The following is a 144,179-nucleotide window of genomic DNA, read 5'->3' on the forward strand; positions in this document are numbered from 1 at the left end:
AAGCGCTTTTGAAGAGTATCACTGTCGTACTGTGATTTACACATTCCAAAATCCCACAAACACGGATGTGATAATGACCTAATCTGTCTTTTAATGATGGTGGTAAGAACTGATTCATGCTGGAATATTGGGGACAATTTCCTAACGTTTTAAAATAGTCACAAGATCTTATATATATTGTTGCAATCTATGTTCAGTGATTTATAAACTTGTGTAAATACCTAACCAAAGCACCTAAGCAAGTGGCACCAGCTGTCATACTGAAAGACAGTAGCCGCCATCTAAACTACACCTCAAACATAAGTTAATATCTTTAGGATGGCAAATGAGTGAAAAAGAAACTGCTAAAGACAAAATTCCTGCTTAATAAAAAAATCAATAAACAACGTTGCAAGTGTTGTTGTTGTCCAGGACTGTGTATTTACCCTACAAAGCCTCACAACACCAATGACTTGCAAAGACTTCACTCTTAGCAGTGAACCCAATTTACGAATGTCATGTGCAATGATTTTTTAAAATTTTTGTATCACTGATTAAATATTAAGATTAAAAACCACAATTCCATGGAATGAAGTGACCTATTCACTCATGAAATTGTTTCCTGAGAGGAATTCTGAGAAAGAAAAACTGATATCAGTCACAGAGATACAGGATCCATCTGCTTTATTGTGTTACAAAATTTGTTGAAACATAATTTCAAAGGATACATTACAAATAATAAAAAGTACACAGTTACAACTTGTTTGGAGTATAAGGTAACAATTAATACTGGCTTAAAAAGCATTAGTTGACATTGAACTTTTAAAATCTTAAATGTTTAAAGCAATAAAGTGCTTTAAATTGCTACTATTCAGAGGCGTAGGGTCACACACAAGTGACCCAAATATAATTTTACAGTGTGCACCAGTTTATGATTGAGAAAGACCTCCTAGAGCAGTGAGTTCAAAATTGCAGATTATTTCTGGGTGACTGCTACGAAAGTCTGTGGCTTTCAAAACTCTGGGAATATATGTGCAATATTGACCCCCACTCCCATTGTTCCATCAATTCTTTGGGCTACACCTTCATGGTGTGTGCATGGTACCTTGCACATTCTTCCCGTGTGAATTCAGATAGTGAGCAAATGGCAGGCTAATTCCAAAATAATTTCATAATACCAAAATACAAATCATGACACCTGTTTAGAAAGTGATTATAAAGCAGGGGTGTTCAGAATGAATCATGTTATCATAGCCTGTCTGTGTTTTGGCCAATAGTTTGGGTGTGATAGGTCCTCACTGTGCATTCCTTTAAGGTGGTGCTGGTCGAGACAAAGCAGAGATCCCATTGTATCGAATGAGTTTTATAGAAAATATTTAATCCATGTGATCTCCAACACTAATTTTGATTGTTTGAAATGTTTAGAGAGAAGTTTTCCAGAGTATGTTATGCCTTTTTAACTCTCTTCCCAAAGGATTGCACAGCCAGACAAAGAGTGAAAAATTATTAGCTAGAAATGATACGGCAGTGATGGAAAGATTGGAAGGACCAGCTGTACTTTTCCTGTCTGATAATTCAGTACATTGACTGATTATAGGCAAATTTGTTGAGTCTTTTATTGTTTGAGAGCATTCATAATGGTTAACTGAATTCATAATATTCTCTCAGTATTCATAAAAATACTGATAAATGTATTGTCAATTAAAACTTGATGGCAAGTTAGACTTGACCTCAGAACTTAGTCCCAGTCAACAGCGTTAGCTGATCTCGAACAGGATGACAATAGGATCTCTATAATTAGTCTTTGCATTTTGGATGAGGATGAAAGTCAATAAAGATGGTTGATTGAGGACAACACTGGGCTCAGTTGAGATGCATCCTGCAGTTGAAAAACCTTTAGACACTCACAATCTGATCTCACACATCAAGAAATACTCCTTGGATTAGAGGGTATGTTATCTGTGGAACAGGGACCCCACTGCACCTTCAGGAGATAAGGGGAGAAATATTAAGAAATCAATTGATTTGTAAATCAATGAGTTAACGTTTGTTTTCACTATCTATTAAATCTTATTATTTTGAAAGGTGTGCTGAGGGACTTAACAACACAGGTGAGTTAAGGTTAAGGACATCAGGAATTGAGTGAAATTTTGATCATGTTTTAACACTATTCAATAAATTTAATCTTGTTTTTCTCTGATCTCTTCTGTCAACTGAAGGTGAGAAAATCAAATGGAAATATTCTCTCCATCATTGATATAATACAAATCTATGTTTAGTCACAATGCCACTGACAATGTGGTAAAATTCTGCCAGTGTCATTCTGAGAGGGATCTGTTGTAGCCGTGATGGGATTTAAAGACTAAATCTTTGTTTGCCAATCATTGCCTTGAGCTGTGGCAGATGCTGTCTCATTACTTGTCTCAACAAAGCTTTAAAAGATCAGACTGAGTAAGTTGATGTCAGACATTTTTTTAGTGCAGTAAACAGATCACTAAACATGTTCAAATAGAATCCCTACAGTGTGGAAGCAGGCCATTCAGCACATCGAGTTCACGCTGACCCTCTGAAGATCATCCTACTCAAACACACATACCCCCCACTCCCCAATCACATAATTCATGTAACCCTGAATTTCTCTTAGCTAATCCACTTTGCCCGCACATCCCAGGATACTAGAGCAACTTAGCACAGCCAATCCACCTAATCTGCACATCTTTGGACTGTGGGAGGAATTCAAAGGAAACCCACGCAGACATGGGAAATGTGCAAACTCCACACAGACAGTCACCTTGATGCACGGTGCTGTGAGAAACAACACCGGTGTAAATTTAACTGGACTCCATTAACCAGAATCTTAAAATAGTGCACAGATTAATTTAAACCTCTCAGCAACAGTGATATGACTGTGCAATGACAATATTACACACCATTGAAAATCTCATTCCATGCCACAAGAGAGTACAAGCTACTTAATCAGAATGAGGAAGGGAGGGGCCTTAATTATCTCAATCTCTGATACGTAGCAACTTTAATAAACTTGCCCTCATTAAAAAAGTCATGGGTAATATTCCAGGCACATTACTTAGAAAGAGCTTCTGAGTGCTTATCCCATGTGTGTTTATTTTGAAAAAAGACTCCTTGTTTTTGTCACCTGCTGCTTTTCCTCTGTAAATGCAATACTATTGATGTAGTATAGGTATGGCAACTATCCAGAATTGTCTTGAGTATCCCAAAACATTGAGCACTTATTGATTATATATTTTGGAGATCTGGTGTGCAGAGGAATTTGAGAAGATTGTCATGTCTTAATCTCCATGAGTATTTCACAAGAGTTGGCCACTCCTGTTTTGAACATGTATTAATGCTCTGTTGTCTGACCAATGATCCTTATCTAGTAGCTCCATTGCACAAACTTTATAGAAGCCCAGAATATTAAGCATATCCTTAGCCAGTCGCTTCATTATAGTTTTAAGAAGCCATAAATAGAACTGAAAACTGAACTGGACATTAAAATCTGACCGGCTATTTGCCAGTTGAGCTGTACCAGCCAGGTTTTATGGAAGAGTAGAAATATCTTAAATGTGAAAGGTCTGGTGGTTTTAAAACAAAACATAACACAATTTTCCTTCAATGTGTACAGTGAAGCATTGATCAGCTCATAAATGTTTTGAATTAATTTTGCACAGCAAAGATTGAAATGGAGCTAAGATGCTGTCCCTAGTCTCTGTTTGTTCTTTCTCCCTTCCTTTGTTTCAGGTGTTGAATTAGCCTGCCCAGTTCTGAAAATGGAGGGGGTTAGAAATACACAGTATCTTAGTTAATTCCTGAAAAGAAAACTAGAAAAACTAGTCAATTTTCAACTGTCGTCTTCCTTTCAGATGGTGAAAAACCCACTGTGTACTTCCAATACCTTTTAGTTTTCTTTCTGGAATCCACTGTTTTCTCTTTGTTTCATCTTCTCTATGAAGACACTTCCAGGAACTCAGTACTTTTCACAACAGCACAAATACAAAACCACCTAGTTCTAGCTGTAATGTCTATACAACTCAATTCTGTACCTACCACAGTTGGTTAGAAGATTCTCTTATGAGATAATACAACAAAGGGGTAGAATTCCCTTGTCCTGCAAGGTGTGTACACTGCACAATACATCAGAAAATATATATACACACACACAATTTAATAAAATGGAATTTGTTGCTTTGCTCAAGAGCCAGCACTCCAAAGAATTTCATTTTTTTAAAAAATCTAGCATGCATATAAAAACCTGAAATGAATGGACCAGGCGCTGAAATGGAAGAGAAAGAAAGTCATGCAGAAAATTATTCTGTCAAGCAACACATTGACTCTTAAATTGTAAGGAGCCTTCAATTCCCCAAATACATCTCAATTGTATACCATTGTAAGTCGCGGTATGCTCTTGCATATATATATAAAATTACAATTTCCAGCATCCCTCGGACTGTTTTATGCCTTCTCCCCATGCCTAAACAGAATGCAAATATGCAATTTATCCTTAGATAATGCAGTGGCTCCTGTCCTTCCGAAGCTCCCCGATGTGATGCTTACAGATGTTCTAACCAAAGGAAATCTTGGATTTAATCAATCAAAGAATAGCTAGTTGCTCTGAAGAATCAGTTGGTATGGGTATTTGAGGTATTATAGAATTATAGAAGCCCAGCGGAGTGGAAACAGGCTCTTCAGCCCAACAAGTCCACACAACCCTCCAAAGAGTAGCCCACCCAGACCCATTCCATGACCCTATATTTACCCCTGACTAATGCACCTAATCTACACATCCCTGAACACTATGGGCAATTTAGCATGGCCAATTCACCTAACCTGCACATCTTTGGATTGTGGGAGGAAACCAGAGCACCTGGAGAAAACCCACATAGACACTGGGAGAATGTGCAAACTCAACACAGACAGTTGCCTGAGGCTGGAATGAAACCCGGGTATGTGGTGCTCTGAGGCAGCAGTGCGAACCACTGTGCCACCCCTCTGGATCACCATGCATACCTCTGGACCGAAAGAATCAGATTCAAGTCCCAACTGCTTCAGAGTTGTGTAATTACATCGCTGATGTTGAGAAAAGTAGGTTAAATTCTTTTTTAAAATCTACCACTACTTTCTCAGAACAATGAATGTTGGCTCTGAGCAAAGCCCATGTCCCATGAGTGAATCTTTTTTTTTAAAAAAAAAAGGTTAAACATGTTGGCAACATCAATTTTCTGAAGCAAATTATTTTACCTAATGTTACTAGCACTTAAAGGATGAAAGCTCGCGTACAGTTTTCCAATGGTATTGTCATTTGGATATTCTCCTTGAACGCAAAATTGGTGTTAAGGTTCTCTGGATTAAACTGGAAGGATGGGTATGCCAGTAACAAATTCTACTAAAACCAGATTTGAAGGACCTTATAGAAGTTTATAAAATAATGAGAGGTAATGGTAGTTGTCTTTTTCCTCGGATGGGGGATTTTAAGACTTAAGGGGGTACATTTTTAAGTTGAGAGGAAAGGGATTTAAAAAAGACATGACGGACAAATTTTGTTTAGACGAAGGGTGGTTTTTGTGTGGAATGACTTTCCTGAAATAGTGATGGACAATTACAACATGCAAAAGACATTTGGATAAATACATGAATAGGAAAAGTTTGGAGAGATATGGGTCAGAAGTAGGCAGATGGGACTAGTTTAGTTTGGGATTATGTGCACCATTGACTAGTTGGACCGACGATGCATGACTATGACTCAGTGTTTGCTATGCTCAGAAAAAAAAGAAGGAACAAGTTGTGAAGCATGAGCTGAGAAAGCTGATTAAAATCAGAACAAAATGCGCAAGTTTCTGGGTATAATTCAGAGTCCTCTTTAAAGGTTAATGCACATAAAAAATATCAATAGATTGTGCATCCTCTCAAACCTATTGTTTTGCCATTCAATGAGAGCAAGGTTGAATTATAACCCAGCTTGTCCCCATAAACCCCATTCACCATCCCCAATATCTTCTAATCTCAAAATTTAAATTAAGTTGTCTTCTGTGTTTTTTAATGAAACAAATAATGTCATCAAAGACAGATATATTTCGTCAGTAGGAGAAATCACGGGTCACAGGGAAAGTGGAGGTGAGGAATATCAGATCAGCTGTGATACTACTGAATGGCCAAGCAGATTTGAGGAGCCAAATGGCCACCTCCTATTTCTTAGTATTTCCTACTCAAATTGGATGATGACATCCTTGTTACTTCTCAAGATCGGACTAAAACTGTTGTTATTTATTCTGATTGTTAAATTTACTAACAATATAATGCCATGCATGGAATAAGTAAGAATTGTACTTCTTGTTTATGGTTCTTGAATATGTGAAGCTTCCAGTCGAATTAACAAATAATCTTATTCTTGGCACTCAGTTTGTTTAAATAGTAAGGATAATCCTACCTCCCCCCTGCTAAGCAACAACAATTGCTCAGATTTATACCAGCACGGAACAGAACATCACAAAGTACTTCACTAAACATGAAGCGTTTTACAGAAGATTTACAGAAGTATCTGATGTGTTGTCAAATTGACTTGGAGAAAAGGGGCATTGCTGCAAATGTGTTGCTGGTCAAAGCACAGCAGGCCAGGCAGCATCTCAGGAATAGAGAATTCGACGTTTCGAGCATGAGCCCTTCATCAGGAATAAGAGAGAGAGAGCCAAGCAGGCTGAGATAAAAGGTAGGGAGGAGGGGCGATGGAGGTGGGATAGGTGGAAGGAGGTCAAGGTGAGGGTGATAGGCCGGAGTGGGGTGGGGGCGGAGAGGTCAGGAAGAGGATTGCAGGTTAGGAGGGCGGTGCTGAGTTGAGGGAACCGACTGAGACAAGGTGGGGGGAGGGGAAATGAGGAAGCTGGAGTATTGGTTAAGGATGACATTTCAAAGTCCTGAGCTACAAATGATTAAAGGCAAAGAATGTGAAACAGTGCTTATGGGAATAAGAAACTTATCTCACCTCCTGAGGGTAACAGATTTTAGATAATCAGGATTTAATACGAGAGGATGCAGGTGATTACAATGTGCAATTTGATATAACATAGTTGGGCTCTCAAAGGAGACTTGGTAGAGCTAACCATAGAGGTAAAGGTAGGGATGAGAATTTCAACTATGTAAGAGAATGATAAGGCAGGCAACGTTATGCAGAGGGCTATAGACAACTTGAATTATAGAATCCATATAGAGTGGGAGCAGATTATTTGGTCTATCTAGTCCACACAGACCTTTTGAAGAGCATCCCATCAGACCCATTCCTGTAAACTTGCATTTCCCATGGCTAATCCACCTACACCTAGACTGCACATCCCAGAATAGTATGGGCAATTTAGCATAACCAGTCCACCTAACCTGAATATCTTTGGACTGTGGGAGGAAACCAGAGAAAACCTATGCAGACGCAGGGAGAATGTACTAAGTCAACACAGACAGCCACCTGAGTGTGGAATTAAACCCAAATCCCTGGCACTGTAGGGCAACAGTACTAACCACTGAGCCACTGTGCCCCCCTAAGGATAGCCTTCATGTAGATTTTAAAGGTTAGCTAAGGGTTCAACTGAACATAAATAGAGTTGAAATTCCTCTTGGACAGTATATTAAGAAAGCAATAGCAAAATTGCAGCTTGTTTTACCCTTTGCAAATTTCCTGTTCCTTTGATGTTTTGCACTGGATTGGATCAAGAATTAACTTGGTGAGTTCTGAATAACCAATTGGTCCTGAACAGATTGCTTAATGATGTGGTACAGCTGTCATCCCATTTTAAGCTCATGCCAAAGAGTTTAGAAGAGAAGGAAAAAAATTGCATTTGGGTCAGGTATAGATGCTTTTCAGGAGCTGGAAGATCACCAACCCTTCTTAGAATTGGATCGTACTGAGAATAACAAAATCTTGTGTCAGCTACTGGAGAGCTAGCAAGAACCCTAAATTGCCTCTTTGCCAATCAGGCATTTAACAGATCAGCGACAGACCGTCAAAGAGTCAAGGAAAGTCTCACGCACCAAGAGCTCCTGACCAGCAACTCTCCTGAATGGTAAAGTCTATGCAGAGGTGGTGATTGCTATCAGAACAACACACACACACACACACACACACACACACACACACATAAGGCTTGATTTTGTGGACAGACCCAGGGCAAAGGCAGTGATGGCAGTAAGGGGGTCAGCAGCAAGGGCATTAATATTTCCACCCAGTCTTCTCTCCACTACCCTTCCCGATGCTGGATTTCTCACTTGGGCACTGCATGTCTTTGAAAGGGAGACACCTCCCGCCAAACACATCCACCTGCTGGACAAGAATTTGTGGACTGACGTCCTTAAATGGGTAAAAATAACCATGGAAGTTTTCTTTTGACATGGAGTGGAAAGGCTTTCCATAGACTTCCAACCATGGACTTAATGCAGGTGCAGGCAGGAAGGGAGCGAGGTGCACACATGTCTCCCTTTTAAATGCTCCCCATGACTAAATTCGCCATGTGGGAAGACACAAGAGTCCATTCAACGAGTGCTTATGTTGGCAAGAGGAAATAGAATAAATACTAAAACTCTTTGGAACATGTTTAAAAGGTTTGTTTCCATTCCAGTTTTTAGTTCCATAACTGAAAAGTTATTCTATCTTTTTTAATGCTATGACTTGGAGGAGCCAGTGTTGGACTGGGATGTACAAAGTTAAAAATCACACAACACCAGGTTATAATCCAACAGGTTTATTTGGAAGCACTAGCTTTCGGAGTGCTGCTCCTTCATCATGTGATTGTGGAGAACAAGGTCATGATCAGAATTTATAGTCAAATGAGTCCAGTGTCATGGATGTGTGATTAACCAGTATTAGATTAAATCTTTCATCTTTTAGAATGGGATATGCTGGTTTCTGTTCTCAGCTTTTCTAACAATAGGTATGAAGTCTATCTGTGTTGAGCTATCTTGAGAATGTAATTTAAAAGATATTCTGGGATTTACATGTCAAAGAATAGAAACCAGCATATCCCATTCTAAACAATTTTAGATTAAATCTTTCATGTTTTAATGTGTCACATCTCCATGACAGTGGACTCCTTTGGCTATAAATTCTGTGATCATGATCTTGTTCTCCACAACCATCTGATAAAGGAGCAGTGCTCCAAAAGCTAGTGCTTCCAAATAAATCCGCTGGACTATAACTTGCTATTGGGTGATTTTTCATTTTTAATGCTGTAGTATATAGCCAGCATTTTCTGTTTTATTTCATATTTCCAGTGCATATTTAACTCCCAGAGTTCTTAGAAGATTGCCCTCATCCAGTAAGCTGTCAAAATCCCCCCTCCCTTCCTGGGACACACAAGTCACTTCACTTTAATGGTAAATCTAAAATGTTCACATTGCCCCACTCATTCGGCTTCAATCCTTTCTCCTAGCCATGCTCACCATCCCACAAGATGTCTGTTAGAGAACGTGCACAAAGACCAGAACTAGATAAGGGTGGGAGATCTGTAATAGAGCTGAAATGTTTTCTGACTGGAGTGATTGTAAAATTTAAGTACATATTTTGTTCATGTTACCAAACAATTTCTTTACCATCAAGGAAAAAGAATCTCAACTATGGAAGTTTACAATTTTATAAATAATGAGGAACAGCAAACCCACCCCCTCCTGCCGTGAACGGACAAACTTTGAATGTTTAGAAAGATAATTTGGGAGACCAGTAAAAAGTCAATGAATGTCAAACCCCAAGAGGTTGTCAGAACATAAAGGTGGAGGTAGGAGGAATGTGGAATTTGCTGAGTTTAAATGGAACAAGAAGTTCCATAGACCCGTATTCATGGATTGGTGGGATGTAGGGATTGTGGCACTTCTGTAAATCTGGAAGGATGGAATCTACTCTCCTGGTTGGAATTGATTGTATGAAGGTAAAGGACAAGGAAAGAAGAAAAAATGTAGCTGGAAGAAGAACCAATGATGAGGTGATCCAATGATCCATGTTTGATTATCCAAACCCTTTTGCTTTGCAAATAAAGTATTCAATGTGCATGGGTATGAACCCACCAGGGACAACGGTTTGTAGCACTACAGCATATATGGTATGTACACACTCTCAGCTTATTTTATAACAGTCAGTGCTTTTAGCAAGATGGAAAACTGCAGGGTTTCTGTTTTTATCAGCATTTCCCTTTTCTGTCTTTAATTTAGCTCACTCTCAGTAAACTCCTCTTTGATTGACTGTTTCCGAGTCTTGCAGTCTGGTACATCGAAACCAAAGTCTCCCCAGTCGTCCCCCCGATTGGGAATGGTGATGGTGTGACGCACTCTGAAGTGGACAGCTTCCATCACCCGTTGGCGCTGCAATTCCCCACTGATTGTGCCGGTGTTGTTGCTTGACCTGATCAGCTGCTGCGAGCTATAGTCGTGCCCCTGTTTGAACTCTTGAAGCCCTCTCCAAATCAGAAGGCGGTACTGTTCTGGAATCTTTAGTGCTCCCAGATCCTAATGAAGAAGAAAAGGGTAACTTTAAATGACCTAGTAACAGAATGCACCAGAGTATTTAAGTGAATTCTCGGGATACAATAATTGATAGCAATATGTTGTCTACTGTCCATTATCTTGAGAAGGTTGAAACAAGCCTTTAAACATCTGAGTGATCTAGCACATTGAAAAAAGTGACTCCTGCTGGAAAGTGCTTGTGATGGACACTGGATCAGGTTGTAATTTACTTATGGTTAGATACCTCCCAGCATTCACTGTCTGAGATCACACAAGAAGAATGGCCACTTGAGCAACCTGTTAGAGGGTGAGTTGCAACCAAAAACCTTAGAAGGAACATTGCTACAGATAAAATGGCTTCTCCAGAAGGGCTTCTTCCAGGCACCCACAGAGAAAGGAGCTTCGTGGTGGTGAAAGGAGCTTCGTGGTGGTGAAAGGAGCTTCGATAATAATTTAGTAATTTTCATGGAACCACTTATCCTCTAAATTCCCATACGGCCACTCTGTCCTGGGACAACATTATCAAAAAGAAGGGGAGAGGATGGGAGAAATTTTTTTAAAAGTCCAAATCTATTAGAAGGAAAAGAAAGTGGAGCATTTGCAGATGAAGGACCGAAGGTTATTCTGTTCTCTCTTGAATTCACTGATAGTTTTGTTGGTAAACGTAGTGTACAACTGAACAATATAGACTGGAAAAGGCAAGGCATGGTTTATTAGCTGGTCTCTGCTAAGTAGCAATTCTGATGTTCACAATGAGCCTCTGCGACTGAGGGCCAGGGAAAGGAATGAAACATCAGGATGAATTCTGTTACTATTTTCAACTTAGTGATCCCCTCTTAGACTTTGGGCATGTTATGTCAGGCAAGGATTGGATCGACAGAGACAGACATAAAATATTATATGGCACAGTACTCGGACTTGTTCACTGGTCACAGAACTGTATCCAAGCAAAAGTCAACACCTTCATTGAAGGTGAAGGGGGCAAGTGAACTTTTAAAAAATTGTTTAACAGGATGAAGGCATGGGGACAACGTTATATCTAAGTATTTTTTAAAAAGCATTGTTCTAGCATATTGGGTGCATCAACACCTCATGCTTCAATGTGGCTTTGCCTACAGACTGCCTAACTAATGGGTTCCTTATACTATCTGGTTTGCGAGGAAGTTGTTCAAAGGAGACCCTAATGAAGGCTCTCCCCTCCCTCAAAATGGGAATTCCCCATTTGCTATGTGCTTTCACCAAACTGGTATACTCAAGATTAAGAACTCTTGAGACAGGGAATCCTACCAAAGCATGAGCCACACTTTTGCATTATTTTTCAGGAAGGGGAAGAACCCAGCTGTCATTATTTCTGTTCATAACCACCTAAGTAATTGTAAACAGTACCTCCAAGGAAAGGTTCTGCAAGTGGTACATTGTCTGCAGCCCTTGTGAGGTGAAATATTCCAGACAGTTAGGACAGCCCAGACCTGTTAAAAAACTATGAAAGAAAATTCAATAAATACATAGAATGAGGCTGACTACAAAACAGTACAGGTTTACTGAGCTTGAATGGGCTGACCAGAAAATATTACAGGTTTATTAACCAGAAAATGCTACAGATTTTATTGAGCTGAATGCTAATATGGGCATCTTGGTAACAACATCTACCCAATCACTACTTGAAGTTATTATTCTCACCAACCTAACCCTTTCTCTTCTGAAGGATGTGACTTGGACATTTCCTAAGCTGCCTGTCATCTTCTGATGCCTCTCTCTTCAAAAATGATTTTTATTCACTTTTGAATCTAAACAGTGAATGTTGGCAGGTTTGATTTTGAGAAGAGTTTCCAAGACTGATCCTGTCCTCAAGCACCATCTGCAGTGCTCGTTTTCCAGCAGGGGCTGCTGAATTGTGAGGAGGGAAAGCCCGAGTAATTTCTATCTTTTCTGATCAAGGGGACATATGACATCACTACAACTACTCTGGCAGGTATCAACTACAAAGCAGAGATCGAAGATTGTATCATGAAGCCCTGCTGGCTTAAATGCTTATAGATTCACCATGATGCATCACTGGGAAAGGTAAATCTGTTTTGCTAATCCAAGAATTGAATATCAAGTTACAGTTACATCATTACACGAGCCCACATGACTTCAAGTTACATGAAGTTAATTAATTGGTATCTTTGTAGGAAAGAAATATCCACAGCTGATCATTTGCAAAAGGTCTATCCAGTGTAAAACTGACGGCTTACCTGACTAAAGCTGGGTCTGCGGTGTAGGGTGGGGGAGGAGTGCAGTGTGAAGTTGGCCCTATGCCTGCCGATTGTGAGGAATTTCCTCCATTCACATTGCCATTAGTTGGTATATGATGATGGTGATGATGATGGTGACTGTTCATTAGAGTTTGGCCTACAAAGCAGAAACACAATTTTAAAAATTTGAAGGCAATACCCCTCTGTTTCAATGCTGATTTCTTCTCATCTCTGGACTTTTTATTGGTGGTTGATGAAATGTTTGCCACCTTTGCTTCAGTTTGTTAGCACAAAAATTACTTTGTTGGAATGTAGAAAACATTATTCATATTTTACAAAAGTGCCCAAATATAGAGTTATCGAGATGTAGCGCAGAAACAGACACTGGTCCAACTCATTCATGCCAACCAGATAAGTTAATCTAGCTCATATCCCTCTAAACCTCTCCTATTCAGATGCCTTTTAGATGTAATTGGACCAGCCTCTAACCCTCTGCATGGAAAAAGTTGCCCCTTACGTCCCTTTTAAAGCTTTCTCCTCCCATTTTAAAGCTACACCTTCTAGTTTTGGATTCCCCTACCCTGGGGAAAAGATCTTGGCTATTCACCCTATACACGCTCCTCATGATTTTATAAACCTCTATAAGATCACCCAATAGCTTCTGAGACTCCAGGGAAAATAGCTCCAGCCTATTCAGCCTCTCCTATAGCTCAAATTTTCCAATTATGGTAACATCCTTGTAAATCCTTTTTGAACCCTTTCAAGTTTCACAACATCTTTCCTACAGCAGGGAGACCAGAATTGAACTTGAAATATATTTGAATATATAGAATATACTTGAAAGGGAAGAAGCTGGTATTCACATCGAGATTTTCTGAGCATGGACCTGCTGTTTCCTGAATGTACTCTCCCTGAATGCTGCTTTACATTAGGAAAACTTAATTGGGGAATCACTTATACAACTATATAAATGCAAAAGACAGTGGATGCTGGAAATCTGGTGAATGGTCATGTTGACATGAAACTGTTTCTCTCCACAGATGTTGTTTGACCTGTTCAGCTTTTTCAGTATGTTTGTTTAAAGTTGAGAAATCACTTTTCCTGTGTATGAGAGATTCCATTGTACACTGAATGGATCCTCAGAAAAAACTCCAAAGATAATGGTGAGGAGAAGGGAAGAGAAACCATTATTGCAGATGGTTCTGATTACAGTGTCAAAAGTGAAGGGATCCCACTGCGCTTGACAGCAGAACAAAAGTGTCAAAGGAGAATGAAGTGGTTGATCCTGTCAAAGCATGTAGAAATTTTGAGGAAGACAAAGATATATAAGCTATTATGGTCACAGAGGATGGCTTTTGTGATTTTGATTAGCACCATGAAAGGAATGGAAGCCTGACTGGAGAAATTCAAACACAGAATGGTGAAAAACTGGTTACAAACTTAGGTGATAAAATATTGTGGGACTGGAGAGGAAAGGATGGTTGTAGATGGCTTGATAATTTGCAGGGTCAAGTAAGAATATTTTGATGAGAAGGTTGATGATGCTGTTATGAAAAGGCAGAGTTGTAGCAACAGAGGAGGCAAAACTGTTTGCAAAAATGGATAGTGAGGAACAGGAATGAAGCTGGTTAGTTGAGTATTGGTCTCATGGAGAAAGTAAACTGGGGGGGTCATAAGGGAAGATAGAAGTGGCTGTTTAGATTGGTGGGCAAGATGAAGATAGTAATGCAGCTAAATCTTAGTGATCAAGAAATCCAAAAGCTCATAGTTTTGATTTTGATTTGGAGAGTTGAGGTAGGGCAAAAAGTTGAAGGAAAGAGAGAGCAGAGCTAGAAATCCTGTGATATCATTCCCCTCCAGGATGACTCTGAACTAGTGGGCAATATTGGCATAGGAAGATGAGACCCAATAGTATTTGTTGATTGAGACAAATTTGGCGATGAATAGCTAAACCAATTAACACTAGAGTCATTCTTCTTCTCTTGAATCTGAGGGAGTGAAAATGGGGACTATACCAAAGGGAATGACTGACAATGGATTGATTTAAAATGTTTACAAGGGACAAAATCATTAAAAGTGGATGTGTCTCAATAAAATTAATAAAATCTGACCACACATGGATAAATCAGAGAATACAGTAGCTGGGGCTGATGTTAAGATTTTGAATTGAAACAAGTTGTTGGGTAACATAATGGAAAGGAGAAATATCACATTCCTATGTAATGCTGATTCTTGAGGTCAATAAATGTGCACATCCTCAAAGGCACCAAAGTCCTTATGTATGCACAGTGCCTGTGTTGAATTACCCATATGTCCAAGGTTGGATGAGGTACTCGGGCTGTGCTGGGAAGGCTGTCCCACCAGTTGGTTGACAGAAGGCAGTTTGTTCATCATGTTGGGTACCTTGCTTGTGGGTGGTATCACTGTGCCATAAGAAGATGAAGCCTGCTGTCTGCTCAAAACAAAATAAAAGAATGATTTGCAAGTTTGGAAAGCAAGTTTATTCCACATGTTACAAAGAATTAGGAACTTTTCTTCACTTGTTATGCTCACTAAAGCTACATGAAAGAAATGGGTAAGAAACTGAGCCAAATGGAATTCAAAGTTTGCAGGTTCAGTCTTTTGGTTGAAATCAGCTAGTTTATTCTCAGCATCTATAACTAGACAGAGATAAACCCACGAATGCTGCCAATCCTGAAGGCTAACCATGATGCCTACTAGGAAACAAATATATGCAAATGTCAGGCAAGAACAAGATCAGACTTTATTGCAATACCCTCCCCAGCTGAATAGCTTGCTGACATTCAGTTGACAAATGGACACCCAGGCAAGGAACTGCAAGTTTGTACATAGTTGTAGAATCATAACTCAGTAAGACCCAATGCTGTCTAAAGGGAATAAAGACCAGCTGCTACACTGTATTACCCTGCAATTGGCTAGATGTGCAGAATGCAAACATATCTTTATCTCACGTTTGACTACACTTGTGGTTCAGTTTGGGTTTGGCTATTATGTAATGGCTGATAGAAATGTGGGGGAGTGAGCTTCTGAGTAATTCTACTGAGTTTTTCACAATCCAGTGTCTTTTTGGTTTTGGCCAAGGACAAAGCTTATGAGCAGTCTTGCTTCACAGCAGGAATGGGTTCTGTCATCTGAATATCAAAGTTGGGGAGGAATCTGTCTCTTGCTGATGGCCATTGTTCAATGAAAGAGATGATGAGAGAGTATTTTAGACTAAAAAATGAAGGGACTGGAATGGTTGCAGGAACTTTGAAAAGTACCTAAGTAAGAATAAGTAAAAGGAATGATATAGGAACTAACTGGCGTTGAAGCAGTTGCTGTTGCTGCTGCCGGTATGAGTCAATAAGCTGCTGAGGCACCAATTCCATCAGCTCCAGGCTCTCCTTGATCTTCATGAGGACTTCAAAATTCTCTCTTCCTCGTACCTGTGGGCAATATTGAGACTATCAGACTAATTTCTAATACTCATAATAATTGTTACCTAATTTTTTAGAAAAGGTATTTTTCCCCTTCTCTCTCCTCTGATTTTCTAATTTTGGATCTTGCCCAAGCATTGTTCAGAAAGCATAGACAGATCAAATCAGATCTCACTGAACAACCAGAAACCACTGAATTAAAAAATAGTAAGAACCCTGGGTGAATTACCCTCTCAATGGCCCAGGGAAACTGTAGCACTCCAACTAGTGCTAAAGTTGAGGTCAACAAACTAAGTACAGATTTCAGGGACAGAAATTTGGACATTTTTGGTTTATTTTTGCTAAGGCAGCTAAGTGAACCAGTTGGCGTAACACATCTCATTGAAGAGAAGCTGCAAGAGGATTGCAAGTTTTTGGAACCCATCACACTTTGATCCATTTTTAATACAGTTTAAAAACTAAATGAAAACTGAATTTCTGTCTAGGTCCAAAATTGCAGGATATGAATTTTCGCTATCAGGTATCAAGAACTGAAACCTAGCAAACAGTCACACTGGGACATACAGTATTCCCAAGGCAGTGGGTATGTGATTTGCTCTAAGTGCTTTTCCATGACTACATTACATCTCTGATTCCCTAGTAACAGCTGTGGGTTCATTGCACAAATAATTTTTATACTGCTGCAGTAATTGTCAGTTAACCTATCTCAATCAGTGAAGTCTTGAGGATGATATGTGTAGAAAATAGAAGTACCAAATTGATATCACGGGGCTGCTTTTTTGAGGCTGAGAGTGTAGTGGAGCACAAGTAAGTGTGAAGCAAAAACAGAAATTGCTCAAGAAACTCAGCAGGTCTGGCAGCATCTGTGGGGAAAAATCATAAAAGGAGGTTTATTCTGCAACAAAATGCAAATTACGAATAACCTGAAAACTTTTGATGTTGGCACAGGACGCTCTAAATTGAAACCTGTACCTTTGCTCAACATTTGGTCCCAATTGTCTTTCAGTGGGTGGTATTGCCTCTGACTCAGATGGTTGTGATTCGAAGTCTCATGCCAGGAACTTGTGTATAAAGTCTAAGTTAGCACTCCCAATGTAGTAAAACAAGAGTGTTGCACTGCACTGTTGCAGGCGTCGATGTTTCCGTGGGTTGTAAAATTGATGTCCAATCCACTTAGATGAATGTAAAAGATCGCAAAGCACAATCGAAGAATAGGGGAGCTATGGCAACCTGTCTCATATTTATCCCTTAACTAATTAGAAAAGATTTTCTAACTATTATCTCATCACTGGGTGTGGGATCTTACTGTGTGCAAAACAGTTGCAGATTTTCCTGTATCATAACCATCATGACGTTTCAAAAGTACTTCACTGACTGTAATATGCTTTTGAAGGTCCTGGGGGTATAAAAGGCATTTTATAATTACAAGTCTTTTTATTATCACCTTTCACTTTGGTTAATATAAACATTATTTAAAAATATAGTTTTTTCAAAATTTTGGGGAGTGGGTTGCAGAAAGTGAACTGTTCCACTGTCCAATGGTGATCCTGCTTATTTTGTAAAGAGGTGCCTTCTCTTCACCAATGTTCAACTTATCATTTATTTGTCTAAACCAGTTCTCTCAACTGCACTTTAAGGATCTATCTCTTTGAATACCATTTAGTAATGTGATCCCTCATAACACAGTATCCCATTTCTTTATACTCTGCTTTGGAAGTGCCTGGAATGTTAAGGGTGTTAAATGTTTCTAAGACAGATTGTGAATTACAAAGCAAGACTCAATTCTTTTCTTTGATAGTTGGCTTATTAATTGGATGCAGCATCACAACGTGTATCCTAGCTGATAGTCCTTGTCCTTAATCAAAGTCCTGTGTATCTTTTACAACATAATCAATAAACGATTTGCAAAAGTGTTGAATAGATGAAAGTTGTTATTGATCAATATAATCAAATGGAAAAGGAAACAAATGTAAAGATTCATCTAATTTTGGTCTGGCTGGTGGTGGTGCAACAGTTAACTACAGATGTGGTGGGGGTTGGGAATGGATTAATTGGCTAGGCTTACTGATCTGAGTGATCAGTGATTGGAAGTGTGCACATATAGATATTGGGTGAGCATTGATATTTTTAATCAACCTGTTCAGATGTGTTATTACATATCTCTGAAAAAGATGGATCTTGAACTTGGGCCTTTTGGCTCAGAGGAAGGGACATTACCACTGCACTGCAAAAGCTCATAAAATGAGAACTCGTCTGAGAATTGGGCAAGAATAAGATTGCATTAAATAGTCCATCAAGTATTCTTGCTTACATTCACACACAAAACAGGAGTGGAGAACTACAAGCACCCAATCCTACTCTGCAGATTAAGTCCTGTTTCTGCAAACATCACTGAACTATTTAACTGTGAAAGCTTCCTGTTGTTACAAGTGGTAGAGAAAGTATAGAGTGAGTATAAGTATAGAGTGAGCTAAGGAGGCAACATAATTGCTTCAATGGCTAAAGAAGTAAATACTCACAGGTACATAGAAGAACTCCTCGTCTCCATGCCTCCTCTTTTTGATACCTGTATTAGGCCCCTGAACTCCCTGTGGTGTCTGTTTGAAGGCTGAAACACAAAAGACAGTAGCATCTAGTCATTTTTCATTGTCATTCCTCTGTAGTTAATAATCTTTTCTAAGATATTTCACTTTGAATCTCCTAAATTACCCCAGGCCAGATTGGGCAGCATAAAGGCTGTTATGCATTTATATTGAACAGAAGTTTGAAATTAAATTCCATGTTTTTCTTACAGTAACACAGAATTTTAATTGTGAATAAAATAAAAACAATGGTTTGGTAATGTGTAGCCTTTGTGGACTAACTAGCGGTGTCATGCAGCCAGGAATTCCTATCTATGTTGAATTGATGATCTCATTGTATTTGCGTCATTGTATGTAGAGGCTGCATGGCTAATGACAGTAAACAGAAACCTTTCAAGATAATCTGGACAATGAGAAGTTTAATGGTGAGAACTAAGACCAGGTTGATCTCTCAGCTTTTGAAAGCTATAGCATGGAAGACCAAGACAGAGGATGCCATACTGTCTAATCTAATTTTAATATTAATGACACCAATGGCACCTTCAACCATCAAACTCATCACCTGCCTGTATTCAGACCTGCAAGACTTACTGCGTTTGTTACCATTTCCATTCTTTGCTGCACTCTCATTGATGGCTTGCTGCTCACGGTAATGGTCCTCATCTGCTTTTCGATCTCTTCCTGGGCAAGCACAAATTCGACCTTCAAATGAGCGGCGTCCAAGTACCTGGCCACTGAAGGAGATGACAAGGGCATTCATTTGATAGAGAATTGCATGAACCTCACCATGACCATCACCCAGTGAACCCAAGTAGCTATGCTGCCTCTACTGAGGAAAAACCTTCAAAGGCATTTCACATAGAGGAGAACTGGAGCAAATGTTGTACTTTTGTGGGAATCTGAAGGATCAGAAACCTCTGTTTGAAGAAATTATTTAAGAAGGCTTTTAAATATGGAAAGGGAGGTAGAAAGATTTTTGCAGATTGTTCCTCAGAAGGGGGAAAAGGCAGTTGAAGATGCAATGAAGGAGAGAGCCTGCACTAGAGATATAATTGATAAAACTAAAGAATCCAAGCCTTGAGAGACTTAGGTTGCATGAGGCCAGACTCTGGATCCGTAATATGTGGGAAGAAGTTATATTTATGGTCCATTGGGAGACAGGGAGCAAAATTGGTTCAGCAGGGATGGGAAAGAGAATACAGATTCGTACAATGGTTGGAACAGAATCACCTTGAGTAACTTCCAAATGGTGATACAAAGGAATGAATTTTCTGGAGGTGGCAAGGGTCCTGCAGCTTCTAGCCAAAATGGGAGACAATCCTGCTTTGGTGGGTAGCAGAACCTTGGACTGCACAGTGGCAAAGGCTAAGTAACTCCCAGTAAGGACAGCAGACTGTTGCCAACATCAAACACCCAATTCACAGGTAGGTCTGGGGACGCCCAACCACTTATAAAATGCCAACAAGATCCTTAAATGGTCACTTAAGTGTCTCAGATGCATTTTAGGTGCATGAACCACCTGCCACTTTTTTTACCATTGGCAAATGGAATAACAATGGAAAGTCAACAGGTAATTTGCAAGCCATTTTGCCTCTGATTTCATCCCCCGAGGGCTGCTAAAATTCAACCATTTACCCTGAATGTCAGCTTTCCCTCTTGCGTCTTTTATGAATGACTTTGAAACTGAGCAACAGTGATTGTAAAACAACATTCTTTAGAGATGGCTACTCACTCTCTTGTTTCTAAGGTGATGATGATGAGGATAGGTCGTCGATTCATTCCACCTACACAGCTACTGTTACACATGAAGTTGTAGAGAATTGTAGTGAACTCTGTTCCTACCTATCCAAAGCAGACAGATCAGTCATTCCGTATAGTACTATGCAATAAACAAATCAGTACATAACATTATAGTATAAATCTGTGTTATAATAGTAATAGCATTGAAAATAAGTTCCATTTCATATCTCCACTTCAACTATTTCTTACTAACAACCTCAAAGCTGTGGATCTACCATCTTCCTATCTCCTAAAGTTTGCTTCTACATTTAGCACAACTTCTTTTCTAAACATTATTGATGCCCTCCGTTATAGCAGTTCATTGGAATTTCTCCATTTAACACAGCAAAAGGACATTACTGCAATACCAATCTACCATTTCTTTTTAGTACTTGTCCATGATCAACTCAAGGTTGGTTTTTTATTATTTGTGCAAGGGCTGTGGGTGTTGCTGACTAGGACAGTACTTATTGCCCATCTGTAATTGCCCCGGAGAAGGCTATGATGAGCTGCTGCCTTGAACTGCTAGGTTCTAGAATTGTAAGAAGACCCACTGTATTGTTAGAAATGGAGTTCCAGGATTTTGATCCAACAATAATGTAGAAATCATGATACAGTTCTAAGACAGGATGGTATATATTGGAGGGTACCTTGCAGATGATGGTGTCCCCATGCATTTGCTGCTCTAGTCCACGTAGGTTGTAGAAGTCATCAGTTTGGAAGATGCTGTCTGTGCATCAGTGTGAAGGCAATGAATGTTGAAGGTGGGGTGGATGAGGTGCTAGTCAAACAGGTGAAGAAGGTTGGGCCTAGGACATAGCTCCTGCAGTGATGTATTTGGGCTGAGTTGTTTGAATTTTCCAAGAAACAAACCCATCTTCTACCGTGCTAGGTATGACTTCCCTGATTCCCATTGACTCCAGTTTTGTTAAGGTTCCATGATGCCATACTTAGTCGAATACTGCATTGATGTCAAGAGCAGTTACTATCAGCCCACCTCTAGAGTTCAGCTCTTTTAACCTTGTTTGAACCAAGATTTTAAGGACTTGGGGACCCAAGTGGCCCTAGCAGAAGTGAAACTGAACTTAAATGAACAGATTATTCCTTTGTAATTGCACCAAATAGCATTTTTGATGCTCCCTTTCATCACTTTGCTAATGTTGAGAATAGATTGATAATAATTAACTGAGTTGAATTTGTCCTTTTGTTTTTTTTTGTATTCACAACATACCTGGCAATATTCCCTCTTAACATTTTTCATGCTGCATGGATATCTGAGGTCTGTGTGTCAGGAGCTTCCTAAAGTAGAAACCAATGCTTTGACAAGCCCGTCAGAAACTGTGGAACCTCCCAACAACTGTACATCCATGCAGCTTAGGGATGTTGATACCTGGGTAGTTTTCTATATTGTTAGGTAGATGTTACAGTTGTAGTTATATGGAACAGCACAGTTCGGCTGCAACTAAATCTGGAGCACAAGTCTTCAGTACTGTTATGGAATTTTGTCAAGTCTCCCAATTTTTCTTTTATTCAGCATATTCAGCCATGTTTCAGTTTCATGTGGAATCATGTTGAAGACTGGAATCTGAGATTCTGGGGTTCTCAGGAAGAGGTTGAGATGGATAATCTACTCAGCCCTTCTGGCTGAAGTGGATCAAATACTTCAATGTTGTCATTTGCATTGATATACTGGTCTCCTCCATAACTCAGGGTGGGATATTTGTAGAGTAATCACCATCTGTTAGTTGTTTAATGATCCATCACTATTCATGACAGGATCATTCAGGATAGCAGAACTTAGATCTTGTGATTTTGGGATCACTCAGCCCTGCCTGTTACATGTCTGACATCATTCTTTGTTCACATTTTGAGTCGAGTGACCCTTTGTCAGGACTCGAAATGCTAACCCTGTTTTTCTCTCGACAGATGCTGCCAGTCCTACTGAGTTTCTTCTGTTTTTATTTCAGTTTTCCAGCATCCAGTTTGTTGTTTTTATATAAGTAGACATGTTGTGTAGCTTCTTCAGGTTGACAACTCATTTTTAGGTATACTTGGTGCTGCTTCTGGCATTTCCTTCTGCACTCTTTGCTGAACCAGAGCTGATTTCCCAACCTGATGATAATTTTAGCGTGTGGGTCGTATTGGGCCATAAGGTTACATATAAACATAGATGATAGGAGCAAGAGAGCCATTTGACCCCTCAAGCTACTCCACCATTCAATATAATCATGACTAATCATCAAGCTCCATACCCTCATCCATATCCTCTTATCCCCTGATCCCTTCAGCCAGAGAATTATATCTACCTCATTCTTGAAAATGGTTTGGCCTCAACCACTTTCTGTGGTAGTGAATTCCACAGGCTCACTACTCTCTGGGTGAATAAATTTCTCATCATCTCAGTTCAAAAAGATCCTTATCCTTAAATTATGACCCCTGGGAACATCCATTGGGAACATCCTTCCTCTAATAAGCAGACCAAAACTACATACACTATTCCAGGTGTGGCTTCACCAATGCCTTGTATTGGTAAGACATCCTTGTTCTTGTACTTGAATCTTCTCACTCTGAAGACCAACGCCTTCTTTACTGCCTGCTGCATCTGCATGCTTACTTTTAGCAAGTGGGGCATGAGGAAACCCAAGTCTTGTTGAACATTCCCCTCTCAATTTATAGCTGTTCAAGTTGTAATCTGCCTTCCTATTTTTAGTACCAAAGTGGGTAACCTCACATTTATCCACATTATACTGCACTTGCCTACTCACTCAACTTATCCAAATCACACGGCAACATTTCTGCATCCTCCTTACAGCTCACCCTTCTATTCAGCTTTGAGTCATTTGCAAATTTGGAGATATTATATTTAGTTCCGTCATCTAAATCATTAACTATACTGTGAACAGCTGGGGTCCCAGTACCAATCCTTGCAGTACACCACTAATCACTGCCTGCTATTCAGAAAAAGATCCATTTATTCCTATTCTTTGTTTCCTATGTGCTAACCATTTCCTATCCACCTCAATACATCAGCCAATATCCTATACACTTTAGTTTTACACATTATGTGGAACTTCATCGAAAGCCTTCTGCAAGTTTAAATAAATCACACCCACTGGCTCCCCTGATCAAATCTACTATTAAATCCTCAAAGAATTCCAGTAGATTTGTCAGGCATGATTTCATTTTTGTAAATGCATGCTCACTGTGTCAGACTATACCACTGTTTTCAATGTACTCATTCTATAAAGTCCTTGGTAATGGACTCTAACATCTTCCCCACTACTGACATCAGACTCAATAGTCAATAATTCCTATTTTCAAATAGTGGGATTATAGAGCTAACCTGCAATCTGTAAGAACTATTCCAGAGTCTAAAGAATCTTGGAACGTGACCACCAGTGCACCCACTATTTCAGCAATGTAGATTATCAGCCCCTGGAGGTTTACTAGTCTTTAATCCCATTAATTTCTCCAACACCATTGCTCTACTAATGTAGGCTTTTATAGTCAGTTCTTATGTTCCCCTGCAACTTACCCTCATACTCTATTTTCCCCTTCTTAATCAATTCCTTGGTCCACCTTTGCTGACTTGTACACTGTTCCCAGTTCTCAGGTCTATTGTTTCTGCTTGCCAATTTGGATGTTTCTTTTTTGCATCTAATACTCTCTCTAACTTCCCTTGTAAGGCATTGTTTGGCCACTGTTCTCTTCTGATGGTTCATAGCACCTCATGGATGTCCACTGCTGAATTGCTACTTCTGTTCAAAGTCAGTGTCATTTAGCAAGTGTGTCTGTAGTATGAATATATAACTTTGTACGAACAAAGACTTTGCAGCGGTTACGTCTACATACTGCTATGGTCAGCTGAATCCAAGAGAGACACACTGGTGAAGCTGAGGTCAACTAGATCTTTCTTGTTGATTCCCCACTCCCTGCCTCAGACTCACTCTAGCAGCTATATCCTTTAGAACTCAGCCAGCTTGATCAGTGTTGATGCAACTTAGCCACTTTTGGTTATAGATAATGAAGTTCACCATCCAGACTACATCATTGCTCATGCCACCATCATTACTTCTTCCAAGTTCTGTTCAGCACAGAATAGTTCTGAGTTAGCAGCCAAGTGGGGGCAATAGGTGGTAATCAGCAGGAGATTTCCCTGAACAATTTTGATCCGATGCTATGAGAGTTCATCGTTCAGAAATTCTAGGGCAACTCCTTCACAGTTGCATATCACTGTAATGACACAGCTGAAGGGTCTAGCCTAGGCATAAGAAAGGACATACCTTGTGATACTGTTTTCAGAATTTGTTGTCCTTACTACCTTATATTCTAAACTGACAGTTTTAACTCAGTATGTGATGTACAAGATTTAACACTGTGATACATACTAAGTGCATTATTAGGTAAAAGAACAATCAGAATTTACCTGATACTGCAATATTTTTTATGGTTTTAATCCCTGTTCTCATTAAGTGATGGCAGAATATGTGCCCTTTAGATTCCAACAATAACCATTCCATATCTTACACTAGGTGTCAGTATAACCTCAGGACTCTGTCATTTAAGGGATTTTCTTACATAAAATACCAATTTTGATTCAGGATCCAGAATTTGGCTTAACATAGTTTTAATAATCTCAAACATAATAATTTCTACATTATTATATCTTGTTATAATTTCTCATATACTGGAGAAGTGGTGGCATAGCAGTAATTCAGAGTCCCATACTAATATTCTGAAGATATAGATTTGAATCCATCGTGGCAGATTATGAAATTTTAATTCAATAGAAATCTGGAATTGAAAGATAGCCGAATGTGATCATTGTTGACTGTCTTAAAATTCATCTGGTTCACTAGAGTGCTTTAGAAAAGGAAATCTGCCGTTTTTACTTGGTCTGCTCTACATACAACAGCTACGTGGCTGAGCAAGAAACTTTGTTATATCAAACTGTTACAAAGTCTAAGGAAAGGAATGAAACTGGATGGGCCATGTGGCAACGAACTAGACATCAGAAATGAAAAAGGCAACAAAGCATTTTAGTCCTGCAAAGTCATCTTTATGAAGATATATGAAAATTGAGAGAGCAGTCTCACAATCTAGTCGAGCAACAGACTGACATAGCCATGCCCTGGGAAACCTGAACATTGATTGCGAACACCATGAAGTTCGGCCTATAGGCAACTCCAGACCTACAGCAATGTGTTGACTCATCTGGGCAACTTTGGATGGACAATGAATGATGGCCTAGCCTGTAACATCAACATCCCATCAATGAATTTTTAAAAATCACAGTGCATCAGGTCAAACATGGCGAGAAACCTCCTGCTGATTACCACTCAATAACCCCACTTAGCTGATGAACCATTAATCATTTTACATTCAACATTACTCAGAGGAAGCAGTGAGTGTGCAGGGACATCGAATGCATTCTGGGTGTTGGACTTCAATACCTCTCATCAGCTAGGTAGCAACACTACTGAATGAGTTGGCCATGTCCTAATGTATACACTTGCCAGATTGGGTCCACATCAGATGGTAAGGGAACCAGCAAGAAGGAAAATCATTCTTGATCTTGTCCTCACCAATCTACCCTTTGCAGATACATTTGTCCATAATTCTGTCTAAGCTGGTGATGCCACATCCCATGAATGGATACAAATTGCTCAAGTTTTAACTGCAAGGATAATCTAGCTGGAGAGTATAACTAACTGATGAGCCTGATCCACATTCATCATCTATTTGAATGATTCTTAATTTTTTTCTCTTTTCCCATGTTACATGGGAATTCCACAATGGTGGTTCTGATGTGGATGAGCCAGTGTTGTACTGGGGTGGACAAAGTTAAAAATCACACAACACTAGGTTATAGTCCAACAGGTTTATTTGGAGGCACTGGCTTTCGGAACGCTGCTCCTTCATCAGGTGGTTGTGGAGAATAAGACCATCAGACACAACTTATAGCAAAAGATTACAGTGTCATGCAACTGAAATGATACATTGAACAAACCTGGATTGTTAAGTCTTTCTTCTTTTAGAATGGATTGCAGGTTTCGGTTCATTTATATGTAAATCCCAGAACTTCTTTTAGGTCACCTTCTCGAGATAATTTAAGATTTCATAACAAAAGGTGATATCTCAGTTCAGACAAAGCATTAAAGGTGTGAGGTTTGAGTCTGTCTGTATTCCAATCTTGAGTCAGACTGGTTCTATTTCCAAAGTGGAATTTACAAAATATTACGTGTATTAACTGTCTGCATTGACTGCCTACAGACTGTGTATTTTTTGAGCAAAATAGAATGTATCTGCAAATATAATTCTGCAAATACAAATTCACCCCATAGACTTATAAGCGTAAGCGTGTGCATGAGAGAGACAGAAAGTGTGTGCACGTGAGATAGAGTGTATTTGCACGTGTGAAAGCTTGATAAAGTGTGTGCGCGGGTGTGATGGAGTGTAAGCCTGTGAGAGAGTGTGTGCAAGGGTATGAGTGTGGAGGGTGTATGTATGAGAGAGAGCGTTTGTATGAGAGAGGGTCTGCATGCGCGAGTGAGTATTTGAGAGTGTGTGTGTATGTGTGCTGTGTGTGTGTGTGTATACAGTATAGTGTGGTCACCTGTAGTGTGACATGAACCCGAGGTCCCAGTTGAGGCCATCCTCAGGGGTACTTAACTTGCCGATCAACCTCTGCAGGCAGTCAATATATGAAATTGTTTGTAAATTCCACTTTGTAAATAGAACCAGTCTGACTCAAGACTCGGATACAGACAGACTCTAACCTTACCTTTAATCCATGTCTGAGCTGAGATGTCACATTTTGTTATAAAACCTTAAGTTATCTTGAGAAGGTGACTTAAAGGAAGTTCTGGGATTTACATATTACATATTACCTGCAATCCATTCTAAAAGATGAAAGACTTAACAACAATCCAGATTTATTCAATATATCCTTTCAGTTGCATGACACTACAATCTTTTGCTATAAATTCTGTGTCTTTTGGTCTTATTCTTCACAATCACTTGACGAAGGAGCAGCACTCCAAAAGCTAGTGCTTCCAACTAAACCTGTTGGACTATAACCTTGTGTTGTGTGATTTTTAACAATGTTGTTTGATCACTTTCATAACAGCCACCCTTTTTTTTGAATTTGGCAGGTAGTTTTATAGCTGGATGCCCTTACTGCTGCAAACCCTACTCATTTAGTCAGGTTGGGGACTAGCATTGATACACACTGAGTTACCTCTACCAGTGCTGGAATATTTGGGCCCTGGATTAGATTAGATTAGATTACTTACAGAATGGAAACAGTCCCTTCGGCCCTACAAGTCCACACCGACCCGCCGAAGCGCAACCCACCCATACCCCTACATTTACCCCTCACCTAACACTACAGGCAATTTAGCATGGCCAATTCACCTGACCCGCACATCTTTGGACTTTGAAAATATTACAAAAGACACTTACTCCTAATTCATGATTCTATTGCAGTTATGATCAAAGTGTGAAGCACAATTATTTTAGGATGAGCCAAACTTCTTTATTTGTTCACATTTCACAGAAATATATCTTCCTTCCTAACTGGATCAGGGACATTTCCATCTAATCTACTTTGCTCAGAAATAAAAGCAAAAAGTAAAGACAAATGTTTGCAATATACCTGTGGAGGCTCAAATGGCACCAAGACGCTCTGCCGTCCTGTGACAGCGTCATCAATGTACTGAGCAAGGTTGTTTCCTTCCACCCTGATCAGGTGACTTGCTGGAGCAGACTGGCCTGGAAGGACGGCAGTGACATACAAGGCTATAAAATGTGACCAAGACAGACTGAATAATGACGGTCCAATGAGGATTCCCCCAGAAGGAAGCACACGGACCCAACAGTGAAATGATAACATTTTTCATTTGTCTAACTTACTCCATTTTATTACTTATCTGGAATGACATGTGAATAAACAGAATGAGAGTCATGAAGATCTCAATGGACTATCACGCACCAACTCAGTCTAGGGTTCAGAAGACAGATTCCTGAGGTAGGATTACAGGCTTCAATTCACTAACAACCTTGTTTTCCTTTTCCAATTTCTCCTCTTCTCTCCTCATTTTAGGAAAGATCAATAAATGTCATTCAGCTTTCAGTCTTACTCAAGCGGCCAATATGCACAGATAATATTATTGTAAATAATAAATGTAATTTGAGGTTGCTGATAAATTAATCAGCTGTGGAGATGTATCGTGATTGAGTATGAGCCTTAACCCAATCATAATCATGTCCTCACCCAGAAGGAGTTAGTGACGAGTAATCCTGAAGGGGAAATTGACCTCTTTTTCTCATCATTAATCTAGAAGCACAAAGATCATTTGCAGTACCACTGTCATGGTTGATATCAGCACATATATTGGAAAGAGTCTGCGTTACACCAGGCTGTAACCAAACTGTATTTATCTAAACAGGAAATTAGATCAAGATAATCGATTTTCACCTATATTTGGAAATTTCATTGCATGTAGGAAGCAATGGAGAAGGTGGGTCATAACTGCACTGTCTGGCAAAGCAAAGCATGAGGACCCTATACGTTCAGAGTTCATTTCTATAATAACATTGCTGCCAAACAGAATTTGCTGAATGTAGTAAATAGCTGTGGTATCAATGAGGTGATTTATTTTATTTCTACCAACACTATTTAATAAACTCATCACAATCTAACCGACAGAAATAATCCAGATAACAATTACAACAAGGCCTTACCTGCAGGTAGTTAATAAGTGGGCATGATAAATTTTCACTTGGCAAACATAAAGCTAGTTGAAAATTTGATACTGAGCTCGATTGCAGAAGGCAAATTGTTATACTTCATTGCAAGTTTGGCACGGTTCCTGACAACAAACAATTTACATATAAATTGGCAAATTTTGACAGTTTGTTCATTGGTTGTCATTTGTAAAGCCCTTGGGCTTGGAAAAATTGGCAAATTATACCATATCCAGTGATAGAGATAAGAACATTAAGACCTTTTGGTATGCTGAATCCTGCATGCACAGAGTTGTGGCTGCAACCCCACGTACATTGAGTTATGATCTCGGCTGTGTTGCTAGCATCAGCTGCTGAGAAAATACCCACTTATTTCCCAACAGGTAAGAAAGGAAAGTCAAAGGAAGAGCCAGTCCCAGGTTGCATTGCTGAGCAATTGGTTTTGAATTAGGTGAGGGAGTAATTCCTGTCTGCATTTTCAGCGAAGGATTAACAGGGAAATACAAATAACATTGGGAAGAGAAGTATCAATTCCCCCTGTTATTGGTCAGGCATTCTTTTCTCTTTTCCACCAGGTTGCTTTTAGTTTTGAGATCTTTCTTAGAAGGACTCTTCTTCTGAATCTCTCCCCACATAAGGCATGGTGACTGTCAGGTTAAACCACCACTTCTCTAATGAGAGGGCAGTCCTATGATCCGGTAGGACTTTGGCATCATTACTTTGCTTTATAATTGAATATGGCAACAAATAGTATGGATGGTGAAAGATAAATTTCATTTTCATCATGGTTTAAGTGGGGTGGGGTGTACTTTCGCTAGTTAAGTACGCAGATTACATCACATGAAGAATTGGAAGTTGCAAGTACAAAGGACTTTGCAGTATTGACATGTACAGAATTATTTGGAACATGTGAAGAAGGGTGGAGAGAGCTGGGGTTAGTGATTAGGAATACAGTGTAGGTGGAATTGCTTACATAAACCATGGATCCAGCCCATCTTCATAGGGAGACTTTTAGACTGGAAAATGTATGATAAAATAAACAACCAATTTAAAATGAATGAGTTGTTTCTCTGCAAGGATATAAATGCTCCTGTTTCACAGAGCAGACAGTCCTGAGTTCAAGCTAACTTCAATCTAAGGCAAGTTCTATTCAGTTCATTGTTAATTCGGTGAATAATTTTTGCTTCTTCACAAACTGTGTGAGAAAGGAGTGCATATCCCCAGTACCCTCATTAGCACCAAAGATGGTTGCAAAAGTTATGCTCAAGCCATGCCTGGAATTCACTGTGGGAAGTGCTACCAGTTCCATGATGTGGGGGTAGATTTGTAGCCACAAGCATATCTGTTACAGGGAGTAACTGCTCAAAGTTCACTGTAACAAACCTTTCTGACAGTACTGAATAGGCTACCACTTACCAGAACATTCAACCATTGGTTCTTACCCCCTTACACTCTTTCAGTCATTTTAATTTTCTCATAATGACACATGAATGAGAAAACAGTTTGGCGAGCAGATGAGCAAGTGTCGAATACTACTCAAGGAAAATAAAGTGATGGTGAGCTGTATTTGGGACCACTTGTCAGAGAATTAGCTACAGTAGTGTAATCTTAATTTTCTGATCTGTGATCCCTTCAGGTTTGATTCTCCAAAGAGAGAGAGAGAGAGGTATCACTGATTTTAACAGAACAGAATGGAATAATCAATGTGAAATGATGGGTCAGCGCTTTCAGGACAGGAAAGAGCTGGAAAACCAAACAGATACATTCTCTCAAATCAAGCAATCTAAACCAGACAGTTTTTTTTATTTATGTCTTCTCATCATACATGAAAGGGTTATTAAATCCAACACATGAAAAATGAATCTCAGGAGTAAGATGGTCGTTAATCTAAATTCAGAGAAATTTACAGCACAAAAGAAAGCCTTTCAGCCCGTTGTTTCCACGATGTTCTACTGAGATCTGATTATCATAATCCCATTTTCCAACTGTTGGACAATAGCCCTGGAGTCTTTGGCAACACAAGTAAATATCTAAATACTGATTAAATATTGTTCAAGGTTTTGATTCAACCACCCTTTCAAGCAATAAGTTCTAGACTCCCATGACGCTCTGTGTAAAAACAAAATCTCAATTCTCCTCTTAGCCTCCAACTGCTTGCCTTAAATCTGTGCCTCCTGGTTATCGACCCCCAATACTAATGGAAAAAATGCCTTTCTATCCATCTAATCACTGCCCTCATAATTATACAGTCCTTTCTAAATCTTTGCTGTTGTAAGGAAAACAATCCCAGCCTGGGCCTGTTTCCACACTATAGGGGATCTAATCTAATCTAATCTATCCAAACTCTCCAGAAAATTACAGGTCAGTCAGTCTGATCTCGATGATGGGATAGTTATGAGAGAATTCCAACAGAATATATCTGCACTTAGAGAGGCAGGAATTTATTAGGGATGGTCAGCACAGATTTGTTAAGGGAAGGCTGTGTTTGACAAACTTTATCAAATTCTTTGAGGAGATAACCTGGACTGTTGATGATGGCAATGAGTTTGATGTGATCTGAATGCAGTTTAGCAAGGCATTCAGTCCAGACAGCATCTGGTTAATCACCTCTGCACCCTCTCTAGTGGAATCAATTCTTTCCCACAATGTGGTCATCAGAACTGCAAACAGTACTCCAGATTGGATAGCTGGGGTTGTTGTCCTTGGAAAGAGACCTGATTGAGGTGCACAAGGTTATGACCTAATCAACATTTTATAAAGATCCAGCGTAACGTCTTTCCTCTTGTATTATGTGCTTAAACTAAAAGCAAGTATTTCATTTGCCTTCTGAACCACTATCTACTTACCCAGCCAACATCAGGAATCTGTGGACATGCACATCAAGCTCCCCCTGATCTTTGGTAATTCCCAGGTCCAATCAGTCATAATATAATCACTTGCCTTGTTGGCTCTCTCCAAGTGTCGTATCTCCAGCTTTTCAAGGTTAAATTCCTTTTGCCATTGCTCTGTCCACCTGACCAGACTGTTGATATCCTCCTGCAGTTTATAGCTATCCTCCTCACTATTACTACCAGCAGTTTTCAGGTCCATCTGCAAACATCTTGATTCCCTTACATTTAAGTCCAAGTTATTAATGTAAACCACAAATAATAAAGACTTCAACACTGAGCCCATTGGAACCTTTCTTCAGCCCATTGAGTCTGTACTGACAAAGCTACCACTAAAAGTGCACTGATCCCAATTTCCTGTACTTGTCCCATATCCTTCAATGTTATAATATTTGAAGTACTCATCCAAATATTTTTAAAAGGTTGTAGGGTTTCCAGCTTTCACTACCTTCCCAGGCAGTGCATTCCTGATTTCCACCACCTGCTGGATAAAAATGTTTTTTCTTCTGAATCTGCTGCCCTTTACTCGAAAGCTGGGCCCTCTCATGACTGACCCCTCAACTAAGGGGAACCCTGTTCAAGTCTTATAAACTTCAATCATGTCCCACCTCAGTCTTTGCTGCTCTAAAGAAGACAATTCAAGCGTATTTAATCTCTCCGTATAGCTCAATTGCTCCATCCCAGGCAACAACATCCTCTGTAACCCCTCTAGTGTTATCACATCCTTTCTAAAGTAAAGTGGCCAGAACTGCAGTTGTGGCCCAACCAATGCTCTGTACAATTTCAACATTACCTCAGAAAGAAAAACAGAAATTGCTGGAAAAGCTCCACAGGTCTGGCAGCATCTGTAGAGAGAAATCAGAGTTAATGCTTTGGGTCGAGTTACCCTTCCTCAGAAGAGTTTTGAGGAAGTGTCACTCGACCTGAAAGGTTAACTCTGATTTCTCTCCACAGGTACTGGCAGACCTGCTGAGCTTTTCCAGCAATTTCTGTTTTTCTTTCTGATTTAGAGCATCTGCAGATCTTCAGTTTTTATCCAACAATATCTCCTTGCTCTTATACTCTATGCCATGATTGCTGAAACAAACATCCCATATGCCTTCTTAATTATCCTATTCCCATCCTGTGAATGAATAAAATATATCTGAGTTATGATCACTATTTCCAAAATGCTCCTGTACTGATATACTTTCCATCTGCCCAGGTTCATTTCCAAATATCAGGTCCAGTACTGCCCTATTCCTTGACTGACTTCCTGCATACTGGCTAAAAAGAAATTCTCCTGGATGGAATTTAAATAGTTCCCTGTCTATCTTGAACATTAAAACATTAGTTGCTATTTGGGATGTTACTATTACAGCCTTTTATGATTCTTATACTTTTCTGAAATTTGATTACATATTTGATCTCTTTGTTTTGGGACCTGTAGTACACACCCAACAGTGTGTACTTTTGCCCCTTTTGTGAATTTTATTTCTATGCATATGGTATTATCCCTGTTCGCTATATAATTGATATCCTGATCAATACTGTGATCCCATTCCTCTTCTATCTCCCTCTGTATTTCACCTGATACCATATGACCTATAAACTATTTTGCTTTTCAGATCACTTCACTTTTTTTGTCCCCTATTCATGAGATTAAGGTGTTTTGATTTCAAATAATGCATCAAACGTTTTCTGAAAACTGGCAAGTTCCAAAATCTGGTACAACCTTAAACCTAAGGCTGCTGGATTTGAACGAATGTATCTGTACTCTAAATTTTCTAATTGGTGTCATTGCCCATCTGGACTACCTAAGGGAATTGCAGTCGATAAGAAGAGAGGGATTAATTGCACTTGATAACTCACCATCATTGAAATCTCTGCCAAGTTCATGATTGGGGCAGCGTTTCACCACTTCAGTCACATGCTCAGCCTTTTTGTAGACAGGCATTGCACGCACCACACTACCTGGAGGTGGTGGTGAGGCCAGTTTCACCTGGATTGGACATGTCTTTGCAATCTGACAGTATAGTTTCTTCAGCAGTGGAGAATACTAGAAAATAAGATAACACACAGTAAAGCATTAATTACTTATATTTCTTCATAATTTCTTACTATTCAATCTCCCAAGGTATATCGGAGTAGTCATTAGAAAAATGTGGTTAAACAACTGAAGATCAAGCTGCACAAATTTTATTTATCCTACATTTTAAAATTCTACATTCAGCTTGATTTGTATATACTGTTTGTTTTAATAGTCACACAGAAAACCAGAAACATTTTCAAAAGTAGAAAAGTATGAGCTGGTTGGAGAATAGCACCTGCCTTGTTCTTTTTTATCATCACATTTTAGCACACACTCCAGCTCTCTGAACAATATCCTTTACAGGTAGTCTAACCAGTCAGTGAAGTGGACAGAGGTTCAGTTGGCCTGGTTCCCAAAATACATAGTTTCCCTCTTGACTTGATTTACCGTGACTCCCAAGGCCTATTTGAACTGGTTACAGATACTCATTATGTTACTTAATGACGATGGATCCAAGCAGATGACCCTGACATCATGCATTTACAAAGATAATTTGGCCTGCGCGCCTCCGTTGTTGGGGATTGCTACTCCTCTTTGCCCAGATCCTTCTGATGGACTTGGAAAAAGGTTCCACGTAAAACACATGGAAGAGGGGAGAGACAAGATGCCTGCCTGACTCTAGATTTGATCAATATTTGATCCAATTGTGGATTCACTCTCCAAACCTCAGATTGGAGTGCACCCCATCATGTTAAGTGTTCAGTATTGTATGAAAGACTATCTGCTGGTCTAGGCTGATAAGGCAGATATCCATCTCTCTGTCCGAAAGATAGGTATTGCATCCTGAAGAAGTGAGTTCTCCTGTTGATTACAACACAGACCTGGACTAGATGCATCAGTGAATCCGGAGCAGGACTGGCCTGATAGGCAATGATCTTGGACAGAATTTTGAAGTCCACAGTGAGATGGGGTGCCAATTTCTAATTTCATCTCTTTCCACTTGTGTATGTGGGTGATGATTCCTTTTCTCACGGATTCGGACACAGTTTCAGCATACTTTCATAAACCTGTAGGCTGATCCAATCCCACAATACAACTCAAACAACAGCTGTAACTTCCAAGAGGTTTTCTCTTTTCAAAGGACTCAGCCATATTCAGTTCATCCACAATTAGTGGTTGGTCTAGATTCTCCTGCCCACTACCATTTAAGATTGCCATGATAGGAGAATAAAGAAAAATGTGGAGGCTGTTCTGTCTGTGGACTTCATTTGATTTGATTTGGAAGAAAATGATTTGCTGATCCTCAGTGTCAGACTCCAATGACTTACCCGAGCCATTTCCGTCCTTCATGCTCTTGATCACAAAGTGTTCTCTTGTATGTTTAGAAGGAGAACCTTGGGCACATTACCTCATTCAGGGACTCTGGTCTGGAAGGTGATTCGAGTCAAAGAGCAAGGCTTGTTGACTCTTCATTGTTTGGAGATTCTCCATGATCCCTATCAACTGCAACTAGGGGAGGTTTTGCATGATTTTCTGGAAGAGTGCAGGTTCTCTCTATTCCTCACAGAGGGGTTTCACGATTCCCCAACCTTCAAAATCTTCTGAGATCCCCCATATTTTCTGGGGTTAGCAAATTCACATTCAGTTGCATTGGCACCTACCAATCCTCTGGTCTCCTTGTACACGACATTCAGGCTAGTAGGAGGCAGTAATCAAAGAAGAACACAAGCTTATGTTGATGAACCTGACTGTGAATGCATGTTACATAAACAGGATGTCTACCTTGAAGCAGAGAGATCGGTTAGTCCTTGACAAGGTGCATCTACACAGAATTCCATTTGCAGGGCTGCCAGAGATGTAATGCAGCTTGGCAGATTTACCTTTACAATCAGGAGTCTAGACATGTTGTCCAATTTGCTGTCAACCCTGCCAGATCATCTAGTCACATTGATGTTGCAGTTGCAATCACTGTACTGAATGATGGGGTTAGATGAAGCTAGCAGCAATGGGAATGGAAACTCTTGAAGGAGAGCCAGCCGTTCATTATTTTAAGTCAGAGTGTACACACTATTTAACTGGATCAGAGCACTGTTGGACGTGACTCTTGCCACGAAGAGGTGCCTACCCCAACCCTGAGCATCCCTCCACCACTCCCATAGATGCTTTCTCTGGTGAGTCTATATAAATTGGTAAGAGCCATTGTGGACCTTCTGAATTTCCTTTACCTTCAGAGGAAGTAGAGTCACTGGTGTGCTTTCTTAACTGTAGCATCGACGTGGATGAATCAGGACAGATTGCTAGTGATATTTACTCCGAGGAACTTGAAACTCTCGACCACCTTCACCTCAGCACCATTGACACAGACAAAGGTGTGTCCTCCACTCCAATTTTGCTGACATTGAGGGAGAAATTGTTCTTTACACCATATTACTAAACTCTCTACATCTTTCCTGTACTGTCTCATTGTTTTTTTAAGGTCCCGCCTACAACGATGGTGTAATCAGCAAATTTGTAAATGGAGTTAGAGCTGAATTTGGCTACACAGTCATGCATGTATAAGGAGTAAAGCAAGGGGCTAAGTATGTGATCTTGCAGTTATATGTTGTCACCTATCCTTACTGATTGCAGTCTGTGGGTCAGGAAATTGAGGATCCATTTGCAGAGAGGGAAGCAGAGTCCTAGGTCTTTCAGTTCAGAGTTTAGAGTTTGTTGTGACTCTCATAACTGAATAGAGAGGCTGAAAAGTGACAGGTTTCATAATGTAGGAAAAGGTGGGGAGGAGAAAGTGGAGAACAAAGAAGATTAGAGATCATAAAACAAAAGGTGAAGGGGGTGAAAGTGGTCACAGAGAAGGGCAAGATAGGTTCAGAGTAGATGCTAATCGCAGAACATAATGGAGGACAGAGTTCATGAACTGAAGTTGATGAAATCAATGGTTGTACTTCACTGGATCACTGCAGCAAACCCATATCTGAAATGTGAATTAACAGAAAGATAGGGGTACAGAGGGTTTCCAATTTATAAATGTTCAACATAAGAATCGAAGAGTAAGTTTAGCCAGGTGGAAAAGGATAGTGATGCAAGGGAATGTTCCAGCCTCCATGCAAGTAAGAAGAGGCGAGCCCTCAGACAATCCACCTCAGGGACCAAGGTCATAGAGTTATAAAATTGTAAAGCATGGAAACAGATCCTTCAGTCCAACTCATCCATGCTGACCAGATATCCCAAATTAATCAAGTCTATTTGGCACTATTTGGCCCATATCCCTGTACACCCTTCATATTCATATACTTATCCAGATACCTCTTAAATATTATAATTGTACTAGCCCTCCACTACTTTCTCTAGCAGCTCATTCCACACACACACCACTCTCTGTGAAAAAGTTGCCCCTAAGGTGCCTTTTCTATCTTTTCCCTCTCACTTTAAATCTATGCCCTCTAGTTTTGGACTCCCCTATCTTGGGAAGAAAACACTGGCTATTCACCCTATTCATACCCCTCATGATTTTATTAATCTCTATAAGGTCACCCCTCAGCCTCCAATGCTCCAGGGAAAATAGGCTCAGCCTCTCCAGCCTCGCCCTTTAGCTCAAACCCTCCAAACCCATGAACATCCTTGTATATTTTCTGTGCACCCTTTTAAGTTTAACAAGACGTTTTCTATAGCAGGGAGATCAGAATTGAACACAATATTCCAAAATGGGAAATCATAAAGAAAAGGCAGCAGTTAGGGCCAAGAACTTTGGAAAGTTCTGAAATGCCTTAGGGTGTCAGAAGACTTGCAAATATTGGTGGGAAGAAGCTGAATGAAAAAAACCTAAAAGAATTTGAGTCAAGATAGGGAGAAATAAAGAACTGACGTAGGAGGAATTATGCTTGGTAAGGTGGGAGATGGTGGTGAGGGGGGCAAGAACAGGTTGAAACACTGATGAGGACAGTTTGGTTTGTGGATTTTGGGAAGAAGGCAGAAGTAGCCTATACAGAGGTTACAGAATCTTTCAGCATAGTGTGGAGTTAAATTTGCATCTCAGAGATGAAACACAGATACAAGTTGGCAGTTCCTTTGCTGTACGGTAGCAGTTATGAATGTGGTTTGCAAATTTTTAACCAGGACAAAGTACTTTTCTGTGCTTTTTCAACAAGATCCAAGTTAGCATTAAGGTGAAAACAATATAGGAAGAAATTTCTTCTGAATGCATGAAGTTGTATGGAAATACGGTAGAATCTTGATTCTCGAATAGTTCTGAAAATACCTTGAAAACAGTCATATCTTCCAGGGTTCATTTGACCTATGATTAATGCTGACTTGGTAAACAAATCAATACTGTAAGCACTTGTAAGCACAACGTTTAACTTTCATAAACCATTGATAAAACCTTCATGTTTCTCCTTTTACAATTTCCTTGTGTGAAACCACTAGAGAAGGCTTTATTTAATGATTTGCATCCTGTCAAGAAAATGCAACTTGTGTTGGGATTTAACTTTTTTGCTATAATAATAGTTGGAACTGCAGTAATATCAGAAAGGATTTGATTGATAAACCTAAAATATATTATTACTCATTTGCTAGGGTGCAGTTCTAGGAAGTGGGAGTCATTCTTTGGTATTGCCCAAAAGTGACAAACACTTCAGGGTGCTAGACACTGAACATTCAGCATTACATTCTATCATCAGGGAAGGTGCAGAGAGAGAGAGATGCACCCTGGGTATAGATTTAAAATTACTCATGGGATGTGGGAGCCACTGGCTGGGGCAACATTTATTGCCCATTCCCAGTTGCCCTTGAGAAGGTGGTGGTGACATCTTGAATTGCTGCAGTTTAGATCCAGGTTTTTAACCCAATGACATTGAAGGAATGGTGATATTTCCAATTCAGGATGGTAACTAACTTGGAGGGCAACTTGCAGGTGATGGTGTTCCATGTATCTGCTGCCCATGTCCTTTCAGATGATCTTCACCCGATGAAGATGCAGCACTCTGAAAGCTTGTGATTTTAAATAAACCTGTTGGACTATAACCTCGTGCTGTGTGACTTCCGACTTTGTCCATCCCGGTCCAACACTGGCACCTCCATGCCATAGATGGAAGTGGTCATGGGCTCAATCCCATCTTCATCCAAAATCAACACAGGTATGCATTTCAATAAAACCTCACTAGCTGATGATCTGGAAGGATGGTCCTGAATCTTTTTCCCTTTGTATACCTCATGCATTTATGGCAGATGAAAAACTAATTGCTTTTGATTTGTAATTCAGCACAAACAGGAATTTTGCTCAGTATGGTTTAGTACTACAACTTCTTACCAACTGAGTCATCAAAAGAACTTTGGATTGAGCTCTATATTTCAATTCAAATAAGTGCACTGTACAACTACTAATGCATTTTCCAAGTACAGTGGCTAATTTTTTTTTAAAAAGTAGAAAAAAGATACAAAACAATAACAGAACTCCAAATCTAGTCAATGCAAAATGACTTTACTATAACACTGAGCCAAAATAAACAGGTTTGGTCATGTCTAAGGTGGAGAATATCACTCTCTTCTGTACTGACACCAGTCTTTGAAATCCAAACAGTTTCCTCCCCTTTGAAATTAAACCCTCAGATTTTATTTTCACTCCTGGGTACAACAGTTACAATGCATGGAGGTCTTTACATTATCACCTGCATGCTTCAGCATGTATTTCTTGAGAAGAACCCAGAACTTCAGCTGGAGCATATTGTTTCCTGACTTTTCAGTAGTATTTGTATCAACATGTAGATTAATGGAGTTAAATGACAGCATTTGACAGGCCATAAATTGCAAATGGCTTTTAATCAGTCTGCCACAGAGAGACATGATTATGCAAACTCCCCACACCGGACGCCCACAATATGATGACACTGTCCTGGATTAGCTAATCCAAAAAAAAAGCAAAGTTATGGAATGCCCTGGGTTGTGGATAGGTTCCTTGAGCCTGAATACACTCAAGTGACCCCTGCTGGGAAGTCATGAACACTAAACGAGCACATATTTCGGATTGGATGCCCTCCACCAATACCCAATTTATTCTACATGTTTATCAACAGGAAATTAACACATTCAAGAAGGAAGGGGAGAATCCATGATTAAAACATTGTCACCTATATCTCAGTTGATAGCATTCTACTCAGTCATCAAAATTGTAGGTTCAAGTCACACTCCAGGGAGCATAAAAATCTTAGCTGAGACTCAGAGCAGTACAGAGGGAGTAATGGACACTTGGACGTGCAATATTTTGGATGAGGCATTAAACTGATGCCCTGTCTATTTTCTCAGCTGAATGCAAAACATCCAATGCCTCTATTTTGAAGGAAAGCTATTCCTTTTGTCCTGGCAAATACTTATTCCTCAATCAGCGTGACTATATAAGAACAGATTACCTGGTCATTATCAGATTGCAATTAGTGGAGCTTGGCTGTGCCCATTACAACAATAAATACAGTTCAGCAGTATTTCATTGGCTGTAAAGTGCTTTGAGTCATTCAGTGGTTGTGAAAGGCACTATAAAAATTAAAATCTTTCTTTTCTTTTAACTCCAGTCTGGCAACAGAGAAGGCTGATATGGAATGTGAGGTGTGCCACAAGTTAACAAAGTGGTAACTTGGTGGGTGTATAAAATATGACGAATTATGTAAATGCAAAATTTAATTTTCACAATAGTATACTGATGGATGCTTTGATGCAATTATTGCACATTTCAACTGCACATCAGGACCTTCAGGTTAGGAAAGCCTAGACTTTATCTCTCTCGTCTTCTTGAAGAAGTAGACATGATATTCCACTGGGCTGCTAGAGGAGAGGAAAGAGTTCTTCTGGCTAAAACACAGTCCTTCAACTAACACCACCATTCATCTCATTACAATTTGTGGGATGTTGTTGGCACCTTTTATCCAGCTGTAATTCATGACATGAAGTGCTTGACATAATTATCAACATCCTGGGGATCCCAGTGACCAGAAATTGAACTGGACAGACCATCTAAAACTGTGGTTTCAAGGGCAAATCAGAGGCTAGGAATCTTGATGTGAGTAATTTACCTCATGAATCCCCAAAGCCTGACCTTCAATTACAAAGCACAAGTCAGGAGTGTGATGGAATACTCCTCACTTGCCAAAACGAGTGTAGCTCCAGCAGTATTCAAAAAGCTTGAACATCATGATTAAATTAGCTTCCTTGATTTGGACCCCATCCACCACAGACACACAGGACATCCTTGTGTGCCATCTCCAAGATATAACTCACCACAATTCCTTCAATAATATCTTCTAAATCTATAACCTCACCTTCAAGAAGGACAAAGGCAGCATGATTTGGAGATGCTAGTGTTGGACTGAGGTGTACAAAAATCACACAACACCAGGTTATAGTCCAACAGGTTTAATTAGAGGCACACTAGCTTTTTGAGCGACGCTCCTTCATCAGGTGATGGTGGAGGGCAGCACATACATTGGGGGCACTACCATCTGCAGGTTCTCCAAGCTGCATATCATTCTGACTTGGAAAAATCTTCAATGCTACTAGGTCAAAATCCTCTGACCTTTCCAATCCCTGACCCTCCAAGCTTGCAACTTCAAATGGTAGCAAGTAGGCAGGGTTGCATGTGGGCTCTTGCCTGGGGCACATCTGCTACCGCACGGATTTCTTTCCTTTCTTTTTACTTCTGCTCTTTTTCTTTCATTTATTTCTTTAGCTTTTTCTTTACTTTGGAGCCTTTTGCAGCAGGTTAGTCAGCGAAATCAGAGTGGCAGCTAGACGGGCCTCCTTGCTGTCAGAGGTGAAGGTGGACACAGCTCCTCACAGCTGTGGGGACATTTTCCCAGTGTTCAGGGCTGGCAATGGCAGTGGACTTTTCAAGATGGCAGTGCCAACAAGGTGATATCTCGGAGGAGGGTGGGCAGAATGTGACTCTTGGGGAGACGGCGCCAGTGGCCTTAGCTGGCAGAGGAACCAGCGGCTCCTGGTTTCAGTAGGCCAAGAACGGGAACGCTTGGCATTGGCAAGAGTTGCAGTAATCCCAGAGAGGGGACCCCTATGGTGGGCAGGTGGCAGCTGCAGCGACAGCAGCAAGGTATGTCAGAACTCGGACTCCTGGCATCACTGAGGTATCAGCAGAGCCGGAGGATCCTGGCTAAGTGTGGGGTCAGTATGGGACCCAACAATGGAATTGGTGAGGTGGGCTGAGCAGCAAAGAGATGGCGCCTTAAGAATGGCAACTCCTACACTGGTGTGTCTAGTACAGGTGGCAGCAAGGCAGTGGAGGAGGGGTGGTGGTTTAAGTGTCATTGCTGAGTTGGCTCAGTGCTCAGAACTCTCTTTCTTTTATCTGTCATCAGTTATATCTTTTATCCTTTTTATTTTAAACTATTTAAGATGATGCCAGCTTGTGGCAGATGGAGTTTTTTTACTGTACTTTATTGTATTATTTACTGTAAGATGCAAGTGACAGTAAGTGGCACTGCTCCTTGAGATCTGCACCAGGAAGCTTTTACAGTATTCATCAGGCTCCATATCACCTACTTGAGCTGACACTTATTCCTGCCTTGTTGTAGCCACTGCTTGATTGCCTTTGTTTAAGAGGCCACAGCACTCCTTCTTGATGGGTACCACCACTACCATGACCTGGATATACAGTGGAGCTTCGTCTCTTGGATGGTTGGGATGCCTTGGCTTTCCTACCTATACTCATGGCCAGAAGGGTCATGACTAAAGTCAATAACTTCTCCTCCGAGACTCCTACTGCCTTTGCAAGTGTTTGCTCCTCATTCCTGGAACATTTTAATATATCTACTCTACATCCTCTTGAAGACTTTCACATCCTTCCTAAAGGATGGTGAAAGAACTGGATCCAATTCTCTCATTAGTCTTAACCAGAAAGTTTCAGCATAAATTTCTGCATTTTAACTTCACGCCTCCATTTATGAAGTGTAATATTCAATTTGCTTTGTTAAATAACTCTCACAATATGTCCTTTTAAAGAATCTTTGCACATGGACCTCAATGTTTCTCTTTGCTAGCACCTTTTTTTAGAATTATGTCATTAAGTGTATCCTTTTTGTCTTCTGTCAAAATGCATCAGCTTACTCTTCTCTGTATTAAATTTCACCTGCCACTTGTCTGCATATTCTGCTTTGTCTTGTTGAAGTAAATTTCCACCATACTACATTTTGGAAGAACTGAAATATATACTGAAATTAGAATGTCGGTAACCAATCACAATAGTCAATAAAACTGTAGAATAAAGAATCAATGTTGAATCTATGCAAAAGTTTGGTTATGTCACAGCTAAGAAGACTGTACATCTTGATCACCTCATTATATCCCAGAATATCTTCAATGTGGAAGCACAACATTCAACCTATCAAGTCCACACCAACCCTCTGAGGAGCTTCCCCCCGGACCTACCCCTCCCTATCCTATCCCTGTAGCATTCCCCATGGCTAATCCATCTACCTTGCACATCCCTGGACACTATGGACAATTTAGCATGGCCAATTCATCTAACTTGCATATCTTTGGACTGTGGGAAGAAAGTAAAGTGTCTGAAAGAAACCAATGCAGACACAGAGAGAATGTGCAAACTCCACACAGTCATCCAAGGGTGGAACTGAACCCGGATCCATCGCGCTGTGATGGAGTAGTGCTAACCATTGTGCACCTGTGCCACCAAGGAAATTATAAGAAGGAAATTAAAACCACAGAGTGTTGAGCATGGATCCATCAGAATGATGCCAGAGATAGAAAACCAAACCAATGAGGATAAAACATCAAAGGAACATTTCCACTGCTGCAGACGAAGCCAGAAAAAAGAAATTGAAGTTTTTCAAATCCATGAGGGTTTTTATGGAGTGAATAGGAAAATACTAGCTTTGGTACTTAGAATTGCTGTTAGCAAAACGGTAGAATGAAAGGTTCAGAAAAATTTCTTGATACAAATTTGCTGCATGGAATGCTTTGGTACAAGAGGTATTGATCTAGAAATCACTTCATTTTTTAAGGGAAAATGAAATTCTTGTAGTTGATAATTATGGGAGAGAGAAGCAGTGGGATTAGTTTGAATTGTTGTAAAAAAGAGTTTGTACAGATGTGACAGACTGATTTGATTTGATTTATTGTCACATGCATTTATTACAGTAAAAGAGTTGTTTAGTGTCGCCACTGTCCAGCATCTTCTTAAAACGCAGAATATAAAGCCAGAAAAAAACAATTAAATTTATTTATAGCCTTATCTCAACAAAGTTAGGTGGCCTTTGGAACAGGTCCTGCTCCTGGCTCAGGCACGGGCCTGGATCTGGGGTCCTCCACTCCTATGCCTAGAGTTCCTGTTACTAAATTGATGTCATTGCTGTAACCGCTCTGCCACTGGAACAAAGAGTTGCCGCTCTCTGCTGCCATCTTGCCTCCACCAATGCTGCTGCTGTTATGAGTTCATACTGGGCCAGCCTTGCCTACCCAGACACCACCAGTCTGCACTGGGACCAAACTCGCGACCGTCACCACTACTGTCATTAGGCATCTGGGCTAACCACAGACCTGGAGCCTCAGCTCAGTCTACAAATCTGGACCAGGTGATTAAGCGTGAGATCTGCTCCTCGCTTGCCGGGAGACTTTGTGCTGGAGTGGAGCCTCATCTGCCGTGTCCTGGCGTTGTTGCCACAGCCACCAGACACCTTCTCCTTCGTCATTTACTCAGCACGCCGCTCCCTGTCAGCCTGTGCCTGCATCTTCATCTGCCATTCCAAGCGTGGCCTGCTCTCCTGTATTACATAATTCCCTGCTGAGGAGTTAATTAAGGCTACTGAAGTTGTGGGGGAACAAATGAAGTATGGTGAAGGAAACTTTAAAGAGAATTTCGGTGTCATGCTGAACTGGCCAAAAGCTCTGCTACTTCAATGGTAAAAATTGAGCAACAGTGGGTAGCAAAGTAAGCAATGGCTAAATTATCTTTTACTGGTGAATTATTCTCCAGCTAACAAGCTAAGCTGTTTCATTATCAAATACATCATTTTTTGATAACTGTAATACCATCCATTTTTAACGGGTAGCTGGGGCAAATCCTATTATCTTATCTTCACATGGGCATTTATATTTTAGTCAGAAATAACTTTCTTTGTAATGCAACAATGCAAGCCAAATCCCTTATAAAATGTGTTAGGAGTCTGGTGTACTTGAAGAAGACAGCCTTTTTTTGTAGTGAGAACTTGTTTTTTTTAAATTTAGAGGGCACAGCTGGCAAGTGACAATAACGGGAATCCCCTCCTAATGTTTGAAGCATCTCATTATCTTTGTGGCTTTGATAAACAATCCATTGACACTGTGTCTATTAAGGAGACAGGGTAATTTTAAAGTGTTTTAGCAGACAAGTTTCTAGATTGTTGAGACTCTTAAAAGACTTTAATTCCTTCAACACCTGGATATCCTTAAGGCTCTGAAGATTGAGAGCCCAGACCCCCCCAGAGTAGCTTTCTAAAGGCTCTTCTTATTCCTTGAAAGGTTTCAACATATTTTTCCTCTGATCCAGTCAGAAAGCATTGGCGTCTCATTTTGGGAAAGTTAGGACTTGCTTTAATTTTCAAAAGAGGAACAGCTCTGTTATACCACGTCCTGACATGCACACATTTTGAATAAGATGAATTGTGCCTGTCTCATTTAGAACATACACTGGCTCCTTACATATGGCTGCATTCCATTAGCAGAATCATATGTAGAGATAGTCAGACTGAACTTTGAAAATAACAGACAAACCTCAGTCCTTGAGTTTTTTTTATATGAAAGCACTTGGTTTTTAGAATAGCCAAAGATTTTGATCAGGTCTTAAACCAAACTTTATTGTATGTATTTGTATGCTTATCTATATCTCTTTTTACCTTATCAGTGCGTCACGTTTTGTTCTGGTCTTTCTAAATAGGTGACTGCTTTTGTTTGATTCCTACTTCTTCTTAGCCACAGTTTGAAAGCACAACGGGAAGGCGTGTTATGTTAAAGTGCTACAAGTGTAGGTTTTGTATTATTCTCTTCTTTTTCATCTTACTTCTCTTTCCTTTTCTCTTAGCAGATCACACAAATTGATTCACAGACAGCTTTTGGTTTGTGAAGGACTAGAAGAAGCCATGCATTGTTCGATCACAGTGAAGAAACACACCAGTGCCATAATAATTTCTATCACACTGCATGTAGATAATCAAATTAAGTTTTCTAAATGCAAGTTTATGCAAAATCAGTATTCTGTTTAAATGTTATTAGGTATAGAAAGAATGCCTTTTCTCCAAGAGCCAGAACTCCAACATTTTCAGCATTTCAAAGAGACAGCCCTGTCACAATTAAACCTCTAATTTTCTTTAATTAGCATGAACAGATCTATTAAGGTCTTCCTCACATTCTGTAGGTCAAAATAAAATCAAAGTTTAAAGACAGAAGTTAAAGCAAGATTCTGATATGCTAGGAAATTGGAAAAATAAAGGGACACTGTTTCAAGGCAGGGAATTTAAGGCAGAAACATAGGCCTGCATTTTCATTGAGTCAGGGGAATTTGGGAGCTTGTTAGAAGTCATGGGCAGGTGCTGATTCTGATGATTTTGCAGAGTGCTTTTCAATGGTGCAGGCTGCTGTAGATAATAAGCCTGCTACTGACACTCCCGGCCAGAACTCTAGGTTCAATTGCTGGGATAGTAAATTTTCATGGTCTTTTGTCAGCTTTTATAGGATTTATGGCTCGCAGTATCTCAGAGGGGTTAAGAACCATAGCCTGCATGAGAGAACCCTTTGAAGGGTAAATTGAAAAAGTCCTCCTCGTGCTCACCATGCCAAGCTTGCGCCTCCATGTGCCCTCATGCTCTCATGCCAAGATATGTCACCTCCTTGTCCATTCACTCAATATTTTTATTACAGAAGCAATGGATTCGCTGGTGACAATTGGATGTGTATAACTGGCTTAACAAATTCATGACCTTCCACTTTCTTAAAATAAAACTCCTTTTTACTACTAGCCAATAATACTGTCACTCATTCAGATCCTTTAAAGATTATAGAAGAAGCTGCAAGCATTTGTAATCTCTGAACTCTGGATAAATAACATTATGCAGGTGACATAAGAAAGCTATAAATCAAGCAATGCTCGCCCTTGAGCTCAGATGTTTCAGCAGGCTAGGTGTTCAGCCAATGCATTCAAACAAAACTGAGGAAGTGATACATTTTATGCAGAGTAAATTCCTTTAGCCAAAATATCATAAGAATTGGGAACTTACCGCTAGAAGGAGTGGTTCAGGCAAGTAGCATGGTTGCATTTAAAGATAAACTAAACAGACATATAGGGGAGAAAGGCCTGGAATATGGTGGTAACCTGCGATGAAGAGAAACGGGAGGAACCTTCTGTGCGGATATAAGCTGGGATAGGCCATTTTGGGCTAAATATCATCTTGCTGCAGGATAGATTTAATGTAATTTAATGTAAAGTAATAACATAACTAAGATTACTCAAATTTTTATTCTACTAACATTTAGGAGTTCTGGGAATTGACAAGATTTGGAGTATTTAACTAACTTTATGAGTTCAGACGAGACAGTGAAAGATTCACACAGTCTGTCCCATGTCTGAACTGACATTCACTGCTATGTCTCTCCACCCTGAAGAGGTAAATAATGAGGAATTCACTTCTTCCTTTTGTGGCTGCTTTTCCCACACACTCAGATATAAGTTGAATTTAATGAGAGTATTGCAAGACGAGAATTCCTGGGTGTAATCTGGTGCTAATTTAGAGGGTGAGGATTGAAACTAAAGACTGCTGAAAACATTTATAATTACGTTCATTCTCTGTACAGTACTCATGAATCACCAAATTCAATTAAGTTACTGCAATGATTCTCAGCCATACCTAAACTTCATCTTCGTGGCAGCCAGTCACAGCAGTCCCAAAGCCAACAATGATTAAATAGTTGTAAATTTCAAATTTTTCCCTGAGATATTGGGTGGAATTTTACTGTTCTCAGGATGGAGGTCAAGGAAAGTGTGAGGTTACAAAATGCTAGACAGCCTCATCAACTAGCTCCCCAATATAGTCCCATCACTTGGAAAGTTTACTAACAGCAGGATTGGCAGCTGCTCAGCTGCCCTTTGATTAGAGGCAGGTGGTAACAAGGGCAATATTTTTTGGTCTCCAGCATGATGCTGACATGTTGCTTACTCCTCCCCCATCATGTGAAGAACCCATCAGCTTGCAGAGAGGCTGCCAGTCTATGTGAGGAGGTTTTGGCACATTGGAGCTATTGTCCTAACGGCTTAGTGCTTAGAGCAAAGGCCACCCTCATAGTTCTGATGCTACTGAAGGCTGGCACTGATGAACATTTCCCAAAAAAAACCAAAAAAGTGGGTGTTCTAACATAACATCAGTATCCTGATAGCAGCAAAAAGGCACTGCTATGCTAATCCTTGCAGTATTTGTCTCTGACTTAATTTATCATTTGTCAAACTTAAAATTGGCGAGGAGAAGAAAAGGGATAAGGATTAATGGGTGGGAGGAAGAGTGGAGTTAGTTGACTACTGTCCTCTAAATGAAAATAGTTTCAAAAGTTTAAATAAATTGTTTGAGGTGGAGGGCAGGAGAGGCATTGAAAATTAGTTGCATGATGATAGAAACAAATAACATCTGTTGGGTGACATTCCAAGTTTTGTTCTATGTAGCAAATCTCATTTCCCAGAACTTAAAAAATATTGTTTGTTTATGTTGAATTTACAGCACAGAAAAAGGCTGTATTGATCACCTGGACTATGCCAATGGTAATGTCTCATATAATTTTTCTCCACCTTACTTCTGCTCACTCTATCAACATTTCTTTTTATTCCTTTCTCCTTCATGCATTATTGCTACATGTCTCGACTACTCCATGTGGTGACAAGTTTGAACAAAGTTTCAATCTTTGTTCAGTAAATCAGGAATTATATGCATTGAGTCTGCTAAGTGCAGAGAAAATGGATGCTCTTCTACCATGTTTTCATAATAAATAATTGTGTGCAGTCAAGTCAAAATGCCAGAGTTCTCTGGTCCAGATTCAGACCAAACATATCCTAGACTGTCAGGAAGCCAGCTATCCACACAGCACAATCATTCACTTTCAGACAAGCTCCTCACACTGTCTGCCTGCTTCCTGGACAATTCTCAACATGTCTTTCTAACCTTTAGCAGGAGAGAAGAGGGTAGCAAAACTACACTTAGCTTAGGGGCATAGATTTTCCAGCAACTCTATGCTATACATGGATAAACTAAAGATAAAATATAATAAAATTGCTGCGAGGTGCATATTATAAGTTACAAGTCATGACATTAAAACTTTTAAATACAGGTGCTTTAAACATTTAATAAGAGATGTTAGGGATAATGTAACACTGAAATTACTCTTTTTTTCCCATTATAAAAACAAATAGCCTATGGGGTCAGAGTTGGTTAAATGCTTTAAGCTCGTTTGCCACAATGTTCTTACTTGCCTATTTGAATTGTACAGTGGAAAATCATCAGTGTTTACACTGTGGAAATGATGATACACTTCAGTGCAATACTGAGTTATGTTGGAGGCACTTGATTATAGATTATACATCAGCTTCCAGAAGATTTTTGGGTGAGATATTAAATCAAGATATATTCTAAAATTGGTGTAACAGATCCTCTTGTTTTATTTAAACAAATACAGAATAATAAGGGAGTTCTCTGGCATGCTGGCCACCCTCTGAATGCAGCGGTGTCCACCTGTGCCGATGGTGCTGATGTCCTTCTAAGGTTGCAGTTTCTCTGACTGAATCTGTAACTTCAGGAACCTGCCTACCATACTTGATTATAGATTATACATCAGCTGCTGAGACAGCTTCCAGAAGTTTGTGCAGGAGAGGATGCTGTGCATAAATGCAGGGCCAGGACCCAAAATGGGCCTGACTCATGGTTATTTACAAAAATGTTAATCTTCTGTCCAAAATGTCAGCCTCAATACTCGAATTTTGAAAGTGGCAGTTCTAACCAATATGTGGCTCAGAGTTGAGAATGCAACTGACTCAGCCAAGTTGATGAATATAACACCAGTTTACTCTGTACCCAAACTGGAATGAAATTAGATCAATTAATTTGGTTTGGGACCCTTGCAACATTGAAAGAAAATGCTTGTCTTGGGGGTAGAAGTTGGATTTGACCCTAGGTTCCCAAAAGATGTAAAGACAATATAGTAATTGACTTAATTGTACAGGACATTTACTGCAGATTAGTTTACATAGCACGTGCAGGGATTTAAGCAATTCCACAAGGTCAAGAAGAAATTCAGTAAAGACGACACTCTATGCTGCTGTGTTAGCAGATGATGAGGAATGGCTTGTTATACAGAAATAGCTAAAGTTGCACAGTGAATCAACTGCTGAAAAAAAAATAAAACACTGCAGTTTGTTTCAGGCAGGAAATTATTCACATTCTGTCTCTTTACACTTCTGTCAATTATCGAGGGGACAAGTGAATTATGAGAAAAGTATGACTCTAAATTTCTTCAGTAAAATCAAATACTATCTCCTAATTCCATTTACTAAACAGGGTCAAAAGAACCTGGATTATGGAGACAGAAATGAAATGGTTGCATGCATTACTGAACAATGTTGTAGAAAAAGTGCTATAGCAAACAATGTCCAAGAACTAAAAATTCATCAAGTTGTACATTCCTTATGGAAATTAATTTCCGAACCAATAGTTAATTCAATAATAGAGTTCAAATGAAGCATTTCACTTGCATGTCATCTTGTTTTATAAAATTGTAGATTAAACCCCTTCTCACTTAATCTAATGAAATAGAAATCTAATGGGCCGAAACCTTTTCACTGCCTGCTATTCTTCAGAAGTTCCAACTAGAGCAACCACCTTCCACTCAGTCCTGCTGTACAGAAGTCAATGGACCAACCAGATTCCAATTCATTCCTACTGTACAGAATTCTAATGAACCAATTCCTTTTCCATTCATTCTCACTCTAAACATGTTTTTCAATTTACATATAATACTTGTCTTTCCTTGAATGGTTTTCTTTTCAATACAAACAAGTACACAAGGTTCTGGAATAGCTCAGCATTGCTCATTGGAATCTCATATAATTTACTAAATTATTTCCATCACCTCAGCAATTATCAGGATCAAATGTAATCTGGACTAGACTTGAATACTGCCCAGAGTTGAAAGCATAGAGTAATAACATGTCCGTCTACTTGAACCTTCATTTTAAAATGTTTACTTTGGAAATCTGGTTCCATGGAGTTAAATCCATTTGGTTTATATGTTCAAATAAATAATCCACCTACTCTGAACAAGGGAGGATAGCACCAACCCACTCATCCTCTTCCAAGCCCAATATCAACTGACTCTGTAAAAAAAAGGATCAAACACTCTTAGTAAGTACATTAGCTCACTTATGAATTAGATTAGAGCTGAAAATGTGTTGCTGGAAAAATGCAGCAGGTCAGGCAGCATCCAAGGAACAGGAAATTCGACGTTTCGGGCATAAGCCCTTCATCAGGAATGAGGAAAGTGTGTCCAGCAGACTAAGATAAAAGGTAGGGAGGAGGGACTTGGGGGAGGGGCGATGGAGATGTGATAGGTGGAAGGAGGTCAAGATGAGGGTGATAGCCGGAGTGGGGTGGGGGCGGAGAGGTCAGGAAGAAGATCCAGACCTCACTTTCTCCCCTATGAATTAGATTAGCCTACCCACCAACATCTATTCATCTGAATCAGTGGAGGTGGTGGAAACAGTCACATTGCTAAAGTTTAATATGTATCTTGATAAACACACGAATGGGAGGTGACCAGAGAGATAGAAACCGCATATGGGCAGTAAGTAGTGGATCTAATAAGGATTAGGAATCAGTGCAGGCTTGGTGGACCAAAGGGCCTGTTCCTGTATTGTATTATACTGAATGGCAACAAGGTGGAAGCGACTGTTTCAACATGTTCCCTGCCAAAAACACTATTTTGCATGCAAATGATATGTTTCAATTAATTTTTTATGAAGTTACATACAAAGAAACTCCATAAAGACTACACACATAGAACACAATGGGGACCTCATAATGTAGATGGCTGATATACTCTTCTTTCAACTCTAACCTGTGCTGAACTTTCTCATCAGGAATCTCCTTTCTTTTACAGAAAGAAGTTCCAGTCCAATTCCTATCAACTCTGCAGCAGAATCTCACCCAAAATTAATTACCAATCTAAAACAAACTGATTTGTTTTCGCAGAGACCACAAAGGTAGTAATGTTACTCTGATTCAGTAATGGGTGTTCTTCTGGGGTTGGTATTTTGCCACTTTGGCACATAGGGATTATAGTCTAATAAAGTTCCATTAACTCAAGGGAATCTGGGAAGAAGACAATGAGTCATATTGGACCCATGAGGTGCTTTGATCTGGTCTATGAAATTTGTGCCTCTTGCTCTTTTATACAAAATCAACTGCAGCATAGTTGGGTTTCAGGTTTTCAGGCCCCACCCCATAAAAAAAAGTCATCAATTGTGAAGCAGGATGTTACTGTTAAGTTTCCATATTTTCAGGATTTAAGAGGAGGACAAGAAAAAAGAAATTGGAGAATGTTGCTATTGTTATGAATGTGGAAATTTCATTTTATGTATTCAAACATACCAAATAAACATACGAAGAAAGAGCAAAAGTAGACTAGTCAGTCCCTTGAGCTGGCTCTGCAAGCCCATTGAGTTTTAGAAGATCCAAAGTAGCACAATACTACAACTCATTATGCTGGTGTGAAAAGATTCAGTATTCGATCAGATTTGTCTGTTTAAGACTATAAAGATGAAGGCTGAGTTATATGAGAGACTATGTACTTTATTATGTCATCTGCATGATATTGATTACATATATGAGGCAATTTATTCAGTGTAAAAAACTTTAAAGGGTCCTGAAGAAATAATAAGACAATACATAAAGGCAATCTCTTTCTTGAATTGCTATTATTATGGGATGTTTGCTGCTAGATTGACGCGCTTGTAAACCTTAGTTCCTTCTATTTGGGAATGGCCAATGGAAACAATGAGGTCTCACAGAGAGCAATACAATTTAAGGAGTAATTTGACATTTTCCTATACTATATCATTAGGGAAAATGCTACATTACTTTCTGTTTTTTTAAAGATAATATCAACTTATTCATTTGTTAGTTGATGTTTTACGAATATAACATTTGCGCCAGTCAATATGCCACATATGACACTTCCAAATATGATCAATGTGCTAGTTATAAAACATTTGCATATCTATATTAAGGGATCCATAAAGTCTTTCAATCAGTAAATCAAAGGCAGAAGAACTGGGGCTAATGGTATATCACAATTTCCATTCTGTGTTTGCATCTAGCAAGGCTGTGTCCACTGCTCAGTCTCAAAACATTATGCTTCGAGACATTATTGTGATTTGTTCAATTTCACTGGTGTTGGTTATTATAATAAATATTCTGTACCTAATTTGTACTTAATGTGACATAGGATCAAAATGCATTGAATACCAAATTCAGCAGGATGAATTGACATTGTGAATACTATTCTGGAGATTTAATGTTTTTCTTTATTGTCTCATTGTCTATGTAGAAAATTGAAAATAGTGATTCACTTGTTCTTAATCCTAGTAGCTTTACCTTGGAATTAAACCATTTGTGTTCTGAACTTCTGTACCTAAGTTTCTCCTACAAAGCCTTTCCTCAAATAGATCCTGAAACAATATAATTTTGTGAAACTCCAACCTAATTCAGTAGGCAGAATTTCAGCTGGGGGTGATGGTTGGAATGCCCAGGGCGCGAGCCTGTTAGTGCAAGTGTAAGTTATGTAGTGAATTAAAAGATTTGCCAAACAACGTTGAAATATGGGACAATATCAAAACCCAAAAAAGTATTTGGCTTTGGTGATAACAAGGTCTAGCAGAATGGGGCATTTGATTATCAGTAAAGATGATGTGATCATTTGTTTCATCTTGGCTCATCCATCCAAAAAACTGTACAATGTGTGGATTAATTCATCTGGGTTTTGAAACAATTCTAAAACTTTTGCTTCATGACAGATCACTCCAAGCATTGACCACTCTTTTCATGGCAAAAGTCTTAATGAATGTGACCTAAACTCACCTTTCAATAGTTCTAGCTATTGAAATGCATGCTTGCTCGATTATATTGGCCCTGAAACACTTCGCTGGCTTAAACTAATCTGAATCATTAATACCAATAATAATTTTCACATCAGGCCTTCTGAGATGTCTCATTTAAAGGATGAAGGGTCTCTTTGTTCCCTGCCCTATATATATATATATCCGCCACAAGTTCACCTGTACCTCCACACACATCATCTATTGCATCCGCTGCACCCGATGTGGCCTCCTCTATATTGGTGAGACAGGCCGCTTACTTGCGGAACGCTTCAGAGAACACCTCTGGGCCGCCCGAACCAACCAACCCAATCACCCCGTGGCTCAACACTTTAACTCCCCCTCCCACTCCACCGAGGACATGCAGGTCCTTGGACTCCTCCACCGGCAGAACACAACTACACGACGGCTGGAGGAGGAGCGCCTCATCTTCCGCCTGGGAACCCTCCAACCACAAGGTATGAATTCAGATTTCTCCAGCTTCCTCATTTCCCCTCCCCCCACCTTGTCTCAGTCGGTTCCCTCAACTCAGCACCGCCCTCCTAACCTGCAATCCTCTTCCTGACCTCTCCGCCCCCACCCCACTCCGGCCTATCACCCTCACCTTGACCTCCTTCCACCTATCCCACCTCCATCGCCCCTCCCCCTAGTCCCTCCTCCCTACCTTTTATCTCAGCCGGCTTGGCTCTCTCTCTCTTATTCCTGATGAAGGGCTTATGCTCGAAACGTCGAATTCTCTATTCCTGAGATGCTGCCTAACCTGCTGTGCTTTGACCAGCAACACATTTGCAGCTGTGATCTCCAGCATCTGCAGACCTCATTTTTTACATGCTAATATAGTGGCAAAATCTGTGTGCACTGTCCCTTGCATAGCTGGTGAGTAAGGAAGATGAGATGATTGCATCTGCACAATTCAAATCTATTGTGGTCAGTATACACTTACTACCCTCGGAACTCAAATATTCTAAACATCCAAACCTTACATTCCCAAAGCCAAGTGCTAAGAAAAGCATTTTTTTCTTTAGTGACTTGCTAAATGTGAATGGGAAATACCTGAATTACATCTTTTAAAATAAATTTTATTGTTTGCATTCCTGGTACAATAGTGTGTAAGAAGGCATATTGGCAATTTAGCTGTAAAAACAGATGGCAGATTGTACAGGTGATAAAACAGACTTGCAATGACCCAATCATGTGGCCACCATAATTTGTATATGTTTGTTTTAGAGGAAGTCTATGCAAACTTTTTCTCCACAGAGGTGCACAGGGATCAAGGTGTTAGAGTGCATGAGTCACGAAGTTATATTGGAATGCTATCATTTATTATAAGAAGAATTAAACATAAAAGTAAGGATGCTACGCTTCAGTAAAGTATGGCATTGATGAGACCATATCTTGCGTACTATTAACGGTTTTGACCTCCTTATTTAAGGAAGGATTTATATGTGCTAGGGACAGATCACGGAGGTTTACCAGACTGATACCTAGAATGTGTCAGTTGTCTATGAAGAAAGATCAGACAGACTGGGTTTATTTTACTGGGGTTTAGAAGAATGAAGTGTGTGTAGTGATTGTAACAAGGTCAGCTAGGTAGACTTCATAGAATATGAGTTCCCTGATTGGAACTATTAATTTGGTCCAGTCAGGGAGCCCTTGCTGACAGATATAAACAGGAGTGTCAGAAATTCTGTTCTGGCTCTGAGGGAGCTGGATCAGTGTCTAGGACTGTCCATGTGTAAATACAGGGGGACTTGGTTACAGAAATGCTGGCCTCTGTGGTGTGGGTTCAATATGACTTGATTGAAGTTTATAAGATCTCGAATTGTCTTGACAAGTTGGGTATGGAAATGATATTATTTCCTCTGAGTAGGTCCAGAACTTGATAGCACTATTTTAAAAGTAGAGGTAACCCTAAGTTTAAAATAGTAGACTTTTTTTTCTGAGATCGGTGTGTGATTTTGGAATTGTACATCATAGAAGGTAGTGGAGACAGGGTCACTGAATATTTTTAAGATGGAGGTACACAGATTTTTGTTTGACAATGAAATCAAAGGTCATCAGGAGTTGATGGGAATGTAGAATTTGAAACACAGATTAGCCATGATTATTGGATGGTATAGCTGATTGAGGAGCTCAGTAGCCTACTTCTGGTTCCATTACATTGTATGTTCAATTAATTAAATTAATCAAATGCCAGCTTCCAACCACACCTGTTATTGTTAGTACTTATGTCACATTTGGGGTAACATATAGAAGTTGCTGATGCTGATGTTTCTAGTAGAGGAAAATGAGTTTTACAAACATGAACAGTCATTAAAATAGCAGATTAACCACTTTTCATCTACATCAAATTCAACCATACATCCCCAGCCAATTTACTATGCTGCTCCTTAAACCCATTTGTATTGTTTACTTCAATAGCGTCTTCCCTGGGGACATACTTCAGAATTCTAATATTCTTTTGATGAAAAATATCCCCTTTACCTCTTTTCTTACCCCAAAAGTACTTGTTTTCAATCAATATTCCCCAATATTTGAACTATCAAAGATAAAGTCATACATTTACATATGCCTTTCATAACCTCAGGATATTCCAAAGCATTTTACAACAAATTACACTTTTGAAGTGTACTCACTGTTACAATGTTGGAAATACAGATACATAATTACATTTGTACTGAAAAATCCCATAAACAGCAATGTAACAATAAAAACAGAAAATGCTGGACTGGCAGCATCTGTGGAGTAAGAAAAAGAATTAAAGTATCTTGTCTTAGGTGACAGCTCTTCAGAATTTTCGTGGAGGTGGGCAGCCAATAAAATACTGTCAACAAAGGGTGGGAGTTGTAATCAAAATGGAGACAGAGGTCATGGCCTGAAGTTTTTGAACTCTGTTGAATTCTGAAACATGTGAAGTGCCTGCACAGATAGGAGCTGCTGTTCCTGCAGCTTGCATTGGGTTTTGTTCTCAGGAGAGTGGTGCCATTTCTCTTTTTCACATCACAATTTATATCTATTTTACATCTTGATCTTTCCTTTAGCACCAGTTGCACTTCCTTTGTCTTTTGCTCTTGGGATTTTCACCATCTGATCCACTTGCTCCCTCTCCATCAACAGCAGTTCTGAAGAAGACATATCAAACTTGAAAGAGAAATGGCACCAAGAGAATTTAAGTAGATATCTAGAAGTGCTTTGGAAACCTTTTCTAACCTAACATTGTTAAGAGAAGACTTGGTTTGCATCAAAACACATTGTCATCAATGCTATTGCACTATTTGCTGATGACATGATTTAGGTCAGTCAGCAACTACAGAAAGTATAACATTGACTCCAAAAATGTGTGTTGGTGTGCCATCAGGCATTTATCATGTTCCAGTATGTATTTTTCTGTGAATCTCCAAAGCTAACCACTCAAAAAGGAGTAGATGGATGAAGAATGTTCTGTTTTGGTGTAATTTATCCAAAACTTGATTGAGGATGAATGTAGGTGATGAGCCGTTTTTGTGCTGTAAAGTCATCTCTTTGATGTGAAAACTTTTTTTTCCCATACTGCTAACAATTTTGAAATTTACAGTGCAGCTGTCATTTCCTAAGAGTTCAGACTTGTTCTTTAGGGATTATATTCATCAACTTCTTTGTTTTTTTTATAAAGGATCGAACCAATGAATGCTTTGTGTCTCTTGTCTCCTGCATTCCTTACTGAGCTTGGGAGCATGCATGAGACGTGCCCGGGACAGACACTCAACGGTTCCTAATAAACCGCTAGTTCTACTGGCGAGGAGGAAATGGCAGCCGCAGGCACGTCTAAGTCAAACAGCTGTCGACTCATATCTTGGCGACATGTTGGGACAGGCTGTTTGAGTGAGAGTGGTAATGATCTATATCCCTTGTCTCCAGGCAAGTACCTTCTTGCAAATCATAGATACCGTTAACTGTCTTACCCTACGCTGCTTCAAGTTTCAAAGATGTGTTTTTGTGGCGAATATAAAGTAAAGCAATAAATATATTTAACCCTTACAATGCTTTATTTTCTCAAAAGATCATTTAAATATTTGTATGACTACTCTGGGTAGAGTTTTTGCATTCCTGACCTGAAGTGTTGGCCACAGAACACAGATAAAAATTGGATTGAGAAAGTTGAGTGCAGGACAACAACAACACCCTCCCCCCCACCCACCAAAACATTATCCATTTAGGGCATATGATCTTCTCCATGCTACTTCCTCCCATGAACTTTGTTCAAGTACAGATGCAGGAACAGGAAGACTTGTCCCATTAAGGTCAAAGCCCATAGCGTGAATTACTGAAGTTGGGAGGTCAGGCAACTTAAATTGTGCTTGGAGTAATTTCAAAATATCACAAAACCTGTGCATTATAAGACAAAGAGAAGACAGGTTGTAGTTTCACAGCTCTGAGATCTGTGAAAGAATAAGATGGAAGACACGTTTACCTTAAAATTGAACTGAGATGAAAAACAAAGAAATGGGCCTGATCTCAGCCTAATCTGTAACAAATCAGTTATTTTTACACTCTCTCCTATCAGTACCATAATATATAACAAACATAGGACAACTACAAACTTTTATTACTAAGTAGCTGTTGTTCACGTTGTTACCTATAGGGTTCTCTGGGGTCTGGTACAATGGTTGGGTGGCTGGAGTTTAGCTGCTAAATAGAATTTAATTAATTTTGGAAAGCATCATGTGGGTTTTTCCCCTTTGAGGAAGTGGTCAAAATAGACACATGCCTCGCCTATAGGAAATTAATTGCCAAGGGATATGTTGTCAAGATCAGACAGTACAGCAGAAAATTATTAGTTGCTTCCTTTTTATACATTTGTCACTTTGAACAGTAACACTCTACATATATAGAGAAAGTTTATGCTATTGATAACGTGCACTAGTAGGGAATGGGGAGGGATAGTTATCTTATAAGAGAGAATTGGACAGGCTTATTCTGTTAACACTTGAAGCTAGAAGAAAATGAGAGGTGAATTTACTGAAGCATGTAAAACCTTGAGGGGAAAAACAGGCTGGACGTTGAAAGGATGCAACCATTTGTGGGAGAGACTAGGACAATGGGATTCAAAGTTTTAGTGAAGGGGTCTCCCATTTAAGATGTAGAAGGATTCATTCATAAGGATTGGAATCATTCAGATTTGAATCTTTGGAACTCACTTTCCCAAAGAGCAGTGGAGGCAGGTTCACTAAATATTTTCAAGGTGGAGATAAATAGATTCTTCTCTAAAAAGGGAATCAAAGGTTATCTAGGTGGGTAGGAATATGGAGTTGAAGCCACAATCAGATCAGATAAGAACTTATTTAACAGTGAAGCAGGCTCAAAGGGCCAAATTCCCAAGTCCTGTTCCTAATTTATATGTTTGTATTACAGCACTACGTTATTGATTATATGATACTCAACTTATTTTCAAGAATTCCTAAAGATGTATTTAAGCAATTTCATTTTACCAAGCTGGTGTTTTTTAAGGGAATATTTTACACAATTCTTTGTTTTGTGAGACACATTTTTCTCTTTCATTAGTCCTTTAGCTTACCAACTTGCAGATTTAGTACAGTGCACATCTCTGTCAACCTTGTCCCAAAATATCCTTAGTATGGATCTGATTACTTTCCTTCCTGGTCAATGAAGGTCAGAAAGGGACAGAGTGGAGCTCAAATCTGCAACCTTTCCTGCTCAGCCGCATAGTCATTAAAAAGTTGCAGTAATATTGCTGCTGTTTTTTAATCTTTTACCTATGTCACATTGTGATTTCTGTTTCTTGATTTAAAGAAGGCTACTAGAAAAGTAGAAAGGAAATTCAAAGAGGAAAATCATTTTGTCACTACTGAGATAATAGCTACATGGTGATACTTCCAGTAAAATTTCCTTGTCCCTGAGTGGCATGGACAATTGCAAGATATTTGGGAAAATGTGGCAAGAATGAAAAATGAGATTCTCAATATCCAGACAAAAAGTACAATTTCATTTTTACAGGTTCAAAGGCTAGATCAGAACCTTCCAATAGGTGGTATGGACATTAGTTCCATTCATTATTATCTAATCTTGCTTCATTTCTGGGCAGCTCATGATTTGCCCAGGTGCTCAGGCTAATTCCTGACTTGAAAGTATGACCAGTTATCTGGTAGATGAAGCTCAGTGGTTGCTTCTCTTAGGTCTTTTTGTTCACCTTCTTGTGGTGAGCTTCATGGGCAGTGACCACTTCCATTGCTCAGCCAAAAAATTGATCGCCTCAACATATCATCGTAATTGATCTCAGAAGAACTCAGAAGACACTTCAGCAGTTCACTCACTGCTGAGCTTTGGAACTCACTGACACCTTACACTATGATTCCATGTAACATATATAAACTCTTTACAATCAATGAACTTGAGTGTCCATTAACACACCACAAAATGTAATACCAACAGAATTATTTAACTCAACTATAATTTCAAAGCCTAGGAGATTCCAATCTTATCTTTGTTTTAGAAATTTTCTGTTCTCTTCTACTGAGGAATTGAAATACTAAAGCAAGATTGCACTAGCAACCATTCAGCATCTAAGTTGCATTTTTCAGTTTGTTTCTATTCAGTTCATTGACTATCTGACTAAAGCCCAGGTGAACAATATCCTCAACAAATTATGTTCTTTCCAGTAATGACAAGTAATTATGACAGTAATTGTAGTGACAGGGATGTATGAATTTTCCTTTTCAACTCAAGTATTCTAAAGGTTCCTTAATCTGACCTGAATGCCATTCCCAGCTGAGATTGACAAAGTCAGAAAAGACCAAACTAATACTTTCCTATTAAGTATAATGTGGCACATCAGGCAGTGCTTATTCAATGAGTTGGTTCGGCAAAGGGTCATTGCTTTCAATTTTTACATTAATGACACAGGAAGACACTCTGAGAAGAAACCACTAGAGCTGACTATTGTCCCCTCAAGCAGTCAGACCAACAGGACTATGCAAACCTCATAACCATTTTGGGAGAATCTGTTCCAGTGCTGAAATCATACTGCTGGATCACCAAATGATATTATTATGAACAAAGCATTTTGGAGCTGCCACGATGACAGCTAACTCAAAAGACAGCAGCAAGAGTCTGACTAATGGTCTACTCTTCGTCAAAAAAAAACTCTGTAGGGTCTTCATTCGGGTTAACTCCCAGAGATGGGGCTTGGGGTGATGTTTGACACATCGTGGTTAACTTTTGGTCAACTGACTGTAGGGTTCCTTCTCTGCAGCAACAATGATCTGTAGGGTCAGTTATTTCAGGTTAACTTCTTTTGGATAAATTGCACTGATGCTACATCCAGCAAATACAATATTAGTTATATCAGGAATACTGCATTAATATAGCCTACTTCTAAATGTGAATTTTCCCAGACAAGGATTTGCTGTTCTCCTGCCCCAAACATTAAATATAAATGTTGTTGAAGTGCAGATTGGCATGACTGAACTCTGAATCACTGAATTAAGGGCTTAAATTATCTCTGACTAAAAGGTCAGGAGGTCCGATTCAATTTGATTTTTGAAGGGCTACTATTTGGAAATCATTGATATTGGTACATTTATATATCAGATTATTAGGATTAACACACCTGACAGTCCATTGAACACACCTGGGTGTACCTAACATAAAACAGCAGAAACATTACATTGGCAAAATACAAGGTGTACTTTTTAAAATTCATTCATGGGTTGTGGGTGTTGCTGTCAGGTCCAGATGCTTATTCCTCATCTCTAGATGCCCTTGAACAGATGTGGTGAGTACCAGGTCAGGCTCCCTTATTGCTTCTATTACACGGTTTCATAGGATGCAAGAGAAAGGTTGCCAACTTGCTACATTGATGACTGCATTGGCGCCACCTCGTGCTCCCGTGAGGAGGTTGAGCAATTCATCAACTTCACCAACACATTCCACCCTGACCTGAAAATTACCATCTCTGACACCTCCCTCCCCTTCCTGGACCTCTCCATCTCCATTAATGGTGACCGACTTGACACTGACATTTTTTACAAACCCACCGACTCCCACAGCTACCTGGATTACACCTCTTCCCAACCTATCTCTTGCAAAAATGCCATCCCGTATTCCCAATTCCTCCGCCGTATCTGCTCCCAGGAGGACCAGTTCCACCGTAGAACACACCAGATGGCCTCCTTCTTTAGAGATCGCAATTTCCCTTCCCACGTGGTTAAAGACGCCCTCCAACGCATCTCGTCCACATCCCGCACCTCCGCCCTCAGACCACACCCCTCCAGCCGTAACAAGGACAGAACGCCCCTGGTGCTCACCTTCCACCCTACCAACCTTCGCATAAACCAAATCATCCGCCGACATTTCCGCCACCTCCAAAAGACCCCACCACCAGGGATATATTTCCCTCCCCACCCCTTTCCGCCTTCCGCAAAGACCGTTCCCTCCGTGACTACCTGGTCAGGTCCATGCCCCCCTACGACCCACCCTCACATCCTGGCACTTTCCCCTGCCACCGCAGGAACTCTAAAACCTGTACCCATACCTCCTCCCTCGCTTCTATCCAAGGCCCTAAAGGAGGCATCCATCAAAGTTTTACCTGCACATCCACTAATATCATTTATTGTATCCGTTGCTCCCGATGCGGTCTCCTCTACATTGGGGAGACTGGGTGCCTCCTAGCAGAGCGCTTTAGGGAACATCTCCGAGACACCCGCACCAATCAACCACACCGCCCCGTGGCCCAACATTTCAACTCCCCCTCCCACTCTGCCGAGGACATGGAGGTCCTGGGCCTCCTTCACCACTGCTCCCTCACCACCAGACGCCTGGAGGAAGAACGCCTCATCTTCCGCCTCGAAACACTACAACCCCAGGGCATCAATGTGGACTTCAACAGCTTCCTCATTTCCCCTTCCCCCACCTCATCCTAGTTTCAAACTTCCAGCTCAGCACTGTCACCATGAGTTGTCCGGACTTGTCCAACCTGCCTATCTCCTTTTCCACCTATCCACTCCACCGTCTCCTCCCTGACCTATCACCTTCATCTCCTCCCCATTGTACTCTATGCTACTCTCTCCCCACCCCCTCCTCTAGCTTATCTCTCCATGCTTCCAGCTCACTGCCTTTATTCCTGATGAAGGGCTTTTGCCCGAAACGTGGATTTCGCTGCTCATTGGATGCTGCCTGAACTGCTGCGCTCTTCCAGTTCCACTGATCCAGAATCATATATTAAAGGTACCCATTCCCTGGTACCAATCGTTATAGAACAATCAAGATTGTGACTATCCTCAATAAAAGTCCCATGCTTTGTGCCTGAAGCATTCATTCGTAAATTACAGTCCCATATCTTACCTATCTAAGTTCTAAATCTTTCAGATTTGTGAATAAATTCTGAGGTTTGCCAAGTTTCTGATCACATTGAAAAATTTGTTTAGCAAATATCTATCAATACTTAGAAAGCCTCAGGGTGAAGTATTGCTCAACCATTGGAAACATGCATGTTAGATTTTGTAAGATAAAGTAGTATACATGATAATCCGCTTCGCAATTATCTGTTGTAGAACATTAATTAAAATTCCTATTAGCTCACTTCTATCTAATTTTGATGAAGATTATTTGATTAATGAGTGGGTGGACAGATGTATTTCTCATGTTTAGTAACTTAAGCTTGACAATGCTGACAATACAAAGTCCTGTTTTATAAATCCTTTTGAACTTTGAAACAAGAACCACAGAATCATAAGAATGAAGAATTCGGTCAATTTATTAATATAACAATGTTAAACAACAGGAAATATTTGCCAAATTATGATTTTTTTTCTTGAGGAACTTGAAGGTGGCCTAAGGTTTGACTATAGTTCGAAAAGAATAGTAGTGAGTGGGTGACACCAAGCTTGACCTCAAATTCAATTCAAATATTGCATTTGTACGCTTTCCTTTCCTTTCTCATTTTATTATTATAAATTTATTATATCTCACCAATAACAGAAGGTTGTAAATATGTCATGAATTTTTTTTAATGTAGGCAGTTGCTATTATAAATGGGTGCACAAGAATTTATATTGAAAATGTAGAAATAAGATATAATGTATAATGTGAAAATGAAGACTGAATTACATTTCTATGCACTGGCTCATTTAGCCCCTAATCTAACTCCACGTCACCCAAGACTATGTATGGTGATTATTTTGAATTCTGCTTCATGGCATAGTGGCAATGACGCCACTTAATTTCTGTCTCTCACAATGTAGACTAATCAGTAATATATTTAAGAAGTGGTAGAATGGTCTTATCATTGTTTATCTTCAAACAATCACAATTACATAGATTGAAATTGTATAAAAGGACCAATAGATGAAACCTAGGAGACACAAAGAAAATGATGCTGACATTAGTCACTGGGGCCCAGGTCTGTGTACTGGAGAAGTAATTGTGGAACACCACCCAGAAATGTTGCTTTCATGCACTAAAACAACAACCGCAAAAGTAATAAAGGATGATATCTTCCCAGTCACTGAATGAGCATGGGCATTGGCGAGAAAGTTGGAAGAGTTGCTTAAGATCTGCAGTGAAGGATTCACAGTGTCCTGCTTTCCATCCAAATATTGAGTGGTGAAACTAAAAATCATCAAAACTGCAGACACTATGGAATTATTTTTTTCTTATTAAAGGTATATACAAGCTATTGTAAATGTAAAACAGTGCAGAAAAGTTTTTTTTACATTTTCTTCTATTCTTCCCTGACCCATTCTTCCTTCCATAGATTCTAATAGCATAAGAAAGGCCTTTTGGCCCATTGAGTCTGCACTGACATAACTACCACTAAAACTGCACTAATCCCAATTTCCTGCACTTGCCCCATATCCTTGAATGTTATGATATTTGAATTGCTTATCCAACTATTTTTTATAGGTTGTAAGGCTTCTGGCCTCAACTACCTTCCCAGGCATTGCATTCCAAATTCCCACCACCCGCTGAGTAAAAATGGTTTTTCCCAAGTCCCCTCTGAATCGCCTCCCTTACCCTAAAATTATGCCCTCTTGTGATTGACCCCACCACCAAGGGGAACAGGCTGCTCGCTATTCAACCTGTCCATAACCTCCATAATCTAATACACCTTAATTATGTCCCCACCCCTTAGTCTTCTCTGCTCTAGAGAAAACAATCCAAGCCTCTTTAGAGTTTCCTTCTAGCTCAATTTCTCCATCCCAGCAACATCTGGTGAACGACCACTGTATCCCATCCAGTGCTATCACATCCTTCCTGTAGTCAGGTGACCACAACTACACACAGTACTCCAGCTTTGGCCTGATCAATGCCCTGTACAACTCTAACATTGCCACGACTGATGAAAACAAGTGTCACATTATGCCTTCTTAACCATCCTATTTACATGTTCTGTTTAGTTCTGGGTTCTGTGAGTAATTAGTCAAAATCCCTCTGTTCCTCTTAGCTATCCAGTGTCCTGCCATTCATTAAATACTCCCTCATCTCGTTTCTTCTTCCAAAGTGCATTACCTCACACATCAGGGTGAAATACTATCTGCCATTGGTCTGCCCATCTGATGAACCTTCGTGAAACCTACAACCATCTTCTTTGTTATTAACTACTCCAACAATCTTGGTGCCATCTGAAAATTTGCTGAACATTTCTCCATATTTTCATCTATATTATTTATGTATATAATAAACAATAAGGGTCCCAGAACTGCTACTGATACACCACTGGACATTAGCCTCCAGTCACTCAAACAGCCTTCTACCATGGCCCTTTATGTCCTGTTACTATGCCAGTTTTTGATCCATCTTGCCAAGTTTTTCAGAATTCTATGTGCTTTAACCTTCTCAATCAATCTCACATGTGGGACCTTGTCAAAAGCTTTGCTAAAACTACATCAATGTGGCAGTAGGGCAACATCTGGACAAGGACAAAATAGCCTGCAAAGAATGACTTTGGATTGGGAGGAAGACTGATTTTATTAAAATAAAGCAGGATCACATAAACTACATCAGCTAAACTTCCCTTTTCCATACACTTGATCACATCTTCAAAAAAATTCTAACAAATTTATTAGGCATGACCTCCCTCTGATAAAGCCATGCTGACTATCCCTAGTTAATTGATGTGTTTTCAGATGGGTATTATCCCACTCCTTCAGACTTTTCTCCAATAGTTTCCCTACTACTGATGTGAGAGTCATTTTTGCAGGCCATCATTTTCCTTGTCCTTGAATCTCGGGAGACCACAGGTCCAACATGTACCCTTCCAATATCCTGTGGCTTCACACACACATTGTCCCCTTGGTCCCTCATGGGGTCTCTTCTTTTTCTGGTTAACCTCTTCCCTTTAATGTATTTATAAAATATTTTAGCATTCTCCCTAATCCTGTTTATAAGTCCTTTCTTATGCCCCTTTTTTGCTCTTCTAATTGCTTTCTTAAGTTGTCTCCTGCACATCCTGTATTTCTCTAGGGCCACAGCTGACTTGCTCAAAGCCCTAATCTTCTTCCTCATCCAGTCTTGAATTGTCCTAGACATCCAGGGTTGTCTGAACTTATTGCTCCTACATTTCCCTCTAAAGGATACATGTTGGACCTGAGGTCTACCAAGCTTCTTTTTGAATGGTCACCCATTTCCATTGCAGACTTACCTGCAAGGAGCTGTTTCCACTTTACTGTGACCAGATCCTGCTTTACTTTAATAAAATCTGCCTTCCACCCAATCCAAAGTCATTTTTTACAGGCCATCATTTTCCTTGTCCAGAACAAATTTGAATCGTATCATGCTGTAGTCACTATTGCTAAAATGTTCCCCCACTGCCACATGGAACACTTGTCCAGCTTCTTTCTCCAGAACCAGATCCAGCACTGCCGGAAGCATTACATAAGTATTAAAGTAAAGCAGGAAAGTGGAAACAGCTCCTTGCAGGTAAATTATCAATCAGAAATAATTCTGGAAATGTACAGCATGTCTCTTAGCATCAATAAAGTGTAAAGTCAGCACACTCCTCTGTAAAGGGAACCTTTGTCAAAGTAGTTCATAAAATTGTATACCAAGTGAGAGCACATTTGGCCTAATCTGCTTGGGCCAGTTCTTTTTAATTAACTCTCCAAAGAGTCCGATTCTTCTGGTCTTTCCTACAATTTTTCAAGTCTTGTCCCTTCAACTACATAGCTAATTCTCCTTTAAAAGTTATCATAGCATTGCAGATTGTAACAACTTCATTGTATCATTAAAACATTCATTCAATCTCCTCACTGATTCATTTACTGATAATTTTTCATTTGTATTTTTTATTAAAAGAAAGTTTCTTCCTATTGATGCCATCAAAATTCTTTGTAATTATTTATTACATCTTCATTAGATCTCAATTTTCTCCAAAAATAATCCAGTTTCTCTAGTCTCTTCTCACAACGGAAGTCCCTTATCACTGGTATAATTTGATCAAACATTCGATGCAATCTCCAACATCACAAGTTCAAATGGTTGATCCTTTATTAAATACCTTTCTGCTTTACACATGCAGACATATCCACTGTCTATTTCCAAACATTTTGTTTTTAAAGCTTTTCTGGACACATCTGTGGAATATCTTATAATTGACTCTCGCAGAGTTGAAGGTGAGCATTGTGTGAGGATCTTGCTTGATCAAGGTGCATATGTGCATACGTGTACGTAGTCCTCTTTTCTCATGCATTTAAATTTTGGGACATTTACATCCTTTTTAGTAATTTTAAATCCTTCTAAAGAAGAAGGAATCCTTCAGGAAGTGACAATGCCTCAAGATGTTCAACAAATAAGATGGTGAACCTTTTTGCTGAGGTATTTGGAGCCAGCAATTGCCCAGGTGTGATTCACTTCATGAACTTCTTTCTGTGTTGATGTTTCAGTTTTTGTTTGGCACTAGCCAAAAAGGGCATGGAATGCATCAGGAATTGTATCTTGGATATTGAATACTGAATGGGATAGGTGGAGAAAATAAAGCAGTTAGTGAAAGCTGAGGAGGCTAAACTGGATAGTCCTAAAAATGGCTGCAGGGATTATGATATGTGAACACATGCCAATTGACTGCAATGCAAGTAGCACACCAAGTTTACGGCATCTACTTAGTTAAATGATTCCTGCTTGCATTAAAGCAAAAATACACTGCCCAATTCTAGCCCATGTCTCTTAAAAAGGGAGGAGTATTGTGGCTGGAGTAGGGTTGGCAATCATGTAGGAAGTGAATCTGATTTGAAAAATAGTGAAGTGTGACGCAACATGTGAACAATCTGAAGCTTTCAGAGACTGCACTTGGAGATAGAAAGTATTGTCTTCTATTGTTAGGTTTAAAAAGCATTGGAAGCATTTAGATGTACAGAGCTTGGGCAGCCAAGCATTCAAAGACCTGAACACAACACCATAAAAGGTTTGATGGCCTCACATAGGTAATTAAGTTTAGTGAATGCATCTTCTAATATGATGTCTTATTTATTGCAACACTAGTTTCAGATGCTACTCAATTCATTCCACCCCCACTAGTAATTGACTAGCATTCTCTATCAATCAAGGTGCATTCATATTTTTCACCTTATCCTCATACATTCAGCACTGGTACAAACATCACATCTACATTGCTCAGCCGTTACCCTATCCAAACATAATACCCAAAACTCAGTGACAAACTTCTCTCTTGAAGGACCAGATGGTGCAAGACCTGGCACAGAAGGAGCTACCTATAAGACGACAGGTTGCTCATGGAAAAGATAGTGATTTTTTGTTGCTTGAGCAATGGTCACTTGTGGACTAAAACAATTGAAACGAGAGTATCCTATACCTCAAGCACTTCTCACATCTCAGTTCTAGCTCACCCTGTAATTTCTACAGACTTTAAGCTTCAATTGTTGAAAATATGCATCTTCTTAATTTCCAATCATCTCAAATCAAACTTACCCTTACGCCTTTTGCCTTTCAGAAACCCAAGACATTCTACCTGGCCAGACATTGGAGGAAGAGCAAAAAGACAGCAATAATAATGTAATGTAAGTCAATTTGGCATTTAGAGGCACCAGCTCAGCTACTAAGAGTGTGCATAATTTGGAGGATAGCTTGGGATGGGAGAAGTGTATGGTGGGTAACCTGGCAGATTAGGGTGGGCAATAACATGCTGGTCTAACCACTGATGGCCTCATCTCATAAATGAATAAAACAATCATGATAGACTCCAGTCAGGGCAGGGGGAAGGGATAGTATTCAGCATGTTGGAGGATGAGGTTGCACATGGATTCTGCTACAGAAGATTCAAATGGAACAGCCACAGAAGAAGGTTAATGTATTTTTTGTTGTGTGGTTTTATGCCTTTATTCATGAGCTTGGATCAAAACGGACAAGTCAAGAAGAAAGCAAGGCAAAGAAGTGTTTTCGGCCTTGGGCTTCTTGACAGCAATTTATTACATATGAAGACAATGTAGTACAATACATGGTATGAAGAGATATATATTGCTCTAATCTCACTGTTACATTATTAAGACTATTCTCCGAACTCTATCATCTTTTACTATTCATCTCCTCTGTTTGCTTTTCTATTTATTTTTCTTTTTTCTTTCTATTTATTCCCAGTGAGGAGCAGCTCCATGACATCATCACAAAATTGCTCTAAGGTGCTAAAGCACTTATATAACACCTTTGTACCTCTCCCTAAGCTTTGTTGCCCTGTCAAATGATTAATAAATATATGCATAAAATCAAATTCCTTATCTTGATTTTTTTCTTTTCACAACGTCCATTTTACATTTTTTCCTTTCTTTCTTCCCCACCACCCAAAGTCTTTAATTTGATTTTCATTTGTGTTGATAGGTTGGCCCGGCAGGTCGATGACAAGTTATGGAAACACTTGAAGTAAGGTTCGTGAGCTTCTTTCTCACTGTTGGCTTGTGTTAGAACAGTAGTGCTTGTTGAAGGGTCTTGCATTCATGTAACTGCAGGAATGTATAGGAGTTTGGTCATTTCATCTTCCCCAGCATTAGTATCTGGGTTGGGTAATAGTGTTAATTTTCTGAGAAAAGACTGATGTTGTTCAGCCATACATATTTGTTCTCATATAAAGACACTTATTCCTTTGCAGTATTGACCAGTTCTTTAAGGTTCTGTTTCCAAGGCACAAATACACCTGCCCACTTAAAAATATTTGATTTGATGCATCATGATCGCAACTGATAATAATACTGGGAAAATTGGATCGTAGAATGAAATCTGACTTAATAGATCATTTTTTTCGTTGTTTAGTTATTTAACACAGTGATCACTCACTGAAACAGTGACATGAAGTTGCAGATTTTCTTTATTGATAGAATAAAAGTTTATTCAGTGACAGAATAAAATCAAAACAATCTAAACATAAAAGACAGTTAATATGATCTTAGAACAATGGTAAAACAAGGTTTCATTCTATTTCCTAAGATAAACCATGGAATTACAGACCAGCGTTTCTCACATCAGTGACAAGGAAACTATTGGAGAACATTTGAAGGAGAGAATTCATCTTCATCTGAAGAGGCAAAGTTTGATCAGGGATAATCAGTATGGCTTTGGCAAAGGGAGGTCATAAGTAATAAATTGAATTTTTCAAGGTCGTGACCAAATGTGTAGATGAAGGAATACAAGTTCTGAAGAAGGGTCACTGGACCCGAAACGTGAACTCTGATTTATCTCCTTAGATGCTGCAAGACCAACTGAGGTTTCCAGCAACTTCTGTTTTTGTCAATGAATTGATGTAGTTTTTAGGCAAAGTCTTTGACAAGGAAGTCCCACATGAGAGATAAAAGCACACAGGATCCAGGATAACTTGGCAAGTTGGATCTAAAATTGGCTTAGTGTTAGAGACACATGGTGGTGGTAAAAGGCTGTTTGTCCAGTGAGGCCATTGTCCAGTGGCATACCATATGGATCAGTGTTGGGTTCCTTACTGTTCTCAATACATATATATACAAATGATATTGAATAAAAAAGTAGGGGGGACTTCTTAAGTAAGTTTGAGGATGACAAAAAGATTGGTTGACAGTGAAGAAGGTGGCCTTACGTTACCGTGGGACATAAACAGATTGGTCAGACTATCAGATCAGTGGTAGATGGAATTTAATTCTGATAAGTGTGAGTTAAGCCACAGCTGCAGCAGTGTGTGCAGTTCTGGTCTCTGCACTATAGGAAGGATTTGATTGCACTGGGAGTGGGGAAGGAGCTTAGGGTTGGTGGGATGGGGGAGAAATTCACCAGGATATTGTCTAGGATGGAGCAGATTAACTGTGAAGAGAGGTTGGATAAGCTCAGGCTCTTTTCTTTAGAGAGCAGGGAAGGCTATAGGGGACATGATTGGGTGATATAAGAATGTGAGGGACATGGACTGGTGATAGAAAGCCAGCTTTCTATCCTTAGTTGAAGGGTCAATAACAAGGGGCCATAATTTTAAGGTGAAAGGCAGGAAGTTCAGAGGGGCTTAAGGAAAACAATATTTACCCAGAAGGTGGTTGGGAAACCCGAAACCTTTAAAATACTTGGATGAGCACTTGAAATGTCATGACATTCAACATTATGGGCCAAGTGCTGCGAAGTGGGTCAAGTGTAGATTCACAATAGTATATTTTTTGATGCAGACTCAATGGGCCAAAGGATCTCTTCTGTATTGTGTGATTCTATGAATTCTTTGACCTTGTTTCTTAAAAAAATCTTCACAGTAGTAACCAAGATCCATCTGCCTTTATTTTGAAATCTAAATTCCAAAAGTAATATACAAATGAGACTTGGTATACGCTTCAGATTGTTGTTCCTCTTAGAGAAATGATCTCTTTTCCTTTAATCCCGACAAGACCTAGTGCTTTAAGAAGTCAACACTATGTAGAATGTTCTGCATTAAATGGATTTTTGTTGTATAATGCTTCTTCTTTACTAAACTCTGTATCCACTACTTCTAGAGTTGGATCCTCTGTAAATTGAAGAAGTTCAGTAACTGATATATCTCAGAGACCAATGACAGGTCTTGCTGATACCGAGCTCTTGTTGTAAGTCTTCATGACTGCATGGTTTAGATAGTACCTACAGGCTGTTAATTAAACTATAAACTCTCCTGAGAGTTGGCATGAGCTATTGAAGCATGATCTTGCCAATGTTCAATTTGTTCTTGAAATGAAATATTGATCATCTCTGTTTTTCGATTTGGATGATCACAGTTAGAATTTTGATCTCCTTGTACTACACTCATCTTGTTGCAATGCTGTACTTTTAATTGACTAAAGTGTTGAATCTTTATTATTGTAAATATTGTTGTTCTGGTACTTAAACTGAAAGTTATTCATGTTTCTACTGTTCTAAATGCCACTTTCAGAGTAAAGTTCAGTTTTCCTTTATCAATTACCCTCTTCATATTTATAAGTGAAGATATTGGTTTTCCAAGACGGCTGAGGATTCCAAAAAGATCTGTGGGTAGAAAGTTTCTCAAGTGATGTTAATCAATAAGACTCAATTATTATTTTGACTATACCAAAGATGGCTGCTATGATTTTTAATCAAGGCTAATTGTTCTGGGTTCAGCATAGCGATAACATTTGACTGGTTCCTGGGCAGATGGCTACACACTTAGGTGTGGATAATATTGTGGAAACATCCAACCTGTGAAGGGAAAGCATCCATCTCTTTCTCATCATTGTGTGGAGAAGAAAAAGAAAATCTCTAGAAACTACCGATTCTCCCTCACTTTTCTCAAAGTTGTTTTCACTGTGAATTCCTTATTGAAATGAAAAGGAGAAAAACCATTTACAGAGGAACTGAAAGAGTAAATCCTTGACCAGTGAATAAAAGATTGAGAATTGGTGAATCCACAACCTTGAGTCATTTGCAAGAACTGAAAGGATTTGAACAAAAGCCAAAACATTGATACCTGTGATCTGGACTGGTATCAGAACTGTATTTCTGTGACTTTTTCATTCTCATTCATTAAACTTCTGTATTATCTTGACTGTGTATTTGTATATGTATGGGAATTTTTAAAAATGGGTAGAGTTTAATTCTGGAGTTATAAATTAACAATTCATTTTTTTCTTTACCTTTGATTAAAAATAGTTTGATTATAATAAATAGTTATTTCCGTGTTAATGAAAAAGAATCTGGTGTGGATTTTTTTTACCTGAATTAGGTAGCTAAGTAAAATTGAGATTTTAGTGGTTTAATAAAATTTTCACAGTTGTGATAACTCTAGGAATGATGGGGCTTGATTGTCAGTATGCTAGCCCAGTGAGTTGTGACATTCCGATTTATTGTGTTTTAGCAGTTATAATTGATAAAAGGTTCTCGTTGCTAAAGAAAACTTGTGATTCTTGCTTAAACCAATTAACATCACTGTTAGGATTCTGAAACTTCAAATTCCAGCAAGTAATTTTGATTCCTGATTTTTTTCAATGGATTTACTTTAAGCCTATTTCTGATCTTGCTGTTGTTAACTTTGCCATCAAGTCAATATTTAGAAATTGTTAAATCCTTGGCAGATGTCTTAACTCTGGTGTCCAGGCTAGTGTTTTGGGTGGAACTTAAATTTTATTTTCTATCTTCTCAGGGAATCAAATCAGTTTTGATGTCCAGTTCTCAACCTCTTTTTACTGGGGATTTATTCCTTTAGTTGCTAGTGTGCTTTTATTGCTGTCATTGTTATTTTAAAAAGTTCTCTCCCACCCCTGCTCCTGGCTGTAAAACATTTTATTCAGACTTAGTTATTATTGGTGATTTCTTTGCAGAATCTTTCTATTCAGAGACATTTTTTCACAACACCTGTTCAACTCTTTGGTCTTTCTTCTAAAGTTATACTCATGATTTTTATTGAAAATGTGATTTTTGAGTTCTCCAAACATTTAAAGTCTGCTCTAGATCTACACTGCTGCTACAATTTTATTGGCAGTGGATCTCATAACTGCTATCATATTTTGCTGCACAACCAGCAGGCATACTTAAGTGACTTTTATGCTAAGATCCTGAGTTTGGGTTAATGGCAGACTGTTCAAGGAGAAGGCAAGGTCAATATTAACCTTAGGTTTGGGCTTCTTTGTAACAATGATTATTTCCTGTTAAGACTAAATTCTCCAATACTTGGTATGCAGAGATACACCAAGCTCTAATCTTACTGTTACACTAATGAAAAACTATTCCACGAACTCTATTGTCCAATGCATGTCAAGTGAACCCTTGTACTTTTCTCCATGAGTTTCTGTCTTGTCTTCTCAATTCTGCCCACACTGCTAGTTAGGTCCAGTAAGAATCAACTCTGTGGCATCATCACAAGGTTGTTGCATGGTTCTTTGGAAAAAAGAATACAAGCATGGACTACTTCTAAACGATGAGAAAATTCATAAAGCCAAAGTACAAAGGGATCTGGGAGTGCTGGTCGAGGATTCTCTAAAGGTAAACATGTAGGTTAAATCCGTGATTGAGAAAGCGAATGCAATGTTGTCATTTATCTCAAGAGGGTTGGAATATAAAAGCACCGTTGTGCTACTGAGACATTATAAAGCTCTGGTTAGGCCCCATTTGGGGTACTGTGTCCAGTTTTGGTCCCCACACCTCAGGAAGGACATACTGACACTGGAGTGTGTCCAGCGGAGATTCACACAGATGATCCCTGGAATGGTAGGTCTAACATATGAGGAACAGCTGAGGATCCTGGGATTGTATTCATTGGAGTTTAGAAGATTAAGGGGAGATCTAATAGAAACTTATAAGATAATACATGGCTTGGAAAGGGTGGACGCTAGGAAATTGTTTCCATTAGGCGAGGAGACTAGGACCTGTGGACACAGCCTTAGAATTAGAGGGGGTAAATTCAGAACAGAAATGCAGAGACATTTCTTCAGCCAGAGAGTGGTGGGCCTGTGGAATTCATTGCCACAAAGTGCAGTAGAGGGATGCTAAATGTCTTCAAGGCAGAGATTGATAAATTCTTGATGTCACAAGGAATTAAGGGCTATGGGGAGAATGCGGGTAAGTGGAGTTGAAATGCCCATCAGCCATGATTGAATGGCAGAGTGGACTCGATGGGCCGAATGGCCTTACTTCCACTCCTATGTCTTATGGTCTTAAAACCCTTACACAAGAATGTATGTACAATAAAACGGTGTTGTGCATTGGGACACCTGTCAGAAAATCTGCATTCAAGGTGCATGCAAGATTTCAGTAAGAAACTGCAGCAGGGCTATTCACTGATGTTGCCAGGGCTGGAGGTTTTGAGCTATAGGAGAGGCTGAATAGGCTGGGGCTGTTTTCCCAGAGTTTCAGAGGCTGAGGGATGACCATAGAGGTTTTGTGAAATCATGAGGAGCATGTATAGGGTAAAGAGACAAGGTCTTTTCCCTGGATTGGGGGGGGGGGGTGGGAGTCGCGAACTAGAGACCGTAGGTTCAAGGTGAGAGGGGAAAGATTCACCCTTTTTCATGCAGAGGGTGGTGTGTGTATGGAATGAGCTGCCAGAGGAAGTTGTGAAGGCTGGTACAATTATGACATTTAAAAGGCAGCTGAATGGGTATATGAATAGGAAAAGTTTAGAGGGATACGGGCCAAGTGCTGGCAAATGGGATGAGATTCATTTAGGATATCTGGTTGGAATGGATGAGTTGAGACAAAATGTCTGTTTTTGTGCTGTACATTTCTATGACAATCTAACTTGAAACCCACCCTTTCCAATATGGAAATGGTGGCCAACTTCATTTGTAGACTTGTGAAGCAACAATTACATTGACCCTAATGGACAATATAACAGCCTCTATTATAGCACAACCAGCAGCCATACTTGTGTATTCCAGTGGAACTACAGATTTCTGTCATACAAGATCAGCTTGTTGCCATGAGTTCAGAATGCTACTATCATGACTATAGTTACAGTAAGATAAGACATTTGCAGGGCATCACAATAATTATCCTTCAATAAAAATAAAAGGCATCAGTGCGCAGTGGTGAGTAGTGATAGAGATGCAATAAAATGTGATGTGGAATCAGAAATAGCAAAGAAAATAAGTCATGGGTTGGAGTCACATCATGTCACCAAACTCCAAGACCGAGGACTCTATTCCCCTCACTGAATTTTCGACTTCCTGACCCACAGACCGTAATCCCCAAACAGCATAAACAACACCTCCGCGATAATCCTCAATACTGGTGCCCCGCAAGGTTGTGAACTCAGCTCCTTACTATATTCCTTATACACTCACGACTGTATGGCCAATTTCTGCTACAAGTTCATTTACAAGTTTGCTGATGATACCACCAGAGTGGGTCGGATCTTCAAACAATGACAGGATAGAGTACAGGAAAGAGACAGAGAGTTTAGTGACAACAATCTCTCAGTCAATGGCAGCAAAATGAAGGAGTTGGTCATTGACTTCAGGATGCAGATTGGTGGACACACCCTTCCCTGTGTCAATGGGGCTGAAGTGCAAGTGGTCTAGAGCTTCAAGTTCCTAGGAGTAACAATTCACCAACAATCTGTCCTGGTCCATATACATCGATGCTGCAGTCAAGAAAGCACACCAATGACTCTATTTCTGGAGAAGGCAAATGAAATTCGGCATGTCCACAATGACTCTTAACAATTTTTATAGATGCACTGTAGAAACCTCCCTAACTGGATGCATCACAGCTTGGTATGGCAACTGTTCCGCTCAAGTCCACAAGAAATTAGAGATTTGTGAGAGCAGCCCAGTCCATCAGGAAAACCAGTCTTCCATTCATTGACTCTGTCTATATTTCCTGCTACAATGGAAAAGCAGCCAACATAAAAAAGTACCTCTCTTACTCTGGTTATATTCTCTTCCACCCTCTTTCATCAGAGTTTGAAAACACATACCAACAAATTCAAGAACAGTTTCTTCGCTGCTGCTATTTTTGAGTGGACTTCTCAAATATCAAAACTGATCATTCCTTGAACCTTCTCTGTGGCTATAAAACCATATTCTGCATTCTGTTCTATTACCCTGATGTAAGGCATGATTTGCCTGGATAGCATGCAAAACAATACTTTTTATTGTATCTTGGTACATGTGACAATAATAATAAATCAAAACAAATCAAACCAAATGATAGGCTCCTGGAGAGCTGCCTGATTGAAGGTTAAAGGTTTTAAGAGAAATAATGGAGTAGTGTAAGGAAGACTCTATAATTACCACGTGTAATTTTAATCTGTACACAGACAGAACAATCAGATCGGCCAGGGTAACATGAAACACAATTTTGTAGATTGTATCAGGGATTGTACTTACAGCAGTATGTTGCAGAACCTGCTCACAAACAGGCTAATTTAGATCTAGTAATATACAATGGGTTGGATTAATAAGAGATGTTATAATGAAACATCTTCTAAACAGTAGCATCCACAACATGGTAAAACTTCTAAATCAGTTTGAGGGAGAACTACACTTGTGCCAAATCAGTGTCATCAACTTAAGCAAAGGAAATTACAGAAATATGAAGAAAGAGTTGTCTAAACTAAACTTAGAAAATAGACTAAGGGGAATGTCAGTGGATGAGCAATACTACACATTTAAGCAGATATTTCACAACGCTCAACAATTTATTGCGGTCAAAAAAAAAAGATTTGATGAGAAGAATGAACCACCCATGGTGAACAAAGATAGTCAAGGAGAGTAACCAATTGAAAATTAAGGCGTGGAAAGTGGCGAAAACTGTGGTAGTCCAGAGAATTGGATTTTTTTTATTAGGAACCAGAGGTGGAAATTTAAAAAGCTAATAAAGAGGGAGAAAACTGATTATGATAAAAAGTTAGCAAGAAATATAAAAACTAAACAGCAAGAACTTCTTTGGATATACTAAAAGAAAGAGAGTAGTAAAAATAAGTGCAGACTCTTGGAGGATGCAACTGAGGAATTAATACAGGGAAAGAGGGAATAATTACAACTGATATTTTGCATCTGCTTTTGTAATGAAGGACACTATAAAATGTCCAAAAATAACAGATGAGCAAGGTTCTAATGGAAGGAAAGCTCTTGTGACAATCTCTGTAACAAAGTATTTGACAACTAATGGGACCAAAGGCAGACAAATTGCCAGAACTTGATGGCCTTCATAGAATCATAGATGTACAGCATGAAACAGACCCTTCGGTCCAACCTGTCCATGCCGAGCAGATATCCCAACCCAATCTAGTCCCACCTGCCAGTACCTGGCCCATATCCCTCCAAACCCTTCCTATTCATATACCCATCCAAATGCCTTTTAAATGTTGCAATTGTACCAGCCTCCAACTCTTCCTCTGGCAGCTCATTCTATACCCGTACCACCCTCTGTGTGAAAACGTTACCTCTTAGGTCTCCTTTATATCTTTCCCCTTTCACCCTAAACCTCTAGTTCTGGACTCCCCAACCCCAGGGAAAAAACTTTGTTTATATACCCTATCCGTGCCCCTCATAATTATTGTAAACCTCGATAAGGTTACCCCTCAGCCTCCAACTCTCCAGAGAAAACGGGCCCAGCCTGTTTAGCCTTTCGCCATAGCTCAAATCCTCCAACCCTGGCAACATCCTTGTAAATCTTTCCTAACCCTTTCAGGTTTCACATCTTTCAAATAGGAAGGAGACCAGAATTCCATGCAATATTCCAACAGTGGCCAAACCAATGTCCTGTACAGCTGCAACATGACCTCCCAACTCCTGTACTCAATATTCTTAACCAATAAAGGAAAGCATACCAAATGCCTTCTTCACTATCCTATCTACTTGTGACTCCACTTTCAAGGAGCTATGAACCTACACTCCAAGGTCTCTTTGTTCAGCAACACTCCCAAGGACCTTACCATTGAGTGTATAAGTCCTGCTAAGATTTGCTTTCCCAAAATGCAGCACCTCGCATTTATCTGAATTAAACTCCATCTGCCACTTCTCAGCCCATTGGCCCATCTGGTCAAGATCCTGTTGTAATCTGAGGTAAACCCCTCTTCTACACCTCCAATTTTGATGTCATCTGCAAACTTACTAACTGTACCTCTTATGCTCGCATCCAAATCATTTATGTAAATGACAAAAAGTAGAGAACCCAGCACCGATCCTTGTGGCACTCCACTGGTCACAAATCCTCCGCTACCACCCTATGTCTTCAACCTTTGAGCCAGTTCTGTAACCAAATGGCTAGTTCTCCCTGTATTCCGTGAGATCTAACCTTGCTAATCAATCTCCCATGGGGAACTTTGTCATTCGCCTTACTGAAATCCATATTCATTTACTGCTCTGCCCTCAGCAATCCTCTTTGTTATTTCCTCAAAAAACTCAATCAAGTTTGTGAGACATGACTTCCCACTCACAAAGCCATGTTGACTATCCCGAATCAGTCCTTGCCTTTCCATATACATGTACATCTTGTCCCTCAGGATTCCCTCATATCACATGCCCACCACCGACGTCAGGCTCATCGGTCTATAGTTTCCTGGCTTGTCCTTTCCACCCTTCTTAAACAGTGGCACCACGTTAGCCAATCTCCAGACTTCCGGCACCTCACCTGTGACTATCGATGATACAAATATCTCAGCAGGAGGCCCAGCAATCACTTCTCTAGCTTCCTACAGAGTTCTCGGGTACACCTGATCAGGTCCTGGGGATTTATCCACCTTTATGCGTTTCAAGACATCCAGCACTTCTTCCTCTGTAATTTGGACATTTTGCAAGGTGTCACCATCTATTTCTCTACAGTCTATATCTTCCATATCCTTTTCCACAATAATTACTGATGCAAAATACTTGTTTTTGGATCCTGGATTCAGGATTCTGGGTAATCCAAGATAGAGGATGGGAAAAATTTCTGGATATAACAGCTGCTCCTTTTTTGAGGTATTTTGGGTGCTGGAGGTGATCTCTCGAATTCCAGGAGCAGCAATTAGTGTTTTATATGCTGTTGCATTATTTTGGAACTTTGGGGAATAAAAAGTCATTTTGAAAGGGAGAACAACAGACAAAGGAAGCACATGGTGAGGTCAGTGCAGGAGAGTGAAAGAAAGAAACTGGCACTGCCTTTGCTGTTTGAATTCACGGATTCATGGACATCGGAGTGCGTCTGAGAAAATTAACAAAGTGAAATTCACAATTAATCTTGGAGGAATTGTTGGGTGAAGTTCACAGCACAGAAGCCTTCATTGAAAGGTTTTCGAAAAGGTGACTACAAAGACAGTGGAGGCATTAGTCTATATATGCTCCAGACTTCACTGGATACCAGGGGGTTCTAGTGGATTGAAAAAAATTGCTAATGTGACAGCCATTATCGAGAAGGGTGAAAGACAAAAAGTAGGCAGCTATAAGTCAGTTAATTCAACATATGTTATTCAGAAATTGCTCGATGCTTTATGAAGGAAGAAACAGCAAGATATTTTGACAAGCTTAATGCAAGCACTGTCAACATAGTTTTGTGAAAAGGAAATCATGTTGACCAAATTTATAGCTGTACTTTGAGGATACAAGGAGAATTGACAAAGGGGAACTGGTAAATATCATGTATTTGGATTTCTCGAAGGCATCTGATAAGGTGGTACATAAAAGCTTATTACAGAAGATAGGAGCTCACAGTTTTAAGGCTAATCAATTAGTATGAATTGAGGATTAGTTAACACACAGAAGACGGAGAGTTAAGATTAATAGTCTTTAAGGTGGAAAGATGTAAAGGTATACTGTCACCAGGCTGCAGAGCCTCAATGATTTATTATCTATATGAATGACATGAAGAAGGGGGTAGAGTGTAATGCATCCAAATTTGCTGACTGTACAAAAATAGGTGGGAAAGTATGCTATGATAGGGATATAAGGAATTTGCAAAGGAATATAGATATATTGCATGAGTAGGCAAACACTTGGCAGATGGAGTTTAATTAGGAAAATACGTGATTATGCACTTTGGTAGAAAGAATCAAAAGGTAGACTATTATTTAAATGGAGACAGACATCAAAAAAGTGCAGCACAGAGAAATCTGGGTGTTCTTGTGCATGAAACATTTAAAAGTTGGCATAAAAAAGCTTGTAATAATTAAAAAGGCAAATGGATCTTTGTCTTTTATTGCTCGAGGGTTCAGTTTAAAAATAGCTGAGCCTTCTTACAATGGTACAGGGTGTTTGTAAGGCCATAGCTGGTGAATTATGTATTGTTTTGGAAATAGGCATTGGAGACATTTGAAAGGAGACACAGTAGGCTGATTCCTGGGATGAAAGATTTGACTTATCAAGAACAGCTAAACAGGTTCGGCTTTTATTCATTAGAATTTGGAAGGAGGACGGATGATATTATTGAAACATACAAAATTTTGAGGGGGTTTATAGGGTAGAATTTAATAAGAAGTTTTCACTAGTGGGGGGCTCTCAACTCAGGGATATATATCTAGAATAAAAGGATATTCATGAGATACAAAGTAATTTATTTTCTGAGAAAGTGAATGTTTGGAATTTTCTATGCCAGAGAATTGTAGAGGTTAGATCATTGGAAGTATTTAAAGAGGAAGTAGATAGAGGTTTGAAATATCTGGAAGTTTAGGACTATGAGGAATCAGTACAAACAAGAGGTTGAGACCTGGGGCAGATCAGTCAAGTCTATATTATATAGCGGATCAAATAGTCAACTCCTGTTTCTATTTCTTAGGCTCTTAGATGATTTGGGTAGTTGAGGCATTGCCCTAATGAGCGAGTCATTCCATGGAGCTCAAATATGCTGCTTTCTTTCAGAAAGGCAACAATCATGCTGTCACACTGCCACTCTGCTTGTGTCCTCGCCATTGCCCGCAGGCCAGTCAGCCCTGACCACAGCTGTCCAAGCTGGGTCTTCTAGATCCAGAACCTTTTGAATCATTTTCCAGACTATGTTTAGCATCCTTCACTGAAAGTAGCTTTCTACTAACCAGGTTGTAGCCAATTTAATGGAAACACAGAAGACTGATTTGCACAAGATGAATTGACTTCTCTATACAATATGGCATGACTTTGTTTATAAATTATTTTGGATAGCTTTCACTGCGATGGTCAAGACAGAGAGGAGATAAGCTACTGAACTTTGTGAATTGGGAACTGGAGAACTAATCTCACACTTGAACATGAACTCAATGCACAGCTCAGGCGTAAAGTGGCGGTCTAGATTGGTCCCTTTCTCTTTCTTCTGCTGTAAAGCTGGTAGCTGTGCCTTCATGATGACAAGATTGTGCAGTATGCAGCAGACAACCACAAATCTTGATATGCACTCTGCAGAGGGATTCATGGCAGCAGAAACATTGTTTTCTAATCATGTGGCCTTCACTCTCAGCATGCTATGCATGTGTATGATGGTGGACTTTATAATTGTGAGCCATGTCATCAATAGCTAGCCCTTGCTATCCAGTAGCTCCCCTTTGCTATTCAGATTGGCAATGCAACAGACTGCCACAAAATAAAGGGATCATTACTGCTCCCAGGATATTAGACAGTGATTTGCATTATTCATGATAATCATCAGAGATGTGTTGGATACAGAGTGGATTTCATCTTAGCTGCACCACTGGGCAAAGTTAAGATGTGGAGTTAAATGAATCAGACATTTGAAATTGAGATGTAGCATTTCTCTTTGAACTCGGAATCTCACGTGTTTTTAAAAAAAATGCAGATGACAAACTGAGAGTGTTGCAAATATTTCCATTTCCAGCCTGGATAAAATAAAAGCTCATTGGCATAGTCACTTTGATGGCTACTGGCAATATCGTACTTGTCCTACAATGAGATTGCCTGTTGTGGCTATAGGAGCTGTCAAATGTCAGTGAGGGTTCCTCACTCATGTGCATGGGTTGATTCCTCCTTCAACACTGGTGCTATTATGGCATTCTATTGAGTGTCTTTCAGGCCACTCCTCCTTCCTCTTCCAGTGACATGTCATGCCCAACATGTCCTCTGTTCATTCTTTCATTCATGCTGAATTTTCAAAGAGAATGTCTACTCAAGAACCCACATCTGGAATCAATTGGTTTGTGCAGAAACCATTGTCAACAAAATGCCTTTGAGCGCATGGGATTAATTCTGTAGGTTCTTTTTTCAACTTGAAATCATTAAACTACTATCGAATCGCAACAACTCGAATAATTTAATCAGCAACTAACCTCTAAGTAAAAACCAAAAGAACTGCAGATGCTGTAAATCAGAAATAAAAACAGAGGTAGCTGAAAATGCTTTGCACGTGTGGCAGCATCTTTGAAGATAAATCCAAATTAACATTTTGGGTCCAATGACCCTTCCTCAGAACTGAAGAAGGGTCACCAGATGCTGCCAGACCTGCTGAGCATTTCCAGCAACTGTCAGCTCTGATATAACACGAGAGCTCCATTCACATGCGATCTTACGTTATAAGAAAACCACGCAATAGCCACATCATCTAAAGTACTGGGGCCAGAGTCGCGTTATAGCCAAAATAGGTAAGGAAAGTTTGCCTTCTACAAATAACAGACTAAATTCTTCAATCACATTAAAGCCAATTCACAGTGAAAAAAACAACACATTACAGCAGAACAGATACGTCTGTTTTTGTAACCTTCAAGTAGTTGGTTCCTTAAATAATGTTGGTGGGCAATCCTTCAGTTGTTGAGATGCTGTTCAACTTTATAAGTTTGAGAGGAGACATTGGCTATAGCATTGAGTTCAAAGCAGCACTGCTGGTACCAAATCAATGTTATACATTAAACTACATGATCTGCCTCCTCCACATACATCTGTTAGACATTTACTGTGTGCATGCTGAAGCTTGCTCCAAACCTTGCCCCACACAGTCACCATTTTGAAGCTCCTTGTCTCAATGGAGCAGCAACATTGTAATGTATCTGTGCTGCCTTTGGAGGTACCAGGAAGGATCTAGATGAATTACTGCCATTGATGGAGCAAGGAAAATCTTGACAGAAAATAGAGATATTGCATTTGACAGTGCAAAACAAGTATTTTTCTCTTAACTGGCTGGTGGATGAGTAGGCAGACCTCTCAATTCACCAGTTTAGACCTGCCCTTCCATTTTCCTTTTTGGAATATTCCTTGACCAGAAAGAAAAGCCACTTAGTCAGAATTAATTCAAGCAATGTCTTGTGCCGTGTTCCTTTCCGATTGCACTGCTTCTGTGAAAGTCAGTGTATAAAGGGGGTATGTTTTACAGAGGCCCGGTTTGGTACAGAACCAGCATCTGGTACAATATAACAGCAGAGGAAGTTATGACAAATTGTAGCCTTGGTTTTCGCTTGAACCCAAGCAATTGCAAGAAGTCAGAGTGGAAACAGTTAAATTATGAATGTCATTCCAAATTTAATGAAAAGTCACATTGTTAATTTCATCCAGAGTTAACTGCTGCCACTTGCAGCAACCCAATCAACAGCATGCCCGTATACCCTTCACACTGTGGTAAGCCTTTGTACAGACACGGATGAGCAGCACATTTGAAATTGCACTTGAGAAAAACACTAATTATCCCGTCGGTTTCCAGCAGACAGGGAGCCGCGCTTCTCCTACTGTTGGACAGGATGCTTGCTCGTCTACGGCAAGTCTGAACATCTCCTTCCAGGAGATAGCATAAGCAACATCCAACATGTGCTTGGATTGCAAGCGTGTTCAGTCATGCCTTACTGCAAGACATAACCTTTAAAAAAATACACAGGATTAAAAAAAGGTGTTTTCAACAGACTAGAACTTAGGTTAAAACTAATTTTCACAATGAAAAGCACTTTGCTTCTCTCATTGGAGAAAACACTTAGGTTACGGCTGAATAAGTTTGAGCATCTTGCATTCTAGTTCACTTTCTGGCCAGACTGCAGTTTGAAATTATATATTCTGTTACAAAAACTGGTATTTACTGTCTGGCATGCAGGGGGATGCATAGGGTACAGAATAAAAGCAACAGTCATTTCATTTCAGCAAAACAATGAGTTTCAAAGTTGTAGTAAGCTAATCTCCAAAGAAACTTTAACAATAATTGCATATCACATTTAGATAATTTAATTAATAAATGAAAAAGAGAAAGTGAAGAAAGGAAGAATGAACAAAGAACATATCATAACAGAATGAGACATATTTTTGCTGATGAATAATAACCCCAATATTTCCAGATAAATAATTTACTTTCTCAACAATATATCTTGATTAAAAATAAGAAAGAACAGACTCACGGTCCAGGTAGCTGACTTAGCAGTACTTGATTGCTGAAAAGTTACTTCAAATAAATGTGGTCCTGGATAGTCTGTGTTAGAAGGGATTGCTGGAGCTGGCGACATAGTGTCAAACGTGGAGCTTGGCTGTGAGTAGGGAGACGGCGTCGGGACATTCGAGGTGTGCTCCGAGTTGTAAGGGCTGGCGGAGGATGCACGGTTGGTGATACTCTGATCCATGCTGCTGTTTAGCAAATTAAACTGGGACTAGAAAGGCAAAGGGGTGGGGATAAGAAGTGAAACAACCAGGTAAGGACTTGCAACATCCACTTATTTCAGACCATTAAGAAAACACACACATCAGACAGCTGTCACTACATTTCAACTCCTGGAATTTTTTTCCCTGTTACTCCATGTAAAGACTTGTCAAATAATTAATCGTAAATGCATCATTCAGGCAAATATGAAGGTTAAAATGTCTACTTGAAGCATATCGCTTCCACTTGCTCATTTGTCTGACCAATGGTCACTGAAAATTTTCGTTACACTAAATACAGTTTTTGGCCATCAGTTTACTTATAAATGTTTGACGATTGTGGCAGAAATCTGGTAGAATTGCTCAGGGTGTTTTTGTGTCTTAATCATGCAACTCTAAGGACAGTACAAATATTATTTAATGTAATTTTTTCTTCAGGGCTAAGTAACATTTTGGGTTTAAGAATGAGTTAAAATTTTCTGTAAAGTTCAGATGAATGGTTAATTGAAAAAAAATTAAGAAAATCAAAGAAGTGTCTTTGGAAATTCCTAAAAATAATCTCTCTCAAACAGACTGAGGATTTGGCTTGAGATGTGTTCTCTTCCCTAGTTATCAGTATTTCTCTGCTACTTCACTTCACTGGCCAGTCCTCAAGTGGCAGCCTAGACTGTGCAAATGAGCAGTTTTTTTTCTGCCATGCAATGCATCAAAACCAATTGCAATCTGTATTCACCAAATGCACACACTCACAGACTGTATTCAACAAGAATTTCCTTCTCAGCTCAGCAATGTAGAATCACTACAGTGTGGAAGCAGACCATTTGGTCCATCGAGTCCACACCGACCCTTAAAAGGGCATCCCACCCCACTACCCTATCCCTATAACCCTGCATTTCCCATAGCCCATCCATGTAACCTGCACATCTTTGCACTGTGGGAAGAAACCAAAACAAACCCGTGTGGAACAAGAAGTGCAAATTCCACACAGACAGTTGCCTAGGGATGGAATCGGACCTGAGTACCTGCACTGTGAGGCAACAGTGCTTACAACTGACCCACAATGCTGCCCTTAACACTGAGGTTACTAATAGCATGACAACAACTGTTGTGACTGAAATCAACTAATAAATATATCTGGGTCTTCCTGACAACATAAAATATGGCCCATTTACTGTATTCAGAGGATCAGTGTCACTACTTCTGAGGGCATCAGAGGGGGGATAGAAACAGAAGGGTCATTCAGATGTGGCAGTGATACAATGGTAATATAATTGGACTAGTAATCCAGAACTCTAGGCTAATATGCTCTGGGCAAATCATTTGACTCCCACCATGGCCAATGATGGAATTTGAATTCAATAATTTAAGAAAAAGGAATAAAAAGTTTTCATACTGTGGTAAAAACCCATCTGGTTCATTAATGCCCTTTAGGGAAGGATATTATTAGAGTATTATTAAGCTCCAGTAACAACTAGGAACATTCAACTTGTCATCAGCTGCAGCCCAACGGGGAGTTTTATGTTCTGAAGCTGCTGTGCACTCTGCAAAAGCTCAATCAAGTCTGAAAAAACCCTGTCTGAACACTTACTAGTGTCATGTGACTCACCTGTAAAAGGGACACTGTCCTGACATAACATACACAAACTATAATATACAATAAGGAAAATCTACCATCCTTACCTGGTGTTGCATATGTCTGATGCCAGACCCGGAGGATTGTAGTTTACTCTGAACTACCCTTTGAGCAATTCAGGATGGGCAATAAATGTTGGGCTAGCCAACAATTCTCATGAATTTAAAGCAAAATATTGCTTTACGTCTGTAATACTGGGCTGATTTTGATTTTAGGTGACAGATTGACAGAGAACAATGTTTGGCACTTATCCTAGCTGTGAAAACACCACTTTGAAATTAGGCAGGAAGGCTGCAAGGTTTCAGATTGCCATTCAGATATAGCCAACTAGGTTTTGGCTTCATGATCAAGTAATGGAGTCTTGAAGGAGCACTGGTGTTAGCAGCCAGTTGGTTGCCTGTTCAGATTTCCATCTGAAGGTTCCATGCAAAATCATTAGTAATTTTTTTTTTAAACATCATGTTGCCACCATCCCATTCATTCTTAAAAATAGGCACAGCGTCCACCCACTGTGATACCAATCTTGACCAGCTTGTCATAAAGGCAAGGGTTATGGTCTCAACGAACAGCCAGTTGTGGAAGAAAAGCCAGCGACATTTTCTTTCCTATCGTGGCAGCATGGATCTGCTCGGGGAGAGTGAATAAGATCTGGGATAGAGTGGAAAAATACAAAGAGACAAGAATAAAGCGACAGGTAGAATGCATTTTTGATGCAGTGTATGACACATTTCACCAGGGCGCAGTAACCAAAGCCCAACAATGGCATTGTATCTCTATTCTCAAAACAATTGGACACTTTTTTTTATAAAACAGGGAGTAAAACAACTGTATTGTAAAAGATCTGTTCCATTGTGTCTTCAGTCCCTAAAATTAAAGTAGGAGTTTCTCGTGCTGTAGTTAAAATAACTCCACAAAGGCTGATATCCTGTCACCAAGTCACCCTTTACTTACAAGGGTAAAGTATATGATGGTGATCCAGCTAGCTGACAGCCGGCTCAGAGCATGAACAGAAGCCCTGACACATGTCAGTTTTTTTCTTTTTGTTTACCCATGTCGTGTGTGTGCAGATATCAGACACAGTCAAAAACAACAAGTGTGTAAATCTTTATTTATATTCCACCACCAGGTAGAAAGGAAACACTTGAGTTGCCAGTGGCAAGCAGTGCCCTTCTCAGAGGGCAATGCTGCGTGATCAAACAGTGAAGGGGAGGGCAGGGATTAAATCAAAATAGAGTTGGACACTCCCTGCAGTGCCCACTTTTCCCTGAAAATCTCAAGGGTGTTAGTGGACACTGCGTGCTCCTTCTCCAGGGACACCCGGGGTCTGAAATAACCGTGGAGGAGGGGCAGGCAATCGGCCCTAACAATCCTCTCCATGGCCTGCTGCCTGGACCAGTTTATGGCCAGTTTGACCAGGCCCAGAAGTAGACCCACGAGGAGGTCCTCTGACCTATCCTCCCCCCCCCCGCCGCACCGAGTGCCCAAAGACCAGGAGCATGGGACTGAAGTGCAACCAAAAAAACAGAGAAGAAGGTTTTTAAGGAAACCAAAAAGGGAGTGCAAGCACCCACATCCAATATATACATGGTCCACGGACTCCACAGAACATATGCCTCTTTGTATCTGACAGGCTAATTGGACCAGATTAACATCCCCAATCAGAGAACTCATTTTCTATGAGATCACTACGTTCCTACCGCCCTGAGTCCTGGGACATAGGCCCGTTCTTTATTCTGTAACTTCACACCAGGCCTGGTTTCTCTAACACTGCCTCAGGTACTGGTGGCGTGTACTGGTCTGTATCCTGCCTCTTGCGCCCGGACCGTCTTGGCCAAAATTCATATTCTTCAGGCAGTAACGACTTCAAGGCTGCAAAATCAACCATGTCCATCTCGTCCTCAGGCATTTCTAGTTCCTTGGACATTAGATGGAGGGGGAGAACTAACAGGTTCTGACAGTCTTGCTGAATGTTCTGAGGGTCCCGGGTATGTCGTGCCCTTGCTCTTGTTTGCGAGGTTACAGCTTTTCTGTGGTCCACCTGCTTGTTCAGGTCCATCTCTCCGACCTGAATGCTGTATGTCATGACACCCGACCTGACGTTGACCATGAGGTTTTGACACCAGACTTAAGTAAATTGTCTTCTTCACTGAGAGGAGCCTTGCATCCAGTATTGGTTTTGTTGTTGCTGTTTCAACCTCCCTGCCAGGTCTGGGAAGATCAGGTTTAACTTGCTGCCTTGTCCCCTTTAGCAACTCTGCTGGAGCTGCCCCTATAATTGCATGAGAAGTGGTCCTATAATCAGGAACTGGGAGAGTTTGGTATCGAGTGAAGGTGGTTTCTTTAAGCCTATCTTTAGAGTTTGGGCCGCTCTTTCTGCCAGATGTTGAATTCTATTCGAGTTTAGGAAATACTCGAAATCCCTACTGGTAAATGATAGCCTGTTGTCATTGACCAACATATCCGGGAGTCCATGTATTGCAAAGCTTGCTCATAAATGTTCAATCATTGTCCCTGAATTAACTTTATGCATGTCCAATCACTTTGTGTGGCAATCCACAATGACTGAAAACTGAGCTCATGACAGGACCAGCATAGTCGACGCATAACTGAGACCAGCGTTTACCAGCAATTCCCATGAAAGTGGGGGGGCTGCTGGCAGTATCTTTTATCGATGGCACTCTGGGCACTGTCCCACCGAAGTGATTATGTTGACATCCAATCATGGCCATCAGACATAACTTTTCGCAAAAGTCTAGTTTAGAAATCCCCAGAGGGGTTCAGCCAGTATCTGGTGGCATCCTTTGCTCGGGACAATTACTCTTTCCCCCCATAACAGTGACCTGGTCTTGGTAGGTCCAGAAAGATTTGGTTGCAGTGGTTCTGGCAGTGCTGGCCCGTTTGTTTCCTCCATCACCACCAGGTATTTTAGTTTTGCCAGGACAGGATCTTTTTGTGTCTACAGTCTGCTATTTTCAGCGGTGACAGGAAGGTGTCTATAAAGTTTAAAACCAGAACGGACTCTTCCAATGGTGGCACCACCAGCAGTGTACCTGCAAATGGGAACAGCTCAAGGCAAGCGCATTTGTCACTTGTCCTCCTGGACGGTATTCCAACTTTTAATTTCACACACTCAGAATAAGAGCCCACCGTTGAAGTCAACCTGAAGCTATGGGCAGCATAGCCTTGTCCTCTTTGAGTTAGCCCTAGCAGGGGTTTACAGTCTGTTACTATTACGAATTTACATCCATAAAGGTATTGATGGAAGTTCCTCACATTAAAGATCACCACCAAACCTTCATTCTCTATCTGGGCATATTTGCGTTCTGCATCAGACAAAGCCTGGGAAGCATATTTTTCAGCAATTGAGTGATCACCTCTCATCTGGGCATTGGTTAGCCAACCTACCCTGATACTGTATGGGGTGGCATCACATGTTTGTACCACATCTTGCTTATGATCATAGTTGCCAACTTAGATGACAATAGCTGTTTTTTCACTTCCCTAAAGTCTACATATTGGCTATGAGACCATCTCCTTCGATGATGATCGTCACTTCTTCACTTCCCTAAAGGCTAAGTACATCTTAGCTTCAAGACCATTCCAAATGCTAACCCTTTTTCAGTAGCAGATGAAGGGTGCCAAGATGGAAACCAGGTGAGTTCTGAATTTGCCATAATAATTCACTAATCCAAGATTCAGATGTAGGAGCCGGGGCACCTTTGATCACTCTCACTTTATCTTTCAACAGGTATAACCACGTCTTGTCGACTCTGTAGCTTAGGCAGGTCACTTAGGGGGGTGCCTGGAACACACAGTTTTCTCTCTTAAGGTGTATACTCACATTGGAGAAACATTTAAGCACTATGTCCAAGTTCGTGAAATGTTATTTATTAGCGTTCCTGGCTATTAGCATGTCCTGGGGTAGACCTTATAAAATGCTCTCCATTGTCCGCTGGAAAATGACACAGGCATGGATGTTGCAAAAGACATATTGGTACAAACCCTCGTGGGCATGAATTGTAGCACGTTTCTGGGAATTCTCATCCAATCACAATTCAGATACATATGATTCATGCCCAGCTTTGTGAAGGACAGTCCTCCTGCCAGTTTTAACTACAAGTCCTCAATGAGAGGGGTTGGGTATTTATCCAGTTGCAAAAAGTGGTTTACCATTTGTTTGAAATCCCCATAAAGGCAAACTGACCAATCAGGCTTCACAATCTGTACAACTGATGCTGTCCATTCTGCACACCGTACTGATTTGATGATTCATTTGCTTTCCAGCATCCTACTTTCTGCCTCTACTTTTACATGTAAGGCAAATGGCACTCAGTGAGCCTTGCATAATCATGAAATTGCTTCTTGACCAACATGTGAGGTGGCCTTGGCCCCTTTGATAGTTTCTAGACCCCGAATGAAAAGCTTGAAGGTATTTAAATAGAACTTCATACAGGCAGCTATTTCCTAACCAAAAATGTTGAGCCATCAAGTTGAATCTTTCTCGATCAATTTCACCTCATCAAGCTTGAGCCCGAGCCTTTTACTACAGTCGGTGGTAACTGAATCAGCTGCTTCTTATAAGAAATCAGAATTAAAGTTTAACCGGTTCCTCGGTATAGGTTCTTAACCTGGCCAAGGTCTTATGCAAATGTAGCGTTTGCAATCCAGAGTGAATTTTGGTAAAGGCTGCTTCTGCAAATACTGATACAGCTGTACTGGTATTGACCTCCATTAGAGCTTGGTGACCATTTAGCCAGATGCTTATTTTGATTGATTCTTATTTGCAAGTTGCTAAGCAATTTAACTGTTCCAAACCAGCTGTAGGTGGACTTTCCAGGGCGTACACTCTCCTGCACACCAGTCCATGAGTTGTCTTATTCAATTCAGGCCTAGTGGCATGCTTTTGTTGTTGCTAGTCCACATAGCGGCAGCAACGACAATGGTCTGCTGGGCTGGATTCTTGAGAAAATTTTAACCATTTGTTAGAAGCTTGGTTTTGTTTTGGGGTTTTGCCGTGGGCTGATTTAGAGTCCGTCTGTTCAAAATATATCCTGAATGAGACTATCCATTTTCCTCTACTCAAGTGGTGTTACCCACGCTCAGTTGGCTTGGTGAGGGTGTCCATTTCCATTGGCATACCCTGTAACTCATATGCTGCACTTACTTGCATTTCATAAGCATAAAGCCAATTGAAATGCATGTTTGAAGTTCAGTTGGTTTCAGTTGTAGGTGCTTAATCACATCATTAAGATCGCGTACCAGTGTCTCTCAGCATCTCACTTAGAGTTGACCCAAAGTCACATACCTCTGACAGTCATCTTAACTTCATCAGAATTCCTGACACAGATTCCCTGGTTATCGAACCATTGAGTAAAACCGATTGTATCTCAGAATTACAGGAGGCGTGGGGTTGTAATATTCCTTAGCTAAATCAGTCAACTGTTGCAAGGTTTTAGATTCTGGTGCCTCAAGGAAAGTTAGGCTTCTAACTGAAAAAGCTGTGGATCCACAAGAGAGCATTACTTGTTGCGTTTTCTCTGCCCCAATGAAATACCTCATTCTTTCCACATATTGGCCCAATCTTTGACAGCAGAATCAAATGAGTCAAGCTTCCCAAATAGTGGCATGAAGCCAGAAATGCCTACCCCAACTCAAAGATGGCTGTTGTGAGAGAATCTCTTCAGGGGTATGTTTTTCTGTTATCACCACTGAAATAACTCTGCGAAGGCCAGTATCCCATCACTGAGTCACCCTTTATTTACATGTGCCCAGTACATAACATTGATCCAGCTAGCTTAGAGCCTGCTCCTCAAGTGAATGGAACCCCAAAACTCCTGTTTTTATTTCTTTTTTCAACACTCCTGTTTATTTTTTTTTCTTTTTCTTTAGGCAATGCTGTGTGAGACACTCCTATTTATTGTTTTTTCTTTTTTGGCAAGGATTAAATCAAAATAGAGTTACACTCCTGTTTATTTTTTTTTAAAACCCCTGCACTATCACCCAACTGTGGTAGTGCTTATTTTTCCCCAGCATCCATGGTGTGTGTGCGTGTGTGTGTGTGCAGGTGTGAGGCACAGTGAGAGACACAAGGTGCGCAAATCTTTATTCAATTTCCACCACCAGGAAGATAGGAAAACACCCGAGTGGCCAGTGACAAGTCCATCACTCAGAACTCTCTGATTGGACCAGGTTAACAACCCAATCAGGGAACTTATATAGTATGAGATCCATCTGACTAACCTCGTTCCAATCATTACGGTGGTATTACCAGTTATCCCAGAACATAGTCTGAGTCCATTTCAGGAATTAGATACTTACTTGAAAAACAAAAACAAAAGAGAGAAAAAAAATGCAGGGGGGTGGGGGAGCTAATTGGATATGGTTTCAAAGAACCAACATAAACATAATGTACCAAGTTATTCCTTTGCATGCTGTATGATTCTGTTGCTGAATTCTGCAACAAGTGCATGCTGCCTTGGATTCTGCATCACATGGTACTTGCACAATCAAACGAGGAATCCATTTCATGATCAAATATTTTTAGATGGACATGTTTGCTCAGTTATCCCTGCAGGAAGAATGTGCGAAAATTATGAGGTTGATTTCTAAGTTAAGAGCTGACTGTGGCAAGCCTTACTGGTCAGCTACAGATATTAGGATAGTCGGACTCAGAAAGCTCAAATCTTTAAGTCTTAACTGCAAGTTCAATTCTCACACTCACAGGTACACCACTTAGTCCATTTAAAGTGTAGACATATTCTTTTGCTGGCCATCTGAGTTTGCTTAGATCACAGAATTCATAACAGAAACCTGCCATCTGAACTAACCTCGAGCTAGAGTTCATGTTTCTTATGAGGCTTCTATACTCTATTTACTTCATCACATTCTATCAGAAATAGATACTTTAATTTCTTTCTCTTCTATTCTTCCTCATTTAACTAAATTAGCCTAGACTTTCATTCCCTTCTACCTCATACTTTACTCCTTAACTGCATCAAAATTATTTGTATAAGCCATTCCATGTGGCAGCGCTTTTTATTCCATTTACTTTTGAGTAAAGAAATTTCTCCTTTTTTTTTTATTGGACGCATTGATAACAATATTATATTTGTGATCCCTAATTTTAGTCTCTCTCACAAATGGTAAAATCATCCCCCATCCTCAACTTCTGAACTTTTCAGATCTCAAGACTTAACTCTTTCCAGGCCTGTTCAGTCTCGTGTAATTGTTGTATCCTCTCAGATTTTGTTTTATTCTTATAAATCTCTCTTAAACATATATAGAAACATTAGAAAAAGTGTAAGTGATGTGGAGAGTAGAATGAAAGTTGCAAATCTACTCAGATGATCTATCAGCTGGTGTTACATTCAACACACAGTCAGCTTCAATACACACCATTGTTTAAAATTAGAACAGAATGTAAGATTGTTGGTAGTAAAACGTAAGGTGGTAATTTAGTGATGAAAGCTTAGCTAACTGGAGTTGAGGCAATGATTACTCTTCAACTTTTCCTTTTATATGATTAATTACACTCTCCAAGGTAGATGATTTATTTTTACTTTCGCATGGGGCATGGGCATCGCTGACAAGTCATGCATTTGTTGCTCATCCCTAACTAAAACTGAATGGCTTGCAGGGACATTTCAGAGGCCAGTTAAGAATCAACTATGTCACATGAGGGTCTGGAATCATATGTAGGCCAAACCCAGTAAGGACAGCAGATTTTCTTAGATAACAATGGGTTTTTATGATAATCAGCAATAGTTCAATTGTTGCCATTCGATTGAGTTTTTAATTCCAGATTGTATTGAATTCAAATTTCACCACTTGTCATGGCAGGTTTGAACATAGTCCTCAAAAACATTAGCCCGAGCTGGTGCATTACCAGTTTGGTGGAAGGACCATTGCGCCTCTCCATAGCATGCCTGGAACAAAAATTAAGAACTGAAAATGCAGTTAAAAATTGAAATGATCTTCCACCCTTTGAAATCCCAGATTTTCACTGGAACTCGGGTAAAAGTCAAAGAAAATGACTAGATGCAGTCAGAGTGCAGGGAGAAACAAAGATCTATACTCTTAGAAAATTGAAATGATTAATTACAGTAGAAGTGGAAAGTAAAGTTGAAGAATTCATACAAAATATAACATGTATCATTGTAAATGGTTCTACATCAGTTCATCTAAGTTGATAAACTTATTTCTGTATCAGAAGAGCCAGATTGATTTTCCAGCAAAGTACTGAGGATGCTTCATATTGTCAGAGGTGACAACGTTTGGATGAGACCACGAATTGGGGCCATATCTGTTTTACAGGAGATCTTCAAAAGACCCTGTAGCTGTATCCTGTGTGGTTGTTCTCTCCGATATCTTGGCCATATTTATTCCTCAAACATAAGAATTATAATCGAGACATTATCTCATTGCTGTTGTTGGTCCTTGCTGTATGCAAATTGTTGCTGGTTTGCTGACATATCAAGTGACTACACATCAAAAGTACCTAATTGGTTGCAAAGTGCTTTGGATGTCTTGAGAACACAGAAGGTGCTATATGAATTCATGCCCTTCTTTCATCCATCATATTAACTATTGCAAAAATGTACAATGATCTCTGCCTTCCCTCACAGCTCCACCACAAAAAAATTACAGTGAGAAAGTGTGTGTGCTAACACCTTTTTAATGTAATACATTGTTGAGACTTGTCGAACTGAAGTCAAAACTCAGTCAACAGGGCGAATACTTATACTTCCAATGCTATTCAAATAAGAATAGGAGTGGGAGAGATCTAAGGTGGCTGTGTCGCTTCTTGCTCGGATGGGACACTTCTTTGAATGTTATTTTCTTCCTTTTATCCCTTCTTCTTGGCTGGGCTGGCTTTGAGTTGATGATATTAATGCAATGATCCAGACAATGAAGCTGGTACTAATCAGCTGCATAACTTCCACCCAGGCAGCAACACAGATGCAAGCATATACATGCAGAGGAAACAGCCTTGGAGGTGATGAGTGTGCATACACTGAGGCCAGTTGTCCCATTACATGCTCTCAAATTCAAGAGTCAGCAATGATCTATGTTCACTGATATTTGAGTGTGCGATGAAGCCATACCATATATGGGTACTGCTCAAACCCCAGCTTTTTAGAATATTATGGAATACGTCGAGAGATAGGCATAGTGGTACTGTTACTGAGCTAATAATACATACATGTAAATTAAAAATCTTAGAACATGAGAATTTAAATTAAATTGATAAATCAAGAATATAAAGCTATGCTTTATAACTATCACAAATACTATCAATTGTTAAAAAAGCATATTGAGTTCACTAGTGAGTATTAGGAAAAACAAAAATCTGCTATCTTGATTTAGTCTGGCCTACAGGAATATGGTTGACTTTTAACTGACTTCTGAAATGGCCTAGCAGGTCACTGAGTGGAAGGGCAAGTAGGGATGCATAGCAAATGCTGGTCTTACCAGCAATATTTGCGTCCATTGAAAGAATAAAAAAAAGAAAAGGAACTACAATGCTTTAACATTGTGCACCCTCTCACTCATTGGGCTAAAGGACAGAATTCATCAAATATTCATTGCACCATTGGATGAAAGGTTCGCACCTCTTCAAATCAAGAAGGGAAACAACAAGAAACAATTTTCTAATCTCAATGAACTTTAACTAAAAGGAGTCAAGAGAGGAGACAACCTGAAAGACGACTTCTGGGAGACAAAAGTGTGATGATTCACAAAAATATTCCTATTCTCAATACGAATCTTCAAGCAATTTGATTCACTCCATGTGATATCATGAAACAGATTAATAGACTGGATACTGCAAATACTAAGAGCCATGACAATGTTCCAGCAACAGCACTGAAGACCTGTAGTTCAGAACTTGCCACAGACCTCGCCAAGTGTTCCAATATAGCTACAAAATGGCATCTATGCGAAGTTGTGAAAAATTGCCCAAAAGATCCAATCTCATCTAATTACTCTGAACTCCCAATCTGCCATCAATGTACTTTTAATAATCAGTAATGTGATGGAAGGAATAATCAACAATGCCATGAAGCAGCACATGGTTTACTCACTGTCGTTTGTGTTCCACAAAGACCACTCATTTCCTGACTTTATTACAGACTTAGTTCAAACATGGACTCCTGAGCTGAGATGAAGGTCTTGACATCAAAGCTGCATTTGATTCAGTGTGGCATCAAGGAGCAGGAGCAAAACCAGAGTCAATAGGAATCAACTGGAGTCATATCTTGTCAGGAGGAAAGTACTTGTGGTTTTTGGAAATCAGTCAGTTCAGATCCAGAATATGATTTTAGGAGTTCCTTAATGTAGAGTCCTAGGTCAAATATCTTCAGCTGCTTTACCAATTGTCACAGACCATACCAAACCCCCTATAAATATATACTAAGAAGATAGCCTAGACACTAACTTTTGCTTATCTTGAAGGTAAGTGTAGGGTGTAGCTTTTCAGATGCAGTTCAATTGGTCAAACTATTCAACTTTAAGCAAAACACTGTTTATTTTTACACTACAGTTAAAATACACACAAAATAAAAAAAAATATCTGGCTTAACTGTAAATCTATGGAAATGCTTAACAAAATAATATATATATATTATCCACCATTAACTAATGGTTCCAAAATAATAATAACATTCTATAAATACATCCTTGATAAAAGCAAATATTGTAAAGTAGATTGTCTCACATGCAATTCCAACAGCAGAAAGCAAACCCCAGCTTTTAGCTGTAACAGACAGAGGGTTAAGAGCTTCCACATTCAGCTTCAAGATCTCAGCAACTGCTGAAAGCTAAAACTAAAATCCTGGTTCTTTGGGAGCCTGACCCCACCCATTCAAGCTGCCTCTATTGTTCCAACCTTAATAAAAACCAAGGCCTCACAAGCTGTTTACTTTATTGGCTTTGAGCAGACTGTTTGCCACTTCTATCTTAACCTTTCTTCATTAAAAAACCAAGACAAAATACTCCTCTGAAAGCCAGAGTATAGATATACAATAAGTTTCTCTCCACCATAAGGTCAGAGTGGGGATGTTTGCTGATGACTGCACAATTCACTAATCTTAAGATGCTAAAGCAATTTACACCCAACAACAAAAACGGGACAATATCCAGATTTGAGTTGACAGGTGCTAAGCAATGACCATTTCTAGCAAAACAGAATCTAACCATCAACCCTTGCCATTCAAGGCAATATCATCTCTAAATTCCCCACTATCAACATCTTCGTATTCATCAAAGATTGAGCTGGACTAGCCTTATAAATGCTGTGTCTACAAGAATAACTATGAGGCTAGGAATAGTGAGAAACTAACATCTTGATTCTGCAGAGCCTGACCACTATCTGCAAGCCACAGGAATGACGGAACACTCCCCATTTACCTGGATGAGTGCAGCTCCAAACGTACTTAAGAAGCTGTGTAACACCCAGTACAAAGCAGCACAATTGATTGGCAACATACATTAACTTCCTCCATCATTGAGACACAGAAGCAGTAGTATGTACAATCTACAAAATGCACTTGAGAAATTCACCAATGCTCCTCAGATAGCATTTTCCAAAGCCATAAACATTACCTCCAGAAGAAGGGCAGTGAATACATGAGAACAGCATCACTTGTAAGTTGTCTTCCGAGCCACTCAGCACTTTGACCTGGAACTAGGTCAAAATCCTGGAACTTCCTCCTAAACTGTACTGTGGGAGTACCTGCACAGCAGTTCAAGACGACTGCTCACAATCACATTCTCAAGAGAAAATAAGGTTGGGCTATAAATGCTAATTAAGTGACACCCACATATCCTGAATGAAATAAAAATAATCAGAGGCTCATACACTCGTGCAGTAATGATGAGTAGTGCTGCCACGTCATCTTCCAATTATGCCATTAAGCTGAACACCTAACTGCTTTCTCTGATGGACTGAAAGATCCTGTGGGACTATTTCAAGGATGAACAAGGCAGTTTTTCCTAACATCTAGACCAACATTCCGCCATCAAATATAACCTTAAACAGATAATCTGGTCATTATCATGAGATGTAAGGAATATTGTTGTGTGCAAAATCACTGTCATTATTTCCACATTACAACACTATTATGCACAGGACATAAGAAATAGGAGGAGTAGACTATTTGCCCTGGCCTTTAATAAAATCACATCTGATTTACCCAGTCCTCAACTTCTCTTATCTGCCAGTTCTTCATAGCATTCAACTCTCCAATATTTCAAAATTCTGTCTACCTCCTCTTTAAATACTCTGTGATCGAGTCTCCATAACTCACTGGATGAAGAATTTCTCTTGGAGAAGAAACTCCTTTGCATCTTAGTTTTAAAATGAGCATCTCCTTAATCTGTAGGTATGCTTCCCAGTTTGAAATTCCCCTGATGATGGAAATAACACCTTTTCAACATCTACCCCATTGACAGCGCCCTCAGAATCTTCTATTATCTCTCATTCTTCTAAACTCTTGTGAATCATGAAATCTAATCTGTTTAGCTTTTCTTGATGAATCAATTTCTCCATCCAAGGAATTAACTTAGTGAATCACTTTTGAACTCCTTCTAATGCCACTAAATGCTTTCTTAAATATTAAAACAACACTGTGTCCATAGTAAATAAGGACAAATTACCTGAAAACATTCGTGAATGCAGCTTCAGTGCTAACCTTTGAAAAGGAAATAGAGCATATATGTAACAAGAAAGAATTGCAGAACTATATTGAGAAAGAACTGGGTGATAAACCCAACTTTTTCAATATGATGGCATAAGCATGTTGAGCCAAATGGTCTCCATTTATACCTATGATCTATGTTCATTGCAGGTCATCTCTGGTAGATCTTTATGCATCAAAACCTGAAATAAAATTGTCTTATATATTTTAAATTCACCCATTCAATACCACAAGTACACAGCAAATCTGTCAGTACTGAAAAAACTGAAAAGGCAGATTAGTGAGGGTTTAGTCCTTTGTCAGCGGTCACAGAGATTTTTAAGATCCACCTAAAATGTGAACTTGTCTTTTCTCTTCACAGGCGTTCAGGGACCTGTGGAGTATTTGCAACATTTTCTGATTTTTAATTGCAGCTTTTTAAATCTCAATTTATTTCACTTCAGATAAAATAAAAATTTAGGAAGAAGTTCAAGACGGATAATATACACAGTGTAAATAAGAGTGAAGGTAAGTACAAATATTTTGGCAATTCCATCCTTTTCCACAACTATCCTGTACTTTAACTGAGATTTGGTATCCCATACCCTCTTCCTCACTGTCCCCCATCGCAAACAATACACAAGTTGATGCCGCAAATCATTTATAACCAGCCTGTTTTTTTCACAGACTAAATGCCTACAGATCTAATTGGGTGGAAATAAATCAAATGGCGCCCTCTGCCGCTCAGCAGTGAAATTTAATTCAAAGGTAATTCATTTATGAAGTTGCTCATGTCAGAAGCTACTGGTTAATAATGCCAAATGGAAACACAGTAACTGACTGCACATTCAGACCATGATTGACCCGTACTTCACTCCATTTACCCATCTTTATTCCATATTCCATGATCACCTTGTCCGACAAAAATCTCAATTCCAGTCTTCAAACTTTTTGAGGGAGCACATCCCAGGTTTCCACTGTTGTGCATGTGAAAAGATGTTCCATAATTTCCATTCTAAAAGCCCTAGTTCTAATTTAAGATTAAAACTCTTGTTATGAATCTTACCATCAGAGGAATGTTTTTTCTATATTTATTTACTGTATTTAAATTAATTTTAAATACCTTGATTACATTACTTTTCTATTCTTCCAAAGTCAAGAGAATACAAGCTTTGTAATCAAATTTTTTAACCAAACAAAATGAAAACATGAATAACATTGTTTCTTGTGCAACAAAAATTGGCACACTACTAATCTCTGGAATGTGTTGGAAGAATGCAAAAGTTAACAGCATTATCCTGATGATTAGAGGCAATTTGTGAAAATTAACACAACAAAGCTTCCACCTCTCATGTCTTGCTGGACCATACAATCAAATATCAACTGTGTTTACCACCATAAGATGTACGGCTGTACAAAATGCTTAGTGTGCATAATGAGTTACAAATGACACATTAATAATTGGTTTCAATGATGATAGCAAATGGTTAGTGTTATTTGCCTGATTTCAGCAGCTATATTTGATAAGTATGAACAATATTAATGCTGGGGACTGAAACCATAAAGCCACTGAAACTTCTCAGAATACTTTGTATGATTATTTCATTTTTGAAGCTCAGTGACTATTAGGTAGGTAGAAATGATAGCCAACCTACACAAAGAGTTCCTCACAAAACAATGAGTTAAATGAACATTTAGTTTATTTATTGTAGTTTAAGAGGGAATGTTTGTCAAAACATGGACCTTTTTGCTCCTCTTCTAGTAACTGTCAAAGGATCTTTCACATTTATCTAAACAGGCAATGGGCGGCACGGTGGCACAGTGGTTAGCACTGCTGCCTCACAGCGCCAGAGACCCGGGTTCAATTCCCGCCTCAGGCGACTGACTGTGTGGAGTTTGCACATTCTCCCCATGTCTGCGTGGGTTTCCTCCAGTTGCTCTGGTTTCCTCCCACTGTCCAAAAATGTGCAGGTTAGGTGAATTGGCCACACTAAATTGCCCGTAGTGTTAGGTGAGGGGGTAAATGTAGGGGAAGAGGTCTGGGTGGGTTGTGCTTTGGCGGGTCGGTGTGGACTTGTTGGGCCGAAGGGCCTGTTTCCATACTGTAAGTAATCTAATCTCAGGCAAACAGGACCTTGGGTTTCTACTCCGACCAAAGAACAGCACTACCTCAATACTAGGACTGGATTATGAGATCAAATCTTGGAATAATGACTGAATTAACAATAACCCAGAATCTAATTATACCAGATGGAAATAAATGGCCTCGAGCAGCAACGTAATTTACTGAGCAAATGAAGTTGCTTCACTTAAGAATATGGCAGTAATAATCATCTGGTCTGAAGAACTTATTTAAGTCTCGATGAATATTTGGCTCTTTCACATTCTTGTATAAACCGCATGTAACAAATTATTTTTACTGAAAAGTCCAGATGAGGACAAAGGCCTAAAGTGCACAAGACCTGTGGTTTGAAAAGCATAGGATAAAAGTTGAGGTAAATCAGAATTTGTTTTGTAAAAATCTGCATCATATTGGAAGTGTGGGAGGGGTGGGTGGTGTGAGGAGGGGTGAGGGCTGTAGGGTAGGGAGTTGGAAGGAATCCCAATCTTTTCTTCCTAGTAAATTATGTTTTAATGTCAGTTTGTACATGGTTTGAGGTATATCACTTAAGATTTCATCTATGCAGAATACCAAACCTTAACTCCCAGAAGGATACAACAACGACATTAGCATTTCAGGGTAACATTACTCACCTGTAAAGCAGAAGTCACTGTAGTCCAGAGGACCATAGGGCTGCTCTGTCATTAGTGAGAGATGACTGGTAGTAGGTTTAACCTGAAGGACACCAGGCAAGGGGAGAAGTTGAGAAGGTGGGTCTTTCATGGTAACCTCAGCTGGTTTGGGAATTAAAACCACTGTGCTGACATCACTCTGCATTGCAAACCAGCCATCCAGCCATCTGAGTCACCTGTGATACAGTGCTGTAATGCATCTTTGCTTATCCAAAGTTGTATGTAACTGAGTCCAAGAAACCTGAAGGTGCCAGATATGCAGTGAATTAGCTAAAGTAAGCACCCCTGTATCAAGTATGGGGCAGTATTGAGCGGAGTCTCTGGTCTTGCTCTTTATTAGCACTAAGACATCTAAATCTGTATACATGGAGGTCAGATGAGGACAGAATTAGGCTGTAATGAAATATTTGATGCTCAAAGTTTCTGTCGATTTAATGGTACAACCTCTTTTGGAGAGTAGGGAAGAAAACAGAAGGAGAAAGTGATATCTAGGACAAGGATAACTATTTGTGAAAACCCACAGTGCAAAACAAATTGAATTTATCCGGGGACTTGCCAAAAATACCATATATTAAGCCACATGGAGCCTATTACCTTTTCGGTACACAATGGAGAACTTTGCATGTGAGAATACATGCCAATTAAATTTGTGGGCATATGAGATTCTGCCAATAGTTGGAGTAAAAATGCCAATTATATCCTGCTTGCAGAATAAGATCGGATTACTTTGCTTGTCCAGCAGGCAGCTACAAGTACTATGGAGGCAAGTCATATAGATTAATGACTGGATTTCTTTGCAAATTGATTTCTACACATATTTATAGTCTGTATGTTTAAGGAAGGATATACTTGATTTGGAAGTGGTACAGGAAAGGTTTACTACATTTATTTTTGGATGAGAGGATTGTTCCATAATGAAATGCTGACTAAATTGAGCCTAGGTTTTTTGAGTTATAAAGAATAAGAGGTGACCTGATTGAAGTGATTCTGAAGGAATAATAAAACTAATAACTGTGGATGCTGGAAATCTGACACAGAAACAGAAATTGCTGGAGAGACTCAGCACGTCTGGCAGCATCTGTGGAAGGAAAACAGTCAACAGGTCCAGTGACCCTTCATCAGAACTGTTCTGCCAGTCCTGCTGAAGTTCTCCAGTAATTTCTGATTTTGATTTTGAAGGGGCTTATCAGGATAGACACTGAGGGGCTGTTTGCCCTACTGAAATTTAGGACACATTGCCTAATCTCAGTATAAGCGGCTGGCCAGTTAGAATGGAGATGAAGAGAAATTCCGTGATGCACAATGTTATGAATCTTCTGCATTTTTTGCAAGAGTTGTGGCTGCCCTCAACTACAAAACTCTAGATTCTCAGGAAATCAAGAAATATAGGGAGTAGACGGGAAAGTGGAGTTGAAACAGAAGATCAATTATGAAAGTGTTGAATGGCAGAACTGGCTCAAAGGATTGTTTGAACTACTCCTACTCTTATTTCTTATACATTTGTAGGAAAGATATGCATAGTGATTGAATGCAAGACTGAGTTACTGTACTGCACAGATGGGTTAAGCCACTCCAGAAAGATGGCATTTTCATTATTAAAGTGCTGCTTCTCAAGATGTCGGAGTAATCTTTACAGATGTGATAGCCACGTCTTATAACTCTTGCAGCATGATAAAACTGTTGGGAATATATATTTACATTCATAGACTATGTGAAAAATATCAAACTATTTGGACACTTTCTGGATTGAAACTGTTTTTTTAGCCATGTGTTTTCTTATAAAATATTATATGTTACACTCTACTTGCCATTTACAGGAAGTCAAAAGACTAGAGAAAAATACAAACTAATAGTTTAGAATTATACAAGATAGGTCCTTATTTGATGGGAAAGGGAAAAGACCTAGTTGTCCCATGTTTTTGTTTGTTCATAGGATGTGGGCATCACTCGTGTAGCATTGATTACCCATCCTAACTTGCAATTAAGAGTTAAGACTCACATTGCTGTGAGTTAAATAATACCAGGCCAGACAAGCACAGCAGATTTCCTTCCCTAAAGAACATCAGTGAATCAGTTGAACAACAATTAACAGTGGTTACATAGTTGTTAGTGGGCCAGCTCGACATTATAGATCTTATTGAATTCAAATTTCATCAGCTGCCATGGTGAGATTTGAAGCTGTGTTCCCAGACCCACTCCTCCACCACCACACCTCAATATGTTGATAGTTGCCTAGCAACCTTTTCAGGACTGTAGTTCTATTTCTGCAAACCTCGGTAGTCATAAAGAAGAGCATCCTTAGCATTGCAAGTCTCTTTCTCCTGCTCTCATTTGAACATCTCAGAAAACTGATAAATATTCCAACATCATCATTTCTCATTATCTTATATACTCTGAAAAGCAGAATTGTGATAATTTGCTTGATCCTGCTTGACTTCAATCTGAAATAAAATTCCACCATCAATCGATGGCTGTTAGTAATTCGATATCATTGAAAAGAAGTCAGTGGCACTGTCAGGATTCATCAAATTCTATTTTTTGGACCCTTGGCTGAACAGTGGTGTCTTTTCCCTTTTTATCAAACCATCACGTCTGCAGAGTCTATTTCTTTTGTGTTGTGTGTGTCTGTTGTTGAGCAAAAAGGGTATATCTCTAACTCCAGATTATAGCTCAGATGTTAACCAGTATTTGCCACTTGCTTGAAAGAGTATAATATGTTTTATGATAAATGGATTAATTTCAGTTTAGAAAGAAGCATGATGAAAAGTGCCTTTTATTCTCTGCAGAAGTACAAAAGGGATCAATTAACCATTTTGGTGATTGAATCAAAACAGCTATACTAATAGTCTAATGATGGAATAGTGGGGCTTGGCTATCAGTGTATTCTTCTCATTGTAGCTGTTACAAAGTGAACTCAGTTTGCAGTATCATATTACTGTGTATATGTCAGCTATATAAAATAAAAACTCAATTGGTGATACTCTCACCAGTTAAGTTGGAAGGTTGTGGTTTCTGTCCTACAGAATCACAAATACAAAGTTGATACACCAATGCAGTCATGAGGGAAAGCAGCACTGTTGGAGGTGTGATTTTTCAGAGAATTACAGAACTTCTGCTGCACAAGGTGGTCATTAGGTCAATTCCGGAAGAAGGGCTCTGGCCCAAAACATCGATCCTCTTGCTCCTCGGATGCTCCCTGACCTGCTGTGCTTTTCCAGCAACACACTCTCGACTCCATTGTTCCTGCATCAGCACTGTTAAAAGTTCTATTTTTTCCCCCCAAATCTCTGAACACCATTTTGATTATATATTATACTGAACGATATATTAAACTACTGCAGTCAGTGGGAGTTCACTCTTCACAAACTGCCTATTGAATCTCCACCATTACAAATTACCAGAATTCAAAAGTATTTCATTGGCTGTACACCATTTTGAGATGTCCTATGGTCTTGAACTCCACTATATAAATAGTTTCCTATATAAAATAGCTTCTTCTTCCTGTAAATTATGCATTGACCTGATGCTATTCTTTCTAATCCAGAATCAAATCTTAAAGCTGGAATAACCCAATTTATTAATTACAAAACAACTTTACAATCAGCAGTGATATTAGTTTATAAACTCATCTCACAAACTAATCCAGTCTGGATCTAAGTTAACTGAAATACTGATAAAATTAATGAGGCCCTTTAATTGAGCTTTAGTTAAATGTAACACAAGCACTTCAGATTTTTAGGAGTTTCATCTCAAAGTCATAGTATTGATTTATGATGTAGAGACAAGTTGAACCAATGCATAGTAGCAGCAGTATGTACTACAAATAACTCATCAAGGGTCCTTTGACAGCATTTTCTAAAACCCATGACTCCCACCACTTAGAAGGGCAATGACAACAAATGGATGGGAATACCCAAGTTCCACTTCTGTTTTGGAACTATTTTGTCATTCCTCACTGTCACAAGGTCAAATTTATTGGAAATCCCTCCTTGACAATGATGTCGATATCCCTGAACCCAAGGACTGTACTGGTTCAAGAAAACAGTTGAGCACCATCCTCTCCAGGGCATCAAGGAAGGGCAATAAATACTGATAAAGGCAATGACATCCACATTCCATGAACAAATTCCATCAGAAACTGAAGATCCATATTCAATTGCTTTATCCATTATGCCTAGTTTTATTAAACAAAAAATTAGATTTCTATTATCATCAAAAAGTGATCACAGACTGAAGAACTTCACTTGCTCTTGCCAATCATTGATGTGCCCTGGCAATAAGTTGCTCTCTCAGCTTTTCTTCCCGAATTACAGATAATTTTAAATGCTAACCCTTCTTATTGTTGATGTTGAAATCCACTCAGCACACTACCTCCCACTGTAAATTTTCCTTTCCTTAGACTTCAAACTGTTGTATTCCTTGTCTCTGTTAACTTTCCATGCTCTTAGATTCCATCTTTTTAAAATACATGCTTGGTGTTAACCGAAGTATTACTTAGTGATTTACTTAATCTCTAATGCTATTTTCAGTCCTGATTGGTATCTTGATTTGATGGGTTTGTCATCTAAACAACTAATATTTTCCACGTTTTTGTGAAAAAAAATTTAGCCATGCTTTGTCTGGTGCCTATTCTGCAACAGTTTTACACAATATACAATCAATGATGGAGCAGAAGTTGTATAAATAACCAGGACTCTGGATCAATGAGTTATGGAGAGCTTAAGGTCTTTAATTTGAGTTTAGCCAAATTCTGCTAATGCAACAGTTGGGTTGCTCCAACTGATAGCAATGCCCATGAACCAAGGTTTGGTTCCTGATCTCAATGGGCCTTGTTGGAATCTGTATATGGACAGGACACCATATTAGTAAATAATCTAGCTAGATGCATTAACAATTGCCATATAAACAAGGTAACTGAAGAGCTACTGGCACTTATAAAACTCTCTCAGATCAAAAACTTCAAAGGAAAGAAGGGGGAGAAAAGAAAATTCAACAATTCCCAGTAAATTTTTTTTAGTTCATTTAATTCAGTATTCCAATTGACTTTGTCCTGTCTTTGGACAATTTGAAAGCAACCTACAAAATTCAATTCATAGCATATAGGGCAGGCAAGACAATTGAGAGATTGGGGAAAATAAATTGAATTTGGGTGGATTATATAAATAGAGAACTAGGTTTAAAATCAGCAAATTAAGAACCAGGAAGCAGAGTGACAAGAGTAATGTAGATGGCTGGGCCCTCCCAGCAAACCATGCAGGGAGCACAGGTTGGAGAATCAAGACACAGTCATAAACATCTCTCCGACTTCTTGTCCCATGACAGTTGCTTTACTGCCAAGTATGTGAAATCAAGGAATTGTTCTCAATGTCTAGTAGCAATAACATTCATCAGGACCCAAGGGTAAGACTTTAAACAGTCTAAATAAAATGAGATTTTTTTAATACTATTGGATAGCTATCAAGTACTTAATTACAGTGTAATACAATTGCTAATCTACATCAGAAAATTGTTTCAGTACCAAACATCTGGAACAACTTTTCAACTCGTTGTGTCTTTCTACTATTCTTCCAAAGTTTCTTGGAAACAATTAACAATGTTTTCAACTCTTCCATTCTTTTAAATTTTCCTTTCTTTCACAGGTTCACTTATTAGTCTGCTTAGCATTGTGTACTGCCCCTTGTTCACAGAGATGTTGCACATGAAGGTCACTATACAGTGCAAGGTGTATTTAAATTATGTCCAAAGGTCATCAGAACATGAGATGCCTTCGTACCTAAACTATTGAGTGAAGACTATACAAATAATGGCCCTACTGTGTTACTTGCATGTGAGCAATGATACCAATACAGTTGCTGTTAAGGACCCAAACAGTAATATAATGGGATTAATTTAAATAAATGAAAAGCATGTACCTTCTAGTTTATCAAGACCTCTGATCCAGTCTTCTGAATGTTCTTGAATAATTTTGGGGATTCCAGACCGATGGGGAAAAATAAAAGAACTAACTAAACTGACCAAATTGGTCTGTCCTTTCTCTTTTTAGGGAGTGCCTTTTATTTTAAGCATTTTCACCTTAGATAACAATTTGCAGCATTTATACCTTTACTTCCCAGTGCTAAATAAACATACTGATCCAAAATTTCCAAATCCGAACATTAATCTAGAGATTGATGCCATATTCTTCATCTGACTACTTCATGCACCACCAACTATGAAATCTGTTTACAGACAATTCACTTGAGTAATGTTAATTAACAGATCTGAAAGATACATCATCCAATTTTAGAAGCCAGTATCACAATCAAAGCATAATTGTTTCAAATGTTGAATAATGCTGCTCAGTATCAAGACCCTGACAAGGAAACATGGCAGTAGGTCCTATCTATCCATTTTGTGGGGTTTTTTGGGGTAAAGTAGAACCAGTGGTTGCTAGAAAGAAGTGTAGCTCAGGCCGATGAAGGATATCAGTTTTGAGAGTCCAGCAAAAGTATAAATTAAATTCGGCAATAATGTTATTGGCAGCTTAGAGAAAAACAAGATAGAAAAGTTCAGAGTAGTGATAATTTATAGTAGATGTGAGAAAACACAGATAAGAAAGGTTGAATTAAACAGGTTTAATTATAGAAGAAACACTTGGTACCTAGATCACTCAGTTAAATGCAACTTGTATCAACTATCGGGATTCTGTTATATCTCATTCAGAGTTTGCTTGCATTATAGAAGAATTGGAATGTACCTAAAATCTTATGAGCCAAAGGACCTTTATAAGGATCTAATAAGATTATTTAGTTAAGGGCACAGCAGCACTAAAAGGCAATGTTGACCAGGGACCACCACTACTATAACCCCTTTTTGTGATCAGAGTGACATTAGGTCAACTCAGCAGTATATAATATTAATTTCAGACATGGTGTTGTCTAATTACCTAGCAACAAGCAGAAGGAAATGAGAGCAGCATCAAACTTATTCCCCAACAAGTCAGTCAACAGGTACAGATTTTGCCAAAAATCTGAAACACAAAATTTTAAATATATACATAAGAGGTAAATTTGTAGCCACCTACCGTGGTGCAGTGCTGGGCTGCGTCACTTATGTAAAGCATTTTAGTGTTCCCGAAATGTGAGTGCAGCTAGGATTATTCCCACCTCAGGTGTCATCGGAGAGAGGAGGGATGTTTTTCTCCCTGTCTTAAAGGAACATGGTGTGGGGTCTACAATAGACCTTAATGACATCCACTGACCGAGGCTTGGGGACTGTGAAATAGGTAAACACAGTGGGATAGACTTTGTCGTTTTTCCATCTCTCCTATCTCTCGTTCTCTCTTCCCCTCTCTCTCTCAATCCTCTCTCCAGACTGCATCTAACAACAAAACTTGGACCTCCCCTCTATTCCTCATGACTATTCAATTAACCACAAGGCAGGTTCAGACTTGCCCATTGATGTTTGGGACTCTACCATTTCAGATCTGTGATGACAGAGGGACTTCATTAATTAAAAAGGCATTATTCTGCCTCATGCAGGGTTTCTTAACACTTATGTTTTTAATGCACAAATGTTTTGCAATGCCAGATTCCAAAACTGCTAATATAATTAAAATTTAAGGTGTGCTTTGGCGCCAATTTGGAACATCAAAAACCACTGTCCTTGGCCGTTGCTACAAGTTTTGTTTCATATCGGCACTGATTTTATCCCCCTTCTTAGCCAGTGAATGAGGCTGAACCAAAGTGTTTGCAATCTCACCATCCTATTTGACCCCAAGCTAAGCTTCCAACTACATATTCATTTTATGACTAATTCCTCCTATTGCTATCTGTGTAATATTGCCCATCTCTACTGCTGCCTCAGCTATCTTGAAACCTGTTGCATCCATATCCAACTATTCCAATGCTCTCCTGGCTAACCTCCAAAATCTTCCTCTCTCCACAAACTTAGCTCATCCAAAACTTGGCTGGCTGTATCCTAATTCATCATAAATCACATTCACTCAGCTCAATTCTTGCTGACCTTTACTGGCTCCTGCATCAACAATGCTTGGATATTAAAATTCAAATCTTTATTTTCTTATCCTTGCATGGCCTTGTCCGTCTTTGCTTATAACTTGTACAATCCTTGAACCAAGTAAATCATTGCATTTCTATATTACTGGCCCCTTGTTCAGCATCCACAATCACTGCCATTACTTTGGGCATCTAGGCCCTAAGATTTGAATTGGCTGCCTAGATTTTTGTTTCTCTCTTGCATCATAAGTTGTTCTTTTAAACCTAGCACTTTGACCAAGCTTCTGATCACCTGTTCTAATATCTCCTTCTTTGTCTCAGCGTAAACCTTTGTCTAATTATACTTTTGTAAACGTTTTTAGGACATTTTACTATGTTAAAGGTGCTACCGCCGTAAGATGTTATCTATCGCTGAAATGAAAGCTTCAGTTTGCCATAACAAGTAATTACAACTGATATGGATATATGTATCTTTTTGTTTATGTTATGCAAATGGTTTACAAATCACATTAATCTTGCAGCATAGTTAGTTTGCTTAAACAAAGTTAAGAAAATTAAATAGAGATTGTACTTCCAAATTCAGACACTCAGGATTGAAACGGTGCTGCATTTTGGTCACCTGGGTCAGGTGGAGTCAAGGATTCTTTGTGTCAAATCAAAGCATGTGATTAGGCTGTCACAGCACTGTAATCAACTTGATGAAGCTATTAGCTAGTCCAACACACAACTCAGAAGTTATGCCTGCATTGACAATTAAAAAAATCATTGAATTGAATATCAAATGCAATATTTTGGAAAATGTCTGGAGTTGAACAATTCAGGTTTTCAGAAAGCTGTACTCTCTTATGGAAGTTGAATATTAAACCCCCATCAGTGCTTTTGCTTTTTTTAAAAAACTGTTTTCTAATCTATTACTGATAGTATGTTAGAATTTCTGATAGGCTGCATATCCTGCATGCATTAAACTTGCTTCCTGTCAGGCTTAAGTTATCACACTTCAGATTGTACCATGTCATTGACTTACTGGCACATACCGGTCATAGGACAGCTATTAAACTTCACTACCAATTTTGCAAGACACACAAAACAAGAAGGAAGAAACAAGCTGAGGAGTTCAGGTGGGTTTTTCTGAGTAACTACTCAGCAGACCTAGCAGCATTCAGCAGAAACAGAATTAATGATACAAATCATGCTCCTCAAGTAATTTTGACAAAGGGTTAGTGACCTGAAACAATAACTCTGTTTTTCTCTCCACAGGCTGCCAGACATGGTCAGTATTTTAAATTTTAAAAAAATCAGATTTCCAGCATGTGCAGCATTTTCTCTGAACTCTTGACTCAACCAAAACTTTGAGCAGCGATAATTTCCATATCTGTGTGCAAGAATTCATAGCCTGCCACAATTATTTTTATTTATTTACTTAGGCTTCTAATGTCCATAAAAGGTCAGGATTAATAAAGTGATCCATGATAAAATAAACTTCTGACTATTGTGACCCAGTATTAAAATAAAATACTTTCATTTGATTTACAGAGAAAAACTGTGAAAAAAAGAAACATGAATTTAAAACAGAAAAATTACCAAAAAAGAGAGAATTTGTCTTTACAGAGCATTTTATGAACTTTCATGGAGTCCTGAAATGCCAGTCAATCAATGAGTTTTTGTGAACTATCGACACGGTTTTAATCGGCAAATGAAGCCAATTTAAAACAAGTACATTCTCAGAAACACTAATTGTTATTTTTTTAATGTTGTTGGATGGACAAAGAATGTTGGTAAGGGTCTACTTTACTTTGAAAATGTAAGAGGATCTTTGATGTAAATTTCAGTACAATGATGGAGTCATATCTTATCCAAACAGTGGTGTATATAATATTGCAGCATTTTCTGAGCATTGCACTTACACGTCATCTTAACTTGTAGGTTCAGGCCCCTAGAGAGGTTAGGTCCCATGAGCTTGTGACTCAAAGGAGGATCAATGTTATCAAAGAGTTGAAGCTAAAATTCATAACAAACCAGAGAGGTTCCATCCTCCAATAGTCACATCTCCATTGACAGTCAGAGCCATATTTATCTGACAAAAACAAAAAAACACACCTAAATTATTCAAAATCAAATTGCCCTGTCTAAAGTGGGACTTCCAATCTTTGTTCAGATTAGTCATTCCAGCAAGATCAGGTATATGAGTGGGCTGTAGTGCTCTGACCTAATGAACAAAAGAAACTCAAAGTTTCTGTTTTCAGTGTTTCTTTGCAGCACAAGTAACTTTGGAATTAGAGGATGATATGATTCTTTTGTACTCTAAGCAACAAGCCATTTTCAAAGGAATTGAGTTGCAGAAATTTTATATTGTAGCTCTATTTTTCTGTTCTGTTCAAGCTGAATGAAGTTATACTCAGATCTCCAAGCTCAATAACTTGCTGATATCTATCACCTTGACTCTCATACTGAAATGGTGAGTGGCTATTTGGAAGCATGCAGGCCCAGACCAGCAGGAGAGGCAATTAAAAAGATACAGGTGAACAAATACTTTTCACACGCTGGTTACTAACTGAAGTGAAAGCACATAAATATGCTCATATTGGATTTCACTACAGCAGACTTTACAAATACAATGAAATGTCTCTTGCGCCTGATTATTAAATCTTAGGTTGTCCAATCAAAGGATTATGATATTAGTTTCTGTCGTGATTATAACAAGGCCAGCCAGGTGGATCTCAGAATGCTCGTTCCTTGATTGAAGCTATTCATCTGGACCAATTAGGGAACCCTGACCGACGGATATAAACAGGAGTATCAGACATCCTGTTCACTCAGAGCTGGCTCCTAGGGAGCTGGATCAGTGAAAGTGACTCTCCATGTGTAAATAAAGGGTGACTTGGTGAATGGCATACTTGTCTCTGCAGAGTTACTTCAATGGAGATATGAGAAAAGCACACTTCTGAAGAGATTTGCTTGCAATGGTCATCTTTGAGCTGGGGGGAACATTTCTGGGATCATGCCGTTCTTTGAGAAACTTGACTTGTTTGATCCTGCCATCAAAGACTGGGCCCAGAATGTAGAAAAAATGTGCTATTTTTTCCTGACAAATGACATTCGGGCAGATGAAATACAACAAGTAATTCTCCTGACAGCTTGTGGACCCTCAGCCTTTTTGGTTATTAGGAGCCTAATGGTTCCTTTCAAGAGCCGAGGGATTTACTTAAGGGCTATTATTACCCCAAGCATCTTCTAATTCTGAGATACTATTGGTTTTACTCAGCAATTTGAGAACTAGGGTAATCTGTATTAGGATTTCAGACTAGGTTAAGACTGGCAGGGATATGTGACTTTGGTTTAACTCTTAAAGAGATGCTGAGATACCATTGCAAAAGCATCTACTAGCTGAAGCCCAACTGGATTTCAAACAACAACTGGCTTTATCATTGGAAAATGTGGCTAGTGGAGCATATGAATTCCTGTCATTACAACAGAAGAGAACACCCTCACCAGTCTCACTGAGTTTGGGGAACACCACGTGAAAGAAGGCAATAAATAGTGTCAATCAGGACATATCCTGAACAGAGGGACTCTAGCAAAACCCCAAAACAAAGCCAGGCCTTGGCTAAATGGTTAAAACTTTCTTCAGGACCCGGGCCAGCAAGCTGTTGTAGTTGTTAAGTCTGCGGATTCGAGACAGCTATAAAGTCTCACTAGACCTAAATTGAGTAAGAGGACTCACAGGCTGGTAACCAGGACAGTGCACACCCTGAAAAGTCCACTTACATCTGGTTTGAGAAAGTTAAATTGCTTAGCAACATCCAAATCAGAACCACTCAAAATAAATATCTGGTTAAATGGTCACCCGGTTCTAATGGAGGCCTGTACTGACACAGCCATTTCAAATGTGTGTTCCAGGCAACCCAAGTGACCTACTCGGGCTACAGAGTAGACAAGACCAGTTGGAGGATAAAATGAGGGCAATCAAAGGCGCCTGGGCTCCCACATACATATCAGAGCTTAGGTTTTTCCTTGGCTGGTGAATTAGAACAAAGTTCATACATAGCCTGGACCTCATCCTGGGACGTTTCCATCAACTCTTAAAAAAGAAGGGACGTCATTGGAAATGGTTACATAGCCAAGCATAGCTTTCAGGGTAGTGAAGAAACAGCTATCATCCTCTAAAAGGTGTTGGCACACTATAATCCCAAGCAAGATCTAGCATTGACATGCAATGCCTCCCCACATGGCATCGGCATAGTATTATACCATAGGTTGCTCAATGGAGAGGAACACCCAACCGTGTATGCATCCAGGACTTTGGCTAATGCAGAGCATGAATACACCCAGGTAAAGAATGAAGTTCCATACCATCCATCATCCAATGAGCTGGCAGAAAGTGTAGTCCAAACTCTTGAAAGCAGACTTAACGAAACAGCAACTTTATTCAGTACCAAACCATCCTGGTTCCTATTTGATTACAGTACTACCCCTCATGGAACTAGTTGGATAGCTTCAGAGATTTAATGGGGAGAAGACTCTGAACCAGGTTGGGGGGAGGCAGAGGAGTGAAACGGCATCAGAAATGCCAATGCTGGACTCAAGGTTCTGCTAAGCAAGAGAGATAGTTTACTTCAGGGGACCAAGTTTTGTGTAGGAACCACAGGCATGGCCATGATTGGGTAAGAGGCAAGTCGAAGCGAGGTCAGGTCCGGTGATGTAGGAGGTTCAGGTAGGTGCAATGGTAATGAAAAAGCACGTGGACTGTATGAAAGCTGTAAATTCGTAAACAGCGCAGGAGTAAAACAGACTGGGCTCCTTGATAGCCTTTCTGACTGGGTTCTCCCTCTCCAGAGAGCTTTGAAGATACCTGGGAATCTGAGATGGACATGCAGATATCACCACCTTTGCCACCTGAATAAGATGCTTCAAAGAGGTGAACTACTGTGCTTTACACACCATCCGTCTCGGAGGCAGAGTTGGAAGAATCTGAGCCAGTGCTGAAATGCCACAAGAGGAACTACAAAACAAAAAAATCCAGTTATGTCCTCAGACTGAGGGGGAAGGGACCTACTGTTTGTAATGAGGTCAGTCAGGTGGGCCTCATAGAATGAGTTCTCTGGTTAGACAAATTAACAGTCCCAATCAGGGAGCCCTGGCTGACAGAAGAACAGGAGTGTCAGACATCCTGTTCACTCTGCGAGCTGGCTCTAAGGGAGCTGGATCAGTGTCGAGGACTCTCCATGTGTAAATAAAGGATGACGTGGTGATGGGATACTGGCCTCTGGAGTTATTTCAGTTTCTGTAATCAACCAGCCTATTCTTTGCAAATGTAATATTACAATGTCCAACATTAGATGGGATATTGCACTGGAACCACATTTACTACACAATTGTGAGTGTGCAAAGAATTATACTGGCAATCAATTTAGGAAATCAGGCTTGCTGTGTTGTGTACACTGGATATATTAATATATATTAGCTCCATGTATTAATACACTGAATCCTGTTCTTTGCCGAGAGAAGGAAAATGACACACACTATACCTGCCATTCTCTGGTTCACTTTTTGGGGAAATGTTTGGACCAATCAGCGTGAGCTTGCCTTGTTTAAAATTGCAACAAAGTTTGGCAGTAAACTATCATAAACTGTTCTGTCATTCATAGCAAAGACTCAGCAAATCAAATTCCACTAATGGATCAGCATATTCCTCATACAGCACAAATGTCGATTTCCCTTCACTTTGGCATTGCTTGCAAATTGCCCTAATCATTGCAAGGTTAAAATATGAACAAATTTGTATCTTGCAAATTCTTTTAGCTAACCTCAGAACTATTGCTCAAATAGAAATAATATGATTTCAGCTATGAAACTATTCCTTGTTGAGAATATGGTCTCTCAGGCTCCAGAAGAGTATTATGTAAGTGTCAAGTCACCTTACTGAGTTATATTTTGCTGCAACTGCTAGTTAGTGAGTCATTGAGTCATAGAGATGTACAGCACGGAAATAGACCCTTCAGTCTAACCCATCCATGCTGACCAGATATCCTAAATTAATCTAGTCCTATTAGCCAGCACTTGGCCCATATCTCTCTAAACCATTCCTATTCAGATTCCCATCCACATGCCTTTTAAATGTTGTAATTGTACCAGCCACCACATCCTCTGGCAGCTCATTCCATACACAGACCACCCTCGGCCTGAAAATATTGCCCCTTAGGTTCCTTTTAAACCTTTCCGCTCTCACCCTCAACTTATGCGCTCGAATTCTGGACTCGCCTAACCCAGAAAAAAACCTGGTCTATTAACCTTATCCATGCCCCTGATGATTTTATAAACCTCGATAAGGTCACCCCTCAGCTTTCATCACTCCAGGGAAAACAGCCCCAGCCTGTTCAGCCTCTCCCTATAGTTCACACCCTTGAACCTTGGGAACATTTATGTAAATCTTTTCTGAACTCTTTTAAGTGTCACAATATCCTTCTGATAGGAGGGAGACCAGAATTGCACAAAAGTGGCCTAACCAATGCCCTGTACAGCCACAACATGACCTCCCAACTCCTGTATTCAACGCTCTGACCAGTAAAGGAAAGAATACTGAACACCTTCATTATCTACCTGTGATTCTAGTTTCAAGGAGCTATGAACCTGCACTCCAAGGCCTCTTTGTTCTGAAACACTCCCCAGGACCTTAACCTTAAGTGTATAAGTCCTGCTAAGAGTTGCCTTTCCAAAATGCAGTAACTCACATTTATCTCAATTTAACTCCATCTGCCACTCATCAGCCCACAGACCCATCTGATCAAAATTCTGTTACACTCAGTGGTAGCCTTCTTCGCTTTCCACTACACCAATTTTGGTGTTATAGGTAGAGCCATAGAGATGTGCAGCATGGAAACAGACCCTTCTGTCCAACCCGTTCATGCCGACCAGATTTCCCAATCCAATCTAGTCCCACTTGCCAGCACCATGCCCATATCCCTCCAAACCCTTCTTATTCAGATAACCATCCAAATGCCTCTTAAATGTTGCAATTGTACTAGCCTCCACCACTTCCTCTGGCAGCTCATTCCATACACGTACCACCCTCTGCATGAAAATGTTGCTCCTTTTTTATATCTTTCCCCTCTCACCCTAAACCTATGCCCTCTAGTTCTGGACTCCCCGACCCCAGGGAAAAGACTTTGCCTATTTACCCTATCCATGCCCTTCATAGTTTATAAACCTCTATAAGGTCACTCCTCAGCCTCCGACGCTTCAGCCTGTTCAGCCTCTCGCTATAGCTCAAATCCTCCAACCCTGGCAACATCCTTGTAAATCTTTTCTGGACCCTTTCAAGTTTCACAATATCCTTCCAACAGGAAGGAGACAAAAATTGCACCAATGGCCTAACCAATGTCCTGTACAGCCGTAACATCACCTCCCAACTCCTGTACTCAATGCTCTGACCAATAAAGGAAAGCATACCAAACGCCTTCTTCACTATCCTATCTACCTGTGACTCCACTTTCAAGGAGCTATGAACATGCACTCCAAGGTCTCTTTGTTCAGCAACACTCCCTAGGACCTTACCATTTGCCACTTCTCAGCCTATTGGCCCATCTGATCAAGATCCTGTTGTAATCTGAGGTAACCCTTTTCGTTGTTCACTTCACCTCCAATTTTGGTATCATCTGCAAACTTACTAACTATACTTCCTGTGTTCACATCCAAATCTAATATATAAATGACAAAGTAGCGGACCCAGCACCGATCCTTTTAGCATTCCACTGGTCACATGCCTCCAGTCTGAAAAACAACCCTCCACCACCACCACCCTCTGTCTTCTACCTTTGAGCCAGTTCTGTATCCAAATGGCTAGTTCTCCCTGTATTCCATGCGATCTAACCTGGCTAACAGTATCCCACGGGGAACCTTGTCGAACACCTTATTGAAGTCCACATCGATCATGTCCACTGCTCTGCTCTCATCAATCCTCTTTGTTATTTCTTTAAAAAACTCAATCAAGTTAGTGAGACATGATTTCCCATGCACAAAGCCATGTTGACTATCCTTAATTAGTCCTTAACTTTCCAAATACATGTAAATCCTATCCTTCAGAATTCCCTCCAACAACTGAGAAGTGGCAGATGGAGTTTAATTCAGAAAAATGCAAGGTGCTGCATTTTGGGAAAGCAAATCTTAGCAGAAATTATATACTTAATGGTAAGGTCCTAAGGAGTGCTGCTGAACAAAGAGATCTTAGAGTGCAGGTTCATAGCTCCTTGAAAGTGGAGTCACATGTAGATAGGATAATGAAGGTGGCATTTGGTATGGTTTCCTTTATTGGTCAGAGTATTGAGAGGGGGAAAGATATAAGAGAGACCTGCGGGGAAACTTTTTCACACAGAGGGTGGTACGTGTATAGAATGAGCTGCCAGAGGATGTGGTGGAGGCTGGTACAATTGCAACATTTAAGAGGCATTTGGGTGGGTATATGAATAGGAAGGGTTTGGAGGGATATGGGCCGGGTGCTTGCAGGTGAGACTAGGTTGGGTTGGGATATCTGGTCGGCATGGACAGGTAGGACTGAAGGGTATATTTCCATGCTGTATATCCCTATGATTCTGTGACTCTAACTTGCCCACCACCCATATCAGGCTCACCGGTCTACAGCTCCCAGGCTTTTCCTTACCAACTTTCTTAAATAGTGGCACATTAGCCAACCTCGAATCTTCTGGCATCTCACCTGTGAATATCGCTGATACAAATATCTCAGCAAGGGGCCCAGAAATCACCTCGCTAGCTTCATACAGCACAGAACCAGATCTTTCATCCAACCAGTCCATGCCGAACATAATCCCAAATTAAACTAGTCCCAAGTGCCTGCTCCTGGCCCATATCCCTCCAAACCTTTCTTCTTCATGTATATATCTAAGTGCCCTTTAAATGTAACTGTGCTCGCATCCACCACTTCCTCAGGAAGTTTATTTGGCACATGAACACCCTCAATGTAAAAAGTTGTCCCCTCACTTAAAATAAATGCTTCAAGTCTGAAGAATAGATGGCCAATCCCTTCAACAGAGTTGTAGAGGGGAAAAGTAATAACTTTATCCATGCTGTGAGACCTTTATTTCTATAAAGTAAACTCACTGTTTCATAAAGTCACTCCCAGATAATGTTATAGATTTCTCTGGTCAACAGCGAAGTATGGGTGCTCGCTGCTGATCTCAAGGAAAACTGCAATATCTGCAGCAGGGTCTTTCTATTTGGATGAACACTTCAAGTAGCATAACATTCAAGGCTATGGATTTAGTGTGGGAAAGTGGGACTAGTGTAGATGGTAGTACACTTCTGACAGTAAAAACTCAGTGAATCAAACGGCCTCTTCCGTGCTGTATGATTCTATGAAATCAAATATGACAATTGCTCCTCACTTTTCCCTTCATCTAATGAGATGTTAAATGAGCCTGAATGTCCTCAAAATGGTGAGAAATGACAGGTCACAACAAAAATTGACAGATCATGGTGAGGATCTCCAGTTTATAATGATTAGATTAGACTTACAGTGTGGAAACAGGCCCTTCGGCCCAACAAGTCCACACCGACCCGCCGAAGCGCAACCCACCCATACCCCTACATTTACCCCTTACCTAACACTACGGGCAATTTAGCTTGGCCAATTCACCTAACCCGCACATCTTTGGACTGTGGGAGGAAACCGGAGCACCCGGAGGAAACCCACGCAGACACGGGGAGAACGTGCAAACTCCACACAGTCAGTCGCCTGAGTCGGGAATTGAACCCGGGTCTACAGGCGCTGTGAGGCAGCAGTGCTAACCACTGTGCCACCGTGCCGCCCACAATGATTAAGACAATTTCTGGTTTTAGTGCCATTGTTACAGCTTTAGATTATTTTAATTATCATTGATTATTTTAATTATTATTTAATTACATCAGAATTCATGACACTTTACTATTCTAATCTATACAATTAGCTATGAAGACTTAAATCAGTTTGGATTTTATGGGGAAATGGCTGATGCAAAATTGCACTCGAGGGAGACCTCTAGTGATATCATAGGGAAAATATAATGGTAGCAACCAATTGGGCTGAAGGGGAGTTTACATTTCTTTCACTTGTTAGATTAACATTTGCAGAAAATGTTCATTTTCTTCTTCCCTGGGGCCCTCAGACAAACTGCTTTGCTCAGGTTTGGAGGGCCGCAGGGCCTGTACCTGGGCTGTAAATTTTCTTTGTTCTTTGGTCAGTGGGTACCATTGTTTTTTGATTTCCCCTCCCAATAAGATATAATGGATAGCTGTACCCATTCTCTGCAACAAAAGGAAGGTCTGCGACCTTCACACAACTAGAAACCGACGCCTTGACTTTGAACATAATCACACATCATCCTGTAATCTTACAAAATATATGGCAATCAACACCTTAATTTAGTGAAACCTCTTCAGAAAAGCATCTAGTTATAGGGTTAACTCCCCATTTGGACACCAATAATTCATGTCTTTAGAGTGCTCTCAATGTGGAAAATTCCCTAGCCATTTAAGAGGGGTCAAACCAACAGTGAGTAGCAGGGGAAGAGTGAGATGAGGTGACCTAAAACACAGAGGAATAGAAGGGATTCGAGCAAGCTTCTAAGCAGTGGGGAAAAAAAATCATAGGAAAGCAATCTTTTTTTAAGATTAGATTAGATTACTTACAGTGTGGAAACAGGCCCTTTAGCCCAACAAGTCCACACCGACCCTCCGAAGAGCAACTCACCCAGACCCCTTCACCGAACTCTACGGGCAATTTAGCATGGCCACTTCACCTGACCTGCACATCTTTGGGCTGTGGGAGGAAACCAGAGCACCCGGAGGAAACCCACGCAGACAAGGGGAGAATGTGCAAACTCCACACAGACAGGAGATAGCAGGAGATAACATAAATCAGGGCGAAGGCAGCTAAAGGCTTTGTAACTGATGGTACAACAGAAAGAGGAGAAGATACACAAAAGAAAATTGCTAAAATCAAAATGCAAAGGATGGAATGCTCAAAGAGAAGATTGAATATATATTGCATAAACAGGGCAACACAAGAACTTAAAACTTTTGGTATTGTGGAGTACATCTCCTTTATTTATTAATGCGTAGCAAGTTGGAAGTACACTCTCTGGTCTCCAAAACTGTATGGTATGTATTAATTAACATTTTATTCCTATAGACAGACACTGGTTTTGTTTTATTTCTATTGCTATTTTATTCCTATTGCCAAATTCTTCAAGATAGTGGTGGCAGAATAAGCAGCGCAGCATTTGGGCTCCTGAGCCTAGATCTCCTCCCCTCCATCCATTTTCCCTTTATTTTTCCTTTCTACTTCCTAATTTTACTTATTTTCTTGGGGAGAGCTCGGCCGCTTTGCCCCAGTACATCAGAAGCAAGTTTGTGATCATGGTGGTGGTGGAGGAAGTTGAATTTGTGTTTCCAGAACCTGTGATGGAAGGAGTTAAGTTTTTGTTCCAGGCAGTGGCGGCGGAGGGAGGCAAATTTGTTTCCCGGCAGTGGTGGAGAAAGGAGAGTTTGGACCCAGTATGGGACCCAGCACCATTGACAGTGGCTGTTTTGGCGTGGTGGGCCCACCTTAAGTTTGAGCCCTGGTTAAGACATGGCAGCATCAGTGGCGGCTGCATTGACGAGATATGGCTCAGTGCGGACTTGTGACTGCGGCATTGTCAGAGGAGGCAAGATGGTGCTGAAGAATGGTGAATCTGTTCCAGCAGCAGTGGTATGGTGAAGGGACTCAAGGCTGGTCAACTGCTTTGAGCTGGCGCTGGTCTCAGCATTGGAATGGAAGAATCCACATCGAGATCCATTGCAAAGCACTTCACAAGAAGGACCTTAAAGTTGAACTTTTAACTTTATTTCTTTATTTTCTACCTTTTGTATTACATGTCTTGGTTTACTTTTTGTGTTTTAAGATGATGCTGGAGAATGGTGACATTATACAACACCTTTCACTGTATTTGTAAAAAAAAATGCATTAGACAAGTACATGTGATAATAAATAAACCAAATAATTTAATATAACTTGGCCGATAGATGTTGGTGAAGATGAAGATGACAAGCTGATTGAGCTTAGTACAACAGGCCACCAGCAGTGTTTTGCAGGAGTTTGTGAAGGAGCACAGGAGCCCAGGAAGGATGGTGCTGGAAAAGTCTGAAAGCACAGACGAGAATCACAACACTATTGGAAAAAAGGGACAAATGGTGGATAAAGATGTGCAATGCTGAAGTCTCATAATGGATGAGATGTGGGGATTTAAGACCATAAGACCATAAGACATAGGAATGGAAGTAAGGCCATTCGGCCCATCGAGTCCACTCCGCCATTCAATCATGGCTTATGGACATTTCAACTCCACTTACCAGCGTTCTTCCCGTAGCCCTTAATTCCTCGAGACAACAAGAATCTATCAATCTCTGCCTTGAAGACATTTAGCGTCCCGGCCTCCACTGCACTCCGTGGCAATGAATTCCAGAGGCCCACCACTCTCTGGCTGAAGAAATGTCTCTGCATTTCTGTTCTGAATTTACCCCCTCTAATTCTAAGGCTGTGTCCACGGGTCCTAGTCTCCTCGCCTAATGGAAACAATTTCCTAGCATCCACCCTTTCCAAGCCATGTATTATCTTGTACGTCTCTATTAAGTCTCCCCTTAATCTTCTAAACTCCAATGAATACAATCCCAGGATCCTCAGCCGTTCCTCATATGTTAGACCTACCATTCCAGGGATCATCCATGTAAATCTCCGCTGGACACACTCCAGTGCCAGTATGTCCTTCCTGAGGTGTGGGGACCAAAACTGGACACAGTACTCCAAATGTGGCCTAACCAGAGCTTTATAAAGTTTCAGTAGCACATCGCTGCTTTTATATTCCAACCCTCTTGAGATAAATGACAACATTGCATTCGCTTTCTTAATCACGGACTCAACCTGCATGCTTACCTTTAGAGAATCCTCGACTAGCACTCCCAGATCCCTTTGTACTTTGGCTTTATGAATTTTCTCACCATTTAGAAAGTAGTCTATACCTTTATTCTTTTTTGCCAAAGTGCAAGACCTCGCATTTGCTCATGTTGAATTCCATCAGCCATTTCCTGGACTGCTCTCCCAAACTGTCTAGATCCTTCTGTAGCCTCCCCACTTCCTCAGTATTACCTGCCTGTCCACCTAACTTCGTATCATCAGCAAACTTCGCTAGAATGCCCCCAGTCCCTTCATCCAAATCAGCTTTGGTTCAAATAGTTTAAGTATTGTTTATGGGTCATCTAAATTGGTCACCCGTCCACAGGAACGAAATACTAATTAACACGTCATTCAGTTTGAGAGACCAGGGAATACATTTGCAACTTGCTACCCATTCATAAATAAAGGTGTCCCCCACAGCACCAGTTTTTTTTTCTTCCTGGACTATGGCAATCCAGCAGCTAATTGATGAGTTCCTATTGCTACATCAACTATACACAGTAAATCTACAGTTTATTCAAAGACAAATGGCTGGTATTTTACAGCTTTCAAATTGTTTAGACTTCAACTAAAAAAAAACAGAAAAAACAAGCTGTCTCAGAAAACTTGAGTTTGATAGTCCAGTATTTCAGAATTAAAATGTATTAAAGGCGGAGAGTCTGAGAACAGTTTAACCCAGGAAAAAAAAGCTTATTCAATGTTTGAATGCTCAGGCTGATGCAACAGATGTTGTAACAGAGCTTCTAGCTGACAGGATTGGCTTGAAACATAATTAGTGTGTTAAACGATGCTTCGACTTTTAAGCACAGACAGCTTCCCTTCATTAAAGGGAGATTTTGGTGTGAATAAAACATTTAAGGAGGGAAATGTTCATGTTTAGGCGGGAATCACAGTTCAATTGAAGAAGATTAATTGCATGTGTAGTGTGTATCACAGTATGTGGTATTCCTGTTCAGTACCTTGTTTTGTTGAAAGCAAAAGGCAATCATTAACGTCAATTTCCTTGAGAAAATCTGCAAAAGCTGTGCTGGCAATTCAGAAGAAACCTTGGAGAATTCCCTGTATATGTCTTAGAATAATAGTTGCAAATATAAACTTAATGAAGAGTCTCAAAAGAAGTAAAATCAAATTATTTGAGGTTCAATGATTGCATTAGAGACATGCAACTGTTTGGTTGTGACCTCAGCAGCAGAGAAAACGTACGCATGGTAATGGCTTTCTATGAATAGAAATAGATTAATTCTAGAGCTATATGGTTTGTCATATGAAGGGCGGTTGAGCAGTTTAGACCTATATTTGCCGGAGTTTAGAAGAATAACTGGAGATTTATTTGAGGTATAGAAGATGCTAAAGGGGATTGACAAAGTAGACAAAGAATGTTTCCTCACGTAGGCAAATCTAGAGTGACAGGTCATAGTTTCATGATAAGGGATAGCAGATTTAAAACAGATAGGAAGAAACTGCTTCTCTCAAAAGGGTTGAGAATCTTGAATCCACTACCTCAGGGTGTGGGGAATGCTAGGACATTGAATACAGGTAGGGGGAGAGAGATAGATTTTTAATAATGGGTTGAAAGGTCATGGAGAGTAGACAGGAAAGTGGAGTTGAGGCTGAAATGAAATCAGCCATGGTTGCATCAAAGAACACAGCAAACTTGAGGGGCTGAATTACCTACTCCTGCTCCTGGTCGCTCTTATGTTTTTGTGTTATTTCAAATATGTGTCAGTCATTTGTATTAAAAAAAGTCTTGTTGCAAACTATTTTCTAATTATGTCATCCCAACTTAAATACTGGGGTGTCTATAAATTATGCTTTCTTGTGTTTTGTGGTATTACATTTAATAGATTGGTATAAAGGGTTTTTTCTTGAGTATTTGGTAAATTCTTATAATTCTCCTCTGTTTAAGACCAATTATTACATGACTTCATGTATTTGTGTTGACATATGAGGTATTTGGTAACACAGATGTGTTAGTATGAATGGAACAGGGCTCCTGTAAACCAAGAGGCATCCTCCAAAATTCAAAACAGAGTCCTTTAGAAAATCTGAAGAGAAACTTCCAAAAAAAATCATTACCCCAGCTGAGTATTGTGGCTTTTAACTCTGAAGGGTAGGCATTTGGTGCTCATGGCTTAGAGATTGGTGTGTGGTGGGGCAAGTCTGGAGAAGAGTGGCCCATATTCTTCTCACGCTGAGTGAGGATGAACTGTCCTTCCTCTTTTCGTTCTGCATTTAGATGGGCGTAGTAATTTCCCAACTAGTTAGTGTTACATTGTGCTTTTTAAACAAGCACATGGTGAGCAAGGCAGTGGACATTCTAAAGTTGAAAACTGATCCCATTTTCAGTCAAACTGTTTTGTCAAGTGACACACATGGAACCCAGTCTACTATGGCTCAGTGCAACTCTTCTCACAATCTGCCACTCTCTACCTCATTAATTATGCAACCAGACTCTTTTGCTCCTTTCTTGAGAAATCGTGATGGCAGACAGGTGTCATTACTCACTAATGTGAGGATCTTCTGGTGTTCATGTCATTGTCATTAACTGCACATCACTTCAGGCACTACAAGCCAGAAACTGCTCTTCATACGGTGGTCCTGCAAAATTATTCTCAATAAAATGACCGAGAAAGTGAAATTAACTCTTTGGTTCACTGACAGGGATTGGAGGTGCTGGTGGACGGGTGGAGATGCTGTCTTCTGCTGGCAGAAAAAGGAGATAAAAACGCCCGACTCAGGCGACTGTCTGTGTGGAGTTTGCACGTTCTCCCCGTGTCTGCGTGGGTTTCCTCCGGGTGCTCCGGTTTCCTCCCACAGTCCAAAGATGTGCGGGTCAGGTGAATTGGCCATGCTAAATTGCCCATAGTGTTAGGTAAGGGGTAAATGTGGGGGTATGGGTGGGTTGCGCTTCGGCGGGTCGGTGTGGACTTGTTGGGCCGAAGGGCCTGTTTCCACACTAAGTAATCTAATAAGCCATTAAGCTCAGCTAATCATAGCTGAGATAGCGGTCTGAGTCAGTGCTGTGCCCCAGATCAAATGCAATCCATAGCAGGGCTGGAAGGAGGTTAATGGTCTTCTATGCTTTGCAAGAGTAGATGCTATAATCACCTCTCTGCTACCTCACACTCCATTGGGCAGCACTCACTACCTCTACCACCACACACACAGCTCTCAGAGCTCATGGAGTACAACTCTCATTATTATATGCATCATGTTCACATGACAGGTCTCACCCACCCCAGCCTCCTAAAAGTACAAGCCATTCCTGCCCTCTCAATGGGGTCATCTCACCTGTTTGAGCATCACTTGCAATTAGTCTTCAATCTAAATACATCAACTTAATTTTTCCCTTTGTCACACTGCTGAAGAAAGTGGCCCACTTCTGGACTGATATCTCCACAGTACCTTGACTAATATACCTGTAATTCCTAGGCTGGTTGTACTTGACCTACAAGACTGATTATGGCCTAATCCTCAGATTGAAAGGGATATAGATTCCCAGACTCTGGCATGGCAAGGCACTTAATTGACTGTGGCCAACCCCCGGATTAGAATCAGATTAACCCCTGGGCTAGGCGCAGTTCCCCCTGACCCAACAACAAAGAAACAGTTCTCTTTGACTTTCAGACATGGCCATTTGTTTCAAAACATGCAGTGTCTTTGCTACAAAGGCTGTTGGCACAAATAAAGGTGTAACATTGATAAAGCATGGTACAGTAAAACAATATGTCCAACCTCTTGACTGTTCAGTGCTTCCAAACATGACAAGCTGCTTGCATCTTCCTCTGTGCTAAAAAGTGATACAAGCCACAGAGGTTGACAGCCTATAACTTCGCATTGAAAATCCTTTGCAACAAAAAGCAATGCAAGCCAGAGTGTGACAGCGTCCAAGTAACTACAAAGTGAGCAAGGGATAAGAAATGAAAAGGCATAGGATGCATTCTATGTAGATGTATGTGTGCCCTTATGCACAATGGAACTTGGTGGAAGCCTGGAAATCATTAATGCTCCTAATTTCCTTTGCAAAGTCCTGAAGGATTGAAATATTGTGCGAATTGGTCTGAAAGCAGGCATGATGATATAGTGAGCCTTGTGGTTTGCTGATGCCAACTTGTGTGGCCGAAAGATGGAGGAAATGGTGTAAATGGAGTATACAGAGATACTGTGATGAAGACGGAACTGGATGAAGGCTAGGAAAAGCAAACAGAGAGCCACTATCACCAGGTAATTGCTGACTTACAAATTAGGAATTGGCACTGTCCTGTTTCACAGAGAGAGAGAACAGGAAGCTGCATAGAAATGAGATAAATTGGGTTATTAACAAAATTCTAATCCATGAAAATAAGGTGGTCACTGCTTATTAATGAAATTCTGAACTTGCTGTTTAAATCTTAAGTGAAAAGTCACAATTTTTTTCCTGACATCCAGATTCTAATTTTGGCCACAATTTTTCTGATTTTCTTGTGAGTGGCCACACTGCTTAAGGGGATGGAAAATTGTAAGGGATTCCCTTATATATTATAAGCTTTTGAGGGTTCATTTCCTTCTCTTCTTGAGATCAAATTAAGTACATCACAGCTCTCTGGAATTGACTTCAATTTCCTGTGTTGCGAATATTCCACAGGGTATGAGGTTTGATGGGGATCCTTCTGCTGCCTTTTTGGTGAAGCAATCTTTGAAGATTCCTTCAAATACCTCACACTAGTGCTCTCAGCTCATGCTTAGGCATCACCGCACTTCCACCTAATTGTTCCAAAATCAAGAATACCTGGTCCTAATGACCTTATCCTCCTTAATCTGGCTTTGGACAGGCTGCTTACCTTCAGTCTACTTTCTGGCCAACTGCTTTTCAATGTGATGATTACTATAGACTTCTTCCTGTAACGCCAAGCCAGGCAAATCTACCAGCCTCTTTTCCCTCATGACCTCGGTCTCCAAAACAGCACAAGCTCATGCTGTTGGCATCACTCTGCTCCGCAAACTAACTATCCAGCCAACTTGGAAAACTGACCAACATTGGGCTAGTAATTCAGAATCCAGACAAATATTCTGAGGACATGAGTCATCCCACAGCGGAGGATGATGAAAATTATCGTCAACATCTGGTATTAAAAACTGGCTTAATGGCAACATGTAAGCATTTCAATTGTCATAATATCCTTCCTGGTTCTCTAAATGTCCTTTATTCAATGAAATTTGTCATCTTTTCATGGTCAGGCATATATGTTTCTCCATACTCACAGAAATGCATTGACTTTTAACTGCCCCTAGCAAGCCACTCAATTCAAGGGATAATTAGGAATGGGCAGCAAATGTTGGCTCAACCAGTGATGTCTATACCCTTTCTTCAAGAAATTGGGAAACACATTAGCACTGTCTTCAAATGGAAATGTCTATTAGTTATCCCTGGCCACGACAGTCAAAAAGTTATAGAGATGTACAGCATGGAAACAGACCCTTCGGTCCAACTCATCCAAGCCAACCAAATATCCTAAATTAATCTAGTCCCATTTGCCATCACCTGACCCATATCGCTCTAAACTCTTCCTATTCATGTACCCATCCAGATGTTATAATTATTCTAACTTCCACCACTTCTTCTAGCAGCTTATTCCATTCACATCACCCTGTGTGTGATAAAGTTGCCCCTTAGGTCACTTTTATATCTTTTCCATCTCACCCCAAACCTATGCCCTCGAGTTCTGGACACCCTGACCCAGGGAAAAGACCTTGTCTATTTACCCTATCCGTGCCCCTCATGATTTTGGAAACCTTTTATAAGGTCACCCCTCAGCCTCCAACTCTCCAGGGAAAACAGCCCCAGCCTATTCAGACTCTCCCTGTAGCTCAAACCCTCCAATCCTGACAACATCCTTGTAAATCTTTCCTGAACCCTTTCAAGTTTCACAACATCCTTCGTATAGGAGGGAGATCAGAATTGCACACAATATTCGCAAAGTAGCCTAACCAATGTCACGTACAGCTGCAGCATGACTTCCAAACTCCTACACTCAATTTCTTTCATCTCAGGAACGAAAGGACAAGTTTCAGCATTACTGTTTACAATCTTGATACCGGTAATACTTTTATTGGTTTCAGGAGATTTAAAGTCTTCAGATTGTGACTATTACAACAGCTGTGATCTTTAAATGTAAATATTGGCCAACTCCTTTTCAGGAACACAAATTGAGACTTCCCTATGATCCTTACTAATTACCATTTAGTCAGGTAGACTCAAGCACAGACCACATTATCCCTTCCATTTACCCTAAATTTCACTCTGCAATTATAACCCTCTCACAATTCAAAAGATACAGTCCAAAAAGAATAATCTAAACATCACTATTTTAACAATGAAATATGAGTTTGCCATTAAATGTACTCAATAAACTTTACAGTCTACTGTAAGTCTGACATTGAAAGAAACATCTAGCATTTACTGTATGCTTAGCACATCCCAATGGATTAAGATTTGAAGTAAAAAGAAGAATGTTAGTCAGGAACATACAAGGAAAACTCCTTGTTAGTCTTCATATTGTGCCATGGGATCTTTTTTGCCCACCTGAGCTGACAAATGAGGTCTTGATTTTTTTTTTGTAGATATTTTTATTGAAATTTAACATTTTTGCAAATTTACAAAAATAAACAAAACTCTCAAATACAAACATTGATGTACAATTAAATCATATATACAATAGTCATAATTTAACAAAGAAAAGAGAAAGAAAGAAAACAAAAAAAGAAAAAAAAGAAACGAAAAAAAGAAAGAAAAAAAAACTCAACTTTCTACTAATCTAACCTATAACTAACCAGAGTGTATACCTAAGTCTCTTACATGCTCGGAATGTATAAACATCAAATATAATAAACCCGTATTCGCGCAGGATTCCTCTCCCAAGGGGCCCCGGAGCAGCCCGGTCTGAAATCTTCACTAAATAAAAGCCCTTGTTAGGATAGCCGAAATATCTGCATTTATATAATTCAAAAAGGGCTGCCATATTTTATAAAATAATTCAGTCTTTCGGTGCACCATATTTGTGAGGAAGTCAAGGGGGATATATTCCATAATTAATCTGTGCCAATTTGAAAGTCCAGGGGGGCCCTCAGCCACCCAGTTCACCAAAATATTTTTCCTTGCACAGAAAGAGAGAATAGAAAATAGTCTCTTCCCATGCATATCCAGAGATGAGAGGTTCGAAAAGCCCAAAAGGAGAGATACAGGGTCCACCCTAATTTCCATTCCTAAAATTTCTGTCAGGGTATTTGCCACTTTAGTCCAGTATCTGCGGATTTTCTGACAAGTCCACAGACAATGTGCAAGAGTACCCACCTCTATTTTGCATTTGGGACACATTGGAGCTGCTCCTGCCTTAAATTTTGCCAGTCGAGCCGGAGCTATATGGGCCCCATGAAGTATCTTTAGTTGGATAGCCTGAGTTCTGTTACAGATAGCAATTCTTCTAGCATTTTCCCAAATGTCATTCCACATATCCTCAGAGATTTCTAGCCCCAAGTCCTGCTCCCATGTTTTAAGCAGGTCATCCATGTCTCCTGAGACTCCATCATGTAGCAAATGGTATATAGTACTAACGGAGGATGCCCCCGCTGGTCGTAAGACATTACGTTCTCTGTCTGATTTATAAAGACTATCTATTAATGTAGTCTTCCTCTGTATATAATCTCGAACTTGGAAGTATCGAAAGAGATCCCCATTAGGTATTCCGAATTTCAGACGCAGCTGCTCAAAGGACATCAGGATCCCATCTTTAAATAGGTCCCCTAAGCATGAGATGCCCCTGGATCTCCAGAGTTTAAAGGTGGCATCTGTAATCCCCGGTTGGAATCCCCATGCGCCTACTATTGGTGCATGGGGGGATGTTTTATGTGAGTTACCCTCATTTTGCCGCATTATATTCCAGGCCTTAATTGTGTTTAATGTTATGGGATTTTTACAGTGGTCTGTAATGATTTTCCTCTTATCTGAAAATAAAAGGTTAATAAGTGGGTATTTTACTTGGGAGGCTTCGATATCCAGCCAAATTGATTGTGGATCAGATGAAACCCAATCAGCTATGTAACTTAGTAGGGAGCTTAACTGATATTTCCTAAAGTCTGGGAAGTCCAGTCCTCCCCTTGCCTGTGGAAGCTGTAGCTTCTTCAGCTTAATAAGGGGCCGTCTATGGTTCCAAATAAAGGAGCCCAACCAGCCATATAATTTACGTAGGGCTAGCCTTGGCAGCATCAGCGGGAGCATTCTCATAGGATATAAGAGACGGGGCAGAACATTCATTTTAATTAATGCTATTCTCCCTAGCCAGGAAGTCGGAAGGTCTCTCCATCGCTGGAGGTCCTGCCTTATCCTTTCCATTAATTGTACAAAATTAGCCCTATACAGCTGATCAAATACTGGCGTGATAAAAATACCTAAATATAAGAAGCCCTCCAGGGACCAACGGAAGGGAAAAGGGGATCCGTCCATTAAGTGGGGTATCATAGCCAGACCACCCATTGGCATGGCTTCCGATTTTGAAAAATTAATTTTATAGCCTGAGAATGCACTAAATGTATTAATAACTTGAATTAGACGAGGCACTGACATTAAAGGATTACTGAGGAATAAGAGAACGTCATCTGCATAGAGGGTAATTTTGTGTTTACCTGTACCAATCCTCGGGGCCGTTATATTAGGATCAGTCCGGATGGCTTCTGCTAATGGTTCGATTATCAGCGTAAACAACAATGGTGAGAGAGGACATCCTTGACGGCAGCCCCTACCCACACTGAAGCCATCCGATCTTAACCCATTAGTAATAACAGCTGCTTTGGGGTCATTATACAATGTTGAAACCCATTTGGTAAACACCTGTCCAACGCCAAACCTTTCCAATGTGTAAAATAAATATGACCATTCAACCCTATCAATTGCCTTTTCCGCATCCAATGAAATTACTACTCCTGGTATCTTTCCCTGATGACAGGCTTGGATCATATTCAAGACCCTTCTGATATTATTGGATGATCTGCGGCCCTTAATAAATCCCGTCTGGTCCTCCTTTATAATATATGGCAGTACCCTTTCTAGTCTTAGTGCTAACATTTTTGAGAGAATTTTAAAGTCTACATTTAGTAAGGATATTGGTCTGTAAGATGCACAATCTTCTGGGTCTTTTCCTTTTTTGAGGATAAGAGAAATATTTGCTTCTTTCAGCGTGGGCGGGAGACAGACCTGACTATGCGCAAAATTATACATATCCATAAGTGGGTCAACCAATATTCCTGTAAATTCTTTATAGAATTCAGCTTGAAAACCATCCGGGCCCGGTGCTTTTCCGCTCTGAAGTTGCCTAATTGCCTCAAGTATTTCTTGGACTGTTAAAGGGGTATTTAGGGCCGACACCTGTTCCGGAGTCAGGCCCGGGAAGGTCAAATTTTTAAAAAATGACTGCATCCTCCTAATCCTATCTTCACAATCCTGCGATCTATATAGTTCAGAATAAAATTCTTTAAAGGTCGCTTTGATCTTTTTATGATCATGAGTCAGGGTACCTGTACTTTCCTTGATGGTCGGAATAGTTTGAGGGGCTTTCTTTTTCTTTGCAAGAAATGCTAAGTATCTACCCGGTTTGTCGCCATATTCATATAATCTTTGTTTCGCAAATAATATTTCCCTTTTAGCCGTTTGAGTAAGCGCGGTGTTTAAAGCTGTCCTAAGAGCTGTAATCCTCTGCAATTTTGTGATAGAAGGTCTATCAGCGTATGCTGTTTCGGCTGCTTTTAGGCGAGCTTCGAGCAGACGCTGTTGCTCTCCCTTCATTTTCCTCTGGGTCGCTGAATAGGAGATGATCAAACCTCGTGCATAAGCTTTGATGGTCTCCCACATCATTGACGGATTGCTAGCCGTACCAGTATTAATTTCTAAAAAAGTTTTAAGTTCTTGGGAGAAGTACTTTAAAAATTTGCTATCTTTTATCAGGAAGGGGTCCATACGCCAATGCCGAGCAGATGTCCCATTGTTCTTTACCTTAGTTTCCATGTATACAGCGGCATGGTCAGAGATTGCTATAGTACCTATTTTACAGGTTGCTATAGAGTTTAGAAAAATCGATGGGGCAAAAAACATATCAATTCTTGTGTGACATTTATGTGGATTAGAGTAGAAAGAAAAATCTCTACCCTGTGGATGGAGACATCTCCATACATCTACCAATCCTAATTCTTTATTCAGGTCCGCCAGTTGTCTAGATCTGGGAGATACTCCAGCGGCACTCTTGGGAATCCTGTCTATTTCCGGATCCATAATACAATTAAAGTCTCCCCCTATAATTGTATGACGGGCACCAAAGGCCATCAGTTTTGAAAAAGCTTCCGTTATGAATTTAAAGGGGTGTGCCGGGGGGTAGTATACATTTAAGATCCCATATTCCTCTCCATTTATGAGGGCTTTAATCAAAATATATCGTCCAGATTCGTCTTTTATCTGATTTAGAATTTTCAAAGGGAAGTTCTTCCGGACAAGGATAACGACTCCCCTGCTTTTTGAATTAAAAGAGGAAAAAAAGGCCTGATCAAATCCGCCCTGTCGTAATTTTAAGTGTTCTTTATCCGACAGGTGTGTCTCCTGTAGGAGAGCTATATCAACTCTCTCCTTCTTAAGATTTGATAATATTTTCTTCCTTTTAACTGGCGAATTACTCCCCCTGACATTCCAGGTGCACCACTTAACCGACTGTTCAGCCATAATCATCTGGACAGATCCGAGACCCCTCGGGAGGGGAAACCCTATCTAGAACATCCCGAGCATGGAGCATACAAGATTTACAAAAGTAAAGACTCTCTGATACACAAAACAATATAACAAAAAACTCTTTCTAAGTATAAAAAATATAAAACATTCCAAATTGGAGATTTTCTCCCTTGTTCCCAGGGAGCGTCACTTCCTCTCCCACAGTCCATCTTACCCTCTTCCAACCAGTGCCCCACCCTTGACCCAGGTGTTCCTCAATAAAATGAGGAGAATTCAAATATAATATAAAGCTAGAGTTAACAGTGAACACCCCACCCCCACCCACACCCACATCTAAATATATTTGGGAATATTAATACCATATATAACTATAAGATTACAATCTCAACATGTAATACTTAAATATAATACCACAAAATAACAGGGGAAAGAAAAACAACACCGCTCCTAAAAACAGAAGTAAAATAGAATAAGGTAACCACCTCTCCCCATCAACATTAACCAAACTCCCCAACATATATATATATACATACACACATAGGGGGAAAGATAAGAAAAGATGAAGGGATGTAAACCAAAATAATGGGAAAGGCAGACCAGCGTCCACAATCTCTTACAGTTTATTTAAGAGAGTCCAAGAATTCCTTAGCCTTCTCCGGTGATCCGAAGTTATATATGGATCCTTCGTGGCTAAGGCGTAGCGTCGCTGGATATCGTAAGGAGTACTGGATATTTAAGTCCCTTAAACGCTTCTTCGCCTCATCGAATGCCTTCCTCTTTCGGACCAAAGCTGGGGAGAAGTCCTGGAACAGCATGATCCTGGATCCTTTGTGGGTCATAGCTTGGGGATCTTTTCCCAGATTTCTTGAGGCTTCCAGGAGCATCTGCCTCTCCCTATAGCTCTGCAGCTGGAACAGGACCGGGCGTGGGCGCTGGGTTGAGCCGGGCCCACGTACTGTGACCCGGTAGGCCCATTCTATCCTTACCTGGCCTGATCCATTATGCAGATTTAAAAGTTGTGGCAGCCAATGCTCTAAGAATGCTGTCAGCTGACCTCCCTCTTCCTGCTCGGGCAGGCCCACCAACCGAATATTTTTTCTACGACATCGATTTTCGAGGTCATCAATGTGGTTTTCTAGGTTCTGGACTCGATTCTCGAGAAAACGGATGTGGTCGGCTGTTGATTTTATCCCAGTCTCTGAGGCTGCGGCCTTCGACTCCACCTCTCTGACTCGGCACTCCAATTCCTGAATGTCTCTGCCCTGCTTCTGCAGCTCGGCTGATAGTGCTTCTCTGCTCTGCCGAGACTCATCGATAAAAGCATCAATCTTCGCCTCCCACCTGGCAAACATCTCCTCAAAGCTCATCTTCATTGGTAAATCTCCTGAAGTAGCTGAAGACACCTTTGTTGCAGCTGAAGAGGGAGAGGGTGGGGGAGGGGTCCCTGCTTTCTTACAGCCGCCTGTTCCCTTCCCTTTACTCATTTTCCAGCTAGTATTAGACTATTTAAATGTACTAATAGGTAACTATTTAAGGTTAACAACTATTATAAATGGTTTAGTGAGTGTGGTGGGGGTGGATAGCCCACTTTTCCCAAGTTTTGGGTAGAGCACTGTGGACTCAGTCTTGCTGGGTCGCCGCCATCTTGGATCCCCGAGGTCTTGATTTAATGATGTATCTGAAGATGACACTGTCAATAACACTGTTCCTCATCAGGACTGTACTAAAGGGTACGCCTAGATTATGTTTTCATGTCCTCAATGGGGCTAGAACTCATGTCCTAAAAATTCACAGTCAGCTAAAAAGCTAGAAATTGAAAGGCAACAATATTCAGTTTGAATACTTTAAGTATTCAAATTAAGTGGTTGTCCAAAAAAAAATTTGATTCTTGCTTTTTAAAACAATAAAAGGCAGCAGGTAATGGAAAATAATTTCTCTGGGGGTTCCTTGATATTGTAATTTTGGTGGAATATTGCTTGAAATGCTGGAGAAATAGTATAAAGAGCTGTTTCCTGGTGTTCTGCTGATCATCTATTCAGCTACACTGAAATTCAGGTGAACAAGAATAACAGCAAGTCTCATGTTCGTACATTTCGTAGCATAAATAACATCATCACTATTGATCAGGAATGACTCTCTTCCACTCTTAGAGTGAGTCCATAGGTGGCTGTATAGACCAATGCAGCTTCCACAGGTTCTGTTGCACTTGGGGCAGAAGGTGGTCACAGGAAGGGGTGGGTGTGGTAGCACTCTCCTTTCACAGTTTTCACCTGGCTTCTGCTTTCTCCTGACAGCAAGTCTCAAAGTGCTCAACACCTTTCCCAGATGCTCCTCCTTGATGTTGGACAGTTGTGCACAAGTGATTCCCGGGTGTCTGTGGGATTGTTGCACTTCACCAGTGAGACCTTGAAGGTATCACTGAAGTACTTCCTCTGTCCAGCGGGGGCTCACCTGCTGTTTCAAAGCTGGGAGTAGAGCACCTGCTTGGAGAGTCTTGTGTCAGTCATGTGGACGATGTGCCCAACCCATCGTAGCTGATCATTGGTAGTTAGCGTCTCAATGCCGGGGCTGTTGGCCTGTTCAAGGATGCTAGTGTTGGTGTGTCTTTCTTTCCAGCGGATTTGCAGGATCTTATGCGGGCAGCGTTAGTGGTACTGCTCCGGCACCTTGAGGTGTCTGCTGTAGACAGTCCATGTCTCAGAGACACATGGAAGGGCAGGAACCACCACAGCTCTGTACACTATAATCTTGGTGTTGGATCTGACGATGTTGTTTTCAAACGCCCTTTTCCTCAGGCGACTGAAGACTGCGCAGACACATTGGAGGTAGTGGTGGATCTTGTCATCAATAGCTGCTTTGGCCGACAGGATACCCTCAAAGTTTTGGAAGTGGTCAATGTTCTCTCAGGCCTCCCTGTGGACTTTGATGATCAGAGGTTTGCTCCACAGTGCCAGGCAAGTCTGGAACTCACACATTGGCTGGGGAAACTCTTTAGGTCTTAGTTTAGAAGATTCAAATAATATTGAAGAAGTGTTTGAACATTAACTTTGTTAAGCTAACCAAAACTGTGACTTTTTTGTCATTGAAGTTGACGATCTCAACAGCCCTTTGACTCTTCTTAGTGAGTACTAAAGTGCGGTGCCCAGGGTCAAGTTTGCATCTATCACTTTCAGTACTAATCGTAATAGTAGTACCACTGATAGGAATGGATAATGAGAACAGATTATGCCTCTATCTTCCAATCTATATCTTTGAGATTTTATTTAGGGCTGAGCAATGCCTCAGAAGGAAATTGAGAGATATCTGGTACTCTCTTAATACAATGAATCTCATAGCTTCTTGCCTACATCAAACCATGAGTGCTTGGTATGCAGACATTGCTTCTGAAATTACATATTGACATCAATCTTTCCTGTGTATTTTATATAGAAATAAATAATTTGCATTCACGTAGCTTGTTTCACATCTCCAGAGAATGTCTCAACGTGTATTCTGTACACCAAATTGCAGCCAATTTGACACACAGCAAGATGCATGAACAGCAAGTGAAAGGATGATCAAAATCATTCAGAAACTTTGGATGCATTTGGTGTTGAGTTAAATTTATATCATGGAGGCAGGCAACAGAAATCACATTTGTTATCAAGTTCAAAATATTCCTTTAGAAAGAAATTGACTAAAGTTAAGATTTTCACCCAAGTATGCCCTTAATGTTCCATGTCTGATTAAGGGTGGCAGGCAGCAGGTTGTCAATGATGAAGAAATTCAGAAGCCTTTCAGTTTTAGACCAGCATTCAATTGCAGTATAGGGTTAAGTTTTTGGACAGCACTTCAACAAGGTACCCTCACAGCCATTGTTTAAAATAACCAAATAAAAACAAATTGAAAAAAATTCAGTTCACCACTGTGGTGGAGGTACTGAGCACATTTGTATGAAAGGAAACTCCTTAAAATCTGCTGTTTAGCCTGCATGAGTGAAGGTTTGGTGATCAGACACCAAAACCTTCTCCCACTACTCTCCATCTGTTCCTTGCTTCAAGTTGGTTTGAGTGGAGTATCGAGGGAAAAATTCAGCTCATACTGTCTGTGGCAGCATAAATTTATCATGCCATAGCGTAAATATGGTATTCTTTTGACGAATTTGCGGAGTATCCCATTCTATTGATCATGGCAATAAATTACTCAATATAATCACTGTGCCCTTTTAGCGAGTGTATATGCTATGACACTTAGGTTTGCCTCATTCAGTGTGTCTGTAGGTGTTTTTATGATTATCGGCGCAAGACAGACTGTGTGTGTCTGTGTGTGTGTGTGTGTGTGTGTGTGTGTGTGTGTGTGTGTGTGTGTGTGTGTGTGTGTGTGTGTGTGTGTGTAAGGTGAAGAATCTTTTCGATTTTTGGATTTCCAAGGACTCAGTTGGTAAACTTGAATCTTATTCGGAGGTTGAGCCTAAAGGCTACAAAAGTTACAGATTGAATTGTACTGATTCAGTTAATTATTCATCTCAGTCAAGGTTGCAATTTAGAGTCTACAAACAATCTTGGTGTTAAGGACTAGGAAAGGGAAATTAAATTAGTCATTCTTCATTATTTTACCATTGACTCTTAGTACAGTCCTTGCAGATATCCACATAAAAAGATTGCACACAGTCACCCACTAGTCCCTGTCTGCTCTATCCCAAACTGTTAAGTAGAATGACTACTTGGGTGAAGTATTAATGAGTATCTCGTATCTTTGTGATCATCTTCAGCAAGAGCCAATGTGTTTTGAAAAAAATGGTAAAATCCAAAGCAGGGAAAAAAGTCAGAAAAAAATTTGATACTATGTCTTAGTTTTGATGCTTACATCACTCAATCAAAATTAAAATTGCTTATTCTTCCTGAGATCCATCATAGCATTTTTACACAAATAACACATAGTAATTAACTGAAAAAATTCCAAAAAGTAAATTATTACTTCTGCTTACAAATGATTATAGTACATGAAAATGAATATTTAATTATCAGACAGGTCCTCCATTGTTGAACTTATTTTGATAAGTATTTCATCACCAAACAAAGCAAACCAAAAGGAGAAGGTGTAACCACACTCACCATCACAGAATCATTCATATCTCTCATTTGAAAGACGTCCATGCACACCTCGGTTCGGTTCGGTGGTAAGTTTGGCACAGCTTCATTGCTGCCAGAGAGGTTAGTTTGTGGGATATCGAAGTATGTACTGTCTGGTTCTCTGGGGAAAAAAATTCCACCGTTTACAAAATGAAATTGACATCAAGCTCAGATTTGCCAACTTTATTCATTCTCAGTTGATAGATAGCAGCTGAAGAATCATTTAATTGATTTAGGATTGAAGACATTTTAAAAAAAAACTTAATGCATTTTGCATTCATCAAATGGAGGGACATAAATACTGTGAAATGAAAACCTTCAGAGAAACAGTGTAAGAATGAAAGACATTGAAGGTCAAAAATACCATGAGTAATCCTGATCTTGTAAGTCAAATCCTTTGACGCAGATAATCTAATTTTGTGCTTTTTTAAAATCATCAAAATCATTTTCAATAACTATTAGGTAATAATATTCTGCAGAAAGAAAAATTGAGCATTGCATTAGAGCCTAGGAGCTGAAAATTGTTGCTGGTTAAAGCGCAGCAGGTCAGGCAGCATCCAAGGAACAGGAAATTCGACGTTTCGGGCACAAGCCCTTCAGTCAATTTTAAACAAGAACATTTTTAACCAACCTCATGCCATCTGGGATGGGAAAGTCAGGAGTAGCAGGGAATAGTTACCTTACAAAATACACCTTATTAACAACCTACTAAGCCCCATAAGCATTTGTCATATCTGATTCTATCCTCATTTTATCACATGCCATTCCTGGAACAATTCACCACTCACCAAATATCCACTGAAAGAACAGCATTCCTTGCATCCACATCATTTTTAAAAAGCTGCTGTTCAATTCAACAAGTGGTGGCAATCTGGTGTTGCTCTTTAATGGCAACAAAATGGCACAACAGCCACATATCCACACTGCTCATGGCACATAGCAGGGCTAACATTCGCTCACGTATACAACTCTAATTCTAGATGCTATTTAATTAGCAGGCTAAATAGTTTACCTGTCCTTAGCTACATCACATCTAAACTCCCTCTCTAAGTCTCAGATACTCCATCTCTAATGCCCACTGCTCACCCAAACTTGTCATTGTCCAGGAGGGGATCATCATCTACAGGCAAGCAATCAGACAATTCCAAACATCAGCAGTTATTGACAGCCACCAAACGTGAACACAAATGATACAAATAGAGGCTGTAGTTTGCCCCATAATGCAAACCAAATGCCTGCTTCATGAATAATAAGTACTTCACAGTTCATTATAGTCTTCAGAACCCAACTCACACCTACTGAAACTGAGTGTCAATCTGATCCTATCTAGTTTATTGCACCCCATGCTGTTAAACTCTGTCATGAACAAAGAAAGCTTCCTTTAGCTCAATCTCTATTCTGCACTGTGGGGCTTGATTGGCTAGAATCTGCTGGAGATGTATGTCAGTATGCTTCTGGCAGGTACCATGAATGAATCCATGAGGAAAGGCATCATTCACCCTCATCTACAAGCAGAAAGGGGAGAGGGAGGAACTCAGAAATTGGAGACCAATCTCACTATTGAATGCGGATTACAAAATTTTGTCAAAGGTTATCGCCAAACGGGTCAGGTCTGCTCTGGGGTCAGTGATTTACCCTGACCAAACCTGTGCTATACCGGACAGGAAGACCGCCGAGAGTCTCGCACTCCTCAGGGATACGATTGCCTACGTGCAGGACAGAGGGTTGGACAACTGCCTGATCAGCCTAGACCAGGAGAAAACATTTGACAGGATATTACACATGTATATGAGAGATGTTCTCTCCAAAATGGGCTTTGGGGAGGGAATCTGCAATTGGATCAGACTGCACTACACCAACATTGTCAGAGCAGTCTCAATCAATGGGTGGGAATCAGATAGCTTCCCAGTCAGATCTGGATTCAGACAGGGCTGCCCTCTCTCTCCTGCCTTGTTTGTGTGCTGCATAGAGCCATTTGCCGAGTCCATCAGGAAGGATGCGAGTGTGAGAGGGGTGACTATTCCTGGCAGCAGTGGCCTACAAGTTAAGGCCTCCCTGTACATGGATGACTTCGCCGTTTTCTGTTCGGATCTGCTGTCCATGCACAGACTCCTGTGCATATGTGACCAGTTCGAATGGGCCTCAGGGGCCAAGGCAAACCGAGGCAAGAGCAAGGCCGTGCTCTTCGGGAACTGGGCCGAACAATCCTCGATCCCCGTCACCGTCAGGGCCGACCACCTGAAGGTGTTAGTTATTTGGTTCGGAGTGGGGATAGCGGTGCTGGGGCATGCGCCAAATCTTGGGAGGACCGTATCAGCAAAGTGAGGCAGAAACTGGGCAGATGGAAGCTTCGGTCACTCTCCATCGCAGGAAAAACCCTGGTCATCAGGTGTGAGGCATTGTCATTGCTGTTATACGTGGCATAGGTCTGGCCTATTCCCAGAACCTGTGCCGCTGCCGTCACCCGGGCCATCTTCCATTTTATATGGAGATCAACGGTGGACCGGGTCCGAACGGACTCCATGTATAAAGATCTGGGCAACGGGGGGGGAAAAATACACCCAATGCCACCCTCACCCTGATGGCCACCTTTGTATGTGGCTACATCAAACAGTACATGGATCCCCAGTACGCAAATACCAAGTGTCACTACGTACTGAGGTTCTACCTGCCCCCGGTGTTGCGAAGGATGGGCCTGGCCTCGTTGCTGCGGAACACTCCAAGTAGTTGGACCATTCCGTATCACCTGTCCTTCGTGGAAATATTTATGAAGGGAAACACCTTTGACCAACACAGCACAATTCTATGATCAGTTTCTATGTTTAGCTGATAAGTAGTCCACATTATTAGATGTGATTCACTGAGTACCTTTCAAAGGACTCCAGCCTTTCTGAGTTACAATTTAGCCCATTACTGTTGAATTAGAATACTAATCCAAACACACATTTATTCAGATACAGAAACTTTGAAACCAGTGACCTTTCTAATCATTAGGTGATGAACCTGATGGATTGACTTTTTCCACTAAGAGTAATTACATATTTTTTTTCCTCTCATTTCATTTTGACTACTCTAGCAAAGGTCAATTTCTACACACTCCCCATCCCCGGCCCATATCAACTATAAAACTTGTCACCACATTCATTACAGTCTGTGGTCATATACATGAAATATGATGGAGTGGTGTTCCCCCCACCCCTCACTACCCTTGGAATTTACACAAGTGATGAAATACTTTTGACCAGAAATTTCCTCCTTTTAGGTCAATTCTGATAACTCCTGCATCACTGCAATGACAATGTTTGAATTCCAAGTGTTAGTTGCATGGTGCAATCCACCTTTGACTTGCATTTGATGCCTAAGCATGTTCATTCTGCATGCATTGTAAAGAATTGAAGAAATAATTGCTAATGAAATGTAGCTGATTTCCAATGGCAGGCTTGTTTTTGGACCTGCAATGTCCTAGCAGCCAGTAGATGTGGATCCAACATTTTGGCCTGCCACAGCGACACCGACTCCATCCTCCCTTGACGTTGTTCCAACTATTTTCCTGTTGCACTTTGCATCTTGAGAATGAAAAGTAATGGTGAGGAATTCAACTTGCTGTGGACACCGTCAGCACCGGGGTCTGCCTTGTAAATAGATAACCCCACCTCGAGATATTCCCTTTTAATCCACTCTACCCTGAAAGCACATTTGCGCCCATGGCCCCAATGTATAGAGACACTATATTGAACTTTGCCTCCAAATGTCCTCCATGCACACCCCCATTGCCTCCTAGAGGCCACAGTGGTGGCCACTGTGAATAACTCCTGCCATCATCTACCACGTCCTCTGATGCTGTTCTGCATGCTCCCTCACACTTCGAGTTCACTCACATCACTATCATTGATCCACCACCACAAATCCCTCTGTTTCTCTCTCTCCCCCAACCTGGATGCCACTAACTCTTTTGGCAGTGTTCCCCCAACTGCCTATACAGGCCCCCATTTCAGCCTCCTTAGTGATCAATGAATGGACACCCAAGACTAAATAGGAGTTTTGGGGTGGTATGGTGGCTCAGTAGTTAGCATTGCTGCCTCACAGCACCAGGCACCTGGGTTCGATTCCCACTTACCTGTGTGGAGTTTGCACATTCTCCCTGTGTCTGCGTGAATTTCCTCCGGGTGCTCTGGCTTCTTCCCACAATCCAAAAATATGCAGGTCAGGTGAATTGGCCCATGCTAAATTGCCCACAGTGTTAGGTGTGTTAGTCAGGGGTAAATATAGGGTAGGGGAATTGGTTTTGATGGGTTACTCTTCAGAGGGGCGGTTTGGACTTGTTGGGCCAAAGGCCCTGTTTCCACACTGTAGAGAATCTGAATCTGATCTGATCTGATTGAACGTAATAATAATGAGCAGAACTAGACAATTCAGCCCTCTGTGCCTGCTCTGCCATTGAACATGATTATTTAACATGTTGATGTGGTTTACATGGACTTCAGTAAGGCTTTTGACAAGGTCTACTATGGAAGGCTGGTCCAAAAGTTGACAGCCCATGGAATCCAGAGCAAGTT

The 144,179-nt window shown here is 40.0% G+C and overlaps 1 protein-coding gene across 3 annotated transcripts; it reads right to left on the reverse strand.

Moving 5' to 3' along the window:
• Positions 1-709: 709 nt before the first annotated feature.
• tp73 (tumor protein p73) lies at positions 710-85,694 on the reverse strand. 3 transcript variants are annotated; one of them, XM_060852310.1, is made up of 12 exons: positions 85,455-85,694; positions 33,990-34,176; positions 28,160-28,275; positions 20,456-20,565; positions 19,315-19,457; positions 18,661-18,749; positions 16,026-16,150; positions 15,011-15,156; positions 12,705-12,861; positions 11,854-11,947; positions 10,182-10,470; positions 710-1,963 (listed from the first exon to the last, which is right to left on the reverse strand). In XM_060852310.1, exons 1-12 carry the CDS (start codon positions 85,671-85,673, stop codon positions 1,935-1,937), a joined length of 1,704 nt encoding a protein of 567 aa, XP_060708293.1. In that variant the 5' UTR covers positions 85,674-85,694; the 3' UTR covers positions 710-1,934. The 3 variants fall into 3 exon arrangements, with proteins under 3 accessions (XP_060708293.1, XP_060708291.1, XP_060708292.1); XM_060852308.1 differs by having other exon boundaries at positions 19,327-19,457; positions 85,455-85,685; XM_060852309.1 differs by lacking the exons at positions 710-1,963; positions 11,854-11,947 and having other exon boundaries at positions 10,372-10,470; positions 85,455-85,685.
• Positions 85,695-144,179: the final 58,485 nt, after the last annotated feature.

Source organism: Hemiscyllium ocellatum, chromosome 37 (genome assembly GCF_020745735.1).
Source record: "Hemiscyllium ocellatum isolate sHemOce1 chromosome 37, sHemOce1.pat.X.cur, whole genome shotgun sequence".
NCBI lineage: Eukaryota > Metazoa > Chordata > Chondrichthyes > Orectolobiformes > Hemiscylliidae > Hemiscyllium > Hemiscyllium ocellatum.

Excerpts from the sequence above, each read along its gene's own strand:
- tp73 (XM_060852310.1), bottom strand. The coding sequence starts at position 85,673 with ATGGATCAGAGTATCACCAACCGTGCATCCTCCGCCAGCCCTTACAAC. Across the intron at positions 16,151-18,660 it reads AGGAGTTCTTCTATGTACCT|GTACGAGGAAGAGAGAATTT; the intron begins GTGAGTATTTAC and ends TATTGCCCACAG. Across the intron at positions 11,948-12,704 it reads GCAGACCCAGCTTTAGTCAG|TTTTTTAACAGGTCTGGGCT; the intron begins GTAAGCCGTCAG and ends TTTCTTTCATAG.